This window comes from Nelumbo lutea, chromosome 5, assembly GCF_056320005.1.
Source record: "Nelumbo lutea isolate HS-2025 chromosome 5, American lotus-T2T, whole genome shotgun sequence".
NCBI lineage: Eukaryota > Viridiplantae > Streptophyta > Magnoliopsida > Proteales > Nelumbonaceae > Nelumbo > Nelumbo lutea.
The window spans coordinates 25,407,821-25,551,999 of NC_142688.1; the positions used below are offsets into that span (position 1 = coordinate 25,407,821).

The window sequence follows — 144,179 nt, forward strand, 5'->3', positions numbered from 1 at the left end:
GTGGCTATGTGGTTTTTGTGGAAGCAGGCTAGTTGCTAAGACCAATCACTTGGAGGGTGAAAAGATGCGGAAGGAGGCTGAAGTCCAGAAACTGATGGAAGAGAACGTTAGGTTGAGTGCTCTTCTTGACAAGAAAGAAGCCCAACTGTTGGCTATGAATGAACAGTGCAAGGTGATGGCCCTGAACGCTTCATCTAGCTCGTAGCCTAATTCCTGTTTTTACTGTTGGCTCGGAGGGTGTTTCACACGACACTCCCAAGTATTTAGTAAGCAACTGCTGTTTGAAATCCATGGTTAAGACTGTCAATTCGTCATTAAGAGGGGGAGGGGATGACAAAATGATCTTTACGTTGTCACTGTTGTACACTTATATACTCTAATCCGCTGAAAATATTCCGGGCACGGGGGCGTGCTCTGTGAATTCAGCAAACTAACAGTCATGTCCCATTTTTTGTTGTTATATTTGAAAATGATTTTTGTATCCCATGACTAGTGTGGTCTTCTGGTTTGGCGTGTTGGTTCTTGTATTATACTGTCATGTACTGCAGTAGGGCTATAATTGAGTATTTGAGTGGGCCATATACAATCAATACCTCAGCACCGTGTTTTGCATTGCTGAACCTTTAGCAGCAGGACCATGCTTGTGACCCAATGAGCTTCACATTGTGTATCATTATCTCCCATCCCATGTTTGTATCACTGATTGGTTTGAAAATAAAATATAAACTTCACACCTTTTGTGCTGTAACCTGTACGACTTTCGGGCATTGAGAGTGAATGGTAAACACGTTAGAGCGCTGATTACTTGCTGCCTTGCCAGCAGGCATCTGGGCGTTCTTTTTCTGAAACAAAAAACAAAATCATCACTCCGCTGTGAACCTGTGATGATCCTCCCAGGTTTGGCGCTTTTGATCTTTTACCCCATATTTTGGATTTTAATTTTATTTTCTTCTTTTTGTCTTTTTGATGATTAAGATTTTAATTTTATTCTAGTCTAAAAATTTCTCACGAATATTGGACAAATACCTCCCTTGTTAATGTTATGTCTAACATAGTAATTAAAAAGTCTCTTTCATCCTTAATAATTTTTCAAATTTTAAAAATATTGGAATCTCTCTCTTGCCAGAACATGGCAATGGCATCAACTGATATGATATGCATTCTCAAACACAAAGGCTCAGTTTGGAAGGAGTACAAATGCAAATATGTAGAGTGCACAGCCTTACATTTTGTATTATTTTGTATGTATTTGCACGGTGCATATTTGCATTTATACTCCTTCCAAGCTGAGCCTAAGAAACAAAAAGATAAACATTCATACTAAACCAAGAGAAATTTTGTAAACTAAAAAAGGAAATGTACCATTTTCAGGCCTCCATAGAGAAGGAATGCCTCTTTATTTCCAAATTGACTGATATGCAACCAGAGAAAAATTGGAGTTTGCATTAATTTTACAGATTATCCCAGACCATATGCCTTTCTACAACACCATAATGGTCAAGGAATCCTTCCTTTCAATTTCAGAAGCTTTTGCTTGTCTACTTGAGTTGAGACTTGAGGGAGCTTAATGTTTCCTCTTGTTTCATTACTTCCTTATTCAGCCCATTTTTCTTTTTATTTTTGAAGATTTTTTATATCTATTTTTACAGAAAAATATAGTCTAAAATGATTATTTAAATTCCTTTTGATAATGATCACAACTAGTGTTTAGTTTTGAAATTAATGAAAATGTAGTTGGGTTCTTGGTTCATAACAAACTGCAGTTGCCCTGGAGATGAAAATTCAATCAAGTTGATAGATTTGAAGGGTCATATTCTCTAATAAAAAAGGAAGTGAACAGTTAAATTAGCTTTATATGTCACGACTAGACCTGATTGATGCCCATTAACAAATGCAAGTCAAAAGTTACAATGCAGTTCTAATACAAAATCTGTACTTGTTCTGTGAAATTCTCTTTCTTTCTCCTCCCTCCAACTCTAATACAGACTTTCCAGGATTTCCAGTGGTTTTTTTAGTCAAGGCCAAAGGATTATATGAGGCCAAAATTGGGGTTTATAAGCGATATCACGTACAAATGGTTATTAGTGACTATAAATGGAAGGGAGGTCATTGCCCGATAATATATTATACTATTAAGGGGGCGTTCTTTTTTAATTTTGAGAGGGGGAAAGTTGGTCAATGGGATTTTGGTTCCTATTGACCAAGAACTCCATGTTCTTTTTCAGATTTATGTGGGGATTAGGGAAAGTTTATTTTCCTGCCCTGGGTATCATTTATCCGGGTAAGTGATACCCTTCTCCATAAATAACTTTCCCACTTAAGGGGGAAGTTGCCAACACTTGAATGGGACAAAAATACCCCTTTTAATAATGGATTTTTATGGCTAAAATGGTTATTGTCTTATTTACCTAAGAAATAAAATAATATGGGTAAATGCACTTATCCGGGTCAGTGTTTCCCAGGAAAAACTTAGTTACCTGGGTAAGTAACTTACCAAAAAGTGAACTGGGCCTAATATGTAAGCAAATCGGGCTTAAACCAATTCAGGCTTACCCATAATAAAATAAGGTCACCTTCATTCCAAATCAGCCCATGCTGGCCAGTTCATGAACAGGCTGAGCTAGCATGTCTTGTTTATAGCAGCAGTTAAGGCAATCCATCATCAGGTTGTTTTTATTCTATTTTCAGTATTTATAGTGACGTGGACCACCTTGCTTTATATACTATAGATATAGATAGATAGATATATAGATTTTCAGTATTTATGGGCTATCCTTTTAATGCAGTAGCCCATGGCCCATGCCCATGATGGGAGATCCTTAACATCCCCGATGTAAGATTATAATTAAGTTTAATCCATATTGTTATGAGATAATATATGTGCGCATAGATAGCAACCTACTTTTCAGATGATTAGTAAAAACCTCGACACAAAAGTAAATCATAATTTACAGTCCCATGCTTTTGTAGTAGGTTGTTAATTACAAATCAACCTAGTTTCCTGAATTAAATAAATAAAAAAAAGGTCTTGACTAGCATCTACTTATTTGGGAATGGTTCGAGTACATATGATGAGCATTCCAGGTCCAGGATCCTCCTTACTTTAATGCAAGGTTTAAAATTTCGATACGATACGCCCGATGCGTATCGTATCTTTCAAAACCAGATACGGGATACGTATGGAAATCGAATGTCTCATCTTTTTTTTATGCATATCGGATCTGTATTGGACCATATCGGGGAATATCGATGGTGCAATAGGGGTGTATCGAGACGTATCGGTAGTGTATCGACGAAAAAGATACAACCAAAAACTAAAAAAAATAAATAAAGGGGAAAAACAAGCTTCGTTTCCATGAAATAAGCCTTCTTTCACCCCCAAATGACTCTAAAACTCCAAACATCATTCCTAGAGTGCTAGATTTCTAAAAATTTGCAATAAACAAGTGTGAATCGTTAATTTTTTTGAAAATTTTTCAAATTTAGAAAATATGACAAAAATAATAAGTTTTTTTTCAATTTTTTATAATATCTTTTGATTTCTTTTTTTTTTCTTGAATGTTTAAATTTATGTTGATCTACATTTCTTACACTCAAAATCATAATTTTTTTATGTTATTAATAAATTTATAAAAATTTCATGAAGACATTTGGGGAAATATAAATTAATAAAAATTTTGAAAATGTAATTTTTCTCTACCTATAAAGAATAAATATGTTTTAGATCTATGGATTTATCTATCATATCCATAGAGTAATTGAAATTTCTTCGCTAGTATTTTTTTATATATTTAGTATTAAAAAATAAATAATAATTAATTATATTTTATCATTTGATCACAAGTTCACAACAATTGAATATATTATAATTCTATGGATGATCTATCATATCCACAGAGCAACTGAAATTTCTTATTTAATAATTTTTTATTTTTTTATTTTTTAATTAAAAAATAAATAATTATTTAATTATATTCTATCATTCGATCACAATGATTGAATATATTATAATTCTATGGATGATCTATCATATCCACAAAGCAATTGAAATTTCTTCTTTAATAACTATTTTTTGAAATTATTATATAATATTTATTTATTTTTTATAATTTTTAGAAATAAATAATAAATAATTATTGATTATATTTTCACTTAGAAGTTGTGCCAATGCATGTTTTATGTTTGGATAGGAGAGTTGGGTTTTTTCCATCCCATAAAACATTAATACTTAAGAATTATAATTTATAAATTATAGTGAAGCATAGGATTTTTAATGAAATTGTAATTAACTACAATATATTTCTTCATAAACCATTAAAATATATTAATTTAATGTATATACGCCTCATTGAGGTCTTATATTTAGTGTTATTGATGTACTTTTATGATTTATTAAAGTATTTATAGTGTTTCCAATTATATCTATGCATATCTTAGTTTTTCTCTGATACGTCTTTTAAAATTACCTTTCTGGTACTTTTAACCTTAATTTATTGTGTGGAAATAATTCAAAAGATCAGGATTCAGGACCCTCCATTGTATCAGTTTTATGTAAAAGAGAATTAACACTGAAAATCAGCATGATCAAATGTCTTTAGAACATCATCTGCTTCATGCATCATTACCAAGCTCTCAAACAGCTAAACAGAGCATCTGTTACCGTCCAAATTAATACTTTCTTCAAAAGCACAAATTTGGGATTAATTAAGAATTTGAACTGATTTGGCCTGATTAATCTTCAAAATGGCAACAAGATGAATCCTGACCCATCTTAATCAAGGACGGATGACAAGTTATAAAGCCCCTAGAAAAGTTACGGGTCCTCTGCACCCGTACCCAAGCTTTTATATAATAACCACATTAATTAGTATATTAGAGATGGAGATAAGCAACATTACTTCGTCACTTCACCACTCCTCGCGCAACACCTGCAGACATGGAATAGAACCATGCATTTCTTTGCTTTTGACATTGACATTCTGAAATCTTAAGTGACTCCATTTATGGATGAAACAAAAAAAGTAGTTAAATATATATATATAAGTGAGATTGTATATGGTGTCTAAAAGCAGGAACTGGAGAGAAGAAAAATTAGCAAATATATAAGTGAGATTGTAGAGGGCTCACCCAGCAACCACCTGAATGCATTCCCACTGAAATTAACCAAAGTCGACTTTGCTATAAACCCAGCCCACCTGAGTTGGCAGTGCTTTTACTTCATGGGGCTACACAACGGAGATATCCCATCCCCCTCCCTACATTTGATCCCAGGTCTCGACTCCAACGAGCCAGAAATCCTAGAAACTGAACCACCACCAGTTGGGTAGTATTGGCAGTTTTGGAAAAGCTGCTCAACTATTCAAGAGATAAAAGTTAAAGACTGTATGCGATATCTGAGGCTGACTAGTGAGTAATGACTACAAAAGGCTTCTCTTCCAAGTTCGAAGTCCAAACCCGGCCAAGCCTTTACTGCTTTACCAACTGGATTACTGAGTGAATGAAGTGGATAAAGCACAGATGGGCTTTGCGACGAATTATACTGCCATTAGGATTTAGGGGTCAAAGCCATTAGTTCCGGAAAGGCTGTACACATCTTTGGTGACTTCTCATGCTTGTATAGTGTCATGTCATCTTCCTTTGAATGCACAGAGAGAGAGAGAGAGAGCATATTATTGTTAGAGCTAAAAAAAGCCCAAAGAGCTGGTAGTTGAGATGGTCACTCCACATTCCACAAGATGTCTCTTTTAAAGCCCGAAAGCCAGCTCATTTCCCTCACCTAGTCCCTACCTCCGTGGCTCCATCCCGTACTGCAGATTGTACCCACCTCTCCCAATAATAGACTCCCCCAGCCTTGTACTTGTTTTTCAAGGCCTGTTGGAACGTACGGTTTTATGAGAAGATAAAGTCGGTGAGCCACAATATTTCCACACAATTCCAGTTCAGACTTGAGAGAGAGAAAGAGAGAGAGGACGTAACCAGAGTTTCTATCAATCTCTTCCATTCTTATTACTCCATCTACACTACCGATTGGTTTGGCCCTACCCTCCTCTCAGAATTGAAAGTTACTTCTGCCCCACTGTCGGGTGGCCTCACTGTTGCATCCATATGTACTCTGGTCCATCTACCTCTATTATTTCTGTTACTGAGTTCTAGCGACTGAATGCACATGCAACTCCCTTCAATTATTCTTGTGAGAGGAAGAAGTAGCTTGGCCTTGGCCTCTTGCTTTAGAGGAGATCGACATGGGTCCAAACCATTCCCCTATATATTAATATTAACCCTTCTAGCTATTGCTATCATTTATATATCCAAACGTAACAATTAAAAGAAAGATACAAATCTTCAAAAAGAGTATCAAAATCTGATGGCCCAAAAGAAAACCATGCATCTTTCTTTCAAGTCTCTTTTAACAAGTTAAAAAGAAATTTAATATAGAACTTTAAAAGCTGATCATGTTGTTCAATGAAGAATCCACTAAATATAGGAAGGTACAAAATCTGACCTAGATTTGGCATGAAATGCTAGCCAATCCAAACGGAGGGCCTCTGATAGTCTAGATCTGCCACATCATCTATTCACATGGCTGAGATAATGAATATGAGGGATGCTAATCACTCTAACCAATAGGATTAGAGATTTCTCTTATCAGTGCCTTTACATGTATCCATGTCAAGAGATTTTGTGTCTTTTCACCACCTTCACCTTCATGTATACAATGACATGTAAAAGTAATGATGAGAGAGAGAGAGAGAGAGAGAGTTTTATCAATCTATGATTCTTCTCATAAAGAGTAAGATTATCATTCTTCTAGTGAAGATTAATAATTGTTTTATAAAAGGGACCTCTCTAATCTCTAGTGCCTACAAGGAATTTGTATGATGATGTATGTATTACCAATAGATGCAAGCCCTGCACAAGCTTACAGAAATGGGCCGGACTTAAGGGTTTGTTTTGGACCCAAAACACATCACAATCTGGCTGACAGGCCCAAATACAACAATTAAGAAGCCTACTGCAGCCTAACCGGGAGGCATTCCATTGGTAGCCAGACGGGTGTCACTGCAGAATGCACGAAGAGAGTACTAGATTTTGACTATGTGATGATGTAACTTATAATGGCGTCTTGTTCAATCTCAGCAAAATAAAATAAAAGAAATGAATGGACTAGTTATAATAATTCCAAATGGGTTGGGCCTAGGAGCTCAAAAATAACACTTTACCTACTAGAATACAATATCTGATCATGCTCGATCGATATGATGTGCTTATTAGTCGGCAAAATTAAAGTTGATAATACATAATCTCTAAGATCTGAAAGTTCCATTTGTTGACAAGAAATAATAATAATTTACAATTCAACTAGGTCTTAAAAATTAATATAAGAAGGAATGAGCAAGTTAGAATTGAAAGATGTTAAAAGACTCAAATGGAGATGCAGTCCTACTTGTGTCGGAGATAAAGCTTCAATTCGTAGTGGCAGACCACCTCAGCTTCAGATACAGCATGTGAAAAGTAAAATACTTGGGCTACGCTTGAGGACCACCCTAGTTAAGGGTTCAATGGACCGGTTTTTGGTTTGATCTGTTCAAATCAAAATCAATTTGGACAGATTGGACGGACTGATAAGACATTTTAAAATGGACCAGTCCAGACTTAATGGTCCAAAGTATTTATTAGATTAGATTGGACCTGGTCCATCCATTATGGATTTATATTGAGTTGTGTTGGATTGAATCAATATATACCGGTTCATTGATAAAAGATAAGAATGCAGATGTCAATGGACTTGGTTTGAGTTGGAGCCAATCGAAATTAAAACCAATTTGAACAGATTGGGCAGTGTTGGACATTGAACCAGAGGGGTCCAAAAAATTGGTCCCAATTAAAGCATTCATGGGATTGGACTGGAATTCAGGAGTTGGTCCATCTGTAATGCACTCATATTGAATCGGATCGGATTGTGCCAAATCAAGTCCAATTGACACCCCTAGGCCGTAGACCGTAGTAGGCTAATTAAACATGATTAGGTCAAACTGCCACTAGCTAGCTCTCAAGTCTCAACATTAGTAAAGGTATTGACCCAAAATGCGGACATGCATGAATGCTTCCTTGTCCAAGTACGGTTCATGATCAGCATCAGCAACATGCTTTGCTGTGGAAGCTTCAGTATTAGATCAGTGTTCACTAATTCCCTGATCCCCAATTGGCCAGCTCATTAAATATAATTAATTATATTAAGAAAAAGGTGTTTGCACTGCTCAAAGGTGGTGTGATGTGGCTTGTCTATCAGTATATGGGAGGGGAATTATTGTAGTGACAAATACATTTCCTGTCCATCCACGCTGGAAATCCCTGGGCACCCCCAATCATGGTGTGGAGCCCTGGACATCAACAACCCAACCACCACGTACCCACATCTTCCATGATTTGTACTCGCTTAACAGGGATTTTTCCTCTTTTATCTAAACTCGATGGTCAGCAGGTCAATTCAGTTAGTTTGAGCCTGACTAATTGGCACCTTTATGGATTTCCTTGTTAGCTTTGTTTATGACTTGTCCTTGTGGATCGGAGGATACGATGAACTAGGGCTGTCTACTACTAGAACAAATCCAGATTCTTATATTCTGATCTGCTTCATATTCAGATGCAAATTCAATGGAATTCAGCCGATTCAGAACAAATCCAGTACCATGCATTAATAAAAAATCGACTAATTAAAGTGCATCCCATCAGACTATATAATATATTCTTAAGAAAATAAAAAAGTACAACATTTCATTCAAATAAAACTCCGGGCCAGGTTCCATTTTTATCCTTTTTTCTGTGGTTTATCTCTTTTCATTATTTATTTTTTTTCTTTGGAAAAATCCTCACCCATGTGAAAATATATGTGACCCCCATTGCACCCTCTACAGATGCATTGTAAACTACACATTTGGAATATTGTGAGTGGAAACCACTGAAGAACTGGTAGAGATGTAGGACCATCTGAACTGTAATTAAGTGTACTAGATGTGTGGTGTACGACAGCTTACAAGGGGCGTAATGCATTACTTTGTGTACTCTTCCGGTTTTAATTTTATATACCCATGATAAGTACAAGTTCTCAGTTCAGCTAGTTATACTTAAACCAGCTACACTAGTACTTAAATTCGTATCATAATATTTGCCAAAAGAAGAGGTTTATATACATGGTAACATTGATAAATTGAGGATCCATGATCTAAAGAGTTTGTCAAAAGCTTTAGTATTGTCTACCAACCTACCTGGTGCAACCTCTTTTATTTGGACCTGGGACTGGCGGTGTAAGACAAAGCTTACACTGGTGGAGTTGATGATACATGTAGCCGACCCCATAAAGGCTTAGATGAACAGATCTTAACTGCACTGAATAGGGGTTATCCATATGAGACAGATCCATGCACGTCCAGTTGCTTAGTTTTAGTTGAATTGAATTTGAACCCAAGTAAAATTCAGATCATCATGAGTCATGACCGGCCTGGTCCATTGTCTGCCTTTGATTGAAATCCAGAAGAAACAAAGTTTTCACGTTTTCTGAACAGGCTTCAAGATCAAGTACTTGTGAAAAAACCATGCATGTCAATATTGGCTAACTGCAGCCAGATTCAGAATCCTGAATCCCTGAGAAATTCATTATTAGTAATTGTAAACAGTAAAGCCAAAGAATACACCCTTATAGCTTAGTGGTGTGAATTGTGAAATGTGAATGAATGCTAGGTGGCTAGCTATCTTTTACCATTACCAGGGTCACAGGGTGAAGGTGAATGGATGAAAAGTAGGTAAGGATGAAAATATTGGACATGAGTCACATGACATTATTCCTTTGTTTTTGGGTTTACCTAAAAATGGAAGGTTGTGAGTAAAAATCACTCCCCACCTAAATAATGCAGACACAAAAAGAGGATTCAATAATACCCTAATAGGCAGTGGTATGGTAGTCTGTCTTCCCTACTACCTGCTTTTTTGGCTCACCCTCACTTCATTTCACATACTCTAGTCCAGCTTCTCTTCTACATGCCCACGTGGGCACTAGCAACAGTGCGTCTCAGCCGTCTCTTATTAAGCTCTTATCCACAACGACCACAGCTTCAGACGTGGAGGAGGAGGGAGGACCACATACTTAATAACTGACTCACCCCTCAACGAACAACACTCACTTCATCTTCTGGCTTCTGCGCGCTTTCGTATACGCGGCTTCCTCTCCCAGAAGCTGACGCCGTACGGTGTCAGGACAACTCTCCTTACTTAAATAATGCACACTTTAATGATCGGGATCCCACCTTTTATGTTTCATTCCATCTCTCCTCACCAGTCCTCCCTCAAAAAGTCTTTCAGCCATATTCCATATTCATATTGCTCCATTTTCAAACTCACTGATTACATAGGGGCACGCCCCTGCTTTCATCACTCCTTTAGGCTTTAGCTAATGGATATATATGGCCAACATTAGAACACTCCACGTGGCAATATCATGTGATAACATTATCCCTTCTCGTGTCGGCCCTAGCTCTAGCCTCTAGGCAAGGTTCTAAATATCTAGGCCACGTTTAAATTTTGGGTAAGATACAAAAATATCTTCTCAAGTTTTTGATAATCATTAAAACCTCCTTTCTAGTTTTATTATAACAAATATTTCATTTGAATTTTTAAAAAACTTGACAAAAGCCTCCCTTCCATCTCTGACCTAAACGAATAATATTGGCTGAAGTATCAATTTTTATTTCTAAACACTGATTTTACCCTTCCATCACTGACCAATATGGAAAATGTCACTGAGCACCCATGCGGCAACAGCATTGGCGCCATCCCTTCTATCCAGATCAAGGCAGGTCTTTGCATTATTCATTCTCATTGGCCAAATCGGACACATAACCAGATATGTTTCTTCCTCGCGGGACCAGCCAGAAAACCCAATAACCACTTCCTTGTCCAAGCCCAAAAAGAAGAAGCTCACTAGCCGTCTCTCCCACATTATAGATGCCGTCACTGACTATAAGATTCCTCTTGAACTCGATGGCCAAGTGAATAAAATCTAAATCCCCATTTCCTATTTCACGTCCATATTATCCTAGTTCTCTGATGTCTCACGGAACGACTAACTAGTTGAATCCATAATCATCCACACTAAGGAAGGAGAGAAATATGTGGAGCACGAACTCTGCAAGTTCCTCCATACGCGTCCACTTGAGGTCATGCTTGCCATAAATAGTCTATAGACTCTAAATAGATTAAGGCAGTAAAGTGCAAGCACGATTTGAGAGTTCATATCAATTAATTTGTGTTTTTATTAACTTAAAAGTAATGGTCATATATTATTAGGGCTATTCATGGGTCGGGTTGGGTCGGTTTATTGAGATTTTTTCAATCGATTCAACCTGGTCGGGTTACCTGAAATTGAAACCAAAATCGACCATGTGTTAAGCAAAACCGACTTGATCAGTTTGAATCGGGTTGGATCAATTTGAGTCGTTTTCGGTTCTAAGTTCAACCATGGTAATAAATTGGTAGATTGGAAAAAAAAAGACTGAAATTTGATGTAAAAAAGAACACCTAATTCTATTAGAGAAAGAAGACTGAAATTAGTAGGAGGGCGGACCAAGTTAGAATAGAAATTATCAAAAAAATTGATCAGTGCTGAAGAAAAACCCAACCAACTCGGGTTGGGTCGGTCCAGGTTGGTCGGTTTAGTCAGATTGGGTATTCTGATGAACAGCCCCAATTATTATTATTTTTCCAACTCTGAAAGATAATGGAGTAACTTAGTCCATATTTTAATTTTTAAACATATGCCATGATCCTTGTTCATCTCTCTCTCTCTCTCTCCGCAAATAACTCTTGCCTATTAGATGTGCAATATCCGCATTTAGAACTCTTTTTGATGTGATAGCTGAGAAAGAAGGAAATAAGAGGTTGCACCAGCGTCACTTAGCAAAACCGACATGGTGATGATCCAAGAATCCATGCAGCTCTTAATTCGCTGTTTGAAATCCAAAATCGACCAAATGAACTGAAGATTCTGAAATTCTTACTGTGCAGATCCATGACATCAATGATAAGGTATTCTAATGTTATTTTGGATGGCAGATGTTTTGGCTTTTATGGGTGTGAACGAATTCAACTGAGGATCCCCTGGTTGTAGCTATTAAGCTAGTGCTGCTTCGTTAGTGGAAATGAGGGAAATTGGAAGATGTTGCTATGATTGAGGGCAAATGTGATATTTTATGATTTTATTAAATGACGTCTTAAAGATAATTTCATAAATATATATCCTTTTCGTCTAACTTAATGACAAAATGGAGGTTCTTGTCGAATTTATCAGAAGTTCAGACAAGGTATTTGTTACATTAAAATTATTGAGGAGGTTTTTATAATTGTCATAAACTTTAAACTTTAAGAAAAGTTTTTGTATTTTATTCTTAAATTTTTTTTTCCCCAAATTGATAAGAGGGTTGGTATAAGGCATATCTACCTCCTGAAACATGTTGAACCCCAAAATGGTAGCTATAGGGGTGTATTGAAGGGTCGCCGATCGGCTGATAAGTTTGTTGTAAAATTTTAATGCTTGACTTTAGGTCTGTCAATGGGTCGGGTAGACCCACAGAACCGAACTGAATACATCTTAATTGTTACCATTATATTGGGTCAGGGTGTAGATCAAATAATCACGATTAATAATTAGGCTGATTCGGGTATGGTTGGGACTGGCTTTACACATTATTGGTTCAGGACCAGGTCTACCATCGAGGATTGACATCCGTTTTCAATTTCAACTCGGTTAAGCTGGACATGACTGTAGAGCGCAGAGGTTATCGAGATAGGCAGATAGCTTTTTGGTGAAGAAGCAAGTAGAGAGTCTGGCTTTAGGTGGCCATGTACTACTTGAGAAACAACTTTTCTATTAAAATTACATAGGGGAGTAGGCTGGGTCTGCGGACAATGAAGCCCTAGTTGTAGGTTAACTGCCACCTATTACATGTCAGAAAATCATTAATCCCATTCCTCAGCTCAGGACTCGGTGTGCCTATTCTATAGTCTATACCAAAAGCCAACATAATCAAATAACTGTTATCCATCATTTTAGCTTTACAATTTTCAGTGTCCAAGAACTATCATTGGACTTTTATCCACACACTACACAGCTACGGGTTCATTTGGTTAGAAAGAATAGGGATTTAGAATAGAATAGAATTAGAATGCTACATTCTAATTTCAATCATGTGGTTGGACGGAATCTGTATCTGATTTTCCATTTTTTCGTGAAATGGTATTATCTAATTTGTGGAATTGGACATTCCCTCTCCCTCGTTTGGGAATGAGAATTTAATTCCAATTAATTCTATTTCTAATTCCCATTTAAACCAAATAAGCCGAATAAATCATTGCAATTCTAATTCTAAGAGATTTTGATTTCAATTCCAATTCAACTGTGGATCAAACAAATTAATCCTAAGTTTTGGGACTGAGGACTATAACACCAGATCCAACATCTATCTAAACTTCTTCTTCAAACATATCAAGTATGGGAATAGATTTGCCGGCAAATAGAGTTAACAACCTTCCACATTGTGGAATTTTCGGCAATTCACAAAATTAAAGCAATGTAAATATACAAATTATAAAAGTCACCGACAAAAGAAAAGAAAATTACTAATACTCATCAAATTGACGAGCTCTGTTTTTTTTTTTTTTTTCCAAGTCAGATCTACACAGGGAGAAATCAAAATAATAAACAAAGAAGGAAATATATTAATATACACCATGAGATGCCAATCCACAGTGAACTAAAAGGTCCTGTGGCACACTGTATAAAAGGACATCACATCTATACGGTTTTCTGTAGACAATAGAAGTACGATCTGTATATGGTCGTTAATCCAAGGGCAATAAGTTTATGTACGGTCCAGTCAACGGGCGATGTCTGACTTGGTTGGGTATCCTAACTGTTGCTCCATCTCCCAGCTTAGCTTGGATGCGACTCCACAGTGTTTTGGTACATAGTCCTGCCATCCAAAATTACAAGATCACCCTTGTGAGAAAGCATGAGGTGGTGGACCCCAGTGCGGTTGTTGAGGGGGATTGATCATGTCCCTAAAAGGAACGATATAAAAAGAAAGGAGAGGAGAAAGCGACCCCAGAGGCCTGGACGCTTAGATGGATTTCAACCACGTGTCAGAAGCCAAATGGAGGGAGGGAATCAAGGCTCATCATTTGATAGGACCCAATCCCATCCAAGGAGACTCATCATGTGAATTGTGGAAATCTCCCTCCGGCTTCCGCCTCTTGGATAGATGGTCCACGCGGAACAGTAACTGAATGAGAGACACGTGTATTGATATAGTGGGACCCAGGTTATTATTGTACCTCAAGTTTGCACATAAGTTCATGGGCAGTCTGCGCGGAGACAATAATGTGACGTGCGGCGGGTGTAATGAAACCCTCGTCCACAGCCTTGTCTATGAAAGATAAGAGTGAATTGTAGTAGCCGTCAACGTTCAACAAGCCCACCTGCTCCAACCCCAACATTTTTCACTGGAATTATTTTCCCGGACAAAATTCGAATAGTAGCGATATTTTTGACTTCACTTATTCAGTAAAAACAATGATGCAGTAAAAAGGAAAAGGAAGATACCGGCTTATCATGGATTCCCAACTGAGCCCAGGTTATCACTTCAAGGAGCTCTTCTAAGGTTCCGTAGCCCCCTGAATTCACAAAAACCCAATTAACTGTATCTTAACTAATTTTTCTTTAATCATGATTCATCAAAACTAATAAATTGGTTAAAATAGTATCGATATTTGGCCGTTATTGACGGTTACCGTCTTTGATGCCACCAGAAGTATTCTTCAAAAATAAAAAACGAAAATCATTTGGTCCTTATTAATTATAAAATGGGAAAAATCTGTGCATACATACCTACATAGAGAGAGAGAGAGAGAGAGAGAGAGAGAGAGAGAGTTGTGGTGGGGTACCTGGTAAGGCAATGAAAGCATCGGCTTGGCGAGCCATTTCAGCTTTTCTTTGATGCATTCCAGAGACAGCTCTCACTTCTCCAACTGTTACCCCAGTTATCTAACAATACATTTTTGTCTTTTTAGAATTTTATAAGATATATAGGATCGGATTTATGAAGCCAAATTTTTCAGGAGCAGATTTAACTACCTCTCTGAGAGTCTTGGGGATTACTCTGCAAAACAAAATTACGAGAAGAAGCATATTAATCAAAAGGAAGGAGGAGAGAGAGAGAGAGAGAGAGAGAGAGAGATACCCGATTACATGGCGGCCACCGTCATACACAGCTTGGGAGATGAGACCCATCAGACCAACGCTACCTCCCCCATAAACCAAGTCGATGTTCTTTTCAACCTACGATTCAATAATTCAAAAGAAATAAAGAGAAAAAGGAACCCATCAATTTCAACATATTAAATAAGGCAACAGAGCAATAATTCTATATTAAATCAAAAGAAAATTAATTCTGTAGGAAACAGATAATAAATAATACCAGTTTTTCTTTAATATCTACATTTCTTTAATTTTTGATGTAATTTGTGCATTTCTTAATATTCATTCTTTCAAGAGAGAGAGAGAAACAGAGAGACAGAGAGGAATGTCTTCAGTGAAGTATTCATGTTGAATCTGGCTAAACTTCAGTACCATCGATTTTATTCACAAGAGAGTACAGCAAGCAACTTTTAGTTCCACATTAAAGACAAAAGAAGATGGAAATAAGCAACAAACTGGGGGAACTTTTTTTCCATAATTAGTAAAATCCTCAACAGAATTGCGTTTCAGTAGTAGCACAAATAAATCAAACTAAGAAAAGCTTTAACTCATCAAAAATTAAAACCACTATCTTTGTCTTCCGAAAAGAAGCACACAGTAGAGAACTTGTTGAGTGAATAAGAAAGGCATATCCCCCCCCCCCCTCTCTCTCTCTTTCTCTCTCTCTCTCTCTCTCTCTCTCGATCTCAGAGAGTATGGAGTAGTACAGTACCAGTTCATTCCCAAGCTGAATTGCTGCAAGCTGGTAGCTGGGTTTCTTGCCGGGGCTGCTCCCGCAGAAGACGCAGATACGTTTGAACCTGGATTTCATCGAAGGTTGGCGTTGCTGTTGGTTTTCCATAATAAGAAAGCCTTGGCCACCAAATACTCTTCCCCAAATGGGCTCTCGAGTTTGTGTGTTTGGCGTTGGCGTATGTGTTCGCTATGTACACAGTAGTCCACCACTCCACTCCTCCAAAGCTAGCTAGGATCAAACGAGCAGGTTATGTCATGGGTGTCTTTTATAAATCAAATCAAGGTCCCACTCTCCCTCCTCCACTTCTTCTCTCGCGAGAACTTGAAACTTAAGTTTTTCCAAGTAAGAAGAACAGCCAGCCAGGTTATACCTTTCACAAATACAGTAAAGTAATCGTTATGTCAGTAATTAATTCGCATTTGGTGCCATCAACTATGATATTCCTCTCTGTGACTCCACAGTTCCAAAAGGTAAGAAAATAAAAAAGGGACACTGTGTTGAATTAATCTCTTTTTTTTTTAATTTCTAGAAAAAAATTATATATTATAAAATAAAAAGTGATCAAGTGGGTGGGGATAGGTTTGCTATATATGCTAGCTAGACTGAGCCGTATAGGAAAGGGATTTGCATGACTGTTAGCTTAATTAGGCGGAGGTCATCTCAATTCCCAAAGGACTAGGCGTTTGCAACACGCTCTCCTTCAAGCCTTCAAGGGTCAAAGTCAGCCCCATATAGCCTTCTGCCACATGACAAAGAAAGGCCCTTTCTCAGGCCTTTCTAAAGGAAATTTGAGTTACTTTCAGAGGGAGACCGCTTCCATGGTCGGAGACCTTTCTGATTAGTTTTTGTTAAAAAAAAACAGGGTTTTGACGACGTTTCCTGAACGTCGTCGAAAGCTATCCAAACGTCGTAGTACGTTTTCGACGACATATATGAAAACGTCGTGATCTTTAGTGTTGCGAAAACTTTCCACAACGTTTATAAAATAATCAACGACGTTTGACAAATGTCACGAATCAAATGTTTTCACGACGCAACCTAGGAATCATTGCTTAACACTTCCATTTCAAAATTTTAGTCAAAAAGCATTGGACATGCCAAGCCTCCCACCTTAAACAACTTAGGAATCTTTTATAGAGCTTAATGAAATTGATCACCAATTAATTACGTTCTGTTCATTTCAGTTTGTAATGTATGGATGAAAATGAAGATTTTTTTAACTACGTAGAAAAGTGGAAATCAGAGGAAAAAAAAATATCAATGTATTTAAAATTACAAAGGAAGAGAATTATAATATATTTAGTTAAAGGGTAAATTATAAATAACCCCCCTTGTACTATCGAGTCAGTGACAAAGCCCCCCTGTACGTTTTTTGAAATAAAGACCCCTCTGAACTTTAGCCGTTAGACAAAGACCCACTTTTATTAACATTCTGTCAATTAACTTCTAAAAAAATTTCACCAGACTGTTTAAAGTTTTGTAAATGTCCAAACTACCCTTTTTATATTGTTCATTGTCTTCTCCATTGAAGTTAGGTGAAATGACTATAATAAAAACAACGGTTTTGAAACATTCAATAGAGAATATTAACAGAATAAAGGGATTTGTGTCGATAAGACGTGATAGGAGCTAATTAATAAGCTCCGAGGTGCACCAGCAAGGGCATCGGAACTCACCCTTGTAAATCTTCTTGTAAATGGCCATGATGTTTTGATCATGGAAGGGAAGATAACCAGCAATTAAAACAAACAAATTCACTTTGCAAGACTAGATATCCATTTCCTATGTTAAATAGGTTTAAAGAGAAAAAAGGCAAGAAAAAGAAAATAGAAAAAAGTTTAGTATGTATTTTGGTAATTTAATGCTTTCCGTCATTTGACTTAACAGCCAAGGGGGTCTTTGTAAACAAATTAATGACAATATTTTCAAACTTGGTTTATAACAAAATTTTTCAAATATGAACCAAATTTAGGCCTTATTTGTTTGTACTTCGTGCTTTGTACTTTTAACAATACTAAAGTACAAAGTATGTGGTATATTTTTTGTTTCGTTCTTTTACTTTTAAAATTAATTTAGATAACATTTTTCAAAAAACATATTTTTCAGAGTAAAATCAAATTATGACATTTAGGCATAACAAAATATTCTATATGTGTGTATGCCACGTGATATTTGAATGTAAATCAATAATATGCTGCCATTTGATTACATATCATGTGATAACATAAATGAATGTCACATTATATACAATTATCATTATGTTCAAATGCCATGAGACATTCATATATACCACATAGTACTTGGATATTGAACCAATGTCACCGAATACATTAATATGCATATACTTTCACGTGACATTTATATATACTATCACATGATGAGATGTATAAACACACTTCAAAGATTAAAAAAAAAAATGAAGTATCAAAAGTTGATTTACTGCTTTTCATATTTTTTGTACTTTTAATTCATGATTTTTAAAAATAAAAAGTACATCAAACAAATCTATTCATGTACTTCTTGTACTTTCATATATGTTTTCAAACATATAATAAATACTTTGAAAAGTACTAACAGGACCTTAATATATACTATATAAATGTTATGTATCTATGCATATAAAGAAACACTATAAATTAAATAGTTTAAGCAATTAAACTAACATAGTAAAACAAAACCGACGAGGCGTTTAAAGATAAAGATTTTCTTTCAAAGGTGACTCGAATTCTTGTAAAGAACACCATTGTTACTGTTTAAAATAAAATGCTTTTTTACAATAACTTTACGTGAAGTACTTTTGTCAACTAAGGTCACTTTGTTTTTCCTTTTCTTATCTAGTTATGTTTTAAATATCTGAGTTGAGTGGGTTGACGTAGGACTTCCCTACATACATACGGACCACGCCATTAATCTGCGCTATGCGGAATGTCGTACGTGTATGGGTATTGAGTAATGACTCGATTCAAAAAAATAAACAAGAGTAATGACTCAATTGTTTCGGACCAAGCATTACATGCATATTATAAATATAACTCCAAACTCTAGCTAATAATATGATTAATTTATTCGCTAATCGATAAGAAGAATTTTCCACGGCCAAATGAGGTATGGTTTATACGCTAGACTAGACCGATTTTCTTTCCATTCTGTAGGCTGTTGATGGACTCTTAACCCTGTGTTCGGTTTGAAAGATTACTTTTTCCTACCTTGTCTTTCAAACCAAACACAGCTTAAATCTCCGAAACTCAACCCAACATCTGATTCGATTATTTCTGAATTGACATAACTCATATCTTAGAACCTGCATACAAGATTTCTGAACAAAATCAAATTCAAATTTTAATTAAGTTTTAGGTGGTGTTTGGTAATGTTTAACATCTGAAAAACTTGTTTTTAAGATGGCATTTGTGGCTAGATCCGAACACACTCCGGTAAGGTAAAATAGGTCTAAAATGGTGAAACATGGCTCAGTCACTTAACGTGGTGATCACTGATCAGGGGTGTTTTAAAGCCTAGCCAAAGTCCTAAATGCCACTAAAACTTTTCAAAATAACCTGTATTGCCCTTTCTCTTAAACCCAATCCAAGCCTAATTTGAGTTATTTCCCCTCTTAAAAAAGCAGCAGAACACTATTGATCCACCATCATCATCTGTGTTGCATGTCCACCATTATCATCTGTGTTGCATGTTCTTGAATAAGCACTGTAGGCACTAACGGTGATTGATGAGGGCGGATATGGCCCTCCAAATGACATTGTAACATATGGCATTTCGAAACAACTAGGTGACACTCGGAACCACTTATATAATAATTTGTCTTAGTCAAGCTGATGTTGTTCCAACTGTCGACCTGGCAATTTGGCACAGGTGCTGAACTGGCGGCCTGGCATAGGTGCCGAACTGGCGGCCTAGCATAGGCGCCGACCTGGCGACCTGCGAGATGTGCTCACCGACAAATTCGGCAAGCATATCCTAACACTCCCACGATCCTTGGAGTTGGCCCACATACTAAACGTTCCGGAGGGTGGTCAACGTGCATGGCGGTTGTCTCCGAGAATCTCGGACCACTTAGGCGACCTCTCGGAAATCTTGGATGCGGTGCATGAAGCCCACGCCAAACAATGCCTATATAAAGGCACCAACCTCAATGGTATAGGGGGGCAAGTATGCATATTCTAGCTCTCATACTTCATATTTTTAGCTCGCAATCTACTATGAGAGTACTGACTTAAGCATCGGAGCGACTTCGCTGGGTTGGCCACCCCGGGTCCTCTAACATTGATTCATTGCAGGTCTCTAAAGAACTATTAAGCTCAACAATCAATCCAGCTCTCCACCAATCAACTTGGCCCTCTGGTCAGCTCGTCACCTAATAGGCAGCTCGGCCCTCTAGATAGTTCGGCACTCTGGTCAGCTCGACACCTAATATGTAGCTCGGCACTCTGGTCAGCTCGTCACCTAATAGGCAGCTCGGCACTCTGGTCAGCTTGGCACCTAATAGGCAGTTTGACACTCTGGTTAGCTCGACACCTAATAGGCGGGTCGACCCTCTGGTTAACTCGTCACCTAATATGCAGCTCGGCCCAGTCAATTCGGCACCTAACCTGCCCAGCTCGACCTAGTCAGTTCGGCACCTAACCTGCCCAGCTCGATCCAGTCAGTTCGGCACCTAACCTGCTCAGCTTGGCTCAGTCAGCTCGGCACCTAATCTGTCCCCAGCTTGGCCTGGTCAGGTCAACATCCAGGTCCTCATCCAGTAAAAGTTCTCCACTTCAGCCTCTGAGTCATCGGCCACTTGAAAGCAGACCAAATAACGAGATACTTAACCAAAAAATTAATTCATCAGTGATGATGTTTTGTGGCATTTTGGAGTTGAAGAGGAATAGTGGCTCCACTATATTTTGTTAACTAAGAAAGAGGCCGAGGAGAAAAGTGATAGGAAGGGAGAAAGAAGAATAGGGAGAAGGAAAATTGGGGGGAGGGGGATCAATAGTTTGGGAGGAGAGAGAAAGAGAGAGAGAGGTTGTCAATGGTTTAGGTTTTTCCATTTGCCACCAGATCTAGGACGAAGCTATTTAGTAGCATGGGCGATTAAAGTCTAAGTTCAATGGAGAAGAAATTGAGGATAAAGGAAGAAGAGCACCCCAACAGCCTATTATTTAGGTCATAATAATAAAATAGTCAGTCAGCAGATATTGGAATGGCACCCCAATACAAATGGAATTATATTTCCGAAGGTTTTAAAAAGTAGAAAAGCATATTTATCACTTTTTAGACTTTAGACCTGAAAAATAGCTATTTGACTTATCAGACATCAAACTTTCTCCCATATAAGTAATAGAAGCTTTCTAATATTTACAAAAAAAACTTTATCCAATATATAGTTTCCTCCATCATGTGTCTCACTTATTCTAACCCAATTCTCCTACGGTGCTCCACTTGCCTCTTCTTATATCATCAGTACTTAATGGTATAACAGAATGGGTACCACCTTCTTGTGTAATTAATCGATCTTAATTTCATTTGTTATTTGAAACAAGATCATAAGAAGGTCCAAAATCATCATGGGGCATAGGGCTGGAATTAACTGCAGAACTAGAGACATGGCTAGTACATAACGGATGGTCCTCTTCCTCTCTAATTTCTTCTCATTATAAAATTAGAGCTGAAAAACAAGCCAAAACCTTAAAGATTGAGAGGAAGAAAACAAAGTGATCGAGAAAATTTTATAAATCTATTTCTTTCTTCTTTCTACCTCTTCCTCTTCTTTATTTATTTGACCAATTCCGGTAAACAACTTTTTATTTTATTAGCAAATAAAAGTGGGTTTTATGAAAGGACCTATCCAACTTTGTCTTGTAGTGTGTCTTTTCAAAGATTCCACCATGTATGTAGGATAAATTAGGATGGAAAAGTTGCTTAAGCTCCTTGTTTACTACTAGGGGTCTTCTTTTTTGTTTTGCATTTAATACATCATACAATTAATTCAGCACATAAGAAAATGTGATTTTGGTCCAGAATATTCTTTTGACCAAATTTTAGAGAGAATAAAGCGGAACTGATGCTTACTGCACCATAAATCATCCATAGAACACCAGAAACATCACACCATTATTTTCTTTTCTTACTTTTCAAAATTGAATGGGGATTAGATTTTTATTAATTAGCAGGATCTTAAGAGTCCGTTTGGTTTGCAGTTGCATTTGGAATTGAAATGGTTCGTTCTCATAATCTGTTTGGTTCATACAGGAATGAGAATGTGAATTGAAATTAGAAGGATCAATGAGATTTCATTTTCAAGGAAGGGGCAGTGAATGATCATTCCTTCAAATAAGAAAAATGCCATTCTAGCAAGAATGAGAATGGGATTCTGATTCCGTCCAACCAAACGGTTGGAATCGGAATAGCCCATTCTTAGGGGGCGGAGCTAGAATTTTTTATTAAGGGGGACCAAAACCTAGAAAACATCGACAGGGGGGGGGGGCAAAAGCTAAGAAATATAGATAAGGGGGTCAAAATATAAGTAGAATTTAAATGGGTTTTGTAGGAATTTTGAAGTCATAGGGGGGCCATGGCTCCCCTCTGCCACCCCCTGGCTCCGCCCCTGCCCATTCTGATTCCGATTCCAAACCACTATTCTCACAAACTAAACAGGCCTTAATGTAGGATCCTTGCATGCATCTTCTATGATGGATATCTTTCATTATGCACGTATGCATGCAAGCACCCGCGTGCATGCTAGGACTATTGTTATTGTCTGATCTGCAAATAATGAAATAGACCAATTTGTATTCTGTTTCGAGGGTATGGTCTCATGCTCCCCACCCCCACCTCCCTCGATCATTAATAAATTCATTCTTTCTGTTTTTCAAAATGTAAATTAATTTGTTCTTAATTTTCTGAATTTCAAATATGAAATGGAGAAACTGAAGAAAGAGAAACTAACGAAGGGGGCATTTGACAAGTTAGGTTTTTCAAAACTTGAAAGATCAAAATTTGGTCTTTCTCCATTTGGTGATGAAAAACAGTAAGTCAGAAAGAGTTATGCCCTAAAATACTCACAAAAGCCCAAAATGGCAAAAAAAATCTGAAAGCTTTCTGTAAATTATTGCAGATTAGGATACTTATCATATCAAGCTATCTGCATCTTTAAAGACACAGTACCTCAAAAGTTCATTACATCTTTGGCAATCTAAACTGTCAGTAGATCTTCATAAAAAGACTTGTCAAATAATACCCAAATTATCCACAATTTTCTTCATATAGATATTCAATGCCTCAAAAGCTCATTATATCTTTTGACAACCTAAACTGTAAAAGATCTTCATAAAAAAAAACTTACCAAACGGCACTTAAATATTCAATACGAGAGTAGACAAATATACCGAATTTGTGTGGAAATTTATTGATAAGATTTTTAGATCCTGTGGAAAAGGACAATTAATGGATTGATCTTTTCAGAACTTTTTTGTCCTACTCATGGGGAGTCCTAATCGCGTGAATTTGCCACTTGTACATATATTAAAGTCATACCCTTGAAGCCACTTACTGTGCATTTGAATCCTTCAACGTACTACATCTACAAGCAGCAGGGACTTCCACAGTAGCTGACATGGCGTTCACACACACTAATTAAACTGGATACTTTTGAAGAATGATGTTGATTGGATAATTGTCTTTAATGTACTCCAAAGATAAGATGGCTTTGAGCGGTGTGTGAAGTCTCTATTGGATGGTTTAGTTTGGATAGATGATGATGTTTCAGAGACGAACAATAGGTATAATAATCAATGATCCACATATATAGCTTCACCTAGCTGATGATTTGTTTTCAGTTTACAGTACTCCTTCCAAGACCCGACTATCATCGGGTAAGGCAGCAAACGGATCCAATTTTGATTTTCGATTTTCTAATACTTGGATATATACAAATCAAATTTTACTTACCAGATTTTAGCTTGAATCGAATAAAAGAACCTGTGACTTGGGTATTATATGTCATGATTCATGAATTTGTTGAAGTATTATAAGTATATAATACAAAAAATTATCAAAGTATTATATTAATAACAAAATGAATCGAAAATGACTGATATTTTGAATAAAATGAATTGAAAAATAAAAACTGCTATGAGACTTGAACCTCCTCTCCCACCCAAAGAGGAAAAAAATTAAAAAACACAAACTGTGACTCTTTACTAAACATACAATAGTCAGGCCAACATTTCTAATAGATGCATGAGACTTAGATTTTATGCGTATGTGTATGGATCCAATATTGAACAGATCAAGTTCAAATTAAATAACCTTTAATCACATTGGATTCAAATTCCACTTTGTAAAGTGAAACATGCCATTGGCAGTCCTGTTGTAAAGTGAAATATTTCATTTTGGCCACTGGTTTCTAGGTTGACGGTTCGATCATCTGGTCTAAATAGATAATCCTTTATAATTTGAAAAAAAATAAAAATTAATTAAAATAAAAAATAGTCAAAATTGTTGTCTAGATCAAACGGACTGATAATTCAACTGCATGGGCCAGAGGATCACTGACCAAATCAACGGGTTTTAACAAAATTCAGGTTCAGGAATGAAATGGAACCGATTACTTGAACAATTTTACAGCCAAATGGTCCAAACCGTCCAAATCAGTAATGATTCAAAAACCATGAATACAGAAATGGTGAAATTAAATAAGATTCGTGTAACCACCGCCCTATAATTGTAACAAGGCTTTAGTTGAGTGGAGTACAACTGTACAAGTTTGCAGATTTTTCCCTATATAATGCCAATAATCTCCTTGGACTCACGTTATTACCACAACTATATCAAAATTTTATCCCATTTGTTTTCATCTCTCTCTTTCATGCATGTGTGCATGACACATTGACACTCACCTATTCATATTATAATCTATATAGCATAATAATAACTAATTAACCTTCCTAGCAATTTTGGCATGCAGAGCTTTGCTTTGCCTTCTTTTTTAAGTAAAAATAGAATGTAATGTTCTGATGTTTAGTCCTTTTACATCTCTGTTAGACTTACCAAATCTTAATTGGTAGTGTTCCCCTTGTCTTCTATCTTCAAAATCAGATTCTTCAGTGTTGCTTATTGGGGACCAGATAAATAAAAAAAAAATTGTTTTCAGAACTTTTGAAAAAAATAGACCCATCTAGTTCATTATAAACAATGTAAAAATGAAATCAATAAAAATTATCTTTTAATTAGAACTGAGGTTTCGCTTGGATTTTGTGTAAATTGATGATGTTTTACACTGAACCAAAGAATAAGTGACTGTTACATTTTGAAAATTATAATAAAAAAGTGTAAAATTTTATTTGATGTAAAACTTTATGCTTGATGAAGTTTTACATCGATTCACAATGTAAAACTCTATTTCATGCAAACGCCAATAAATCTAAACTGGAGTAAAGCTTAATATCGATCTTCTTTCACATTCCTTCCAAATGCCAACAAAATCAAACCAGTATAAACTTTTGCATCATTCTTGATTTACACCGATTTCAAATACAGCCTTAGGCTCAATTTGGAATAAATACTAATACAAATATGTAGAGCACAAAACCTTATATTTTGTATTATTTTGTATATATTTACACTATACATATTTGTATTTGTATTCCTTTTAAGCTAAGCTTTTTACTCCAGTTTCCACCCACATTTTAATAACTGTTTTTAACTAGTAAGTCATAAAAACAGAAAAAAAAAATGACAAAAAATAATGCTCCTAGTTGATATATAAAGGTTGTTAATGCAGAAAACTAATCCGACGAGGAATCCTACTAAATTCATTATCTTTATCTCTTTTCATAAATAATTCAAACACGCACCTCGAACCGTGGAACATGTCTTCTTGTTTGAACCCATTAATAATCAATACTATTAATTCCTCAAATTCACGCATTAACCCTTTGTTGTTTATGGACCATATGGTCCAAATCTATCCAACGTTTATTCAACTTGATCACTTTTTCTGCTGATTCTTGTCCCCGTGCTTGGTTCAGGTCCAAAATAGAGTCGTGTCGACATGTGTGCTTCTGAATCTGTGCTTAAATATTTTTGTCCTACATTTTGCTTCACAAATGGGTCTTGTGTGGCATAAAGTCATGAACACATTCAAGGTCGTTATCAATTTTCATATTGTATGGGTGAGTTGGTTGGGTTTCTTTTCAAAGAAATGTTTCCACAAAAGTGGTTCTCAGTCTTTTGGCTTATATTTTACTCTTAATTACATTATACTATAACAACTATAATAAGAATATTCAAATAAATATATGCAGGGGAGTGCCTATCCAGGTAACAATTCCTCAGGCTTCTAATTCTTATTGTGATTGAAGACTTTAATGTGTGACTTCATCTTTTTATTTCAACCTTGTCTATTTAACAAAATTATCTGACTGTAGCCTAAGTTTGGAATACTTCGGATCAAACAACATCAAACTAATTGTTGGATTCCTACAAGATGATATAAAATTGGGTTGGCACTCCAATGCTCAAGTTAATGAATAGTAAAGAGATTGATCAAGACGAACCAAGGTATATAGGTTTGTCGAGACCGAGGTAAATGCAAGAAGAGTATTTAATTGAGTTTTGAGTCCCAAAATTCCCTTACCTTGAGCGTGGCGTACCTATTTATAATTGGATAGGACTTTTTGTAAGGGAATTTTGGGACTCAAACAACCACCCGAACACCCATCAGCTGGTTCATAGCTCTTAATTAAGTTTTTTCTATAGTGGGACTGATCAGACACCCTCTAAAACCAAGATTAGTATATATACAAGAAGAATATCAACTTCAGTAATACAGTTCAGAAACGTAATACAAGAAGAATATTCAAGCCTCTGATATGATATCGCTCGCTTTAATTTGGTATATATGTATGTTCTACACAGCAGCTATTAAGCCGTAGATTTCGCCCCCCGTGATCCACCCTGCAAGAAAAAAAAAAAAAATCGATTAAACATTAATGGCAAGTATGAACTGTTTAATGTCGTCTCTAGCTAATTACTGACGTGTATGAATTAATAACCCCTATTAAGGAGTTGATAAGACATCCATACAAGATTTGATGTTTTATTTTTTAAGCGAGACACTGCTAATAAAACAGATGTAGACCAACAGGTGGACAAATATATGTATTGTCAATGCTAAGCATGTAAGGATATATTATTGGCCACTTGGCAAATTTCTACCGACATGCAAATATAATTTGACTATAAATTTCCCCCTACCCTAATTAATTCCTTCTGCTGCTTCAGAGGATAAAACTTTCAATTGACGAAGATTGACAGAGAACCGAAAAGGAGTAGGTTGTGGAGGATGGATACAAAAAGACTCAATAGACCAAATTAACAAGCGATAAGTAGAACCAAATTTAACTTAATTGAATATAACATAATGCTATCCATTAGAAATTTAAATGAATTATGTTGTAGAGTGCGTCAGCAATTACTTCATAAACCATCCCTATCAAGAGACTAGTTAAGGTTAACGCCCTAATTCCTCTCTTAACTATTCTAGGATCCACACACCATAATTAATCAAAATGCCTTAACCATAGTTGAGAGGTTGATTAAGAATATTTATTAATGGTGCATATATATGATAAATGACCACTTATACATGTCATTAATTTGTTTTGTTTTATAATCCCCAATACCTGACTTAAACATTTTAACTAAAATCGTGATAAGAGTCTACTGGCTGATGCTCTTCCCTCGGCATCGATAGTGTCACTTCGTGCGCGTGCCGTACTATGAGTGGGACCGGCTCCGATGCACGCTCAAGGGGGATTTAGAATTAGAAGTAGTCAAGTAGACTTGTCGTTGATACATGTTAAGGTAGATTAATTAACGGTCTCCAAATCAACTAGTAATAAAAATGATGATGATGTTGTGCTAAGCATGCATGGAATTAAGGTCAATTATCCCATCAAATATTAATTCTCTTTATTTTTTGGGATTAATTAGTAATCCAAAGGAATTATAATTGATAACGAACTTATGATAAGCATCTCAGTTTGACTTGTGAAAATAGAGAGTATGACGGAAAGTTAGTGACAGTTGTCGGAAGCTTCTACAAACCCTCCTCCCTTGCCACGTGTGAGCTTCTGATCAACTCCAGTCACTCTACAATGTGAACATGATTCAACTGCTTGAGAGGATCGAAAAGGGTAAACACAACTCCCCAGATTAAAGTAGAATATAGAAGTGGTGGTAAATTAAAGAAATCACATTTAACTTTTGATCAAACAGAGACTTGATCGTCTGAATTCCGAAAGTAAAGAAATTTGAAAGAACCGACTTGATCGTCTGAATTCTGAAAGTAAAGAAATTTGAAAGAACCGCGATCGACTAATACGTCGAGTCGTACCGACACGTACAATTATATAGATAATATATCGCTCTCATCTGGTGCAATTGGACAAACCCAGAAAAGAAAAGGGTAAAAGAAGCAAAAAGAATCCAGCCTAGCTACAGGCTATGGGATGCCCAGTAAAGTCCAGCTATGGTGAAGGCAAATTGGATTATTCTTACCAGTCACTCACAAAAATCAGCATCAACTAGCAGGCAGATGAGTTGTACTTGAATGGATGGATCTTATTCTACACATGAATCCCTAGTAATCCCCTCCCTTTCCGTATGTGCAACCACGTGTTTCCCATGTCATCCCTGTCTTCAGGGTGGGTGTTAATAAATTTCTGACACCAAGGTCTCAAACATAAATTAAATAAATACCCCCTACTCATTCATCTTTAGTAAGAACTCCGACTAGGCCTCTTAATCCACCTTTTGTCCATTAATGGAGTCACTGAGTTTAACTACTCAAAAGTGTTGAACTGTTGATTCTTTGTTTTGTATTGTCAATTTCTTGGTTGGACTCCGCAATCATATATGGTGGATATGAGAGACGTAAAGGGAGAGAAGACATCTCGAGCTCCAAGGGAGGTGGCGGTCGTGGCGGTGGTGGTGGTGACTTTCACACACTCGTGAAAAATGGGAGAATATACATACATATATATATATGGTCACACAACAAATTTCGTCGTTGCATAAATTCCAACACGCCTGCCATCCATAGGTGGCCTTTTCTAATTGCAAATTAATCACCTTCACCACAGTGTTGTTAATTTGTCTGCCACCGCTAGACTAGTAAAGGAAAATTGGAAGTGGGAGTCACCCTGGCCTTCACCAAACAAAGCTAAGTGTATGATATGGAGTTATGGACCACAAGGAAATGATCTTGATCTTACATTCTTACTCTCTCTTACTCTTGGCAATGGCAGCAGCCATCAGCAGTAGGAGCATGGTCCATGACATTAGTAAGATGTGACCATTTCAACTTTCTCTCTGCAGACTGCAGCAACTAACTTACCACCCTGAAACCATTTCAATTGTGAGACCCATGTAAAGCCTATCTGCTATGAACTTCCATTAATTCCTTGTGGAGAAGAAGAAACATGGGGCCACAGCCGCTCTGTTTCAATTTGTCGTCAATAGACTCCATGGGATGGGAGAAGGAAATGTCTATTCAATTCGTGGCTTGAGACATTAGATAGCTGTCAATTTTGTTGTCATCCATCCATCGACAGTCTGTAGTAGCCACATCATCTTCCCACCATTCCATGTGGCTCAACTGAAACCAACACCTCCTTTCTTCCTCAAAACTTTCCCATCTTGTCAAATTACGCTCAACTGATGATGGATTTCTCATTTTCATCGCTTTTTAAAGAATCTTCGGAATATTATTCTTTGTCAGCAGGAGCATACGTGCGACTCGCCTGATCAACGAGCCTTCGTGTCCTTTCTCTTGGATTTATTGGACAAGCGCTTCTTAATAATGCAGCTAACGGCCTTTTTAATTATACCCTTTTATTAATTAATAATTAGAATTTATGTATTAGATTAATCAAATTATGTGGTCATGCTGTGAAGACGTCACCATGTCATACTTTTTTTCCAATTAAAATATGAAACTCAAGAAAAATAAATAAATCCCACTTAATATGTCGTACGTTCTGTTTAGATCGTGATATCTTACTATACAAAGAGAAACAGATGGAGGGAGCATGAAGTTTCCACGCGTTCAGCTCCGTCTGCTCTCTCTCTCTCTCTCTCTCTCTTTAACTTATTCCATATCGGAGCCCAGCCAGTTGCCCAGAGAGTCGGTGATCCCAAAAAAGGCGAGTTGGGTGGGCGAGTTCTTCACTTCTTCTGGATGGGACCGGGTCGTCATTATCATTATTAAATTAAACTACATAATAGTTCCGTACCTTGCAGGCTTGTATCTTCGTGATCATGCAGGGTCTGTCTGTGGTTACAGATAAATCTAGAAGTATTCGTAATTTCGTATTGGTGTGTTGGGCCAAACCAAGCTCAGCCGCTCCAGCCCAAGCCCAGTAATGAAGAACTTAACTTTCGCCTCAGCCTAAATAAATTAGAATCATGTTAAGCTTTGAAGTCAAGTTACCAATCTTGTTATTGTACACGGGGATTGCAAATCCTATATGTCCTATCCCACCATTATGGGTTATGTTTTTCCTGAAGGGATTTTCTTTTTGGTAAATAGAATATATATATTAGCTGAGGGATTAATTGGGTTCCAAATTAGGATTCTGTAGTTAGAATTAATGTTGAATCCCAATCTAAAAATCAGTCAGGATTCAGGAATAATAACCGGTTTGGTCCCTTTCCCAAGTTAATGACCCTCTCCCACTTGCATGAGGTAGTCTGATAGTTTGCTGGGTTTGTATGATTTGTTCAATCAAATGTTGGATGAATTCCAAACGAAGTATTATACCATGGTTGTTATAAGGGAATTAAGTTGGTCTGAACTCTGTAGTGCCAGTTTGCTACCTTTTGGGTGTCTTGAAATTGAGCCCCATTGACCTACCTTTCCCTATTTACTCTCTCTTATGAGTTGTCACACACCCACCCCAAAGAAACCTCTCACGGAACAAATAAATAAATAGTCACAGGTAATTTTGGGGTTGTTAATTTGGCAAGTCTTTTCAAGTGGATCAAGGTTTTTTTGGAGTTTGTTTTTCACGATTAAAACCATTTGGTAAGTATTAAATGAAAGATTTTAGGTACAGAAAAACAAGAAACTTCATGTGAAGCTTTCCTTATCGGTTGTTTTTGGCTTCTGCAAGCTTTCCAGCTTCTCGTCTTTCATTGTTAAAGAGAGAAAAAAAGGACTAAATTTTGATCTTCTGAGCCTTAAAAAGGCCTAAAATACCATCTAGAAAGACCTGCCAAACACTACCTTATTTTATATGTCTATCCATATGCACCCATTAATTTTCAATCAGGTTCACAAATCCTGAAATATAAAAATAATTAATTAAATTAATTATAGATTGATGAAACAATACCGAAATGCCAAGCAAACTATACCCAACTCCTTTTACTCGACCGCTTTTGCTGCAAAACACGGGCTACGCTACCCTCCAAGATTTTTTTTTTTTCATCTTTTCAAGAGCACATCCATTGCCACGGTGCCACCACCTATGATGACCCAATCACAATAGAATAACTCACTTCCCTTAAACCTGCTCAGTAGCAGTTATATATTGGTCCTCTTAGAGTTCATGCATACATTTTTAATTTTAACAGTAGGTTTGGTTAGAACAATCCAAGTTTCGACACAGTCACGAAGAACTATAATACAACACAATGGTTTTTTATGGGATCATAGAAACACAAGTGTCATAAATGATTCAAAGCAAAACTTATTCGACTAATGGGAAACCGATCACAAAAAAAAAAAAAAAAAAACGCCCAAGTTGGTAAGGTCTTACATTTGATCAACCTTGAGAGTTTTCCAAATACCTGCATCGATCTAATTAATTCTCCGCTATATATGCCTGAAAGGCCCATTCCAACCAATTTTTTGGTGATTTCTGTTGACAAAGGGAGGAGTACTAGTTGGTCTTGAGACCACATACACATTGGATCCTGATCATGTTATGATGTTTTATAGAAAGATAGCAAACGAAAATACTTTGGTGGTTGTGGTTTAATAGGCGACAAAAATATCGTATGGAGCAATTGTCTCCCCCACTTCTTCAATCGAGCTCTTCCGGTCCTGACCCTACCCTATGCACTCGACATTTTCACATGAATGGATTTCTTATTTCTGGTCGGATATTGAACTGGGACGACCAGGGCCACAACTAAAAATACCTTCTTGTGTAGGTCAACATAAGTGTATATTAGACGGTATGATGAGTCCTGAAGTGAACGTACGTGTACACTTCTTCATAAGGTTCTCCAATTCTTAAGGCCTGTTTATAAACAGCTTATGTGTCCATCAACCAATTCTAAAATATATATTATTACCAAAAGCATTGTGTAGAGCTATGGACACTATAAAACGGTACAAGGCTTTGTAATTTACCATATGGATCAAGACCCATTATATATGATCTTTGGGCTGCAAATGGGTCTGATTTAATCTGGTTTGTTAGTCAGATTCAGATATCCAAGTTTTCTTTTTTTTTTTTTTTTTTACATAATTGAGTTAATGGAATCTTTAACTGAATTGAACACATATTGCCTGATCCGGTCCAATATGGAAGGCCATTTTTTAGTATTAGAATTAATTCTACTGAATTAAGTGGGATTTGGGGTTGAGATAAACCTTTTTTATATTTACTGTATAATACGTATATACAAGTGAAACAAGCCTTGACCCCCCCCCCGGGATCAACAACTCACAAATTGTTCCTACATTCATATCCACGTAATATCGTTGCCATGTATTAGAAACATCTTTCTGTGAATGATAAGAGAGAAATTCCTAATGCACAACTGTAATTATTTGTAGGAATAACTTGTAGGTAGCAGATCCGAACCCCCCACCCCCCAAGCCCCAATATAAAAAAATAAACAAACAGAAAAATAAACAGAGATGTACACCCCTATATGTGCCCATTAGGGCTGTGAACGGAATCAGATAACATATACAAATTTGATTCTTTTGTATTCATGTTAAAATTGGGTTACTGAATAAGAGTAATAAATTCAACTAAAAATGATAAAAATATTATATATTATTAATAAAATAAATTAAAATGACTTTAATATATATGAACAATATATATTGAAAATATATTCTATAAAAAACCAATAACTCTACTAAAAAACAGCATTCAAACCAACTTCACTAATACATGGATTATAAATTTCAAGTATATATAAGCATAACGTTTAAGTTGAATTGAATTGGATTATATTAAAACAGATGTCGTGGATCCATATTCAATCCAATATAAATGCATCAAATTCATATCACCCTTAACCGGGTCATATTCGAATTTGGATAAACACATACTATTTATTTTCAGCCATAGTGTTTATTGCATTTTCCCAGATGTTAATGAATCTATTTGGTGGGTATACTTTGGTCAACATGGATTAAATGCAGACAAAATTCATCAGTGAATAAATAAGGTTTTGTCCAAACCAATGTGAAATTTGGATTTAGTAGAACAACCCTTAATTTTTATTTTGGAAAATTATCTAGAATCTCCCCCATCGGGGGAACTATGACGAGTCATGAAAATCGGAATTCATGCATGTACTTAGGACTGACACATAAATTGGACATTATTTTCAACATAAAAGCTTAAGTTATTAAGTTATTAATCAATCCTTTGTATGTAAGTGGCAAATGGGTGGATTGGATGTGACCGGGTTGAATGCCAAGTCACCTATTATGACCCATCAACTCATTAATACCCCATGTTCATTACTTGCTAGTGGGTCACAACCCACCTATATTGATCCATTTATCCATCCTTATCCTTAAATTTCTTAAAATTATACAAAATACCCTTAACCGTTCTCATTTAAATTTGAATAAGTTTTCAATTAAAACTAATGGGGGAAGTCATCTTCTTCCCCAAATGGACGACAGAAGCAGAACAGTGGTAGCAGGTGCGTTGTTCTCTCTATCTCTATCTCCCCCTCCTCCTTCCGTTATCTAACAACATAACCATCAAACCAGTCTCTCTCTCTCTCTCTCACGCCTCTTCCTTTTCCTTTCTCTCCTCAAATCCTCCCTGAATCGTCTATTTCTCTCCTTAGATCCTCCCTCTATTGTCTTCTACCATTCAATAAATTATGGGTCTCACTACCTCTCTCTCTCTCTCTCCCCCATTGAGCTTCACCGTCGTAGCCCCAATCCTCCAATTTAGCAAAGTGGCCCAACTGCCAATTCGCCCTATCCAATGGTGTCCACTACAACTCTACTCTTTTCAATTTATGACATCTCCGCCTTTAGTTTGAGAATATAGTGGAGAGGAAGGAGGAGAACGAATGAAGAATGGTTGGTGGTGCTTTTCCATTTGACCCTATGGGCACGTTTGGCCCAACCCACCTGACCCTTTTTTCTTACTCTAAGGGATTGTTTGACCCATATTTACTCACATGAGAGATGGGTGGGTATAGGTAGATTTCACAATTGGTGGGTCAAATGGGTTTGGGCCAATGTTGTCAACCCTACTTGTACGTATATAAATCCATTACATCTCTCATCTTTTTCAGATGTAAAACACATGCGCATCCCAACATCCTCAACCTTTACTTACAACGAACCAATATAACCCCTTTTTTTAACAATTTATCATATTCTAAACCTAAAAAAAAAAAAAAAAAAAGATTTACTAATACAAGCATGACATGCCAATTATATGATGTATTTTACATATTGATAAAGTCTCTAGTTGGTTGTAGTGGAGATCTGGGATTGAATCTTGTCTTCACCCAAAGGAGGAATTCGGATTTGCTCCTCACACCAACCTCACAAACATTGCAGCTGTGATTTGGGATACCTCCCATACTTGTATGTTGTACGTCATTCATGGGAGATGTTCTCAATGCATGATTGGAATGTGCCATGGGGTTGGTGTGAGGAATGTTTTGTGAAAAACAAATCTAGATTGGGTTGAGGGGTTACCAAGGGTTTGGGGAGGACTACCCCTGTTGTGTAGCCTATTACCAAAACAAATAAAGGATAAAAGACTTAAAACATACCCTGAGCTTTGTTAAATTGACTTTAAGCATACCCTGAGCTCTTTAAATTGACTTAAATATATCTTGTGGACTGATGTTATTAGACTTAAACATACCATCATTCCCATTTTACGAACCTTTTTTAATACTTCAAAATTCCTATTTTACCCTTTAAAAAATTAGACATACTATTCATCTTCTTCATCCCAAACTAATAACCAACTGCTCTGGTTCAAGAATATGAAAATACATGTATAGGACGGATGAAATAATGTCCTACTGAGAGTAGCTCAGCAGGAGGAAAATGAAAGTCTCCATTCTAGACCATCCAACTTACTGATGGAGGATAGCGACATTAACTCACAACCCACTGGAATCACACAGTCAGCTTATTTGGCACCATTTATATATGTTTAGTTTAGACATCCGATGCAATAACTTAATTTGAAGGCACATAAATAGGTGTATACATTGTCCCATGTTCTTTCTAGTGTTGCAGGTCGTTTGATCAACGATGGTAAACCGATCACCTTGTTCTTATTTTTCTTTCATTTTATATTTAGTCTTTCAATTTTGCTTTTTTTAAATGATTTTAATCCGCTTTATGAGATGTTGTTTGAAGTTTGATGAGAGTAACCGTGCTTTCTATTTTCATACACGTAGCATATTGTTAAATATAGGCCATTGAGATCCGTCTTGAAAAATATAAGCTAAAACCATGCATCATTGGGCTTATTTTTCTCTTTCGAGTTTGAAACTCTTATTTGGTTAATAGATTGATGTGACCCCATCTTATTTTAGTCTTCTAATTCTTGAATTCGATTATGCCTTTATTATGTTCATCATCATGAATCAGAGAGAGAGAGTAGAATGTATTCATTGGGGTGGGGGTATCTAAGGGTGTCAACGGACCGGTTTTGGATTGGACCCTGTCCAATTCAAAATCAATTTGGACAAACCAACAAGACATGTTGGATTGGATCAATCTGGTCCAAAATATTTATTGGATTAGATTGAACCTGGTCTGTTCATAACAAATTTATAATCAATTGGGTTAGGTTAAAGCCAATATCTGGTCCATTGATATAAGATAAGAATATATGTGTTAATGGACCGGGTTTGGGTTGAAACCAATCTAAACCAAAATGAATTTAAACAGATTGGACGGTCCAAACATTGAATTGGACCAGTCCAAATTGGTCCAAAACATTCATTGGATTGGATTGGACCTGGTCCATTTATAATGAACTCACAATGGACTGGATTGGATTGGACTAGATAGATCCAATCCAATTGACACCCTTAAGGGTATCTTTGGCTCATTTTGAAAATATGAAAATTAATGAAGGGTAAAACAATCTTTTAAAGTCATAAGGTATATTTAAGTCTATTTGAAAACTAAGAGATTATTTAAGTCAATTTAATTATAAACTCAACAAATGTTTAAGCCTTTTACAACATTTTTTATTCAATAGGTGTTTATTTACAAAATGTTGCCGCATCAGTGCCACAAAGGCATTGGCATTTATTCTGCTTCAAACTATTGTTTGCTTTCACCGTTCATCAAATAAATAGAAATGCTTGGATTTCTGTGCATGGAGCATTTGGGGAAATATCAAATTCTCATTTCCCCTACGCTTGGGCATTTTTTGAAATGAAATGCTTATATAGTGCACTTTAAGCTAAGGTGGAAAGTAAGTTTATAGGGTGTTACTTGAAACACCTATAAAATACCCATCCAACAAAAACAATAAACGTTTAAAGCAACATTTTTCAAATAAATATTTATTTGGTAAACACCCCCTCAATAAACACCCATGACAGAAAAACACATACTTAATCTCTTATCCTTTTTTATTATTTTTTAGCATTGCATGATTAAAGGTAGAAAAGTACATGTACACAATCATACAACTAATACTAATATTATAGATCAAAGAATGAATTACAAACAAAATAGCCAATTTCATTGTTTGGTTCAATTGTTCAAAAAATGCATTATCGTTTTATTAAAGAATGATATATTTTTTTGAACCAAACCAAATTTTAGAACCAAGAATAGGGAACCACCTAAATGTCATGGTGTATGTAGTTGCAAAGCTAGATATTGACCATGGTTGCCTATTTAATGCACCAAATCCTGATATGCTTAATTCAATTTATATTTTGTATATAATTTTTTTGGATATTCAATTTCTAAATTTCTAAAAGTTACCATGACTTTTTAGCATTCCTCTTAAACTCACCATAACTTTTCAAAACGTCTAGGGAACCCCATGTCAGTAACTTCACATTAAATAGATTAATGGTATTAGTAGATTACCATTTTACCCTTTGTTATATTCCACCGGTTTTGCTTCCATTTCCTCTCTCTCTCTCTCTCTCTCTCTCTCTCTCTCTCTCTCTCTCTCTCTCTCTCTCTCTCTCTCTCTCTATATATATATATATATATATATATATATATATATATATACTTGAAAATGAGATCTAAAGGGAAATGGTAATCCACTTTTTACGATTTGTTAATTAGATATTTGAAGGTTAAAGGCAAATCTGGATTTTTTATTCATTTCCGTCTATTTTTCTATCAATGGTGAGCAGAAGTTGAGGCGGATGGTATTGAACGATAAATGAGGAAGAGGTCTAGCATGAGAAAACAGAAGCATTGACTAGGAGGACGCTAGGATCGATAAGAACGGTTTGCAATTAGTGGAACTAGCACATTTTTTGTGGAGACACTTGATCTACTATAGTCATATGGTCCCTATTGTACTATATTCTTTGTCTTTTTTATATTTCAGCCCTCCAAGGACCCTTTTCTGTAATTATTCTTTTCTCCTTTATCCCTTTAAGGGCTCCTTTGGAAATACACATAATTAATATATATTTAGACTCCTCGGGGGTGGGGTTCAACTCATTCTATTTGACACCCCTAAAACCTTTGGTGCTCTAACAAATTGGAAAATTGATAGGGTATCAGAGCGACAAGTGGGTCATATCCACCAATTGTTGATTCGATCAACTTCTTGGGTGGTTAGAGGATTGTTTAAGAAGTTTTTTTTTTTTTTTTGTAACCCCAAAATTTACTCCCAGTGGAAGGGCAGCCACCAAAATGTTATTAATAGAGAAGAAAAAAGCCTGGTGGGGGGGATGTAAATACCTTACCCCTCTGAAAAGCTATACAAGATAGGCCCAGCTCATAAATCTATACAAATTAGACGGTTTAGGACAAGAAGCATTTTGATTACTATCAAACTCTAATTGAAGGCTTCTTGAGAGTTGATTTAATTAGTCGAAGCTGATAGTCAGTTTTTCCTTGTTTTCTCTAAACCAACTGATTGAATCAGCCTAGAGGCTAGAACTTTGTAGTTGGTGTCGCCCAAGCCTCCTTTAACTGGTTACTAATCTACTTTGGAGATTGGTCTAGAATTGATAGGGTTTTGATCCCATTTTCTAGTCAACAATCCTAAAACTTTCCATTTTGGGGCCAAGATCGATACAACCCTATTATTTTGAGATTTTAGTAGCAAAATCTAAGTTATTTGATGAAGTATTACTTTTAAACTATTATTGATTAAAGTTGGGTGGTTAATCTTTGGTTTTTCTTCCCTCTTGAATTTTGTTAACATATTTTCAATTGTAGTTGTATTTTAGAATGTTTGAAAAGGTTGATGTCATTCCCATAATGGGAAGGTTACTAAGCCAAAGGTATATTTGAATGGGAAGGTTACTAAGCCAAATGAACTTGATACCAAAGGTTATGCACAATGGAAGTTGGATAATGAGAAATTAGTCTCTTGGATACTCACCTCAATTGTTTCTCATATTGCAATACCCACGAAAAGGATGTATACACCTTATGGGATGTATGCATACTTGAAGAAATTGTACCACCAATCTAACATGTCTAGACAGTATCAAATCGAATCTGAAATTTTTGTCTACTACAAGGGAGATAAGAAGATTCAAGAATATTATATCGGTTTCATTGACTTGTGAGAAGAATATGAGATTGTCCATGCAAACCCTTGAAATCCTGTAGTATTTTCAACAACACTTCGAGAAGAGAAAGGTGAACAATTCCTCACGAGACTTAGGCCTGAACATGAGGTAATTAGGTTTAATAGATGAGACTAGACTCTTAATTGCTGTAAATTTTGATGAAAATTTAATTGATTAGGGCTGATACAGCTTTTGTTGTTTAAGGAAATAAGAAATCCAATGCTAAGGACTTCTCCAAAATACAATGTTACAAATGCAAGGGGTTTGGTCACATTGCTTCTCATTGTAAGAAGAATGTCTACACTTAGTGTAACCAGCATGGTCACATCATCCCAGACTCTCCAATTAAACCATCTAAAAGTGCCCAGAAGAAGAACCAACCACGTACATGTCAAGTGATTGAGGGCCAATCCACTGATAACTCCTCTTCCAAGGGTAATTCTTCTACTAAGGGTGAGGCTTCTACACCTTTTTCATCTATGTATGAGGACAGAATTTGACAACTAGTATCCTCTGCATTTTCTACTATTAGCCTGTATAGTGAGTTTTCTTGTTACTGTTCTTCTTGACTTCACATTTGGATCATTGTTTCTACTATTACCCTGAACCTCCAAATAACATTTCTAAAACCCATCATAGATATGCCATTACTGCCAATGGTGAAAATTTAAATATCATTGGTAGTAATGACCTATCCCTTAAGTTGTCATCTACTGCCTTTTTTTCCTCTTACCAAAACCTTTTGTGTTCCTAATCTCACTACTAGTATGATTTTTCTCAGTCAACTTATTGATGAATGATATACACTTACATTTTCTCATGATGGTTGTTTAATTCGGGACCGATACACTAGGAAGGTGAAAGAAAAGGGGCTAGGCCATTTATTTTCACTAGAGTTCAAAAATTCTAAAGGACCAACATCATCAACATATTTTAGTTCAACTACTTCTAAATCTTTTGTTGGGCAAAGAAATATTGTTTGGGATTTATGGCATAAACGTTTGGGACATCATCATTTTGAAAAGTTGAAAATTTTGTTTAACTCTACTTCTATTAAAAATAAAATTCCATCTTTAAATACTTTTGATGCCTTATGTGTTTCTTGTTGTTTGAGTAAAAGCTGCACTTTACCCTTTCCTCACACATTTGAGCATGCCGCCACACCATTTGAAATTATACATAGTGATATTTTGACTTCATCTGTTGTTTCTCGACTTAGATACAAGTACTTTATCTTGTTTATTGATAATTGTATTAGATATACGTGGATTTACTTTCTAAGATATAAATTAGAAATATATCCTACATTTCAGCTTTTCCATGCTAATGCTATGATACGAATCCGGTTTAATTTAGGAGGAGAATACACTGATGGAAACTTCTTATCCTACCTGAGAAGTCATGGGATACAAGTACGAAACTGTCCAAATACACCTCAGTAGAATGTAGTGGTTGAGCGTAAGAATGGTCATGATGCTTAGTGTTATGAGAACCTTATCGCAAGAATCTCATTCTCCTTCATTTTGGGTAGAGGCCACTAGTACTGTTGTTTTCTTGATTAATTGCATTCCCTTATCCATTCTTGCTAATATGTTCCCTTTCCAAAAATTGTTCAGTCGTTTATCAGACTTATTTAGTCTCCTTGTGTTTAGGTATCTTTGCCTTATTCATTTCCCATCTCGTGAACGTTCTAAGTTATCCGCTTAGTTTGTTATATGTCTTTGTAGGATATAATCTAGATTACAAAGGATTTTTGTTATGATCCCTTCACTCGTCGTATTCGTGTTTCTCAAAATGTTGTTTTCCTTGAGCATATTTCCTTATTTGTTGTTGCTGCAAAGTTATCTACTCCATCTATTTCTGTTTTGCAGAATTTTGACTCACAAGATGCTTCTCTTCCTGTTGGTGTAAAGGACTTCCTCATCTTATCTCACAAAAGATTACGTGCCTTAAATCCTACGCCTACAACCCACTTCATTCCAGTCCAGATCATCCCCCCATTGATGCTCCTGTAAATGACATTCCTTCAAATTTGGTTACTATTCCTACCACATCTCTTCATCGTTTCTCTCATATTTCTAGACCTCCTAGTTTCTATGGTTTGCCTTTAAACCATAGTTCATTGTCTATTGTGTTATCTGTCATAGATATTCCCTGCTCATCAGTAAGCCATTACCACTCCTCATTGGTGAGATGCTATGGATGCAAAAATCCATGCCTTTAAAGGAAATGACACTTAGGATTTGGTAATTCCTCCCTTAGATGCTTTAGTCATTGGAACCAATTGGGTTTATACAATCAAGTTAAAATCAGATGGTTCATTGGACTGGTACAAAACTCAGCTTATTGCTTAGGGCTACACCCAAGACTATGGCATTGATTATGAAGAGACATTTGCTCCCATTGCCAAGATTATCCTCCTGGCTTTATTTGTTGTGCATTCATGGGCCATTTATCAATTAAATGTGAAGAATATTTTTCTTCACAGTAATCTGAAGGGGACAGTATACATAAAGCCTCATCTTTGATACAATGGTGATCCCTCCCTTATTTGTCAATAGAAATCCTTATATGGTCTCAAATAAGCTCATTGAGCCTAGTTTGAGAAATTCTAATATGTAATTGTTGATACTATCTATCATTTGAGTGCCTTTGATCATTGTCTCTTCATCCGTCAAAGATCTCAAGGCATTATTATCTTGTTGTAGTATGTAGATGATATGTTTTTGATAGGGGATGATAAGGATGGAATTCAAGAACTCAAGTCTCTTCTACACAGATCCTTTCATATGAAAGACTTGGGTTTTCTTACTTATTTATTGGGCTTGGAAGTACACTGTAGTAACCGATGTTACTTTGTTTGTTATTACAAGTATGCATCTGGTTTTGTTAAGCTTGCTGATACACCTTTGGAACTCAATGCCAAGTTGTCTAAATTTGATGGGACCTTGTTTATTGATGCTACTCTATATCGACAACTGGTTGGGTCTCTCATCTATCTCGCCATGACTCGTCCAGACATTTTTCATGCAATTTAGGTAGCTAGTCAATTTGTTTTAGCCCCATGTCAATCCCACATGAATGTTGTCCACCGGATTATTTGTTATGTCCGTTGCACTTTATCTTAGGGGTTATTCTTTTATTCTTCCTTTCCTATTAAATTGAGGGCTTATGTTGATGCAGATTAGGCAAGCTACCCTGACACCAAACGGTCCACTACAGGGTGATTTGTCATTTTGAGTGACTCCCTTATCTCCTAAAAATGCAAGAAACAACTAATAGTTTCTAAGTCCTCTACAAAAATTGAATACAGGGCTATGTCATCAGTGTGCAGTTAGATTGTTTAGCTTCAATATCTCCTTATCGATCTTGGTGTTCACCTCCCTACACCTATTCCTCTTTATGTTGATAACACAAGTGTTATAAAGATTGCATTTAATCCACTGTTCCATAAAAGAACCAAGCACATTGAGGTGGACTATCACTTTATTAGGGATCTACTTCTTGTTGGTTCTATCTCTCTTCCACATAGAGCTTCTGACTTGTAGGTTGCTAATATACTTACAAAGCCTATAACGAGATCTAGACATCTATATCTTGTGGGAAAATTGATACTTATATCTCAACATTAATTTGAGGGGGAGTGTGGAGACACTTGATGTACTATAGCCCTATGGTCCTTCTTGTATTATAGCCTTTGTCTTCTTTTTTATCTTTCAACCCTCCAAGGGCCCTTTTTTTGTAATTATTCTTTTTCTCCTTTAGCCCTTCAAGGGATCTTTTGTAAATACATACAATTAATATATATATTTAGACTCTTTGGGGTTGGGGTCGATTCATTCTATTTGACACCCCTGGTGTTATCATGAACTAGAAGATTGACAACAAGAATGTAATTCTAAATTTTTCCTCAATAATTTGGCTTTTCTTTGATAGAAGGTCCATGATCTTAAGGGAGTGGTGAGGTCCATGTGTATTCATGGAGGTAATGGTGTTGTTGCCGCCACCAGAAGACAACTGGTAGTTGTAGAAATTAGTTCAATAATAGCTTAGATGATCTTTGTAGTTGAAAGATTGCTTCATACGAATCACCAGCTAGAGGGCCAAAATGCCTGGCTAGGGGTTAATCCCATAATAGCCCATCTATGTAATTTACTATTGGATGTCATGGGTTCAGGGGCTTAAGATCTACGACAAATTGAAGGCAAAAGTTCTACAGATGAAACCAACATTGATGTAGGGGCATTGTGATAGGATGGTGGAAGAAGAGAAACTATATAATTATGCTGAAGAGGTTGAGTCTGGCTCCTCGACTGATGTAGATGGGGAAGGAGAAAGGAGAAAGGAGAAAGTTCAAACCCCGGGTATAAAGTTCTAGATCATCATGAGGAAATAATGGCCTTGAATACTCAATGATTTGGTTGGTGCTTTAGTATTCAATAATTTTTTGGCTATTAACTTGCATTAAAAGAGCACCAATCAAATTTCTGGCTCTCCCCCAAATATCATGTATTCACGTAAAAAATGCCCTGAAGCTCCCCAAACATCTCCCATCAATTAGATGGGAGGGCATCAGCTAGGGGTGGCATTATTCAGTTAAAACTAAATTATCGAGTTGAAAATTTCGGTTTTGATTTTTTTGGTTCGTTTTTTTTTTCAGTTTTTGGATAATTCAGTTCAGTTAATTTGGTTTTTAGATTTAGAAATTCAGTTAACCGAAAAACCGAATTAACTAAATTTTATTATATAATATATAATATAATATAATATACAACATATAATATTTAATATATAATATGTTATATATTTATATATTAATATATTATATATAATGTATTATAATGAAATTAAATTCCATAATATACATTATAGGTTATAATATATAGTATTATGTATATATTAATTACATTCGGTTTTAACCAAAATCGGTTATTTTGGTTTTTAGTTTGATTTTCATTTTTTTAATTTCGGTGTTAAAAATTTTGGTTTATTTGGTTCGGTTTTTAATCGAATAAATTGAATGCTCACCCATAGCATCAACTAACAACCTACAATCTAAAAAAAACAACAACTTGACATACCATTGCCATAGAGAAGAAGAAGAACAACAAAGAGGAGGCAAAAGAGGAAGAGAGAGAGAGAGAGAGAGAAGGGGCACCTCTGGTTCGGTGGAAGGTAGAAGACAATGAACAATGCTTCTTCTAACATCATGAGCTTGAAAGGGGGTATTTGGAGGGGTTGTATGGGGAGTTTAATAAGGCTGATTCACCATTCAAGGGCAATTTAGTCATGAAATTTGCATCTATGCTGATGTGGAAACTTCTGTTAATGAACACCAATGGTAGAAAACAAAAACTCACGGACATGGGGTTTCATGAACATTTTGAAAAGTTATGGTGAATTTTGGAGAAATACTGAAAAGTCATAGTGAGTTTTAGACAATTTCCCCCATGGTTGTGTTTGTTTTCAGTGTAAATAAGAACTGGGGTAAGCTTTACACCCCGGTTCAAATTTCTCTACATTTGTTTTAGGTGTTGTTTTGCACTGTAAAGTTAGCATAAAACTCCATTAGGGTGAGTTTTACATCAAGAATCGATGAAAAGTTCCCACTGATAAAATCGATGAAAATCTCCATCGTCTTTGGTGTAAAACACTACAACGGTCAAATAGCCTTTGCTCCATCATTATCTTTTCCGGGCAACCATTTCACCGGAGAATGGTATAAAACTCTCCATCATCTTTTTTCGATCACAAGGGGTGACAACCTCATCTCCACTTCCCCCATCTTCACTTGCGATTACTGCTGCTATGTCATTGGTGTGGTTCCATGAACCAACAACGGATCCTTGATTTGATGTTCAGGATCTTTGGATCTCGACTTCAATCTCTAGTTCTAGAATGCAGTGTACAACTAGCAGGATGAGAGGCATGATGGCAAAAGTGATAGAAAGAAGACAGAGGACAGTGGGACCTCTTGGAGTCAGAGCTGGAGGACATGGGGACCTCACGGAGCCGAAGGACAGTGGGACCTCACTGAGAAAGAGGATGCTGGTGAAGTAGACTAAGGCAAAGAATATCAAGAGAGAAAGAGAGAAAGAGAGTCGTTCCCAAGTTCGTATTTTCCTAAGAGTAAATTATCTGGCATCTTGGCAATGACACGCTAATGCATGGCGTTGTCGGGATAGGGAGAGTTCCATAGTAGATAGGGTTGTTCATAAGAAGGCCCAACCCAGACCGACCCAACCTGAGTCGGCCAGGTTTTCATCAGCATCGGTCGGTTTCGGGTTGTACAAATTCATAAACCGATGGTTCGGATCGGTTGAAAACCGAAACCGACCTGAACCGAACTGACTTAGTTTCTACTTAACTAAAAATCGAAATATCTTAAAATATATATTCTAATATCTATATCTAAAAAATATATATTATGAAATATGTCAGATATATATTTCTAAAAAATATATATTCCAATATATTTGTATGTATATTTTTGTTTATATATATATATATATATATATATATATATATATATATATTTCTAAAATACATATTTCAGTTTTAAATATATTTCTAGAAAACTAGGTGGCCATAGGGGGCATGGATGAACTTAGAGCCGAAACCGACCCAAACTGACCCAACCCAACTCAAACTGACTAGGTCGGTTTTGCTTAACACTGGGTCGGTTTCAGTTTCCATCTCAGGTAACCCGACCAGGTCAGGTCGGTTGGAAAAACTTCAATAAACCAACCCAACCCGACCCGTAAATAGCCCTAATAGCAGAAACAGAGTAGAAGCCTTTCACTTTACACTGTGATGGCCAAGCATCATTAGCGTACAAATTTAAATCCGGTTCTATTTTCCATCGAATCACTGAACCGGCGCCAACTTTTTTATCGGTGTAAAACTGAATTTACACCTGAAACAAACGCAGCCTAAAACAAAAAGATATGCCACGTTAGCAACGCATGGATTAGAAACCATGTATCTCCCTCTTCCCTCCACACACACAGTTTCACTGTTTCAGTCACCTTTCCACGTTTCTTTCTCTTCCCTCTCCCGCTCCCTTTCTCTGCGTCTGGCTTCCATGGATGTGAATTTATCTGCAAAAGCCCAGAATCTAACCTTGGTCTCCTGTTTTACTATCTCTTCGTCCTACTCTTCTTCTTCTTCTTCGACTTCGTCACCTCGATTTTGTTCTCTTCGAAGAGAATTTCTTGGCTCTTATGACCGCTTGAGGTTTCCTGGTGCTCGTTTTCGAAGGAAATGCAAGAAATTAGGGTTTCTGATTCAATCCCCCCGACTTCTCCCCAGAGCGTCTTTGTATTCAAAACCGTTTCTTGTCATTGTCGCTATCGCCACTGTCTCGGCCCTTACTGTAGTTTATTTAGTTCATACCAGAAGAAAGAAGGATGCGCAAGAGGTGAGTTGAGATTTTGGAGTTCTTTTCCTATCTTTTCTTTTCTGTAATCTGAGCTTGCTTGAATTCATCTTGTTGTTTGATGTTGTATGTGAAAGTTGCTTGAATTTGTCATTTGCTGTTATTTCTCTGGATTTTTTTATCTCGTTTTGTGATGCAAATAGTTTCTTCCCAACCTTTGTGAGCTGAGAGTATAAGTCCAGTATTCGTAGTTTGTCAGAACTCACAGGCAATTAGAAACATTTGTGCTCGAACATCTTTGCAAGTCCCGATGTAGTCGCTATGGACGCATCAAATCTGGTTTGCCCCTGATAAGCCTTTTTCTTTCTTTCTTTCTTTCATACTAAAAGAACCTATCGAGGGCGAAGTGCAAAACATTTCATGCGTCCATAGCGGTCACATTAAACACTCAATTGACCCAGAATATGACTCTAATTTCTTATGTTTCTGCTCCACCGACAAAATCAAGTCATTAATCCTCCCTTCACTGGGCATGGACTAAATGCGATGTGCAGAATCTAAAGTCCTATAAGATCTCTCTTGGAGCATTTAACTCTGGCTGGGTTAACATTTTGTTATTTCATGTTTTTTTTTTGCTAATCTTCACTAAAGCATCAACGATAAGCATTCTTTGCTATACTGGGCGTTTGGCATGCTAAATTCATCATCTATAATAGATTTAGGCATTTTTGTTTGCCTTCTAGGAGTGACAATGTAATTTACCTTCATTTATGAAAGAACAGTGTTGTAAAGCCAACATTCTAATACTTATGCAATTTCATTTCTATAGTCTTCAGGTACCCAAGATCCTGACGAATTTCAGAATCTTGCATTATCCAAACAAAGCAGAGATTTCACTAATCAGAGTGTTGATAATCAGATTCTGGATCTTGAAAAAATTAGTGATGGAACCCCCGCAGAAGAATTAAAAGCTATATTTGAAGAAACCAGTGAGAAGGGGCATAATAATTTAGAGAAAGAGGTGCAGTTGTCCCAGTTTAAGAAAACTGCTTTGATGTTTGAAGAAAGCCCCTTCACTGAAGCATCAGAGTTATCATATTCTGTTTGCAGTACCAAAAGTTCTATTTTGACAAAGGAAACAGAAAGCATGGATCCAACTCTTTCATCTCCTGTACTTGGTGAATCAGCTTCTGGAGAAAAAGTACGTTTTGCAAAGGATATGCCAGAGTTGGTGTTAAAAGGATATCAAGAGGAAGCTGTTCCATGGTCTGAATTGTCTGGGCTACTGGTTGACCCTAAATCTGCTTCTGTCATTCATTTAAAGCATGTGCCTGCAGAAGTAAGTCAAGAACACCAATTCAAGAACGAATTGGATGATGAAGGTGAAGTTCAAGTTTCCACATATAATGGCTTCTTCAGGCCATCTTTCAGAGAAGAAATTCACACATTTTATGAAGAAAATCAGTCAGGAGTGAGGTCTATATCAAACTTCAGTAGTCTAAAAACAGTGCCTCCTCATATTTCCTTGAACAGTAACAGTAACTTTTCTTCATTGTTAAGGACTAACATGCTGAGCGGAGCAGAAGTGTCAGAAGGCTTGCATAATACTACAGGTTATTCCTTAATATCATTGCTTAACCTTTTTCTTTCTCTTATGTTAGTAGTGATGGTATTTTTGGGTTTCTTACTTTATGGACTTCATTTAAAACCTGTAAACTGACAAAAAATAAGGGTGCCTGTAAAATTTCAGATTATCATGAAAGAAAAATGCCTCTTTCATGTTATAAAGAAGGTTCTTGTCATAGAAGAAAAGACTTTCGAATAGGCAAGGGATTTCCAAGAGATACAGGGAAAAAACTTACACCTCAGAATGGTGACAGAAATTTACACCATCCTCAACCAAATGGCTTGCATGCCAATGATAGAAATGATATATCAGGGTCTATTGATGCTTACAATCGCTTGCTAAGTGATGGAAGGTAAAACTTATCTTTAGCTTTTACATTTTGAATCATATTGATTTTCACATTCATGAGAAAATTTTTAAGCTTATGATTACAACTTATAAATTCAGGTCAAGCTGAATAAATTCAGAGGCAGTTTTTTGTTACCAAATCAGATTTTGATGATTTATTTGACCTGGTGGTAGCAGTTCATGGTTTATCTGTCATATTATATGCTTTCTGAACTTATCTTTTAAATTGTATTGATTTTCCAGGGTAACTGACTGTGTAGAATTGCTAGAAGACCTAGAAAGAAAGGGTTTGTTGGATATGAATAAGGTATGTCTGTTTCTCCTTCAGATAAAGTCAGTTCAACTGAGCATTATCCCAACTAGTAAGGAACTTGGATTGACTCCATTTCTACTATGGCTATTATTTGAGTTTTGTTTCACCTTTTTTTTCTTTCTTTCCAGGTATATCATGCAAAATTCTTTAACACTTGCAAAAATCAAAAGGCTGTCAATGAAGCTTTTCGTTTTATAAAGCTGATTTCTAATCCAACCATGAGTACATTCAATATGCTTTTGTCTGTGTGTGCGAGTTGTCAAGATTCAGATGGTAATTGAATTTCACTGTCAACTTGTTGTTTAATTGGGTTTGCCCCGTCAGTCAGTAAGTCTAGATATAATTATACATTCATATGGTCTCTGATCTATTGATCTTCATTTAGGAGCTTTCCAAGTTCTGCAATTTGTCAAGGAGGCTGGACTTAAGGCTGACTGCAAACTTTACACTACTCTAATATCAACTTGTGCTAAAAGTGGGAAAGTTGATGCTATGTTTGAAGTAAGGCATTCTTACTGAATTTCTCCTACTACAGGCAATTATTAGTATTTGAATTTTTATCTTCTCGCATTTTCACTTCATGATGTCTTTCATACATCTCCTGGTCTCTGCAAGAACAAAACTTTAGGGTGCATTATTTCACATTGCTTTCTCATTGATGTCTGGCAAGTGTAATCAATGTGACCCAGCACAGCTATATATGTACGTATGTAAATAGTTAGAAATGCTTTGATGCAAGGTTGTCCAGATTGATGTTTTGTATCATGGCTAGCATGTAATCTATCCTTTTTCTGCCTTTTGAGTTTTCCTCAATTGAATGGATCAGAAGTTGTCTCCATAGGTCTTTCATGAAATGGTTAATGCTGGAGTAGAACCAAATGCTCATACATATGGAGCATTGATCGATGGCTGTGCTAGGGCTGGTCAGGTGGCTAAGGCTTTTGGTGCCTATGGAATAATGAGATCCAAGGTATGTAGTGTATTATAGGCTTGTATTTTATCTTACATCGAGGGCCTTGGACCACTGTTATGTAGAAGATACTTTTTTCTATTATTATGCTCTGGAAGTTGTTTATGTTCTAGATCCAAAGCATCTGTACCCTACTTAGCTTTCCATTGTAATGACAATTTGAAAGCTATAATTGACCTGAGCATGTTCTCCAAAAAGATGTGGTTCCTGAGTCACTCATTCTTGTATGCTTCTATATTTGAGTTCCGAAATAAATCTTCACACTGAGCAAGGTTTTATATGCAGTAGAAAGTGAAGCCTGATCGAGTTGTATTCAATGCACTTATCACTGCATGTGGTCAATCAGGAGCAGTGGATCGTGCTTTTGATGTCTTAGCAGAAATGAGAACTGAGAACCAGCCCATAGACCCAGATCATGTCACTGTTGGTGCTTTAATAAAGACGTGCACACAAGCTGGTCAGGTGAGCTTGTTACCTTTTTTTTTTCTTTGTTGAAATTTGAAAATCGTCAGGTGATTTTCACTTGGATAACTACACATCTCTTTTTTATTCTACCCTATTGTTGGTATTGTTGCTTTAATTAATATAAGTGTAGTTTATCAATGTTTGAAATGTTGGTTCAAATCTAAATGTCAACCAATTTAAAAATAAGAAAATGTCAGAAATATTGGAAATAATGTATAAATTTATTATAAATTTTTATAACACTGTAAATATTAATATATGAAAATATCTGTTAATATTTTTTGAAGATATAAAATGACATACCCTTTTAAATAACTATATCATTATAGAATGATAAAAATGATGCTCTTAAAATTTTCGTACCATTTCAAGATGACCTCCTACTTTGCTTGGAATAAATTAAGGGTTTAAAAATTATTTTATAATACCCAGTAAATAGCTATAAACTTTATTGTGCTTTGCTTTGTTTAATATAAAAGTTATGATATGAATATAAAAAGACAAATCAGGATCCATGACCATGAGAGTTTGGCAAAAGCTTTTGCACCAACTGCCAATCTGACACAACCCTCCTCCTTTATTTGGGCTTAGGACTGGCAATGTAAGACAAGCTCATACTGGCTGCTGGCAGAATTTTTCCTAACTCTTACAAGAGTTTGAAATATTAAAGTATTGACTTTATTTCATTAAAATATGTATAATTAAAAATAATCTATAAAGGAAAATAATAAAGAAATAGTATCTATAATGATAAACTCAAAAAAATAATGGGCTCGAAGAGTATAGTGTCGCATAGAAACATATTATGTGGATGATATCTATGAGAGGACCATTACTTGGTGCAATGGTAAAATCTCAGGCTGGCAAGCGTGAGAACATGGGCTTGTATCTCGCTGTCTGAGAGTGGCCACTTTGTACCAAAGGTTAGGACTGTATCCAGTCTACACCTCCTAAGACCCCAGATAGCTGGGACCAACATTGGGTAATCAGTAATGGCCTTTCTTTTATATGCCATATCTATGTACATGTAAATTGGAATAACTAATAAAAATCTTACATTAATATAATTAACAAAGTAGAACTTTTTGATAACAATATAGAGGATTTTTAACAGACTAGAGAATATTTCAAGACATATCACTAATATTTTGTGTTTGTACATATGGAAATGGAAATATGTCATATTAGGAAATTTGTATACATTTTAAACCATGGATAAATTCTTTCCCTTTAATATAGGAAATTGTCTCCTTGTTTAAAATAATACTATAGGCAAATGACTTATTTCAGGTTGATCGGGCACGAGAAGTATACATGATGATCCATGAATATAACATCAAGGGCACCCCTGATGTTTACACTATTGCTGTTAATAGTTGCAGCCAGACGGGTGATTTGGATTTTGCACTGAATATCTACAGTGACATGAGAAGAAATGGTGTCGTTCCTGATGAGGTATTCTTTTTTCAACATTGGAATGTTTATATGGAAGTGGAACATGAAAAAAGAGCTAATGCCATTTCTTCCACTTTTGGTATGTAAGCTGGATTATGTCAATCAATGGAGCCTGTTTTTCTTTTTGACAAATTACAATTTTCCATGTAAAACAGAGTTATATACAAGAAAACACCAAAGAGGAATCAAAAGGTTCCATCCAAGGAAAAAAATCGAGAGAGGGGAAAACTTAAAACAATTCATCATACCATGTAAAACTATTAAAAGATCTCTAATGCATTCTGATGCACCTAAGAAGCAGGAAAAAACTGGCAAGCAACCAGATTGAAGATAGATTCATAAAACATAAGAATAGTACCCAATGATTGAAAATACCCTCTCCCCCAAACACAAATACACAGAAATGAAAAGGATAAAACAATAAACAGGAACCTGATGTGAGAACACATAAAGAAGTCTTTCCTCCACAACGTCACAACAGAATGACAGATTACTCATTATCAAAGCCAGTGCCACCTTCATTGCATGCCAAAACCTAAGCGAGGGGTTTCTAGGGAAACTCTTTTTTGGGCATGCTTGTAAGGCTACTGTAAATGGGGGGATCACCTTCCTTGGAAGGTGATAGTTGTACTAATTTTCTTTAAAAGTTCATGAAAGTTACGATTTCCTATAAAAAAATCCCAAACTGTAAGACTTTGTACACTATCAGGAGAAAATTTGGTTTACAATAAATTACAAGTTATACATTAAAATGTATAAAATTATAAATTAGTGAAAATCATAAACTTATACCTTTATATCTTGTTCCTACCAATCTTCAGAGCTTTCTTTTTACCTTTTGATATGTGAAGATTATATTTAAGGAAAGCATAGGGAAAGCTCCTCAAACAAGAATGAATACAAAGAAGAATCAACAAGGAGTTTGGGTATTGGAGTTATAGAAAGACAAAGAAGGGCAACCTCAGATCAAGGATAAGAAATGGAAAAAAAGCTTTACATCAGCAAACTTAGAGGAATACCAATGCATTAACAGCCATCTCGGTTTCACAATAACCCCTTCCAATGATACGTTGCTTACTCCCCAAGAACTTGCAGGCAATCCTTCTAAATATGCCAACATATTTGCAGCTCAAAGAAGTTGGATGTGCCCAAAGAACTTCAAACTTTATTAGGAGCCAGACCTGAACTTGCCATGGTGGATCTAAAACTTGGAAGCAAGTGAATAACGTTCTCTTTGGCCATTTTACACAGTAAGCACAACTTTGTCATGGTTCAATTCCTTCTCACCAAGTGACTATTAGTAAGGATATTATCAAGAGAAGTGAACCTTATACAAAGGCAATTTTTATGGAATGGAACACCCTCAAATCTCCTTTGATGGAAATGAAATATCTCTAGGTGGGCTCATACAGAAGCAGACAAGATAAAGAAGCCATCACCAGATATGCTGCTTGTGTCTAGTATTATGCCCCTCTGGTATTTATCAAAAAAAAAAAAAAAAAGAAAATTATGCCCCTATATACTCTTATTCATACAACACTGTACATTATCCTGGTAGAAAGGACAAAAACAATGATGTTTCCTCCCCCCCCCCCCCCCCTCTTTTTCTTTTCAAGGGCATCCTGCTTACAGCCCATCCTCCGACTGAACATTTAATTTCCATGAAACAAGGAGAAAGACAAGACTCCTTGGTGCTTTTGTTTTCCTTCTCAAAGTGAAAGTCTTTTTGGTAAGTGGACTAGCAAAAGCAGGGTTTGGTTCATAATAACATTGATCATTCGTATTTCGTAAATCTCAGTAATATACTTTTACTTTTTTAATTATTGTTGTTGCTGTTTTTGTTTGGCAGAATTATATTGTATCTTATAAGTAAAATCCTTCACAAGATGTATAAAAAATGGCCTTGGAAAATTTTGGCATGGAGAATAGCTTTACGTTGATTCCATTTGTTGGCCAACGGAAGAAAGAGAGAGAATTTTATATCCCAATTGGAGTGGGATGGACAAATTTTAACTAGGGAAGATGACATAGCAGAAGCCTTGGTGAACCACTTCAAATCTTCTTTGCTGTCAGTGGAGGTGTTAGAGAGAGTTTGGGTGACTTTGAGTGGAGGGCCGGCCCCGAGAAGCCAGAAGCGTCCCACCCGAAAGACTATTGACCTATAAGCCTGGTGGGATTGATCTCTCCAAACCAAGGTGCCTTCATTTTCGGAAGACAAATAATAGATCAAGTCCTCATTGCAAATGAATGTGTGGAGTATAAGGGCCGAAAAAAGGAGAAAGGCATGGTTTATAAGCTTGATCTTGAGAAAGCCTATGATTTGGTGGACTGGGAGTTTCTTCTATAAGTTTTGAGGCGTAGAGGCTTTGGAGTGAGGTGATGTAAATGGATAAAGGGATGTATCTCCTCTTGTCATTATTCCATCTTGGTTAATGGGGTAGCTAGGAACTTTTTCCCAGTTAAGAGGGGTCTTAGACAAGGGGATCCCCTTTCCCCCTTCCTTTTCACCCTAGTAGCCGATGTCTTAAGTGTTCTAATTGCTAGGGCTGATTCTAATAATTTGATCAGAGGTTGGAGAATTGGGAGGGACGCAGTGGTGGTTACTCATCTTCAATTTGCAGATGATATTATTGTTTTTTGTGGAGTGGAGCAAGAGGAGTTAATCAATTTGAAGAGGTTGGTAAATCAGTTTGAAAAGGCCTCTAATCTCAAAATTAATTGGGGAAAGAACTGTGTGGTAGGGGTTAATAAATCAGAAGAAGAGGTAGGAATCCTTGCTAGAGTGTTGGGATGTGAAGCTGGTGATTGGCCGTTAGAGTATCTAGGATTACCTTTAGGAGGGAATCCAAAGTTGGAAAGCTTTTGGTACCCAGTTTTGGAAAGATTCTCAAAGAGACTAGTAGGATGGAAGAGAAATTACATCTCTTTGGGAGGAAGAATTACCCTAATAAAATCAACTTTGGCAAACCTACCAATTTACTTCCTTTATACCTTCAAGATCCCCACTAGTGTGGCTTTTAAACTGGAGAAATTAATGGGAGATTTCTTATGGAAACCAGGGGATACAAAGATCACTTGGTGAAGTGGGAGGTGGTCTCTAGAAGTAGAGATAGTGGAGGGTTGGGTATAGGAAACATAAAGCTAAGGAATACAGCCTTTTTGGGAAAGTGGTTGTGGAGACTAACTCTGGAACAGGACAACTTGTGGCACAGGTGGCAGAAAACAGGTGGGATACTGGTCTTGACCCTAGGGCATCCCGGTCATCTCTTTGGAAAGCTATCCATGGTGTTTTACCCTCATTTCTTCCATTTATCAGACTTGATGCTTGTGCAGGGAATAAAGTCCGATTCTGGGAAGATGTCTGGTTTGGGGATGTCTCCCTCAAGGATAGATTCCCGTCCATCTACTCTCTTTCGTTGAATAAAGAAAAAACCATTTCCTCTGTCTATCTGAATGGTAACTCTTGGGATTTGGGTCTGAGGAGGGGGTTGAGGGAGTCCGAAATGGGTATGGTTGATGATCTAATTGCCCTTCTTAATACTCTGTTCCTTGATCAGTCTTGCTTGGATAGTAGAATTTGGTCAGCCTCTCCTTCTGGGTTTTTCACTAGTGCTTCTTTTTACAATGCTCTTCTCGATTCATCTAACTTGGCAGGAACCTTCCCAACAAAGGAGGTTTGGTGTAACCTTGTACCCCCCAAAATAAGGGCCTTTTGCTGGGAGGTAGTACTCCAGAAAATCAACAACTTAGATATGCTGCAAAAAAGAAGGACAAACTATTGCCTTTCACCCCACGTGTGTAGCCTCTGCTTGGCCTGTGGCAAGACCATTACACACTTATTTATATCCTGTCCTTTTGTAGCCTTTGTTTGGAATTGGTTTTCCTCTCTTTGGATGCAGGTGGACCCCTCCTTCGGATGTAGTAAGACTCTTTGATCCGAACTTCTTTAGACCTCCAAAGAAGGGGAGAGCATTGTGGAGAGCAACAAGAGCAGCTCTTTTGTGGTGAATTTGGGAAGAAAGAATCAATAGGATCTTCCAGGGTTCTGAAAGATCTAAGGAGCAAATCATTGACTACATATCTACCAAGGTCATTCATTGGGTTAAAGCATCCCCTTTATTTAAAGATTATTCAGCTGATGATTTGTTTAGAGGATGGTACACTGTGGCAAACTCTTCCTCATTGAGGTCTGTGTTAAAGGAGCAATGGATCCCTCCTGCACATCAATGGGTGAAGCTGAACTTCGATGGGAGTTCCTTAGGAAACCCTGGTCCCTCTGGGGTGGGAGGAGCTTTCAGAGACAGGGAGGGCAGACTGGTTGCACTGTATTCAGGTCTGATAGGTGATAGACACTCTTTGAGAGCAGAAATTATGGCCTTTCTATAAGGTCTAAGACTGGCTAAACAATGGGGCTTACACCAGATTGAGGTAGAGGGGGACTCTAAACTATTAATTGGGTGGTTGCAGTCACATAACTTGGGGGCCTGGGTACATTGACAATTCATGAGGGAAATAAACTGCTTAGCAAGGGAGGTTGGGGCACTGTTCAAGTGGACAAGGAGGTCAGCGAAGGGACTAGCTGACACCCTTGCAAAGCAAGGAACTTTCAGGGAAAACTTGTTTTGGGCTCTTCTGTAATCATAAAGTACTTTTCTTGGGGTAAACACCCTTGACTGGGTGGTGACAATGTATTCTCTTAATATGTCTAATGAAAGTTGCCGTTTCTGATTAAAAAAAAAAAAGATATTGAGATCAGGCAGCATGGATGACACTTGAACACAAGATTCTTTTGGATTCAGAGATCAACAAATGGATTGGCACACTATTTTGGTAGACAAGGGGTAAACAGGGAGCAAATGTCTTGGGGAATATTGTAAAGGGTTTTATTTGTTTCATCTATCGCTAGTAGCTGACGCAATCATCAGTTGTACATGGCATTTCTTCTTGAGCTTAATAAAAGTTTCTTGTTACCTACTTTTTTTTTTTTTGAGATAGTTAAGGTATAAATGTATAATACTTGATGTACAATCAAATTTTGTTTCAGTTCTATGCAGTAACTGTACAAAACCACTCTCTAGTCTCTCTACATTGGCATTTTAAGCAAAAAAGTGTTTCCTTATAGAATATTTCCTGATCTCACATTCTTTAATTCTTTCCACTGAACCATGAGAAGTCCTTGGCCACTGCACTCCTAATAACTTCTGTGACATCCTATTCCTGGTTGTAAAAAATTCTTCTGTTTCTATCTCCCCATTCCAGAAGCCTACTTTGTAATCCCATTTCAGCATTTTCTTTTCTTTGATTTTCCATGTCATATTTCACTGTAACTTTTTGCCCTAGAATTCTTTTGCAGCATGAACTTAAGAAATTTCTTGGTCTTTTAAACTTACAGATGTTCCTCAGCGCTTTAATAGATGTTGCTGGGCATGCTGGCAAGTTAGATGTTGCCTTTCAAATCATAGAGGATGCCAAAAAACAAGGAATGCAACTTGGAAATGTATCATATAGCTCATTGATGGGAGCCTGCAGCAATGTATGTACCATCTGGTGGTTCCAATGTTGAATTTGCCTTTTTTTTTATAATGTGTATTTTTTATTAGTAAGATAATTCTGTAATTAATGCAAAAGTAAAAGGAGAAGATACCCCTATACAAAAAGTTTATTATTTTATCAGTAACAGAGCTTCAGATTTTATTGTTATAGTGTGAAAAGAACTCATCCCAGAAAACAGAGTTGAAGAAAGTACGAAAAACAGCCTATGGCTAATCTATATCGTGATGTGGACGTTTTTATTGGGAAGACATATCACAGCCGGCAGCAGCAGTAAAGGGAGCAAGATTTGCTGATTCTCATCTAATCTAATTCTAGCTAGATACAGTTCTTATCTTATCAGTTCAGTAGGATAGATTAAGGGAGTCTTATCTTATCTTATCAGTTCAGTAGGATAGATTAGTAGGGAGTCTTCCTAAAAGTAGGATTCTTATCTCTTGTAATCTCCTATTTAAGGAGCTGATTTTATTCAATAAAGGCATCGAAAGTTTCAGTCAAGAAAGAGAGCAAGGAGAGTTAGGTGATCTCTTGGACAAATCACCGTTAGGGCGCCAAGATAGGTTCATCAAGAGCAGGGAGGAACAAGGGAAAACAGGAGGTTTTCCCCGTGGACCGACCCGTGACGAGATCCTACTCTCGGGCCCATAACATATTGTATATACAAAATTTCAACTTTGTTACAATTATATCCCTGAACCTGGCTCAAAAAGGTACTATTATAAGCTTTTTTTTTTTTTTTTTTTTTGAAATAGGTAAAGTATACTATTATAAGCATTCAGCTTCATGCACAACATATACATCAATTCACTCCTTCTAGTGCTCACGAAAAGAACAGAAGGTTAGTTCTTTAAAATCAGCAAGGATGGTATCCCAAGAGAAAAAAAATGGGTATTCCATGGCCCACACTATGTTACCCAGACATGGCAAAGACATGGCTGGACAAGGTGTACAATACAGAATTTACACTAAAAATTGAAGTGTCCGACATGGTACAGCACTCTTGTACAAGCATCATAGGTTCAAAGATTTCTTGTCTCTCCAAATGCTCCTGTAAATTGCAAAAGAGTCAAGCTCCAAAGAATACCACCTTGCTTGCTGAAACCCCTATAAGTCAAGAATTATTTTGAGAAACTCACCTAGGATTTCCAATTGTCTTCCAAAGAGTTTTACACAGTCCTTTCTTTAATCAAAATATTGCAATGAGTTAATAGGTTTAGCAGGTATCTGGATGGCACATATTGTACATGCATCAATCGTTTTTTCCCCTTTGATGAGCAACAGTAAAAGATGCTTTATTACTGAAAAAGTTGCAGCATATCCAAAACTTTCAATATCCATATATAAATGAATGTGCTAATATTCCCCATATAAAATTTTCCCTTGTAGCTCCCAATTTAGCTAGGGAATCAGCTAGCCTATTGACTGATCTAGGTGTCCACGCAAATGAGGCATTTAGTTTGGCAGCTAGGGCTCTAACTTCCCTAACTAGAATTCTAAGTGGCCAAGCTACTGCTTCCCCTTGTTTGATCAATTTTTTACAACTTGACAACCCCCTTCAACAAGTAATTCCATGCATATTGGATAAACAAAGTCTTAAACCCTTGATTAGTGCTAACAGTTTTAAACTAAGAGTCTATGTCTCTAGGATAAGCTTAAAAGGATGTACCCCCTGTCATCTCTATAGCTCACCAGATAGTCCTGGGGTTGCCTAGACTGCACCTGTTAAAGTTCAATTTATTCCTGCCCATCTCCACTGCTTGCTATCCTATATTATTCCTAATTTGTCTCCTAATGGATCAACCTGCTACATTCTGCCACCATGCATACATCTATCATGGCACCTCTTGAAATAAGATTATCAAGTGTGTCATCATATGCTTGTCCCTATGGATAGTTTGTAAATTGTAATTAATGGAGATAAGTATGTGGAACTGTGTCAGCTGACACCAGACAATTTTGGTCAAATAAATTTAGTGTTTATGTGGAGGTACTTATATCCCAGATTTCTGTTGGTACCTCCTCCATGCTTGTATTTTGAAATCTCTGCACTGCCTGTTGTATTTCATGCCTGATCCTAGCACATTTTTCCAGGATTTACCACTTACTTTTGTCCCTTTTGTAATGCGTCTTTTCACTACTTTGTCAATAAATCTGTGTAGCTGTGAGAATTTGCACTGATGAATGTTAATAATAGGTGTTCAATTCTTATTTCAGGCAAAAAACTGGCAGAAGGCACTGGAACTATATGAGAATATTATGGCCATTAAATTGTATCCAACAGTCTCAATGATGAATGCATTGATCACTAGCTTATGTATGTTCCTTCTGGATTACCTCTTTAAACCATGTCTTTTTAAACAAGAATGATTAGGATTCTATTCTACCTTATTCATTTTTATTGTGGGAAAATACTGGACTAAGATGGATGAGCCTAGCCTAACTGTAAGAACCATACCAGTCTGGAAGATCTAAGATCAAGCCAGACGCAGTAGAGTGATCCAGCCTTGAGACAACAAGACATGGTGTCTTGAGTGGTGAAGACTGGATTCAATCCCAGTCATGGTGAAGCACCAACAACATGCTCTTCACTATCTGGCACCTTCAGCTTCCGTTCTACCTTTTGAAGTTCTATGTTTCCCTGTTTCAATCTAGAGTCATGTTAATGTAGCAATGATTCTATGAACTTCTATGTAGTTAACAAATACATTTTCTTTTTTATGTGCACAGTACCCTTTTTATGAACCATTCCTTGTAAACCCTTTATGACACGTTCTTGTAGTTTCACCTAAGAACCAACATGGCCTCACATGTATTGATCAAAATAAAAGTAGACTATCACATCTAAAAAATCATGAAGCTGACATTTAATAAAAAAAGCATGCTTGGAATGCTTATCATTCTATATTACTTGGAAAATTGTAATCGTATCGTAAATTGTAGAGAAAATTGAATTGAATGGAATTGTGAATCACATTGTAAATTGTAAGATTATTTCTATTTTTACAAAACTTGTAAAGAACTAAATATAGATATATTTAAAGGCAAAATATATTATAGAAAAGTGATTCTACCCTATTTTTAATCCATATCTACATGTATGTACCTAAATCAATTATATAATCAAATTTGACTTGAAAGTCAAATAATCTACATACAAGGACTCTGTTTCCTATATATGATGGAAAATGAACTCAATATATGGTTTAAATAACATAACTAAGTCAATTTTTAGTAAGGTCTTTATAATAAGTCACCTTTGACAAAACTAACTATTAACAAAATAAAATGACAAAGTAGAGAACTAATTCTTAATTGAATTGATTTGAATTGCAAGAATCGTATAAATTGTAAGATATCTGATTCAAATCATAGGATTCAAACAATATAATAAGATTTATGCATATTCAGATTCAGAAATAAGACTCAAAAATCATATCGTAAATCGTAAGATATTAACAACAATGGTTGTGCTAGAAAACTGGTGGATCTTCCTTTGTTATAATCTGTAACAATTTAGTGGATAATTTGTATATAATTTATCGTTCTTCTTGTTGGAGTAAGGAAAGCAAAGGGAGTGGTTTGTCCTTTTGTATTTTTCATAGGGAGTAAAAAATCCATTATTTACTTGTTAAATGACAGGGATCAGTTTTCTACTTAAATTTGTATTGCATTAAAACTATCTACATTCATGACCGATATAGTTAATTCAATTGAACTATGAAGATTTGCAATTAGAGGAAAAGTGGGTATGTCCAATAGATTATCTTGAAGTGGCCTGAATACTTTGATTTTGTATCAATAGGTATGACCAAAGACCAGTATTTCCTATTACTTTGGGATCTTATTGTTGCTAAGTTAATAGCTCTGTTTATATGATTTTAAAAGATGGATTATTTATCTGCTTTGCTTGTCTTCATAGACCTCTATATTAGAAATGGTAATTTACAAGCATTTATAAGAATTATATTCTAATCATCTTACTTATTATTTAATATGGTTGATAGTTAGTATATTATAGTTAATTATTATGAATATTGCATAGTTATACACTTTTTTTAATCATTAACACTGATTAAAGAGAATTTATTGATATCCCTGCTGTAAAGAGAATCCTACATCAGGTTACAGTACAAGTCATGTAAAATAGAAAGTTCTGATAGAAACAAGTGTAAAAAAAGTGTAGAAGGCAAATACACTTATCAGCCTTGACAGTAGGCCCCTGAACTTCATGCTCCCTAGGATAAGTCCTGTCTAGGAACTCCTTCCCTTGCAAGACTATCATCTGAAACTTGGCAAGTCTAGGTATATAGCTGATTGAGCTGTTCAAGAATTATCTAGTGGTTTCACCTTTATAATTAGGAATATAAAATCTCAAGGTCCTCAAATTGCTACAGACAGACATTCAATAACAACTTGGCAGTCACCTTCAACTAAAAGACTTTACTTATGGTGAATCTATTTGTTCTATTAAGAAATAATACTTCCACTCACCAATAATGACATGCTCCAATTATGATCTCTGTCATCTTTTGTTGCTTTGGTGGAATTGGAGAACTGCAAATAAGGTTGAGGAATCATGTAGTCAGGCATTCTTACAGGTGAGGGGAACCAACTGCAGAAGGCTGTTAAGGTTCTAGATGAAATGAAGGAAATAGGCATATGCCCTGAAAATATTACATACTCCATTCTTTTGGTAGCTTGTGAAAAGTAATTTCTCTACACTTTACACTTTAGGTTTAACAATAATAAAGTTCTCAAGGCCTTTTTCAAACTATTCAGATTTAATTCTCCTCTCCTGTATTTGTAGGAAGGATGAGCTAGAATTAGGCTTCACACTCCTTTCTGAAGCCAAGAAGGAAGGCATTGTCCCTAACCTCATTATGTGCAGATGTCTGACTGGTAAGCTCATTGCACATTTCCGATTGATCAGCTTCTTTTTGTTATTTATACTCATGATTATTTTGTTGATCAGGAACTATTTCTTACTGTTTCTTTAAGCTTTAAAAATTATAGGTTTGGGTGCCTTTTGGCTTTGGTTTAAATGTACAAATGCCAAATGTTTAATGCAAATTTCTATAATTTCATTCATTTATTGTTTTTATGGAGCATAATGACCAATTAAATGTGATGCCTTGGAAGGGCTGTGCTTACGGAGGTTTGAGAAGTCTTCTTCAATGGGTGAGCCTGTTCTATCCTTCAGTTCAGGAAAACCACAAGTCAACAATAAATGGTATCTCATCTAAAGAGCTTCTGAGCTTGTTCCGTGTTTAATGAATGTAGATATTCACCATGATCATGCTTTTAACTTTTGATAAAATTGAGCTTTTTGTGTGGTCAGAATGTTTGCATAGGTAACTGATAACTTGTAACTTGTATTAATTAGCACTTTAAAATGTTAAGTAGCAGTACATAGCTCCGTCCAGAGCCACCCTTTTTTCTTATGAGTACAAACTAGCCCAAAATAAATGTCCCCTTGATACTCCTTGCTTTGGTAAAGTCTCCCCTTCGATATTGCTACTCCTTTAATCAATTTATAGGCATGTCAGCACATTTACCATCACCTTAATCATCCGTTGGGTTGAGATATCAGTTTAGACATATATTATTGTGTTGTGACTTATTGATGGTCTTGATTCTGCAGTCCCTCTCAAGGGATAGGCATTAGGCAATTGCTGAGCCTGACTAAAATGGAGAAATGATTAGAGGCTCCAAGGAGGTTGTATAAAAATATAGACTAATTGACTCCACATTCAGATGCCACATGGCTTCCATATATGCTGTCACATGGCATTTGCATGCCATTGACTTACATTCAAATGCCATTTGGCATGTACATGCATAAAACATTCTGTTGTATCCAAGTGCCATTATTACTTTTACTTTAAAAAACATGTTTTTGAAAAATTTTCATCCAAATGGTTTTCAAAGTAAAAATACGAAAGTAAAAGTATTCCACGTGCTTTGTACTCTGGTATTATTAAGAGTATAAAGTACAAAGTACCACCAAACAATGCCTTAGATTCTTTATGTTTTTATTTTTATTTTTTATTTTTTTTGTTATTCACACCTATGAATGATCAGGCTTCTTTCCACTTCACTCTTCTAAACTGAGTTGTTTGCCATCTAGTTAAACGTCTCTATGCTTTGCGATTTTATTGCATTAACCATCCCATTTGTTTATTTTTTATAATTTATTTTCTCAGAGATTAAAGTTAGATGAAAGCTTTCATTCATGTCAAAACTATTAAATTTTGAACTGTTGAAAATTTGACTTAACACAAGTAACAATAAGAACTTTTCTCACAGTAATATTAATACCTTCATTTACTGACAGGACATCATTGGCCTTAATGGTTTACCGTGAAACAATTGTAGCTGGTGTCGTACCAACCATGGAAGTATTTTCTCAAGTTTTGGGATGCTTGCAGCTTCCTCGTGATACTTCTTTGAGAGAAAGACTTGTTGAGAATCTTGGTGTCAACACCAGTTCTTCAAAACACTCAAGCATATATTCATTGATAGATGGATTTGGGGAATATGATTCACGTTCTTTTTCTTTACTTGAGGTCAGTGAAAATTTAAAACCATTCTGACTACATTCTGAAATTTTGAATTTTTATAATTCTAGACATTAATTTAGCATTTTATAAATTTTAGGAAGCTGCTTCACTTGGTGTTGTTCCATGCGTATCCTTCAAAGAAAGTCCAATTGTTGTTGATGCAAGGAAGCTGGACGTTCACACTGCAGAGGTGAGCCTGTTCATAACAAAAAGTGTGGAAGTACTAATGATTTCCTTGTAGAAGTATTCGTTTTATTTTTATTGAAAGCCTTAAGCTTGGGAACCTGGGAGCTCCACGTAGTGTTAGTTGGTCTTGAAATTTAAGCTAGCAATACCTTTTTAGTGCTTTAATTAATTGCACATTTCTGAAAAGTTTTAGGCAGCAACGTTATTTCTTACACTTTTTTGATGGAACCTATAGCAACTTATCTTTGTAAGACATTTTCTTAAGCTCAATACTTACCCTTGTGTTTGAAAGTATGAAATCTCGTTCAGTTTATACAATTACATTGACATTATAGATGGTTATTGAAGTTAAAGTAATTCTCTTTGTTTCCATTAATGTTAGATCATGACAATTTTCTAGGTTTAGAAAACCAAATTTCAGTGCATCAGGACCATCATTTATTTGATGCTTCATGACACCATCTTACTGTTTCCTCTCTGTAAACTGTTCAGGTTTATTTCTTAACAATTTTGAGAGGTCTCAAGCATCGTCTTGCTGCTGGTAATACTATCTCCAGATATTTGATTTCCTGAAGTCAATTTTATACATTTGCTAGGATCTTTGCAACTTTCCACATTTTCAAACTAAATTGGAGCTGCCCATCATAGGGGTGAACTTGTTGGACTCAACACAAAAATTATATTCCCTAATTGTTTTAGAAACCAAATAAGAAGAAACCATAGGCTGAATATTTAGATGCTCAATCTCATGCTTATTATGGGTTTGTTTCAATTTTCACCAAATTAAATAGGCTTGGAACAGCTGCAAGTCGCCCCCATTTAGACAAAATTGCCATTTAGGAAATAAATATACCCTGCATAGACTTCTGAACTTAAAATTCTTTGCTGCTCTTGCTTCTTTGGACTTTGTGCAGGTGCAAAGTTGCCCAATGTAACAATATTACTGCCTCTTGAGAAAACAAAATTTATGTCCAACGAGGGAAATAGAACGATTAATTTGGCAGGAAGGTGAGAAATGCTTCTATTGAACTACAACATAGTCAGTTTTGGTCTCCCTTATCTCTTTTGAGCAAAATGTAGATTTCCATAATCAATTTGTTTAGGATGCTCATTGCATTTAGTTTGACAGGATTGGTCAGGCCATTGCATCCTTGCTGAGGAGGCTACGACTAACCTATCAGGGAAACGAGTCATATGGGAAAATAAGAATCAATGGACTTGCCTTAAAACGATGGTTTCAACCCAAGCTTGATTCACCCTTCAGTGGAAAACCGGCAGAGTTGAGCTCATCGCCAACAAGACTAGGTAAAGGAATCAGTGACCAGCAGCGCAGCATCCGAAGTAGTAAATTATCATTGGAATAAGATTCTCTCTGCTGATGCCAACCATAAAGTAATTAAGAGAAACGGTCAAATCTTGTACTCTTCCAAAGAAATCGATGCATCAAAAGGATCACCCTTGAAGCCAAGGCATACACTTTACTGCATCAAGGGCAAAAGAGCAATTATTCCTTTCTATTATCATTGGATAAAGTGGTGGGGAACACGTATTAAAAGGAGAATGAAGGGCTTTTGCGCTTTACTAGTAATGTAGTAAAAGTTCCGTTGGCCCATTCACCATTGCACACGTCCAGTTTTGTAGCCAGATCCTGGACCTCGAGATTAAACCTATTTTTTTTTGTCCTATAAAATCTCCATGGACCTGCTTTGTAGTTGAAGCTTATCTAAATGTAGCACGTTTAACTAGTTACAACTGCTGCAAACGGTTATCCTTCTGCTTGTACTTTTCCTTTATTTACCATACATGAATAAACGATTGACATCGCTACGCCTGCAGGGAATATAGATGACTAGATCTTTACGTGATAACTGGTTCGATAATTAGGGACCCTAATTGCACCCATTATTGCATTCCTGTCCTTTGGGCCCCATGTATACGGTTTACCAAACACTACTTGATACCAAAATAACCAATTAGATGGTGATTGAAGGGAATCAATTCCTTCAAATTGCTTACTCAGGAACCATCGATTTGGCAAATTTGGGAACTTAAATCTAATGCAATAAATTCCTCGAAAAATCCAACTCACCATGCACATCAGTAATGATTGAATGAACATGTCGCCACCAGTCGTGCCAGAAATCACTTACAGTAACCAAGTGATTTTCTAGTGTGATTTGGGCAACTGGCACTGGTAGGCGAGATGTTTGGCGAATTTTCTTTCCAAAATCACCTGTTCCTCCCAACCACGGGAAGCTCCAAAAGATCATATTTCACTTTACAAAAAGCATGTATTGGCATAAAAGCAGTAACCAATCAACTGAAAAGCCAATTATATTCGACTTATGAACTGTCAGATAAAAAACTTAGGGTCCGCTTGGCTTGTAGGAATAGGAGTCTGGAATCTGAATGGTGCATCCCAAACCCTATTACTCTTTTAACTTGTTTATTCAAGGGCAAAATGCAATCTTGGTTGATTCTATTTTTGGCTTCCAAATTACACAATTCAAGCAGTTCTTTGTAACCCGTCAAAATGGTAGAAACCAATTAAGTGGTTTTCTTGAAAAATTCACCCATGGGGAGTGTTGATTGGTCAAAGCTCTGCAGGCATCATGGATTTACCTATGAAATAAATTAGGAAAAATACAATATACCTGCAAAAAAATCCTTGAGAAAACATAAAACATAAAACATAGAGCGCTGCGATTTTACAACAATCCCGCAATCAACTGCAAAATTTCAAACACTGTTAAAGACGGTTGTAGTCAGTGGGAGAGGGTCTGCTTTTCTCTCTCTAATCTAATGCTGAATATCGATTGCCGAACTTCCGAGGTTGTCCTCGTCCTCCAGCACTCCTTTGATTTGGTGCAGGGCCCTGACCACCTCTCCATTGATGAAGAGTTGCAGTCGAAGATGTTTGGTAACCCAAGTATCCAGCCCCGGGATGAACATTAGGTCCACCAGTGGGCACCACTACCGCGGTTCTAGGAGGATGCTGTGACCTCCCACCACGTAGTTGACCAGGTGAGTAGTCATCGTCTGGACTCCAACCACCTCCGAACTGTGGATTAGCCGATCTTTCACATGGGTGTTGTGAAGCGGAAGCATAATGCAGTCTGTTTCCATTATCTGTTGGATTTTGAGCAGCAGTGGGATAAGAAAACCCATCAGAACGGTCTTGCCCCATGTGCCATTTTATGACGTTCCTGATAATGATGTCTGCCATTTTGTTTAGTATTCCCTGTAGCACAAGATTGCGGTGGGTTGGAAATATGATCAACCCCATTATGTTCCATCCTCATCTGTAAGCTGTTAACAATAAGTCGATGTGCGACCTCCCCAAGCTGTCGACCAGAAATGGCTCCACGAGGATTTTGCCTGAAACAAGTGAGCAAGTAATTAATTGTTTTACTTTGTCCTTTTAGAACGAAGGCAGAAAATCAGCGGTATATATTGGCAGAGTACCTTCCATTTTCCGACGGCTTCTTTCCATTATCTTCATGCCATAACACAGGAGCTGGCTTGAGATCCCCTACTGTAACAGTCTGCAAGAGGAGAAGATGCACGTTCAGATGGCACAGTATTTCAAGCAACCAAAGTCGGACCACAGGGCAAATTCCTAGGGAGTGTTAAGTCCTCCCGTGGGGTCTTTCAAAGCTCACCACCAATTGAAAGCACAAAAAAGGTCATGCATATAAAAAGAAAATGATAATCTAACAAACTCATTATTGGATCAAGAATCCAATTCTGGATCCAGTAAAAATATAAAGCCCGATCTTTTAGAATCAACTCTCAACAACTAATTACATTTGATATTCATGCTTTTATCAGTATATCATCCAGAATTAACCACAAAGGTTTACACACACAGACATGTGAAACTTGGGCGTGCTTAAGTTGAGCTTTTGTCAAAATTTTAATAGGCCTGAGCCCAAAATAGTGTAAAATGCTTACTCGGGCCAACCCAAGTTGCACCTATACATATAGGATTGTGCTTAGCATTTATTAGAAGACATTATGTTTAGCTTATGGACAAATACCTTAGAAACAAGAGCAGGACAAACAAAATATATGGTATGTAAATTTAATAATAGATAATAATAGGAGTGCAAATTAGGGTATAGTTAGGATTGGAGACCAAGTGATAACTCAAAGTGACCATTTCCCATACCTTCGTTCAATAATCCATAACAAGGGAGATTGGAAATGTCACCTATCTATATAAATAACAACAAGAGTGTTGTAGGCCAAGGATCTCTCACCACAGGCTTCATAGAGTCTCTTCTCCCCTTTCATACATGTGAAATATTAAAAATAAAGAATATACTAAAACTTTTAAATTAGGATTCTTTATTTCCCATCATAAAGCATCATAAAATTTTTACTTACAAACATGGCTCCCCATATGTTTTTCTTCAAACCATGAAACTTTAGGCTAAATTACAAAGTAGCAATTAAGGAAGGGTTCCTTAATTAGCTCCCATCTTTACATCCAATCCCCCAATTAATATCTCTAAATTTACATTAGGAAATAAAATGTCAGAAATTAAATTCTATTCTCCTTTATTCGCCTTTTTTATCAATCTCCTTTGTTCGTCTTTATTACACGCAAATCACCAATTGAATTTGAATCTCTCCACCCAAACATTTCTTACACTTTTTTATTATTAAAATTTTCTAATATTTTTTATCAGTAACTGTAAAACTAGAATTTCCTAATATCTCTCAACCATAACCCCTCCTCCACCCAAGTGTTAATAACAGAAATTTTAAAATATCTTCCGTGGACATAATTAACCGAAATAGCAATTCTTCTTCAAAACATTTGTGTTTTTTTTAAAGGCATCAAAAGCATCTAGTTCTATTATAGAACCACTTGCATCAAATGGTTTATTTATCTTATTTTTTCCCCATGGCCTAACCAACATGGGGTGAATCGATCTTCTTCTACAAAATTCCAGGGACCCTTGCATGGGTTATCAGTTTTTTCTCCTTTTTTATTAATTTAACATAGATTAGGTTCATGGGTTGTTCTGATTTAATTGTTTTAATTGCTCCTTCCATGGTTTATCATGTTTTCGCTTTATGTAATAAAATGTCAGGGAAAGCACTGAACGTGAACCTTTAGTTATCTCTTTTTTTTAACTTGCTAATCAATTCATGCCAAGCACTTGTGCACTTCTCAATTCTCATAATATATATAAATTCAGGATTTTCCTAGATTTTGAACATGAAACACTAATGAAACAAAAAGCAAGCAGCAGAAATAGACATTCTTTAAAAGGTAAGTGGTTCACAGGTTCTGACTTCTGTTATACCTTCTTTGGGAATATAACCCCAGCTGGCGGCTTAGTAATATGTTTATGTGCATTTGGAAGTCTATATATAGCACATCTGAATTGCAAAAAAGGAAGAGAGAGAGAGAGAGAGAGAGAATCAGTAAAATGTACTTAAAGTTTCAATTCATATATCTTCCATTCCAAGTTCAGAAAACACTTACATGACTTGATTATTCATAATATCTTCCATTCCAGTAACAGGACACCGGAAAACAGGAGGACAAGGATCCCCATTACAAAGCGATATGTACCCATTCATCCCACCACTGCATGTAGTCCTAAAATAAAATCAGAGGATTGCACAAAACAGATTTCTTCAAACGAGAACAGAGGGCACAATGGCACAGAGAACAAAAACTTAAGTAAGAACTAGAGCTAAAGTCACATTAAAAGGATGTCTATCATCTGGATGGTCAGAAGTGGATATTGCTTCATAACCAAAAAAACATAAAAAGTGGATATCGCCATATTAGGCATATTGATCAATTGTTTTAAGGCAAAGAGCAACTGGTAGAATTAGATGACCCAGGATTTGGCCTAAATGGTTCTTATTGGTCATAGACTATATCGTGACAAAACACTTTAATTTTTAGCATAAATTCTTTCTCTAACACCTTGTTCATCCATGCCCTTGCTGTGTCTGGTAACATAGATTGTAAGATCCAGATAGGCAGTAAAACAGTCAAAACTGGTTAATCTGGGTGAAATAAACAGATGAATTCTTGAACTAGAAAGGTTAATGACACTACCAATGGGGTTAAATACAACCAGATTGGCCAACCCATACCAATTCATCCTCCTTCCAGGTCTTATGTCTGACCAAGTTATCTTTATATTGTATAAATTTATTGAACAGGAGACCATTCCTGGTGAATGATAAAATCTCAGGCTGGCAAACCTGAGAGTCAGAGAGCAGTCATCTTGTGCAAATATTGCCTAAAGTTAGGTCCATATCCAGTCCACCCTCCCAAGACCCCAAATAGCCAGGACCAACATTGAGCAATGGCACATTTTTTATAAATCAATTAAACAAAGGGCTTTTTAGATTTTTGTGCAAATAGATACAGGGTGCTCTTTTTTGATAAATAATAGATACAGGGTGTTATTGAGCAATGCTGTTTAGAAGTAATATGACTTACCTATTACATTTCATCTTAATCTCCCTTTTACCCCTCCACAATGGCACTTACTCATCCTCATCTCTTCCACTTCTTGAGTTTTCAAAGGGAAGCGAAAGGGGGTTGGTCATTGCTTCCTCCACCTCAAAGATGAATGGTGGACCATCTGGCTTTCCTTGATCCGGAGAAGACCAATACCATGCCACTGAATCCCCATGAACAACACCAGAAGAGGAAGAGGAAGTGGTCCAGAAGCCCAAAAGGAAAATTTCGCTCATGAACCCAAATCAAAAAGACTGAAAAACAACTCAGTCCAGCATTCCAATGCCTCCAACTTCCTTGACAAGATGCATGCTAGGTTGTTGGGAGGCCATTTCATGATGACAAAAGTGAATCTGCACACTTGCAGTGGAAATAAGGCTATTAAATTATTTCAAAGAACCTCTGCCTGACAAGAAATGGACAAGAAAAATAGATTAGAGAAATGCATCGTGATCTGTAAGACCTGCACCTTTCCGCATTGGTTTTATTTTTTACGTGATTTATAGCAGTGCTTGGTTCCTAAACAGTTCTAACAACTTATCAATTTAGAGATCACTATGTTCTTTCCCATACTCTTCCCCACATTGATTCTGCCTAGCTAGTTTCCTTGTCTAGCATTTTCCCATCACTTGTTCCCACACATACTTGTGATTGCTCAAATATGTTTTTTGATCTCTTTTGGTGGATCTGAGTCTGCTATCGTATAGTATAACCATCCTCAGATTCACCAACTGCTTTTGTTTATTTCCACCTAATGGGGTAGACTGGGTTAGGTTGCTCTACATTTCAAGTTGTTAGGAATGTTAGATAAAAGGCCATTTACAGATCACCAACTATTTCTCTGATATATTTTCTTATCCATTTCTTTCTGCAATATATCAGATCTCCGCACACTGCAATAAGAATGTAAGTTGTGGTTCAGATCAAAGCTCAAGACTTTGCAATCCTCTAACAGCAGCAAGAGTTCAAGGAATACAACCAAAAGAATAATGATTTGAATGAAATGCTCAAGCAAAGAGTTTTGGAGGAAGAAAATGCTCAGAAAGGCAAGGGCTTCCCGTAAATTTATTGTCACTTCCAGGGCAGCATTGGAATCCATTCTGAAAGAAACATAAGTTTGTCCTCTGTTGCAGAAAGTGCAAAGAATCATTTATAAATTATAAGACATCAATATTTTTGTTTCGGGACTATTCAAACCAGAGAGAAAAATGAAGACCTTTAGAGTTCAGATTTTTTATTGACAGTTGGTGTTTGGATTGAAGAAAGAGAGAAAAGGGAGGGAGCAAGAGAAGCGTGATGATTTGATTATTCTTTGGCTTTGAAGTGCTGTGTAGGTTTTTTGAAAGAGTCCTCTTTGTTTCTGGAATAACAGTCAAGTGTATGTTTTGAAAATTTAAACAACAGTAAAGGGCATTTTTGTCCTTTGATTTTTCCTTTAAGAAGGTATATTTAAGTAGCGTAGTGAAATCAAAGGGTACATTTAAGTAATTAACCCTAAAAAAAATTGCTACTCACATAAAAGAACCTGAAAAGAATGTAATAGATGCATTGTTTGATATGTCCAAGGCACTATCAGTACATGGTTTGATATAAAACTTGCAGTGTGCATCCTATATGATTAGAATGCAAAATTAGCTTTATATGTGTAAGAAGAGAACAAGGGTCATGGTGGCCTGCTACTTAGATGGATAGAAAACGGCCCTTGAGCTAAAACCACTGATGGAACTTATCATTGGGATTGTTGTAAGTAGACCTGTTCATGGGCCGGGTGGCCCGACGGGCCGGCCACTCGGCCCGGCCCGGCCCCTGGACGGGCTTGAACATGTTTATAGGTCCGCGGGCTTAAACTCGGGCCAAAAAGCCCGGCCCACAATAAATTCAATCTGGGCTTGGGTTTTGTCAAAATAGCCCGGCCTGACCTAAAATTAGACTTAAAATGGGTTATGTGATATTATGTCCATTTGAATAAATTTTTTGATTTAAGAATGTAAAACTGTGTTTTAAAACATAAAAGGAAAAAAAACCATCTTGTAGGCCCATTGTTCATTTAAATAGGAAAAAAAAATCTGAATTTTTAATTCTAATTTGAATAGGGAAAATTGTAATTTTTTTTATTAGCTCGGGCTTCGGGCTCGGGCTCGGGCTCGAGCTTTTTATCAAGGCCGAGCTCGGGCCCAAGTTATAGGCCTGTTGGTCGGATCGGCTCGGGCTCGGGCCTAGCGTATTTCCATTAATGATGAGTAAAAGCCTGGCCCGGCCCATGAACGGGTCTAGTTGTAAGTGAAGTTGCATTACCAGGATCATTTTTTGACAAGTCACACTACCAGGATCATAGCCCTTGTATAAGTGCAAACAGATATTCTAATATATTGATGATTAAAAATGGTCCTAGAGTCCTCAATGTGAAACTCATTTGTACTATATCAATCCCAAGGTTCAAAATATCGCAATGTATCAGGCCGTATCGGCCAATACGTATCATTCCGACAAGAACCTGATACACGAAATGTGTAGAAATTATTTGTGCCATTTCTTTTCATATGTATCGCACAGATGCGGGCCCATCACGGGCTGTTTCGGGTCTGTAGTGGCAGATATGGGCTCGAAACAGTCCAATACAGCCCAATATACTTGATAGTTTCGGGCCCCCTTCTCAATCTATATTTAATACTGAATTCATCCCCATTAATTTCGAAAATTACTCCTAAATTTAAGTCTAATTTCTCTATCATTAATTAGTTAATTACTTCTAAAACAAATTTAAATTTTAAATTTGAATTTTAGCGCCTAAGTCAATTTCTCTCATTAATTCCGTTCATTAATGATCCTCTCTCTCATTAATTTAGTTTTTTTTTGTAACTTCATTAATTTCGTTTTATTACTATAAAAACTACAAACTTTAGGTGAGACGGCAAGACTTGAACCTTGGTCACTAGACTTTAACAACCATAAGTTCACCACCAAGCCGCACCCACTTGTTTGTTATGACTTATGAGTATGTGCATTTTTATTTTTAAGTACTTATTCTCTTTTCTTAGTGGGTGTTTATTAATAAATGCTAGAATTAATTATTAAATTTTATATACTAATAAATATTAAAATAAATTATATTGGTTATTTGAAAATTGATGTATATGCATTCATATTTTAGTTTTTTTTTTTCACATTTTAGTTATTCCATCATTCTTCAATGGTTACTAATTGTGTCCCAGTATCTCACCCTTCATATAAATAATTAAATTATGGTTTTTTACATTTAAATTACCTTTTTAGAATCATATTAAACTTGTAATTATTGTTAGTAATATATTTTTTTAGGATTTATTTGAATTTCCTAACATATTTATGCATATCTTGATTTTTCATCCGTATCCATGCATATCCAAAGCATATCCCGATACGTCTCTTAAAATTCTTTTTCATACACCTTGCATTTCCGATACTTTGAACTAGGGGTGCTTAGGGGTGGATTTGAGCCGAGCCGAGTCGAATAGTACGAGGCTTAAGCTCGGCTTGCCACTGTTGTACAAGGCTCAAGCTTGGTTCGAACTAGAACATTGAGCTCGAGCTCAACTCAAGTCAAAAACTCATAATCTCAAGCTCGATTTCAGAAAAAATGTTTTATAAAAATAAAAAATTAAATAAAAAATATTTTTTATTTGATATTTAAAAAATTAAGAATTATATATATATATATATATATATATATATATATATATATTCGAGCTCGGCTCGTTTACTAATCGAGCCTATAAATTGAGCTCAAGCTTGGTTGAGACCAAGTCAAGCCAAGCATTTCACGAGCCAAGCTCGAGCAACTCGTGAATAGCTCGGCTCGTGGCCACCCCTAGGGGTGCTCACAGTTCAGCTAACCAAACCGTGGGCATATTTTTTAAACCGAACCAAGGTTACCGATTATTGGAAAACCGGTAACCGGAACCGAACCGAAGCTTATCAGTTAATCAATTGACCGGTTTGGTTAAACATCGGTTCGATTTGTCCGTTCGTCAGTTTTTTTATTATTTATATATATTATAAAAATATAATAAAACACTAGAAATATATATAAAATATTATATTTTAAATAATAAATAATATATTATATATTATAAATATATATTTATATATAATGCATATTTATTAATTTATAATGTATAGAAAATATAAAATATATATAATATACATAAAAATACATAAAATATATATAAATAAATGTATATCGGTCAGTTCGGTTAATCGCCGATTTTCTATTTTGGTTAACCGAAACCGAACCAGTACCTTTGTTTGTTTTTTAAATACCAAACCAACCAGTTTGGTTAACTGAATTTTTGGTTCGGTTTCGGTCGGTTTGGTTTTCTTGCTCACCCCTACTTTGGACCTTGATTAAACCCCTTGTTCAAATGTTCCAATCACACCCTTTCATCCTCCATAGTACAGCATTCACTGTCCACCTAAGGAGATTTTTTTTTTTTATAGATAAAAATTCAATTGATTTCATTAGAAGCAAATGATAAATAGTCTATTACAAGCATCCCAATATGAAGCGCGAGGTGCAGCCTCACTCATTAATACAGCCTCACCTAAGGAGAATATCACCATGGCCCATAAACAAAAGTAAGCCTTACCTTCCCTACAAACCTATAATTATTAGGTGCTTCAAGCTTCATAAGATAAAATATATTTTGGAAAAAATGAAACTAGTGGAGCTATAATAGTTTTTGATTGTTCCAAAAAAAAATAATAGTTTTTTATTGAAGTTGATTTAGAAAGTGAAGAAGATGAGCAAGAAGTACTATTGGATGAAACTCATATGGTAAAAAGTTCAGTGTATCTGGAAATAGAGAGGTGAAGGTAAGCAAAACCTTAGGATTATTTTTCTTTTCTTTTCTTTTTTGTTTTTTTTTTTATTGGTGGGGGGGGGGGGGGAGAATAATTTGTGAGGAGGAGATAGTATAAGACGCGGAAAAAGAAAGACGAGTTTGTTCTTGGAATGTGAAGGGGTTGAGAGAACATAGGAGAGTGGTAAGATGGTCAGAATGTAACAAAGTAGAGGTGCTATTGCTTCAAGAAACTTGAAGATTTGAATGGTGTGTTGTGTGGAAACTTGTGGGGTGGAAATAATTTTTAGTGGCATGACTGAATCAAAAGGTCTGGCTGGGGGTATATTAACAATTTGGGATGCCTTAGGTTGGACATTTAAGGAGAATGTTCTGTCATTGGCATTGATGTGTCTTAAACCAGATCCAAAAGTGGTAACTAGAAGTGTCTATGGGCCGATAGGGAAGGAAACAGGGAAGAATTGTGGAACTGGAAGAGGGGTGGTGCGGTGGGGGAGGAGCCTTGGTTGGTGGGGGAGATGTGTGTAGAAGGTTGAGTGAATTAAAGGGTGGTAGGAATAGAAGGGTGCCAGGGGCTCCATTGTTGGCCCTCTTTGTGCAGCTTTTGGGCAGCACTCTCTCCTGCCTATTATATATTAATACAATTCTGTTTTAACCTTTCAAAAAAATAGCAATAATAATAAGCTGGCGGCAAATAACAAACTCATCCTTGCCAGAATCCTTAAAAAAGCTAGCATATGGCCTCTCCACCACCAAATTAAATTTTGAAGGATGCAGTCTGGACAATCCTGGTTTAATGGAGAATAAGAGGTGTATTTAGAAATTACGAAGGTGCAATCTTGACAACCTATTATTAAGGTAACTCAATCAAGACAGAAATGATGGCACTAGTGCAGGGGTTGAAGCTTGGGAAAACATTAAATTATAATAACTTGCTAATGTAAGGTGATTCTCACACAATCATTAGGTGGATGAAGAACAACAATTAAGTGCCCATGGTGCCATAGAGATGCCATATGAGAAGTAACTGGGTCAGCAAAGGAAATGAGAGCCACATTCAACTGGATAAGTAGAATAATCAATGGAAATAGCAGAAGCATTGGCAAGACTAGAGGCCAACAGGAATGTTTATTTTGGGGGACCACAAAAAGTGAACAGGAAAATGCAGTATCTTAACTAAAAGGAGTGGTATTATAGGGAGGGGAGTTTAGCTCCTCTTTTTAGCTGAGGGGTGCTTGGGAACAACCTTATTTCTACATATCTTACATTTTTTCCACAAATTAATAAAATTCGCAAGTTATCTATCAAAAGAAATAGTTTTAGTAAGAACCTAAAAATTTTGAGGAAAGCTCTAAAATAAAAAGGGGTTCCCCTCTCTAAAACTGAATATTAAAGAAAATGAGTCAACTAAAGAGTCCTCAGATACCCCAAGCTAGCATTAAGAAATATGCTTTAAAGTTGCCAATATGTTACCAATAGCCGAAACTTGCTCACCTGGATTTGGGATAAACTTTTTCTTTAACTTCTATTTGTTCTTTGTCTGGCAATTGTCTACAGCGATCACTAAGGGAAAATATATATGGAGAGAGAGGATGCGATGAAGTCACAAAAAGCATGTCACACATCACACTGTTTCTCCGCACTTCTTCTTCCTACAGCAGAAATGTGTACAAATACTGAGCTCTTTAAAACCAAATATGACTTCTATATAATAATCTATAATCTTAGTTTATTTAAAATAGTTGCTTGCCTAAACTACCATACCATCAAAGTATGTTCATATTTTTCAATCTCAGCAAGAAGGTGGTCTTCATCAATAAAAGGTAATTTGGCAATACCCTTCAAAATAAAAAGAATATTCATTAACAAGAAATTTTGGAAGAATTCAACTAGGAAAAATTTGTTACTCTAGACCTCCATATCTGTATAACAAATTAACAAATGTTACTATACATAGAAAAAGAAAATCCAACCTTCCAAGAATATCGCTTTCCATTCATGTCCACTTCAAAATCTGACCAACATAATCAAGGGGGGAAATCATAATATGCATGCAATACTCTAATTTAAATAGATGATGACACAAGAACAAAGCATACCAGTTGGATAAAAGTCAATAATAGGTGAGTTTAGGTCAGTCATCAATTTTCTATAATGCTCAGGAAGTGCATGGGAACTACAAATAGATCAACCAATCAGAAAGTTCTCACAAGAAAAAAGATCATTTGAAGTTAAATATAAACTAGAAAAAGAAAAAAGGAATGGCAATCATTCAACCTTGCAGCTGGAAAAACCCCCATCAGTTGATTGAATGGCTTAAAAGGGGCACCTAGTGTAAAGCTTATCTGCAATTGATCGAGATCCCTGAGATCAGAAGCAAAAGGTGCATAATGATACGGATAAAACCTGGAAAAAACCAAAGAATTTCCAAAAATAAATAGTTGGCAACTGATCAAGATCCTTCAGATCAGAAATAAAAGGTGCATAATGATAAGAACAAAACTTGGAAAAAAATCAAAGAATTTCCAACAAATGCAAAAGATGGAATATTCAGAAGAATCCAAGTATTCAAAAAGATAACACCGCTATATCCAAGCAGGCCTTATTTACCCATATTATTTTCCTTGGTGATTGGATGCAATTTTTTGTGATGGACAAGCTTCATATTGTATGAAAGAAAAACAAGTTCCATATGCATTTGAACATATGTAGGATATGTATCCAAATTTGTACTCTAACCCATCCATTTGGTTGTATCTAGCAATCAGGCACAATACATTCTAGTTCACAAATGACTTAACATAAAAAAACAAGAGAACCTTACCACTGCCAAGAATTAACACCTTCATAATAATAGTGCATAACCCAGCATAGGCCCTCCGTATATCTTAGAACCTAACAACAAATAAAAAAATGAAATCTCTACTAATTAATGTTAATCTAAAGAAGCAAGCATATAATACATAATTGGAAAAAATCATAAAAAATAGGGTGAGGATTTCTTAAAATGGCATTCACAACAGAATATCTGAAAAAATAGAAAATCCATAAATATGCTTACATGAGAATGAATATGGGTGTATATGCTCTGCATAATGTACACTTGGTGAACTATGTGCTTGTAGATTTGGCTGTAGGCACATTTGTGAAGGACTACACTCCTTGCTATTGTGGATATGCCCATGACTCGATTCTGGGCTTCATGCATGAGAAACACCAGGCTGACCAGTTTAAGGAGCTAACTTCAGGCCTCAGAGGCGATAGACTTAGTCCAGAGGACAAGATCCACTGTGAAACACTATGCCATGGATTATGTTGGCACTCAACATGGGCCTATAGAGACTGAGGTGATCTGTAAAAAGGGGAAAAACCTATAAATGACCACCATTGAAGAGAGAGCTGTCAACCCATTTTTAAGATAACCTGAGAACCAAACAACATCTACCTCTCTCAGTCCAACTATTCCAGCGGCATCCCATCATCCTCTGAACCATTCCCACTTTGTGTCATCCTTGATCCCTATCTTCATTATTCCAGAAACCAGACTGGTAATGTCAGGTAACTGTTTTAGGCCAGCCTGGTATGCTCTCTTTATCCCAGAAGTCTTACCATCATGCATTACAGTAATTAACAAATATAAAAAAAAAAAGGATAAATGCAGTATACTCCTACCACAGCATTTTTTTCCCGATTGGAAACTTTAAAATCTTGTTGCTTGTCAGAACAGAGTAAAAAAGAAAATATATAAAGTGACATTATACATTATTTTAAAGTCAGAATTATGAAGCTGAACAATTGCTGCTTCCCCCCCTCCCCCCCCCCCCCCCAAAAAAAAAGAAAAAGAAAATCACATGAGGTAACCGAATGATCCTTTCTTTCCTCACACTAGCTCCTGTCTACTAACACCTTCACGAGTAAGGTAGCTTGCATGAGAATTAGCTGACTGGGGAATCCATGTTGCTTCCGCTTGTAATGTCTAAGCCCGAATGTGGCCTGTCCTATTTGATGCCTAAGATTTCAGTCTCTCCATTTAACTCCCACCACAGCATGATAAGATTTTATTAATGATAAAATGAAAGAACAAAACCAATACAAAACAGCACAAGGCTGAGTACAACAGGAGAGAAAAAAGAGGCTTTACATTGATCTGATAGATCAGCCCCTAGCTCTGGAGCCCATGATCCCCCAACCCCTTCTCTGGCCAGAGAAAATCAGCTAATGCATTAGCAAATATAGGAACCCACATGAACAAGCAGTCCAAGTGGGATGCTAATACCTAAACTTTTCTAAGAGAGAACCTAAGGGGCCAGCACCTACTTTTGTCTGGTGGCAACTGACAACCAAACTAAGGGGCAGAGGACTTAGATGAACAATCAGTGTAAATTTTGTATCCTACACCTTCTCCAGCCATGTCCTTGCCACAACTGAGTAACATGGATCCACCAAATCTCCTTTGAATTCTCTTTTGTTAAGACCCATTGAGTAATCCCAATTGCAATGAAATCAATACTGGAACTAACCTTTTGTCCTTTTACTTCTAAGATTCAATTATTTCTTTCATTTCAAACACTCCAAAAAGAAGCTGCTCTTGTTCCAAAAGATCTTCCCTCTTTTAGTACTCGGAGAGAGGAAAGCAAACATGAAAAGGCACCAATAAGGCTCCAGAAAGAGGGAAGAAATGGTTACAATAGCTGATATGTAGGAGTAAGACAGAAGTAGGTGGTTAATATTCTATCCAGAGGGTAGAATTATATCTTTGTATTCAGGTCCTGTAGGGTCTGGGAGACTCTACAAGGCCTGAATTGCTTGCTGCTGTACAAGGAATCCAGCTTGCAATTCAGCTAGGAATAGAACATTAGCTTATTGAAGGGGACTCCCAGGTGGTTGTGGGATCAGGGATGGTTGCTGAATCCGAACTCTGATCTGGGGCCATAGAGATCTTCTTAAAAAGGTTAAGTGGCGAACAAGGAATATGACAATTAGAGTCCAGTGGATAGGCAGATCAGCTAACTCGATGGCTGACTCACTTGCTAAACAGGGGGTTTCTCGGGCTTCTTTATTGTGTTACCCTGTAATTTTTATTTAAACTTATAATTCTTTGACCAATCTTAAAGGAAAGGTCACATCTCATGCCTTTCCCTGGGTTGCCTGTAACTCTTATCTGCTGGATTAATAAAAGCAAAAATATTATATCCACAAGTACAGGTTGTACAATGACTTGATCTTGGGTAGAGAGGAGCCATCATTGGGGGAGAAAAGGAAGAGGTGACCTGGGAGGCATATAAAAGAATTAAAAAAAAAAAGGAATCAAGAAAACAACAAGAAAAATAACCCAAAGGCTGATGATATCCAAGGCTCACCTTAACCATTATTAGAAATTGTATCATTTAGCAGTAATGAATACTTTTATTAATGATCAAGTAAAATTTTTTGATGGCTATAGTCATGGACATCCGGGGAGATAAGTTGCGGGAGATCATAGATAACATTGGAGAGATCTTAAATTGTACGCAGGCCTCATTGACACCAGAAATTCTGAATGAATTGCTCTCGTTTAGAGGGATTGCATTTAGCCAAACCTATGCGATACTATCTTAAGGTGATTTTCGGATCCTATTTCTTCTTGAGAGATTCAAAGATCATTTATGGATGGATGGGGGAACATGAATGAATGCAATAAGAGAGGCTAGATTTTGGCAGGCAACTGTGAAATTAACTAGATCATTTACACCAAACCCTGTGTACAAAGAGAACCCGAACAAGAAAACAAAGTACAGAAGCAAAAAATCTTATAATATGTACTGAAAAGGTATTCATAAAAAAAATATGTAATCAAAATGTATTCAGAATAAAGGTATTTTATTGTTAAAAATTTTTATACATTCTATAATCATACCATACACATTAGCAAGGCCATTTTCAAAAAGAATGTAAAATATTAGACTAGACTACGATAACCTAATGTAAAGTGATATTAGCATTCCATTTCAGTTCATTTAACTTACAACATCTTTTTGTGTTCTTTCAAGTTCATCGGAAGATTTTGCAGAAAACTTTTCTTCATAATACCGTTCTTTCCACCCTGGCTCGCCCAATTTTACCTGATAAGAGGGGATGCCAGACCACAACTTAGAATTAAACAATCAAAACAAATCAGAGATAAATCCAAACAAAACCAGATTTTTAGAAAACAAGGCCGGTAGTGTAAACTTTAAAAATGAACCACCTTGATATAGAACTATAGATATAAATTGCATATTAAAGAAATACAAACAATAAAAGAAACTGCATCTGCAAATTCAAACCTTGTCCTCTGGATTTTCTTTGTTAAAGAGGTCTGACTTCTCACGGAGTAACTCTTTTAGCTTCATCTTCAATGCCTCTTTGTTTTCATGTATCTAAATTTGATAATAACCAAATAAATGTCATTGAGAAAAAAATAATACTTCAGTTGTCAATTACTAAATTATAAAGCACTAAAAGAATTATTGCTCCCTTCCAGTAGTTGTATCAAACTAGTGATTGGCTTATAGAAAAATATTGCTTTGGAATGAGAATTACATTAAATTCTTCCTAATACATACTTCTATCTCAAGACTGTTTTCAGCTTCAACAATGGCAGCACCAATGGTGGATCCTGAAGACAATCGTGGAACTTTTGGACTTCTTCTAATGTCAAGGACTGACAGACCCACGGTAGCTTGACCAAGCTGATTTTGTTTTCTAATAGATACTGAACTTTCTGAATTGTAACTAGATCCTGATTGTTGAAATGGTGATGGTGATGGAGCAGAAGCAAGACGAGAACCATGAAAGTGAGCAACTGGAACCAAAGAATCAGGTTTGACTTGAGGTTCTGCATCATCTCCTTTTTTCATTTGCATTTTTTCACACTTTATTCGTTCTGCCTGGCGCTGAAAAAAAATATGCAGCAAAACTTGACTATTAGGGTTTCCGCCACTTCAAATCAAGAAGTAGGACTTGGTAATTAGTGAAATATAGCACCTATCAAATTCAGAACCAGACATCTAAAGACCAATATCTCTCTAGAGACAAACAAATTGTTTCAAAAAATTACCATATAATAGATTATACAGTAGGATCAAGCACCAAGGATAGCAAGTACAAGATTCGAGTAAAGCTATACCCAGCTTAGACCTTGGATAATCACATGATGCCAACTCGGGAATCAGATAGATCAACCTAGCTGTATGAATTTTTGAATACATCAAATTAAAAAATAAATAAATAAATAAAAATTTGGAAGTTACCTAACCACCTGTAAAAGGCAGTTAAGTTCCAAGATTTTAGTTGAAAAAGATTGTGAACACTCTAAGCAAACTAAACAAGTCCATACAAGACATTTTGATTTTAAGAATCAGGAATTTTGAGTTCCTCATGACATGTCTCCAGGTTTTGACCTCAGCAAGTACCAAAATTGACCAACCTAGTTTTTGAACAAGCCAAACTACTTTGAGTTGGGAAATGTAAACAAATCCTTAAAATACTATGCTATAAGAATATCATACAACATTTCTTCACAAAACAATGTATCACTCACTCACATTTAACATGCATATCAGAATACTCGGCAATACAGCACATAATGACATAACATGATTTTTTTATAGAAAGTCACAAATACAACAGTGAATTAGATTTTAATTGCAGAAATAGAAATCTCCTTAGTCCTTACCATACAAATAGGCAGATAGCAAGTTGCAAATAGAAACAGCCAAAAGCTAACCATATTGACTATTATATTATAGAAATAATTCTTTACTAATCACCCCTGGTCCAGGTGTTAACCAGAAAAGGTTCTCTCTTGTAACCCCTGTTTTAGCCAGAGAATATGTTCAACAGCTGGCAGTTCTTGGAACCTACCTGAATGAGCAGTTCAGGCTATTGGCTAATGTTGTTGTTCTCTAAGTATAACCTACCTATTCCTTTGACCTTAACCAGAGAATATAGTTATCAAGATGTGCCTAAGCATCACCTAGGCAGCGAGGGACCCTTGGAAGGGTACCTCACCTAAACACCATGCCTTTGTAAAAAAGGAGTCTGCCTAGGTGACTAGGTGCTTTTCTAGGTGGTGATGTTCCTTCTATGTAACAAAAATCACAAGGCAGGCATTTTATTGAAATGCTACGGGTATATTATTATCATTATTATTATTATTATTCATTATTTTGACAATGAATAATAAATTCTATCATAAATTATTTTGACTATGGCTATATTATTATTTTGATAATCATACATTATTATTTATGTACTTTTAAGGGTTTTACCTTTAAAACATAAAAGATCCAGAGGTTAGAAGATAAAAAGAAAGAAGGGGCTAAGTACGTAAAAAAAATCGGCTGTAAAATTCAGGAGTCAAATGCTTGAAAGTGTATCTAAGAAAAAAATGAGGATGGCAAGGCTAGGAAAGGAAATTGAGTGAAGTGGAAAGACTAAAAAGAGATGTAGAAGGGGATAAGGAACCTAGTGGAAGAAAGGGGGAGTAAGAGGGAATAAGTAGGAAAATCCGGAAAGGGGTCAAATTTGTGTCAGCAGGAATGAAAATTGTAAGCTGGAATGTAAGAGGCTTAGGGAGGGCAAGGAAAAGGTCCATAATCAAGGAGGTACTTAAGAAGGAGAAGCCAGATGTGGTTTTAATTCAAGAATTGGGAGGTATTGTGATAATGTGATTTTATTTTATTTTTTGAAACAAAGATAACTTTACAGAAGTACATGAGAGGATGTACTGAAGCCAAGAGAGGCTTGGCACTATGGCAGCATTACAAAGGCAAACACCTGTCACCAAATAAGAAATCTCTAGAGACCCCTGATTTTGCTAGGAAATCAGCAACAGAATTTTGCTCCCTAGGAATCCAGACCAACTTCACAAACTTCACATTCATAGAGTCTAGGATGTCCCTGGCTTCAGCTAAAAAGTGGGCTAATCTCCAGGGCCCTCCCTTGTCCTGTAACCAAACCTCAGCCTTTGTGGCATCAGCCCTCCCAATCAGACCACTGTAAGCCCAGCAAATATTCCCCCTTTCCCCTCGGATTACACCCCCAATTCCTGCTTGACCTGTGGATCCTTGGGCGCTACCGTGAGTCATTTCTCCTTCTTCTCTAGGAGCCTGTCTGATAGTCCACTCAGATCATGGAGAGGAGTGTAGGATTTCTGGTAGGTTTCTCTGGAGATCATTTAGGGAGAGCCCCTTGAACACTTCAGAGTTAATTATCCAAAGGTTGCAGAGATGTGTGATGTAGGAAGTTAGATCTTCAACATTTCTAGCTTTATTTTCAAAGGTTCTAATGTTCCTTTCTTCCCAAATACCCCACCAGACTGCATGGGTCACTGTATTCCAGTAAAATCTTCCTCTTTTCCCAAGCCCTCTGCCTTGCCATTGCCACAAGATGTCCACCACCCTCTCCAGGAACACCCAGCTGTAACCAACTAGGTTTAGGAAGAAGTACCAAACCTTTCTAGTGACCGAGCAGTGGAGAAGGATGTGATCAGTTGTCTCCCTGTCACCAAGACAAAGAGGACAAACATGAGGAGAGATGCATAATCTGCCTTTAAACTTTTTCTGCAACAACTCACATGTGTTTATTCTTTTTAAACAAGCTTCCCACATAAAGAAAGAGACTCAACGAGGGATGTGTGATCTCCATACTTTCTTAGCTGGAAAAGGAGGCCTTTGATCTTCTGACACTAGAGCCTTGAAGGAGTTAGACGAGAACTTACCAGCAGGATCAGATTTCCAGATTCTTTGGTCAGGGGTAGTCGGAGAGATGTAGACCTCATTAAGAGAGTTTAGCAAACTAGCTATATCAGCAATTTCTATTTCCCTTAGAGGCCTTCTAAGGTCTAGGTTCCAGGTTGTTCCGGAGGGTGAGGGGTTGAGGCTAGAGGCTACCATGGCTTCTTTGGATTGGGACAGGTTAGAGATTCTAGGATAGGAGTTAGCGAGGGTGTCCTCTCCCCACCACAAATCAGACCAGAATTTGATTCTATTTCTATTCCCCACCTGGTATCTAACAAAATCAAGAAAAATGTCAGAGATAGAAGTAATACCTTTCCAAGGGTTTGAGGCTTTGACCCGGTTCAAGTGGACCTTTTATCCCAACCGTTGGCATGTCTCCCGTACTTGCTCTTGATGATTTTTGTCCACAACGCTTCCATCTCCAAGGGATATCTCCAAAGCCATTTTCCAAGAAGGGCCAAGTTCCTTTCTTTAATATATCCTAGTCCCAAACCGCCAACTTCCTTTGGCTTACAAACCTACTTCCAGCCTACTAGATGGCACTTGTTTTCACCACCCCCTTCCCAAAGGAAATCCCATTGTAGTTTTTCAATCTTGCTTTTTACTTTGCCTGGATTCGGAAAACCGACAGAAAGTAGGTTGGCAGGTTGGCAAGGGAAGCCTTAATTAGTGCAATTCTTCCACCTTTTTAAAGAAAGCTTTTCTTCCATGTGGTCAATCTTTTCTCACATTTTTCCACTTCCGGGTCTCAAAAACATAGACTTCTCGAGTTCCCACCAAGAGGCATTCCCAAATAGGCAATAGGTAGCCTCTCCAACTTACACCCCAATAGCTCCCTAAACCTCTCCAATAGAGGGTCACCAACATTCAGCCCTACAATGCTGCTTTTAGAGTAATTAATTCTGACTCCAGTCACCATCTCAAAACTATTAACACTCTCTTTAAGATGGAAATGTTCTCCCAATCTGCCTCCAGAAACAGTACAATGTCATCTACAAACATCAAGTGAGAAACCAAAACTGCCTCCCTACCTATCTCAAAACCTTTCAGCAAATTTAACTCCTTCACTTCTTGTATCAAGTAACTAAGTATATCCGCTACCAAAGTGAAGAGTAGTGGGGATAGAGGGCACCCTTGTCTCAAGCCCCTATTTGCATTAAAGTAACCAATAGGTTCCCCATTAGTTAGGACTGAAAACCAAGCAGAGCTAATGCACCCTTTTATCCATGTCATCCACCTTCTACCGAAACCTCTCAGGCTTAAAATCTCTAAGAAGCAATCCCAATCCACTTTGTCATAGGCCTTTTCAAGGTCCAACTTGATTACTACCCCTGGCTTGCCACTTTGTCCTCTTTCTTCTACACATTCAATGACCACTAGAATGCAGTCAGTAATCTGTCTTCCTTGCACAAAAGCAAATTGGTTGTTTGAAATTAGATCACTCAGCACCTCCTTTAGTCTGGTCGCCAACACTTCCGCTATTATTTTGTATAAGCTTCCCACCAAACTGATAGGTCTGAAATCCGTAACTTCTAAGGATCCCTTTCTTTGGCACTAGGGTGATGAATGTTGAGTTGTTTCCCTTGTTCACAATGGCTGATAGGTAGAAGTCTGCAAATACCTCCACTAGATCAGATTTTATTGTGTCCCAGCAAAGTTGGTAGAAAAGAATAGGGAACCCATCTGGTCCAGGAGCTCTATCACCGTCCATCTTAAAGACTACTCTTTAATCTCTTGTTCTTCAAAAGGTCTTTCTAGCCACACCCTTTTGTCTTCAGACAATCTTGGGCCTTCCCATCTGTTTAGAGGAATTCTGCTAGTACCATCCTTTGAGTAGAGCCCTTTGAAAAACTGCACGATGACTTCTGAAATTTCTCCCTTGTCTTCTACCTCTCTCTGCCCCACCCTCAGTTTTGAGATGTAGTTCTTTTTTCTTCTCCCTGAAGCATAGCTATGAAAGAACTTTGAGTTATTATCTCCCTCCTTCAGCCATCTCACTCGAGACCTTTGTCTCCAATAGATTTCCTCCCTTAATATAATTTTCTCCCACTCCCTTCTAATAACTTCTCTTCGACTTCTACCCTCTACATTTAAATTCCCTGTTTGCTCTCTCTGGTCCATATCATCAATCTCTTGAGTTAGCTTATTCTTCTCTTCCACAAAACTATTAAACTCCTCTTTACCCCAAGCTTTTATTTCCTCTTCAGGTGTTTTAGCCTCTGCTCAAATCGGAACCCTGCCCAGCCCTCCACTCTGCACTCCTCCCACCAGGAAGTTACTCTTTGCTGAAAGTCCTTATGCACAGTCCAAACCTTCTCCAACCTAAAAGGAGCCCTTCCCTTCCTAAAGATTTCATTCTGGAGCACCACTGGCCAATGATTAGAGATCCAGCGAGGCTTAATTAATTGCACACAATTGGGAAAGTGTCCCTCCCAATCATTGGTCATGAGGAATCTATCCAATCTACTACTTATCACACATTCCCTCATGTTTGACCAAGTAAAGGAGCCATTGTTGGGGGGGGGGGGGATCTCTAAAGTTGTGTCTAGCAATGAACTCAGAGAAGTCCTTCATACTTCTCGTTACTCTCCTACTATTTGAGCACTCACTGCAGAGTCTTGTGACATTGAAATCACCACCAACACACCAGGCAAAGTCATCAAACTCATGCAGGGAATCCAATTCCTCCCATAGCCTCCCTCTCTGAGAAGGAGAATTTGGCCCATACACTCCAGTCATAATCCAATTGAATCCATTAGAAGCATTTGTGAAAAGGACTGAAACAGTAAACTCTCCTTTGTCCACTTCTATTCCAGTAACCACTACTTCTTTCCACATAATTAGGATTCCTCCCGCAGTTCCCCTTGCAGGGAGGTCTACCCATTTCCTTCCTCTGATTCTCCAAATTGCTTTAATCAAATTCCTGTTCATTACTTCTTTCTTTGTTTCTTGTAAGATCACTATGTCTGGGTCTTCTTTCCTTAGAGTGTCTTTCACCAAACTTCTCTTCAAATTCCCTCCAAGCCCCCTTACATTCCAACTTAAGATCTTCATGATTTGCCTACACCCTTCTTTTACTTAACTAACCTTCTACTGGTGCTGTTTACAGGCCCAGTTCCTTGGTTGATAAAGCTCCAATGAAGTCTCTTAAGCTCTCTAATTGTCCCTTTCTTTACCCCAAGTACCAACTTCTTCCCCTTACTGCTTCCTTTTGTTCCTATCTGCTGCTTAGTGTCTTCCCCATTGTTCTCTTGATTGACAATATTCAAGCAACTCTTCAAAGTTGAAGCTTGTTCAGAGGAACTTGCCGAGGGTTGGGATAGAAGTCCACCATCACCTGAATCAAGAGACACAAAAGAAACACAGTAAGGCTCAGGTACAGAGAAGGAGGGAGAATAATTAATACAGGGAGAGCAAGTAAAGAGGTTAAACGAAAGGTCTGGTTTGGAATTTGCTGCAAATTCAGTCTTTCCTCCTTTCTCAAGGTGTCTAGGACCAGAGCAGCCATAATCTGGGTTCACAAGCTGCATCGGCTCCAGAATTTCCACGCTGCCCCAATGAAATTGTGAACCCATAACTGGAATTGAAGAGTTGGTGAGTAAATTCACTATGTCAATCAAGTTTAGGCAAGTGTCAGATGGATTTGAATGGATCTTGACAGATGTTTATGGGCCTAATGGGAGAAGGAGAAAGAACTTTGTGTCAAACTTTGAGCCTTTCCCAGTGAAAGAAGTGTGGGCAAAGTCTGTGCCCCCCAAAATTGTTGTTTTTTGTTGGGAAATGTACCTTGGTACAGTGTTTTAAAAGCGCAAAGCGCAGGGGTCAATTTGCACCCGAGGCGCAAGGCGTAAGGCGAGGCGCGCACCTTTTTAAGCAAGGCGCAAAAAATTCAAAAAAAATGCAAAAAAATATAAAACATAATATTAATAAAAATATAAAATTACATTTTAAAATAAATGTTTTAAAAAACCTATTATCTAAAATTAAAATGCACAAACATAATATGTAAAGCATATTCAAATGAGAAGTTAAAAATGAAATCAAATATATAAAACATTTTCAAGCATATAAAACCCACAATCTCTTTTTTTCTCAATTACATTACTTCAAGTAGCTAATGTGACTTATTACATTCCTAACTCTACGAACCGCCTAAGCTCGAGAACCCCCTATTTGGTAATGTTGTCCATTCATTCATCCTAATAAAATATCTTCTTAAAAAGCATTTAAAGCTATAAAATCATTATTTTTTTGTGTGAAAACTAAGAATTTAAGACCCTAACATGGACTTGTTTGGACTTGCCTCGAGGGGTGTGGCACGAGGGTCTAGGGGCGAAGCCCCCAACCAAGCTACTAGACTCAAAAAATGCATCAAATTTTCAAAAGGCGCACGCCTGAGCTGAGGCGCAAGGCGCACCAGGCATGCGCCTAGGGCCTGGGTGAAGCGCCTACCCAAGAATGTGCCTCGCCTGTGCGCCTAAGCGCGCCTTTTAAATCACTACCTTGGTAAGATTAATACTTTGGAGAACTTACAAAAGAAAAATCCTTTCATTTGTTTATCCCCAAATTGGTGTGTACTATGCAATTCTCATAGTGAGGACCATTACCACTTACTAGTTTCTTGTTCCTTTGCTGCAAAGTCTTTGAAACTGGACGTTTGTTTTGTTTGGATGTAGGTGGAATCAACCGAAAAAGGTAAAATCATTATTCTCACCAACTACCTTTGCTTGCCCAACAAAAAAAGGGAGAAGTATCTGGAGATGTTTCAGAGTGGCCACTCTATGGACAATTTGGGAAGAAAGAAACGCTAGAATTTTCCAATACAAAGAGAGGTCCTTTATAGAAGTGAAGGAATGTATCTTAACCAGGGTTATCCATTGGCCGAAATCCTTGGCTTCTTTCAGTTCTTTTTCATTTGATGACATCTGGAGGAATTGGGCCACACTTGCACACACTTTGGCTAGAAAAACCAGAGCCACTACGGTTTGGGTAACTCCTCCAGAAGGACTTTTTAAACTGAATTTTGACAAAAGCAGCCAAGGTAACCCAGACTCAGTTGTTTGGAGTTATAGGGATCTCATCAAAAAAGTTAAATGTCTAACAAGGCACATAACATGTAGATACCAATGGATAGGTAGGGAGGGAAATGCCTTGGTTGATTATCTTGCTAAACAAGGGTCTACTAGGGACCATTTATTTTGGGAAGCATTGTAATTTTATTTCTGATCTCTTGTAATGTTTAGGGGAGGCTACATCTCATGCCTCCAAGGGATTCTTGTAAAATCATATGTCTCATGTGTATTGAAATCATTTTCAATTATCAAAAAATAAATAAAAAAGTTAGATGTGGATGGGGTTAGTATTTCCAAACAAAGTGAGATTGCTCGAGCCTTTGTTGAACATTTTAAATCTATTTTTAGAAGGCCTTTGAACGATAGAATTCGAATTGAGGGAGTGGAATGAACCAAGTTATAAATGGAGTCTAAGACATGGCTAGAAAGAAGGTTTGATATAGAAGAAATAAAGGAGGCAATCTTTTCAATGAACAGATCTAAGGCCCCTGCTCCTAAAGGTTTTACTATGGCTTTTTACCAAGGTTGTTGGGAGATTTTACAAAATGATATCCAAAAGGTCTTTGATGAGTTTTTTGAGAGGGAGGTGATCAATACGGGGCTAAACTCAACCTTCACTGCCTTGATTCTAAAAAAGATGAGGATTGCATCCTAAAGATTTTAGACCAATCAGCTTGGTTAATAACTTTTATAAAATCACTGCTAAGGTGCTTTCACAAAGGATCAAAGCAGTTCTCCCCTCCATAATTTATCAACCTCAAGGGGCTTTTGTTAAGGATAGGCAAATTATCAATCAAATTTTCATTGCTAATGGAACTGTGGAGGATTTGTGAAAAGTAGAGAAGAAAGGTTTTGTTTGTAAGTTCGGTATGGAATAGGCATATGATTTAGTTGATTGGGGTTTTCTGAAAGATGTGATGGAAAACTTTGGGTTTGGAGGAAGATGGTGTAAATGGATTATGGGATGTGTTAAGACTTGTCACTACTCAATAGTGGTAAACGGGATAGTGGTAGACCATTTTCCAACAATTAAGGGAATTAGACAAGGGAACCATTTCCCCCTTTCTATTCACTTTAATTGCAGATGTGTTTGGGAGACTCAGAAAGGGTTGATTAAATAAGGAGATGGAGAGTGGGGAGAGAAGAGGTACCGATCACTCATTTAGAGTTTGTTGATGATACAATACTGTTTTGTGAAGGGGGTGAGATTAGTTGGTTTAAAGTTGGTTGTGCAAGGCTTTGAAAGAATGTCCAATTTGAAAATTAATTTTGACAAAAGTTTCATGGTGGGGTTGAATATAGGTCCATTGGGAGAATTGACACTACCAAGGCAGAGATCTTAGCTGCTCTCACAGGTCTCTGTTATGTTAAAATGTTAGGCCTTTCCTCTCTATCCATCAAAGGTGATTCCTCTAATACGATAAAATGGCTAAGACAGAAAAGCAAAGAACCTTAGAGGAATGCTCATCTGCTGACTAAAGCTAGAGATATTTTGGACTCTTTGAATGTGAAGTTGGTTTGGATTCCTAAGGAACTAAACTCTATAGCTAACAGCTTAGCCAAATCTGGAGTCCATAGAGTTTCTATGGTTTCCGATACTTCTTTGCCTGTGTAATTCTGTTTCTGCCTCCTAAGGCTCCTGTCTTTGTTAACTTTTCTCAATTAACCTTTCTTGAAAAAAACAAAAAACAAATCTTACCTAGGATTACTTTGGGGATAGACCAAGGAATAGCAATTTTTGGAACGAGTGATTAAAAGATTTATCGAGAGATTGGCTTCACGGAAGAAGAGTTATTTGTCCCTAGGAGGAAGGATCACCCTAAGGAACTAAACTCTATAGCTAACAGCTTAGCCAAATCTGGAGTCCATAGAGTTTCTATGGTTTCCGATACTTCTTTGCCTGTGTAATTCTGTTTCTGCCTCCTAAGGCTCCTGTCTTTGTTAACTTTTCTCAATTAACCTTTCTTGAAAAAAACAAAAAACAAATCTTACCTAGGATTACTTTGGGGATAATCCAAGGAATAGCAATTTTTGGAACGAGTGATTAAAAGATTTATCGAGAGATTGGCTTCACAGAAGAAGAGTTATTTGTCCCTAGGAGGAAGGATCACCCTAATCAAAATATTAAATCTACAAGTAGTGGGCTAGAGAGGCTAATGAGGAACTTCTTATGGGAACCAGGGAGGAGAGAAAAGATCATAGAGTTAAATGGGAAGTGGTGTGTAGAAGCAAGAAGTTTGGAGGATTAGGTCTTGGAAACATCCAAAAAAGGAATATGGCATTCTTAGGGAAGTTCTGGAAGTTGCCAAATGACAGAGGCAAATTGTGGGCAAAGGTGATTATTAACATTCATGGGCTTACGGTTAATGGCTGGGATACTAAAGTTTTGGCTACTGCTACAAGAGCATCTCCTTGTAAGTCCATTTGTGATATCCTACCCTTATTCTTACCATTCATCAAATATAACCCAGGCTTTGGTACTCTTGTCAAATTTTGGGAACATGTTTGGATAGGCAATTTACCATTAAAGGACCGATTCTCGTCTCTTTTGGCCATCTCAAATAGTAGGGAGGAGCCTATTTCTTGTTTCATGGTCCCATCTAATTCAGAAACTAGCATTGATTGGGATTTAGGGTTCAAAAGAGGGCTACGTGAGAATGAAATTCCCCATGTCTTGAACATGCATCAAGGTCTTAAAGGGGGGTGTTTGAATACTACAAAAAGGGATAGGAGGGTTTGGAGTCCCTCTTCATCTAGTACCTTTCCCTATGTTTCTTTTTCTTTCTTTTTTTAGATTAATCAGCAATAACTTTCCCCTTTTCCCTTTACCCCTTTTTTTATCAAAGAGTTGATTGTGGTATTTGATTCCGCGTTAATGTTGGGACAACCCAGCTAACACACCAACGAGCCAGCCCTCGACTGGTCTACCTGTGTTTCTTTTTCCCTAATTCAACCAAGTGATAGTCTTTGGTTGTCTTTCCGGTAAAAGACATTTGGAGCAAACCTATTCCACCTAGAGCGGTAGTTTCTATTGGGAAGTGTATATAGAAAGTGTTGTGGAAAAACCCAAGAAAATAGATTCGAATGGCACTCAAAATGAAAGTAAAACAGAGATAAAGAGAAACAAGCGCAGAGAACACACACAGATTTACGTGGTTCGGCTTATAGCCTACGTCCAAGGGTGAAGGAGGAACAGGAATCCACTATGAAGTTGGTAATGGAGAAGAAATACAGAGTTGTGCTCTCACAAAAAACCCTAAGCCCCAAATACACCCAATGTCTCACTCGTCTCTCACAAGACTCAGACTCTGTGTACAAAAGAGAAAACCCCCGAAATACATTACTCTTTCTATTCGGTTCAGACCTATAAGATGAATATGGGTCGGGTCCAGCCCAAAACCTATGCTTCCACCACAAACCACTATGAAAATTTGCCTTCGGGTTTTTCTCAAATTAATTCTGAGAGGATTCATGAAGCAGGTCGCCACAAAGAATTCAAGGCACAAACATAACAAAAATAATTAATACTTATGACTTACTATAGAGAAAAAGACCTAGATGGTGCCTTTTCCCACACTAGTGTTTTCTTTCCCAAGTTAATGGTGAGAATTTCTATCACTTATTAATCTCCTGCCCTTGTCTTCTTCAATTTGAAAATTGGTTTCTGTCTTTGTTTGGGTGCAGGTGGAACCTTCCACTTAAAGTACAAAGTCCGTTTGCTCCTACTTTTGTATGTTGGCCAAAGAAGAGAGGAAGAATATTGTCGAGGTTTACAAGGGCTGCAGTTTGTTGGGATGATTTGGGAGTAGAGGAACAAGAGAATCCTTTTGGATAAAGAGAGAAGTAGGGATGTGATTATTGAAGCCAACACCATTAAAGTGATCCATTCGGTGAAGACATTAGACCTCTTTAAAGACATTCTAGGAGGTGAACTAATGAGGAAATGGAGGGAGGTAGCAGATTCCTCTCCCACTAAGGAGGCTATTAGGCCTTGTTGTCTCCGCCATATGAAGGAGTTATTAAGCTTAACTTTGATGGAAGTAGTGAAGGTAATCTGGACCCATCTGGCATTGGAGGAGTCTTTAGAAATGAGCGATGAAAAGTCATTATGGTCTATTCAGACCCAACTAGAGTAGGTGACCCATTGAGGACTGAAATTCTGGCTATGGTGGAAGGGATTCAAAAGGCAAAAGCAATGGTTTAAAAGGCGCATTTTAGGGTAGGTGCCTCGCCCAGGCCCTAGGTGCAGCCCTTTCAAAAGGCACACACCTGGTGTGCGCCTGATGCGCCTTGCGCCTCAGCCCAAGCATGTGACTTTTTGAAAATTTGATGTTTTTTGCTTTTTTTCTGAACCTATCGACTAGGTTGGGGGCTTCGCCCCGGGACCCCCTATGCCATGCCCCTCAAGGCAAGCCCAAACAAGTCCATCATAGGGTCTTAAATTCTTAGTTCTCACACAATGGCAGCTCATAGAATCAGGAATGTAATATGTTTTACATCACATTAGCTACTTGAAGTGAAGATGATCAAGACTGCTATCAGTCTTGGAATTTCAGGTTCGAACAGAAGAGAAAGTGAAGAAGAAAGAGGAGAAAGATTAGTGAGAGAGCAGTAGAACACAGGTTTGAAAGGAAGGAAAGATTCTGAATAATCTGCCGCCGCCACTTCAACTTAATATTTATATGTTATGCTAGTTACAGGAAAGGACACATCTGCCCTTGGTGTTTACATCATAAAACTTAACAATATAAAACTGAAAAGTAAATAACAACTAGAATAACAGAACTAGAATAAAAGAAAAACATAACAAATAGACTAGGTACATTCTACCCTACGGACAGAGTGGCCCCACAGCAGTTTCTCTACACTCCCCCTCAAGTTGGGAGTAAATGTTTATCATTCCCAACTTGGATAGATCCGCTTCTAGCTTCTTTCTTGATATGGCTTTAGTGAGGATATCTGCTAGTTGCATACTGGAAGTGATGTAAGGGAGGCATACTTCTTGAGATGAGACCCTCTCTCGTACAAAATGCCGGTCAACTTCAATATGTTTGGTTCTGTCATGCTGCACTGGATTATGTGCTATATTAATGGCTGCTTGATTATCACAATACAACATCAGAGGCTTCTCATACTCAATGCCCAACTCCTCAGGTAGAGATCTTAGCCATAGGATTTCAGCCACTCAGTTGGCCATGGACCTGTATTCTGCTTCAGCACTAGACAGGGAGACAACACTCTTTTTCTTACTTCTCCAGGAGACAAGGTTTCCTTCCACAAGGGCACAATATCCTGAGGTAGACCGTCTGTCATCAACACTCCCAGCCCAATCGGCATCCGTATAGACCTCCACCTTCATGTGGTTATTGTTCTTGAACAGTATACCTCTACCCGGGCATCTCTTCAAGTATGCTAGTATTCTTTCTGCTGCTAGAAGGTGTGTGGTTCTAGGAGAATGCATGTATTGACTGACAACACTAACTGCATAACTGATATATGGCCGAGTGAGGCACAGATATAGGAGCTTTCCCACTAACCGCTGGAACATAACTTTGTCTTCAAGCAGCTCTCCACTCTCTGCACTAATCATGTGGTTCTGTTCAATGGGTGTATCTGTAGGTTTGATACCCAGTTTTCCAGTTTCAGCCAACAGATCTAAAATGTATTTCCTCTGTGAGACAAAGATCCCCTGTTTAGATCTAGCAACCTCAATACCCAAAAAATACCGTAGTGGACCCAGATCTTTCACCTCAAACTCTTGATGAAGGAGCTGTTTGAGGGACTCAATCTCATGACTGTCATTTCCTGTCACTACAATATCATCAACATATACTGCAAGTAGTGTTAGTGAAGACTCCACCCTCTTGATGAACTGTGTATGATCTGACTGGGCATGTACATAACCGAACTTCCCAAGAGCTAGTTTGAATCTATCGAACCAAGCTCTAGGTGACTGCTTCAAACCATACAATGCCTTATTGAGCCGATAGACCTTCTTACCTGTCTCTGTATCATAGTATTCAGGAGGCAACTGCATGTAAACCTCTTCCTGCAAGTCCCCATTCAGGAAGGCATTTTTAACATCCATTTGGTACAAAGGCCAAGTGTGGCTTGCTGCAAGAGATAATAGAACCCAAATGGTGGTCATCTTGGTTACTGGGGCAAACGTCTCCAAGTAATCTATGCCATAAGTCTGAGTGAACCCTTTTGCAACTAGCCGAGCTTTGTACCTCTCAATGGAGCCATCCGCATTGTGCTTTACAGTAAATACCCATCTGCATCCTACTGGTTTCTTTCCTTTGGGCAAGTCAACTAGCTCCCAAGTATTATTTTTCAACAGGGCATCCATTTCAACTTGCATTGCACCTCTCCACTCCAGGACTGATAGGGCCTCTTGCACTGTTCTTGGAATAGAGACATTGGAAATGGAACTAAGGTAGGACCTGTAGGTAGGAGATAGGCGATTATAGGATAAAAAATGGGAAATACAGTGGGTTGTAGATGTGGTACAATGTCGTTTCCCTTTCCGGACTGCAATCGGAAGATCAAGGTCATCTGCAGGAGGTGAAATGGCAACAATAGAAGAAGTCTCTGTGGGTCCTGGGACTGTAATGCCTGGACCTGGAACCGCAGATGAGATTGGAGCTGGCCTGGACTGCTGATAATCGGGATCAACCTGCCTGCACCGCCTGTGATAGATCCTCAACTCCTGATCCCTCTGACAACCCTCACCATTGCAGCTCCCCCTCAACTCCTAATCCCTCTGGCCACCCTCACCATTGCAGCTCCCATCACCCAATGGAATAGGTAAAGGAACTACCCCACTCTCACTGCTCTCCCCCTGAAGATAAGGACTTAAATCCCTACTCTCACTACTCTCCCCCTGAGGAGAAACCCGAGGATAATAGGGTGTCTCCTCAAAGAAAGTGACATCCACGGAGACGAACTTCCTCCCTGAGAGAGGATAATAGCAGCAATACCCCTTTTAAGTTTGTGCATAACCAAGGAAAATGCATTTGGAGGCCTTGGGTTCAAACTTGGAGTGATGGGGTCCGAGAAGCTGAACAAAGCAGGTATAACCAAATGTCTTAAGGGGAATAGAAAACAACTCCTCATGTGGATATAGAAGGGAAAAAGGAGATCGCAAATCAAGAACCCGGGAAGGAATCCGATTAATAAGATATACCGCCGTGAGAATAGCATCACCCCAAAAGTGAATAGGGACATTGGAGGTAAACATAAGACTTCTAGCCACCTCCAAGATGTGCCTATTCTTCCTTTCTGCAACCCCATTCTGCTGAGGTGTATGAGGGCAAGAGCTCTGATGGATAACCCCATGAGTAAGAAGGTAAGAGGACAATGACTTAGCAAGGTACTCCTTTGCATTATCAGATCTAAGAACTTAATCTTGGCATCAAACTAGGTTAGGATCATTTGATGAAAGTTTTGGGTCAGGGCGGGAACTTCATCTCGTGAACGCATAAGATAAACCCAAGAAAACCGGGTATGGTCATCAACAAATAACAAAAAATATATGTACCCACCCATAGAAGGAATGTGATATGGCCCCAAACATCCGTATGCACAAGATCAAAAGGACGATTACTCTTTTTATTACTCAATGAATAAGAGTTTCTACAATGTTTAGCAAACTCACAGCTTTCACATTGCAACTGGGACAACTCAACAGACTCAAACAAAGTAGGAAGGAGTTCATGCCAAAGCATAACCGACGAGAACTCTCCCCGAGCAGATAGATCCCATTCGTCTCACGGCCAGTCTCAATCACCTTTTTCGTCTCCAAGTCCTGAAAAACACACCGGTCAGGGAAGAAAGTTACTGAGCAGTTCATGTGTTTGATAATACTACTGACTGAAAGGAGGTTAGTATCAAGCTTAGGAACATGTAAGACAGAAGACAAGGAGATCGTATCTGATAACTTAATGTCCCCCTTCCCAAAAATAGGAACCAGGGAGCCATCAGCAATAGATACTCTATCCCTACAAGATGACAAATGGTAAGAGGTAAACAGTGAAGGCAAGCTAGTCATGTGGTCGGATGCACCTGAATCTATTACCCAACAAGGTTCAGTAGTACCTAGAGCTAAGGCATGGTAGGCTGAAGCTAGAGTACCTGAATTTACGGTTGTAATCTGACCACCCATCTCAGAAACACTACCATAACTGATGCTCCCAAAGCTGCCTTCTACCTGATTTTTAAACTCCATCTCGGTCAAGTCTTAAAACAGCACTTGGACTACCAATCACAACCAAAAACAGTATAGGCTTGATCTGTATTCACAGTGTATGTGCACAACTGGGATAACTCTGATCTGAAATCAACTAACAAACACAACAGTGGCTGTCCGTAGAGCTCTAACCCCTTTAAGAGAGTTCGAAAACCCCAAAATACTCTGAAAAACAGCTTAGAAGGAGGTCTAATTTGCCTTTGCAGAATTAGGGTTTTAATCAGTCCTTAAAGTGATCAATTAAGTTGCACAATCTAATCAGTACTGTATAGATAGACTTGCAGTAGGGTTAATATGAAACCCTAGAATCTGATCAATGCCAACAATAAACTTGAGGACAACTCTAGGTAGATCACAAGGTTCAGTCCAGCACTAGGGCTTGCCGCAAGATCACTTTCAAACTCTAGTGCAGAAAGAAACAAGGCTGAGACAGTTCGGTGTAAACCAGTAGGGTTTTAATCACAACAGAACAGTAGGGTTTGCTGTAAAACCCTAGTGAGATGAAGTGTAAAACAGTAGGGTTTTAATTACAGCAGAACAGTAGGGTTTGCTGTAAAACCCTAGTGGATCGAAGAGATGAAAACCTAGAATGGTTCAGCCTTCCTCTCCAGATAGGTCCAACCTATCTTTTCTTAGAAAAGTAAATGACTTACAAGAAAAGAATTGTTCGTTGCCTTCTAGGGTTACCCGAACCCTAGTCTTCTCTGATCCTTCCTGACCACCAATACTCTGCAACCATAACAAAACTTCCAATAGCTGCTAGCACCTCTGGCGATCTCCAAGAATCAGTCTGCGAATTCCACCTTTTCAGCTTCTAGTCCTAGAAGATTCTCATGTGGTCGGCTGGTATTAGACTCACATAAGAAACCCTAACTTGGCTCTGATACCGTGAAGATGATCAAGACTGCTATCAGTCTTGGAATTTCAGGTTCGAACAGAAGAGAAAGTGAAGAAGAAAGAGGAGAAAAATTAGTGAGAGAGAAGTAGAACACAAGTTTGAAAGGAAGGACAAGTTCTGAATAATCTGCTGCCGCCACTTCAACTTAATATTTATATGTTATGCTAGTTACAGGAAAGGACACATCTACCCTTGGTGTTTACATCATAACACTTAACAATATAAAACTGAAAAGTAAATAACAACTAGAATAACAGAACTAGAATAACAGAAAAACATAACAAATAGACTAGGTACATTCTACCCTACGGACAGAGTGGCCCCACAGATCATCTGTTTCTCTACATGAAGTAATGCAATTGAGAAAAAAAAAAAAGAGATTGTGGGTTTTACAATCTTGAAAATGTTTTATATGTTTGATTTTATTTTTAAATTCTCATTTAAATATGCTTTACATGTTATGTTTATGTATTTTAATTTTAGATAATAGGCTTTTTAAAACATTTATTTTAAAATTTAAGTTTATATTTTTTATTAATATATGTTTAATTTTTTTTATTTTTGTGCCTTGCTTCAAAAAGGCATGTGCCTCACCTTGAGCCTTGTGCCTTGGGCGTAAATTGACCCCTATGCCTTTTTAGCACCTTGTGCTTTTAAAACAATGGGCAAAAGAAGTGAATATCCAAAAATTGTCAATTGAAGAAGATCCAAAAGTGGTGGAAAGTGGCTTCAAAAGGGTGAGTAGGATAGATGGTGGTGATACATCTATGAGAAAAGTGAAGTGATGAGGTAATTATAGGGGGTGGAGGTGGCACTCAAATGGGTGAGAAGAGAAGCCAATGCATTTGTTGACACACTAGCTAAACAAGGGGTCAGAAGGAACAATTTTTTTGGGGCTATGTTGTAACTTGATTCCTCCTTGGGGAGAGTTAAAAGAGTTTATCTCTCCATTGTCTTTGTTCTTAATTGTTCTTTATCAACGAAATTGCTTTTGTTATTGATCAGAAAGAAAAGAAAGAAAGATAAAGAACTTTCTCCTTTTTTCTACAGTTTATATCTCTCTCAAAAATCTTTTATTATTATATAAACTTTACTTGTTAATAATATTTTGAGATGCAACCAGTGTGGGAAGTGTACCATGGTAAGATCAATACTATGGAAAATTTGCAAAAGAAGAAACCTTACTTTTATGTCTTTCCCCTAACTAGTGTTTTCTTTGTAAAGCTTAAAATGAGGATTGTTACCACTTACTAATATCTTGTCCTTTTGTTGTAGCTTTATGGAATTAGATTTTTGGTTTGTTTGGATGTAGGTGGAACCTGCCATCCGATGTAAGTTTGGTGTTTAATCCTCATTATTATTTCAGGTGGTGCACATGAATAGGGAGGATTATGATGAAATGTATCAAAGCAACTCTTGTGTGGACTATTTGGGAAGAAAGGAATGCCAGAATATTCCTAGAAAAGGAAAGGAATCTCCTTGAAGTGCAGGACTGCATATTGACAAGGGCAATCAATTGGCTGAAAATTTTAGACTTCTTTGTTGATTTTTCCTTTGACAATATTCGGTGGAATTGGCTAGAAGTGGCTAATACTTCTTCTAGGAGGTTTAGAAGAGTGGTAGAATGGACACCTCCTTCAGAGGGTGTCATTAAGCTAAAACTTTGATGGGAGTAGTCAGGGTAATCCAGGACCTTCGGGTATAGGAGCGGTCCTAAGAAATAAGGATAGCAACATTATTTCCTTATATTCAGGACCAGTGGGAGTGAGTGACTCCACAAGAGCAGAGATACTAGCTGCTGTACAAGGGATTCAGATTGCAAACCAGATTGGGGTGGAGTTCACAGGTGGTGGTGGTGGGATGGCTCCTAAACCCACATTCTGCCATTTGGAGTTATAGAGACCTCCTTAAAAATGTGAATTGACTTACTAGCAGCATGACGGTTAGTGTCCAATGGGTGAGCAGATCAGCAGATGCTATAGCTGATTCATTAGCCAAACAAGGGGTTTCTCAAGACAGTCTTTTTTGGACTACCTTGTAACTTATTCAAAATATTTTTAAAATTCTTCTTTGGCTCTTCTGAAGAGGTCGCGCCCCGTGCCTTTTCTTGGGTCACCTATGTTTTGTGATTAATAAATTTCTTCATTTATCAAAAAAAAACTGCTCTATTAAATATTTATTGTCATAGTGTTGTGTTTGAAATATTAAAATTAGTTGATTTAAAATGCTATTGTCTTTTAGATATGATGGTTTGTTATGTTTTGAAAGTAAAATTAATATTATTAGTAATCATAATTGTCACTTTTTGACCAATATGTATAATTATGAAACTAACCTAGAACTAGTTTTTTTCTTTGTAAAATTCTATTGCCTAGTCAACTAGACACTCCACTTTCACCTAATCACCTAGACACCTTGACAATCATGCCAAATAATAACCACTTGGCAATTACCTTCAATAAACAGACATTTCTAACAATTCCTATGTCTGATGCACCCAGGTAACCCAGGTTGCAACTGTCAAAGCTTAATTTCCTTTGGGGTGAGACTTTCCCAACAAAAGAGGTTTGGAGCAAGCTCATTCCACCAAAAATTCAAGCTCTGTGTTGGGAGGTGTTTCTTGGGAAGGTGAACACTTGTGACATGCTTCAAAAAAGGAGGCCAAATAAATGCCTCTCCCCTCACATGTGCATCCTTTGCTCTGTAGATGGTGAAACCCTACCCCTTTTATTGATCCATTGCCCATCAAAACAAGATCTAGTGGAGGTCGTAAAGATAAGAGTTGCATACCGAGTAAAATCACTCCAGCTCTTTCAAAATTTCTCAATTTCTGATATAGTAAGAGCATGGAATGAAGTGGCACACACTGCTGAGAAGAAAGAAAGAAAGGTGATGGATTGGAAGCCCCCAGGTACTAACAAGTTCAAGCTGAACTTTGATGGGAGCTCAACAGGAAACCCAGGGATGGCAGAAATTGGGGTGTGATTAAGGTTCAAAATATCGATACGCCCAATACACCGGTAGAGGCATTTCGGGCAGTATCAGTTGTTTTTTTTAGTTTTTTTTCCAATCCGGTTCAGAGGAGCAGATTTAAGGTCCGTCCACCCCATGAACCTATCAAAACCCAATACACCCTCAGTAGGGGTGTATCAGGAAGCTCCCGATACGATACGTATTGGCCGATGCGTGTCGATTTTTTGAATCTTGGGTGTGATCAAAGATTCATCAAGCAAAGTATTGGCTATGTACTCAGAACCTTTAGGGAAGGTGATTCTTTAAAAGCTGAACTATTATCTCTGTTACAAGGGTTAAAAATTGCCAAGCAAGCCAACCTTAAGAACTTGGAGATAGAAGGGGACTCAAAAACAGTGATATCTTGGACCAATTCAAACAGTAATGTTCCTTGGATGTATAGACATCGGTTAAGGGAGATAGTAAGCATAGCAAGGGAACCTAATGCCTCATTCACATGGAACAGGAGAACTGCAAATGGAATGGTTGATTCTCTAGCTAAACAGAGAGTTCAAAAGCAATAGATTTTTTGGGCTTTATTGTAGCCAATGTTTTAAAAGCGCAAGGTGCAAAAAAGGCGCAGGGATCAATTTGCACTTAAGGCGCAAGGCAAGCGCACACCCTTTTGAAGCAAAGCACAAAAATAAAAAAATAAAAAATAAAATCAGAAAATTTTAAAAATAAATAAATATTAAGCATAATATTAATTAATAATATAAACCTTAAATTTTAAAATAAATGTTTTAAAAAACCTATTATCTAAAATTAAAATACATAAACATAACATGTAAAGCATATTCAAATGTGTCGTCTTTGTCTTGGGACTTTGGTTTCCGTAGAGGGTTAAGGGAGGATGAAATTGATTGTTTGTTTGCTTTTCTTGGTCTCCTCAATAAGGTTTGATTGGATCCTTTGAAGCCTGATAAGAGGATTTGGGCCATTCACCCTAATGGGTCTTTTTCTTGTGGTTCCTTTTTTGAATTTCCTATGCCAAACCTCCTCTCAACAAGGTTTCCCTTCCAAAGAAGTCTGGTGTAGACCGGTTCCCCCCAAGGTTATGGCTTTGTGTTGGGAAGTGTGGCATGGTAAACTAAGCACGATGGATAACCTACAAAAGAGAAGACCCTTCCTATGTATTTCTCTCCAAACTGGTGCACTCTTTTCAGATCTCATGGTGAGGACTGTTATCACTTTTTTTTATCTTGTAGTGTCACTGCAAAGCTCTAGGTTTGGCTTCTATCATTGTTTGGGTAGAGATGGGATATGCCAACAGAAGTAAGTACAATCTTTAACCCTTCTATGTTCTATGGGCCCCATAAAAGAGGAAGGAAAATGTGGAGGTGTGCACGAGCAGCCTTGTTATGGACAGTTTGGGAAGAAAGGAATGCCAGGATCTTCCAGGAAAAGGGGAGAAGCAGTTAGGCCTTGAAGGGCTGCATTTTGTTTAGGGCAATACATTGGTTAAAGACTCTGGATTTGTTTGATCATTTCTCCTTTACTGACTATTGGAGGGATTGGTTATCAGTAGCAAGTTGATCCTCCTCAAAGATAAAGGTAATGACAAGCTGGGTCCCCCCTCCTCACAGTTCTTTGAAGCTGAATTTTGATGGAAGTAGCTAGGGACCCCAAGACAGGCTGGAGAGGCTGTCTTACTATACTCCAGCCCTTTAGGTGTTGGTAACTCTATTCAGGCAGAGCTGTTAGCTGCAATACAAAGAACAATTATTGCAAAAGAAATGGGTGTGAAGCAGCTTCTGGTTGAAGGGGACCCCAAGACAGTGGTGAACTGGTTAAATAATCTGGAGAATGTCACATGGGGCTACAAGAATGAGATAAAGAAATTCAAATGGCTGACAAGGAATATGTCTGTAACAGTACAGTGGGTTGGGAGATCAGCTAATGCATTTGCTGATGTCTTGGCAAAACAAGGGACAAACAGGGAAACATTGTTCTGGGCGCAACTGTAATTTGTGTCTTTTGTAACAATCATGCACTTTTTGATGTAGCTTTTGTGTTTTCTGTATGGAGAGGCAGCACCACGCGCCTCTCTAAGGTGATTTTCATGTAACCAATCTTTGAATTAATGGAATATGATTCTTTACTTATAAAAAGAAAAACTGTCAAAAAAAAGCATATTCAAATATGAATTTAAAAATAAAATCAAACATATAAAACATTTTCAAGTCCATGTTAGGGTCTTAAATTCTTAGTTCTCACACAAAAAATAATGATTTTATAATTTTAATTGCTTTTTAAGAAGATATTTTAGTAGGATGAATGAATGAACAACATTACCAAATATCAGATAGGGGGTTCTACTCCGCTCCGGTTCGCTCAATTCACTCATTCACCGAAATAAGGGGGTTTCACCCCAGCCTAGCCGTTAGGGTCAAAAAAAAAACAAAAAACAAAAAGCGCGGAATTTTAAAAAGGCGCACGCCTGGGCTGAGGCACAAGGCACATCAGGCACACGCCTAGGCGCACCAAGTGTGCGCCTTTTGAAAGGGCTGCGCCTAGGACTTGGGCAAGGCTCCTACCCAAAAATGTGCCTCACCTGTGTGCCTAGGCGTGCCTTTTAAATCACTTATTGTAAATATTTCTGTGCAATGTTTTGCTTCTAGCTGTTGTAATCCTGTATTTATTTCTCTTAATTGAATAAAATTCTTTTTTTTTCTGATAAAAAAAATATCCCTCTACCTATTTGTTATAATCCTCCATTCCACAATTCTTTGTTGTTTCCTAATGGAATAGCCCGCAATAGCCTGCCCGCCAACCCTTAATAGGTGATCTATTTTAACTCTCTTGAATACTTCACGTCAAAGCCCAATGTGCAATTTTCACCATAATGAGATTTATTAAGGAGTATATATTTTGTTTTTTGTTCTCATAAATTTTTGCATTCCTCTCTCTCCATAGGGTCATAGACTCCAAAAAAAGGCTTTCCCCATACTATGCTACAAAATTTTCAACCTTCTTGTGTGACAAGAGACCAATTTTGCCAAAAAAAAAAAAGGCTCAAGAATGAGGATTGAAGGTGTCCATGATACCCAAAAGGAAAAGAAAGTGGTTCCACAACTGAGTTGCAAACCGATAGGTAAACAAACATTGTTCTGTCTGATAATGGGAATATACATGTTTGTTTATACCTTAAAAATATATCCATTTAGAACACAGCTTGGTAAATTGTCTAATAGTAATCAGTTCATGTTGAGGAATTTTTTAGGTAGATCAAGTTAATGAAGATAAAACCAGGTGCCCAGCTAATAGCTAGGCTTAAAAATAACCTGGCAAGTTATAGCTCTTCCAACTAGTTTTGTGATAACAGGGGCACATCCTCAAGACTTCAAGTCAACAATGAACCAGCCATGCCGAGCATATTTCATTTTTTTAGCAAAACATGCTTACCTGAAAACATGATTTTATAGGTTTTTGAATTTATAAAGATTCCTTTTATATGCATATATATTACCACTGAAGTATTGTCAGTTCATGTTGTATTGAAGTCAGAGTTCAGAAACATATTCAAAGTTATACTACCAAGCAAGTTAAAGTATATTCTATTCAGTAGGAACAAAACAAACATTCATAAATTTTGCCAAAATATATTACATCTGTTACACATGACATACTGTTAGCCCAAAATATTCATCAAAAATTCAACTGAAATCCAATGAAACTCAAAAAAACATCAAAAGATTTCGAAATGGAAATGTAGTCATTTCAGTTTCATTGATTCAACAAGGTTATGCTAGAATTTTGAGAAATAAAAAACATTAAGAAAATGGGAACTGCATTTGCTGAGACTATCTATCTCAGACACTGATTTTTCTCACTATCACGATGAAGAGTTTCATTATCTTTAAAAAAAAAAAGAGAATAAGCATCATACATAAATCAGTACAGGAGAGGATGTATAACTAGGGGCATATGGTATTGTATTGATTGTAGCCTTGTAGCTAAAAACAGTACATGAGGATGAACAATAAGTGCTATTACCCAATACACCTACTCCCTCATTGTACATCATCTCATGTACAACTCCAAAAAAAAAAAAGAACAAATCAGCCTTTCACTAATGAGGAAAAAAAAGAAAAGATGAGCAAAAACTATAGAGGTAAGGAGCTGTCGCTATACAAGAATGACCTTTGAACCCCAGATCAGGCTAATCCATCAGCTGAAGTGTAAGAATTCTTACGGATCAACTTAACACATGCTGAAGAGAGTGATGGGTGTTCTCTGTTTAATTCAAAAAGTGTGCTAGTCTCCAAGGATATGGCCCCATCTTCTGACTCCATTTAATAGTACTAGCCATCCTTAGGTGCATAGTGGGAAGGAGTGATGCAGCTAAGCAAGCTATATGTAGCCCTGTAAGGACAGCCATAACTTCAGCCTCTGAGGAGTCAGCATCCCCCAATTGTTCCACTGTAAGCCCATATGTTGTTACCTCCAGATCAAAAAAGAAAACCCTTCAATGGCAGCAACACCTGGGGATTTAAGAACAACACCCCGAGAGATACTATCAAATTGCAATGTAACCTCACACATAAAAAAGGGAGGACAAATTTCTACGTATCCACCTGGAGAGGGTATAAGGATATCTGGTAAGTACTTTCTTAGGGTTTCCTGTCTCACTTCTTGAAATTCCTTGGAAGCTGAAACCCACAAGGATAAAAGGGTTTCAGCTTAAAACAAAATAACTTGAATTCTTCACTGTGTAATAGCAACAGTCAACAGGACACATTTATCAAAAAAAAAAAAACAGCCAACAGGACAGGACATGTGCTGGCATACAGCATAGAATGGCACATTGGGTGGCTGATCCAATAAAGCCTCAAGGAACCTGCACACCAGCAATCATTCATGCAACCTAGAAAGAAAAGATAGTCCCAAACATCACAAGGATGAACAAACAAAAATCATTGTCAAATAAAACCACATTCCACTGTATAAACCTCAAATAAGAAACAATAGTTCAAACTCTTCAATAGATTTTCTAACATAGTCCAACTTTTATAGGAAATGCAACATACCAGATTGCAGTATTGCACATTTACTGGAAAACATCCAAAAAAAGCGCCACATATATTACCTAAAGAATTTAGTTCTGGTGACAATTTTTCATCTACAACCTTGTCAACAAAGTCAATACCTTCAATGTAGGGAGATATTTCAGAGATCAGATACAGAACCAACCTGATGTAGTCGAGCTCTTTTCTGGAATATTTTATCCTCAAAGGATCCAACTGCCTGAATGAAATGCTCAACCCTGCTCAGGTTTGGCTGCAAAGAAAGAAGGAAACATGTTCAAAAAGTAAGAACCAAGCATGCTAACGAAATGAACAGCAAACCAAATTATATAGTTATAATTATGACCTATTTATAATAGATAAGATGGCAAACGAAATACCTTGCTTGAATCAGTCAAATACCCACCCATTGCCCTGAACTCCTTTTTGTATACAGCAATCAGCAAGTTGATAGCACCCTAAAAACCAAGAAGATAGAAGAAGAGAAAAGATAGCATTAGAAAAACTTAGTGGGTGTTTACCAATATGTGCATGATGTTGTTTTTTTTTAAAACAAAAACTGCCACATCAGAAAAGGCCAAGAAGTGTACCCCTAGAAAATCTTCATCTGAATTAGCTATAAGGGTCTCTCACTCTCAGGCTGGATTTCAGATAGTAATCAAGAAAGTAAAAGTCTAAAAAATTGACAAGTTAACCTTGACCACATGTTTTTCCCAAGGGTAACATACTGGAGTTAAATTCTTTTCAAACTTGTGGTCAACTAACCAGTTTTCGTTATTGGCGTATCAGTGTAGAAAGTGCTGGCAGAGTTCTTAAAAGACTTATAAAGTGTATTAACAGGCTGCACATGGAAAAACATTTTTCTTAAAAAGTTTTTTTTTGATAAATAACAGAAACTTTTATTAATAGATATTAAGAGAAAAAGATACAAGAGGAGGGGTAAAAACTCGACCCTCCCAATAAGTACATTTCAGTTTACAATATTGCCTAGAAAAAGTTGACTCTTCCCACCCCTTGTTTGGCCAATGAATCTGTCAAGGAATTGGCACTCCTCTTAGTCCATTGAAACTTGACTTCCATGTTTTGAGTGAACTGTCTAACTTTCTTTTTCTCATTCAGAAACTTCCACAAACTAAAATCATCCTTCTGCAGCCCATTGATAGCCAGCTTAGAATCACCTTCCACCATCAGTTTTCTGATAATCAACTCTTGGGCTCTTTTTACCCCTTCCAAAACAGCCAATATTTCAGCTCTAAGAGAATCCCCCCATCCAATAGAACCAGAATACATGGCAATAATTCGACCTTCTTCATCCCTGAAAACTCCCCCTATACCTAACGGGCCTGGATTTCCCTCGCTGCAGGGGGTCCCCTTGCCTAATACCCCTAGTAGCCGGGAAGTGATCTACCACCTTACCATTCACCAAAATAGAATAGTGGCATGTCCTAATACATCCTTTCACCCAACTGCACCACTTCTACCCAAATCCAAAAGAGTTTAGGAGTTCCAATAAGACCGACCAATCCACCAAATCGTATGCCTTTTCGAGATCCAATTTATGCATGGCCATACCATACCTCTAGTTTTTTTTCAAATATCGATAGGCAACAAAAAGAGAGAAGTTCATTGGCATATAGGTCATTCAACCCAAAATGAGATAGTCCATAGAAATACAAAGCATACAAGAGAGTGTCCCCTTTATTAGGGAGCCAACTCTTAGGGTTGTGTCTGAGTTGTCCCAAGAAACAGCTTAGCCCAACCCACCCACCTTGCACTCTTATCTATTTGTTTGGAAGGTAAAATATATTCTATTAAAAGAGGGAGAGTTTGTCTCAAACAAAATAATTAAAAGATGATTACATTTGTATAGTTAGTTATATGAACTATACAAAAAGTGTTATACTACAAAATCATTATTCCAAAGTATGCTGTTCCAGTGACAACTTGCATTTTTACCTATTTTCTGCTTAACAAAACGATTTTAGAATAAAAATAACTTAACTTGAGGCTATACACGGCCCTAGATAGAGCACAATGGAGGACAAGCTTTGTGTGACCATCCACAAGTAGTTGGGGTTAAAGTTGATTTGAGTTGAGTACAATGAGACAGATCTGGGAATTGAAGTTCATGAAATAACAACCTCAGGAGAAAAAAAAAAAAAACACAAAATTAGTTGCATGACAAACCTCTCGAATCTCCAATGTGGGCATATGTGGCAGGAAATCATTCCCAACAAAGAAACACATGAATATAAAGTCATCCACAATGCGTTCAAAATCAATCTCAAATGGAGCGTCAGGAATCCTCATTTCATATTCCAAATACTCTCTGAAAATCCAGATATTGAGAAACTGCAACGATAGTAGAAATTGAAGAAATGAGTGCCAAATAAAACTAACAAACTGCACATACCTGCTAAGAAAACTTTGTAGGCACTTCAGCACAAGTTCAAATCATGGCTAACCTGATAAGGTTTTTTTGAGACAGGAACACCTTCACCTTTCTCATCAAATTCCCGACTTTCTTTTTGCTTTTCCTTCACAATCTGCAGCCAAATGCCCTATTTGACCGCATAGGAAGCATTTGTCTTGTTGACCAGGAGTAAAAACAATCTGAAATGTATCAGTAGTAGTGTATGTAATGTAAAAAAAAAAAAAAAAAAAAAAAAAAAAAAAAAAAAAAAAAGAAGTTTGACCAGGTATCAAAAGTATGTATGTATGTATGTAGGTATCAAAAATAAAAAAAAAATTAAAAAATAAAAAAACAGCGGCCACTTTGTGTGAAAAGGACCATACCCAGTCTACCCCTCCCAAGACCCCAGATATCTGGGACCAATGTTGGGCCATGGCCTTCATGGCCCTTAATCACCAAAAGAATTCACCTCTTTTCTCTTCCTCAATTAAAATTTTAAACTTATTTAGAAGAAAATAATTTGAACGTTGAGTAACTTGTCCAAGCGATGATAGCAATGAATTTATAACTTCAATACTCAGCATCAGAGAGTCAGCCCACATTCAGGGTGAAGAGGCAGGCATACTGACCTCTCTCAGGATTGAGAAATGCACTTCATGAGTAGCCAATGCCAACATGATCAAATCTGCATCCTGAAGTACAGTCAAGCATACAATGGTAAACAACAATTATATTCTAGAAAATGCATCACAAACATAAACATGTCTTTCTGTTCAGACAGGATGAAAGATTCACATATGTTGAAGGAAAAGACATACCAAACCATACAAACAATGGCATGTATTTGGATCATATCCAGGAAGATTTCTTTGAAGACGAATGAAAGACATAATTTTGTGTTCCCCTTCACCAGGAACATTTGCATCAGAAAGAATAACCTTCAAAAAAATTAAACAAAAAAAAGAGGACGATTTCAGTTAAGCCTTGTGAAATGAGCATCCAATGACAAGCTTTAAAAAAAAGTTGCCAGGAATTGCATGTATGGATTATGGAAACATGAGTTGCAGGAAACCTTAATTGATCTCCATCCAGGATCATTGTTAAGTCTAAGATGAATATAGTACTGCAGTGCAATTGATAAAACATCCATGAACTCAGTTCCAGGAGTGATAACGTTTGAATCAAAGATTTGTGACTCCTGTTTTGGAGGAAGCGTCCTGCCTTCCTTCTCAAACTCCTGCCGCAGCCGCTCTTCTTCAGCTGCCTGCTCTCACAGATACACAAAAGAAATTAAGTAACAAAACATTAAAAGAAACTAGAACTGAAGAAGAGAAATGAAAAGTAGAATCATGAACACCTTCAACAAGATCAAAGAACTTCATTAAAAAAAGCTGAAATAAATACAAGCTTCTGACTCCTTAACATAAGAAACCAGATTCAACCTTTTGTCGAAAGGTTAGCTAAAACCATAAAGCCATTCTAGCTAGGCTATCTGCTAGAGAGTTCACTGATCTCCACACCCATCAGAACAAGATTTTCACTCCAGACTTAAGCACTGGTGTCTCTAACATAGTGTCTGAAATGCCCAGAACCCTTGTGTCCTCTGAACCAACCAATTCCCACTAAATCTCTATATGCTGAAAGCATATTGTTATCATCTCCAACCTTTTAGTAATATTCTTCTTCAAAAAAAATCTAATGTCTGCCTTAGTGGATTGGAATTTCCTGCTGGAGATGTTGAGAAGACGTGGTTTTGGGGATAAATGGTGTAAGTGGATAAGAGGATGCTTACACTCTTGTCGTTATTCAGTGTTGGTGAATGGGATGGTTAAGGACTTTTTTCCAGCCAATAGAGGCTTAAGACAAGGGGATCCACTCTCCCCTTTCCTCTTTACACTTGTTGCTGATGTTTTTAGTAGGATGATTTCCAAAGTAGATGAGGAGGGCCAAATAAAAGGATGGAGAATAGGGAGCAGAGGCATTCCAGTAACTCACCTTCAGTTTGCTAATGATATTGTTATTTTCTGTTAAGGGTATGAGTTAAGCTGTTGAGGGCCCGGGAATAGGATCTCGTCACGGGTCGGTCCACGGGGAAAACCTCCTGTTTTCCCTTGTTCCTTCCTGCTCGTGATGAACCTATCTTGGCGCCTTTGGTGATTTGTCCAAGAGATCACCAACTCTCCTAACTCACTCTTGACTGAATAATTTGATTTCTCATTCAATAATGGGGTCTCCTTAAATAGGAGATTACAAGAGTCCTAATCAAGGGGAGTCTCCTTGCTAAATAGGGAGACTTCCAGTTCTATCTTGCTAAGGATAAGATAAGCTAATCCTAATCTGATAAGCTACTAACAAAATAAGATAAGCTAAGCTAATCCTAATCCGATAAGCTATTAACAAGATAAGATAAGAGATAAGAACAATAAGATAAGAACAAGCAAAATGAGCTAATCTAATCTAGATAAGGCTGCTGTTGCCGAACTGGGGAGGATGAGCATCACTGAATCCTTGCAGCTGCTGGCGGTGGGCCCAGGGCCTGTGGTTGCCGGCGGCGATGGTACGTCTTCCCGAGGAAGGCGTCCATAACTTTACTCCCCTCCTGGACTACGAGCTTGTCCTCAAGCTCGAAAGCTGGATATGTGGCTTGGAACTCTGCCAATGGGATCCATGTGGCTTCTGTTGGTGGTAGATCACACCATTCCACCAAGACTTCAAGGAGTCCATGATTGAAATGAGAGCGGGTGACAGTTTTAGGCTGGGGGACCCATTTGCCATCTTTCAAGGGTGGCAAGGAGGGAACTTGATCCAGGGAACACCCATAAATGGTTTCAGCAAGGAGATGTGGAAGACATCATGAATTCGACTAGTCTCTGGCAATTCCAACTAGTAGGCCACACTACCAATCCGTCGCAGAACCTTGTAGGGCCCATAGAACTTAGGGGCCAGCTTCGGGGCAGCCTTGTGGCGCAAGGAGCGCTGCCGGTAGGGCTGGAGCTTCAACCAAACAAATTGTCATGGATCGAACGACAGTTCCCAATGGTGCTTATCATAGTGGAGCTTCATGCGGAGCTGGGCCTGCTGTAAGCAAATGTGGACGTCGGCGAGGAGGGTGTCACAGTCCTGTAAGGAGTGATCAACTGCGTCCAAGCGAGTAGATCCGGGCTCGTAGGACATCAAGCGGGGAGGATCCCTGCCGTAAACGATGCGAAAGAGAGTCATGCCGAGGGAGGAATGGTAGGCTGTGTTGTAACAGTACTCAACCCAAGGAAGCCATTCCAACCACCGTCCAGATTGATCACCTATGAAACAGCGGAGATACATCTCGATAGTGCGGTTAACCACTTCCGTCTGACCGTCGGTTTGTGGCCGGTAAGCTGATGAGTAGGCCAGGGTGGTGCTATGTAGTCGAAATAACTCTTTCAAGAAGACACTAGTGAAGACTGGGTCTCTATCGCTGACGATGGATTCCAGCAACCCATGTAAGCGAAAGATATGTGTAAAGAAGGCGAGGGCAACCGAAGTGGCACTGTACGGGTGCGTATTTAGAGAAGTGGTCGACTACCACAAAGAGAACTGATTTGCCCCCTACCTTGGAAAGTCCCTCAATGAAGTCCATGGAAATGTCGGCCCAGATCTGCGATGGGATGGAAAGGGGCTGAAGGAGGCCTGCTGGGTGTAGGTTTTCCCATTTGTGTTGTTGGCATGTGGAGCAATTCTGGACAAAATCTCGAATAGAAGTCTTCATACCTCGCCAATGGAAATCAGTCTGGACGCGGTGTAGTGTTTTTTGAATGCCCTCATGGGTGGAGTTATGGATGCTGGTGATGATGGTGGGAATCAACGAGCAGTCTGCTGGAAGATGGACTCGTCCCTTATACAGTACCAACCCGTCGTGAAGTGACCAATCGGGGTCGGCCGTGCCGGTCTGGATCTTCTACAGTAAGAGCGACCATTCCGGGGACTGTGGTGACACACTGCGCGATTAGAGAATCCCGCCTTATATTCCACCCGGAAGTCAAACCCGAGCAGTTTGCTAACCCAATGCTGCTAAGGGGAAGTGGTGAGACACTGCTCTAACAGGTATTTGAGGCTGTAATGATCAGTTTTGACGATGAATGATCATCCCCACAAATACAACCTCTAGTGTTGGATGGCTCGGGCAAGGCCGATTAGTTCACGCTCATAGGCTGGAAGCTTCAGATGCCGGTCGGCCAACCTGCGGCTGAAGAAAGCAATCAAGTGCACTTGCTGCTGTAGTACGGCCCCGATACCCACTCCGGAAGCATCGCACTCAACTGTAAATTCGAGGGCAAAATTAGGTAATTGCAGGACAAGGGTTGAAGACAGTGCATTTCGCAGTGACAGAAAAGCTTCATCAGCTGCGTCATCCCACCGGAAGGAGTTTCTCTTCAACAAGTTGGTTAATGGGGCTGCCAACACTCCATAGTTCTGTACAAATTTGCGGTAGTAACCCGTTAAACCGAGGAACCCGCATAAGGCCTTGGCGGATTGAGGTTTGGGCCAATTCTGTTATAGCCTGAATCTTGGAACTATCAACAGTGACACCCTGCCCATGGATGATGTGGCCGAGGTAAAGAACTTGTCGTTCCCCGAAGGAGCACTTGGACAGTTTCAGGAATAAGTTGTGTTGGCGTAGGAGTACAAAAACGGTCCTCAGATGGTGGACATGCTCTACCCATGATTTGTTGTAAACGAGGATATCATCAAAGAAAACTAAAACAAATTTGCGCAGATGGGGCTGGAATACCTCGTTCATTAGTGCATGAAATGTAGATGGTGCATTGGAGAGTCCGAATGGCATGACTAAAAATTCAAAGTGGCCATGGTGGGTGCGAAAAGCAGTCTTCTTCACGTCACCGAAAGCCATGCAAACTTGGAAATATCCGGACCTAGGGTCCAACTTAGAGAAATATTGGGCACCATGCAACTCGTCCAACAGTTCATCCACAACGGGAATAGGGAACTTATCTTTGATCGTCCGGCCATTGAGTTCTCTATAGTCAACACAGAACCTCCATGTTCCATCTTGCTTCGCCACCAACAGAACCGGCAAAGAGAAGGGGGAGTGACTTTTGCATATGATCCCTTGGTTCAGCATCGCTGTACATTGTTTTTCTATCTCATCCTTCTGCAAGTGAGGGTAGCGATAAGGCCTGACAATGGTTGGTGCTGAACCCGCCACCAAAGGAATACGATGGTCGCAGGCTCGGGAAGGGGGAAGGCCCTTCGGTTCCTGGAACAAATCTGAAAACTCGGCGAGAAGTTTTTCCATGGCTACCGGTTCTGTCTGGAGTGCATGAACCTGCGGTGTCTTTTTTTTAACCCTGCAACCATGCCATGAAACTTGCTTGCCATTCAGGTGGAAGGTCATGGTGAGTGCGCTGAAGTCCCACAATATCGGGCCTAGGGTAATTAACCATTTGACCCTGAGAACAATATCGAACCCATCCAATGAGAGTACAAATAAATCAACAAGAATTAGTTCAGAATTGACATGTACTGGGACGTCCTTACAAATCCCTGGACTGTTAACTTTTTCACCATTTGCGACGGCTACCTGTAGTTGCGGTCGGAGTTCCATTGGTAGTTTTAACTGCAGGGCTGCATGTTCACTTATGAAGTTGTGTGTGCTTCCTAAATCGACGAAAATGCGCACCGGCTGACCTGCGATCTGTGCCTGTAACTGCATGGTCTGAGAGGTTTTAATACCGGTGGTCGCATTGAGAGAGATCTTTGGTTCGAATGTGACGGGTTCCCCTTCCTCCTCTTGCTCATCTATGAGAAGGCAAAAAAGCCTCTTGCATCTATGTCCTGCCGAGTAGAGGTCATCACAGTTGAAACATTGACCTCTCGCTCGGCGCTCTGCCATTTCTGCCCTAGTCAAGCGCTTGATGGGAGGAGTGACCATGTTACTGCTTGTACTTGTCACTGCTCTAGAGATGGTGGTCGTGGGAGGCTTCATTTCCCGGCTGGTAGCAGAAGAGGGGGTCATTGCTGCTGGTCTTGGAGGCACCCACGAGTTCGGTGGACGACCCACATTTAAAAATTCCGCGGATGAGCTGCAGTTTGCGCTCAAACGTGCGGGATTAAAAATTCCGCGGCTGAGCTGCAGCTTGCGCTCAAACGTGCGGGCTAAGTTCATGGCTGTGACCAAATTTGGGGGATTCTGCATCTCGACATCCACTCGCAAGGGTTCTGCTAACCCTGCTGTGAACATATCTACTTGCTGGTCTGGTCACACGGAGGATGCCCTCGCGAAGAGGGTTTGGAACTGTCGTTGGTATTCAGCAACTGTTCCGGTCTGTTTAAGGTTAATTAGCTCGCCCAGTGGGTTGCTGGTCAATGGGGGTCCGAACCGAAGAAGGCAATAGGATTTAAACTGGGGCCAACTGAGCCCGGGTTCTTCTTGCTCTAACCGATAAAACCAAAGTTGTGCTTCTTTTGTTAAATGAAAGCGGCTAGGCTTACCTTGTCCTGGTCATTTGTCCGTTGATTCCGGAAGAACTACTCGTAGCGATACAGCCAGCCTAGGGGGTCTCCATTGCCGTTGTACGATGGGAACTCCAGCCTGCTGTACTTGGGGATAATGGCTGCTCCATGGCCGACGGACTGCTATTTGTCGGAAGACTCCGGCAGATCTAGTTGGCAGTCGTTAGCTGTTGTCCCTCCGTCAGAGTTCCTTTTCCTGTTGGAAAGAAGCATCTCCATTAGTCGCCGCAGTTCTCGCACTTCACCTTTGATCTCACGAACTTCGGTGTTGGTCTCCACGAGTTGGTGCTCGAGGTCGTGGACCCTAGAAGGTAGCTGCTCCAGATCTCCCATGACGCCTTGCTCTGATACCAAGTTGTTGAGGGCCCGGGAATAGGATCTCGTCACGGGTCGGTCCACGGGGAAAACCTCCTGTTTTCCCTTGTTCCTTCCTGCTCGTGATGAACCTATCTTGGCGCCTTTGGTGATTTGTCCAAGAGATCACCAACTCTCCTAACTCACTCTTGATTGAATAATTGGATATCTCATTCAATAATGGGGTCTCCTTAAATAGGAGATTACAAGAGTCCTAATCAAGGGGAGTCTCATTGCTGAATAGGGAGACTTCCAGTTCTATCTTGCTAAGGATAAGATAAGCTAATCCTAATCTGATAAGCTACTAACAAGATAAGATAAGATAAGCTAATCCTAATCCGATAAGCTATTAACAAGATAAGATAAGAGATAAGAACAATAAGATAAGAACAAACAAAATGAGCTAATCTAATCTAGATAAGGTTGTTGTTGCCGAATTGGCTAGGATGAGCATCACTGAATCCTTGTTGCTGCTAGCGGTGGGCCCGGGGCCTGTTGCTGCCGGCAGCGATGGTACGTCTTCCCAAGGAAGGCGTCCATAACATAAGCAAAGTGGAGAACCTTAAGATCTTAATAAGTACCTTTGAGAGGGCCTCCAACTTGAAGGTAAATCTTGATAAATTGAGATGTAAGAAAGGTGGTGTTTGGTTAATATAGGCATTTTAACCTCACCTATTGGTTGGTTAGATTTAACCAAAACTGTTATATCTCTTGTGTCTTGAATTTTGTTAAAGTGAATTCAAATATAATATATTTCTGGCGATGAAACATTTTCATTTTTATACTAGCGGGGACACATGCGATGCACGAGATTTGTTAATGAAAGCTAAACAATAGAAACACATAAGAGTATACGATTGTTTTATATTTTTAACATTTTAAATAATTAATAATGATGATGCACGATCCGGTCGGTCCTAACTGTCGGTAACCTTGCCTCTGATGGAGTAGGAGATGCCTGAAACAGGGAGGAAACAAGAGATCCCCGGGAAGGAACCCAGTAGGAATGCTCCGATGCTCAAGTTAGCACTCTTGGGAAAGCAAGGAAGATGAGAGATTCTGAGACCAAAAGGCATAAAAGTATCACTTACCTTTACTCTGGGGGAAGAGGGCCTTTTATAACCACCCTAGTGCACTCACTCCCAAGCCTCTGCCAGATCAGGTGTAACCGTCTTTGTGGGGGGCAGGCGTAACCGCCGCTGTCTTCTTTGTCAGGGCCGTCTCTACAACAACTAAGATGGCGGTAGCAGGTGGCCATTGGAGTGCGGTTGTCATTTGTCAAATCCCTTATTAGTTAGGCACGCCGCCTCAGAGTACAAACTTCTTTGTCAGGTACGGTTATTCAGTCATGTGACTTGGAGCCAAAGTGTCGGCTCGAGATTTCTAGGGAAAGCTCGGGTTCTACCTCCTAGGAAGCATGGGTTCCTTTTTGGGGAGCTCGGGCCTCTTCTTGGGATATGGCTATGTCGTTGTGCTGAGCTGACGCTCTTGCCAAGTCATACCTGGTTGCTCCACATGTCGCACAACCAAGGGGTCGGGCCAAATCTACCTCCATCAATTGCCCCCCACTCCCCATGCCCAGGGTCTTGACCCGACGTGGGGAGTTCATGGATTGACGGGTGGATTTGCCCTGTGGTGTGCTTCGTCCAGTTCGGAGATCCTCCAGTCTGACCCGCCTATGCTCTTGGCTCGACCAGGGTCGGCTCAGCTCGACCAAAGGTCAACCCCGGTCACATACAGATCACGCGCGGACGTCAAACGATTATCAAACTTCGGATGTCAAAAATTCGCGCTAAACTGATTTCACCTCGGGGGTCGTCCAGCCGGTTTTCCTAAGAGCCGTTGGATGGCTTTGATCTTGACCGTTGATGCACATGTATAGCGGCTATAAATAGTGGGGGCCCTGGTCACTTTTCCTTCGCCAGTATTCAACACTTGTTTCTTGAGCTCGCGTCTAAGGTCTTCAGATCACGTCATCTTTCCTAGATCGGTAGCTTTTCCTTGGTGAGTCCCCTTAACTTCTTTCAATTTCCTTTCCTTTCAATGTCTAGTTCGGGTAGCTCGGGTAGCTTAGATAGTCTTTTAGGAGGGCCTGAGGCGGAGACCTCGGGTCGGGCTGCTTCTTTCGACAGCCTTCTAGATGAGCCAGAGGTAGGGCCTTCAGTTCGGGTCACCTCTGGCAGCCTGGCATCCACTTATCGTTGAGTTTGGATGCCAGATAAGTTCGAACCCTCCACCATGACGTCTGAGAGACTTTCGTCTGCCCGAGGAGTACACTTATAGCTTACCTTCGGGCGACTTCGCTTGGAAGCACGGTCCGGACGAGATCGTGATTTTTTGGGAGCAACTCATCGCCAGGCTACGCTTCCTTTTCATCCCCTAATCATCGAAGTCTTGAATCACTTCGGTGTCACAGTTGGTCAGCTCCACCGAACTTCATCTACAATGTTGTTGGGACCATCTCCCTGTGCTGTGAATACGTCCTTCCTTTAGACTTAGAAATTTTCTCTGCCCTTCTCATGCTTAAGAAGCAAGCGAGCTTCCTCCCCGAGCGCAGGCGGGCCTATTACCTGTCTCCCCACCCAGGATTTAAACTTCTACACAAGCTTCCAAGTAAGGTCCCGGCATGGAAGCGAGACTACTTTGTGGTCCGAAGTGCTACGGAGTGGCCGTTTCTCACTCATTAGAGGGCGGTTGTTCCCGACCCCGGTGTCATGTTGGATAACGACACGGCGGAGACCTTCTAGTCTTGGGCCTAGCTCGGGTTCGAGTGCCAAGATTACCTTATGGAGGCTAAGATTATCCAGGCCGGTCTGAGTCCGGATAGGTTTTTTACTCAGATTGTTTTTTTTTTACTGATGTCGAGCTCTTTTCGCAGGTGTCATGGAGGCGGAGAAGACCCCTAGTGTCAACTTGCTCGATGGGATGAAGAGAAGAAAGCGGGTTACTAAGCGGGGCCGGTCTGAGTCCGGATAGGTTTTTTACTCAGATTGTTTTTTTTTACTGATGTCGAGCTCTTTTCGCAGGTGTCATGGAGGCGGAGAAGACCCCTAGTGTCAACTTGCTCGATGGGATGAAGAGAAGAAAGCGGGTTACTAAGCGGGCTCGCGTTGAGTCTCCTCAGGTTGTGGAGCCCGAAGTCCCAAGCCATGCTCCAGTCATCAACTTGGAGTCTCCTAGGGAGCCTGAGGTGGCCGGGCCTATCCCGGAGGTTGCAGCGGAGCCTGAGGTTGCTAAGGCTCAGGATGTCGATACTACGGAAGCTTCTCGTACCCAGACAATACTCTCCAGTTCTGGGAGCCAAGAGGGGGCCGGTAGCGTGTTGTCACCGAGCTGCGCTCTCCGCAAGAGCAAGAAGGTTTTCTACCCTTGAGAGGTTGTAGAATGAGCTGACCTCCCTTAAGGTCACATCGGCACACACGCTGCGTCTCATGCCATGGTGGTAAGTCGAAGTGGTTTCCCTTTGTGTTTTTCCTATGCCATTATCCTCTTCTTGCCGGACTGACTTGTTCTTGCTTGGCAGGTAAACTCCTCCATCCACGCCCTGACTATTCAATCGGAGAGGAACCTGAAGCGGGCACAGGCTGCCGAAGAGGCTTCCCATGCAGCGCAAGCCGAGCTAAGGGCAACTAGGGAGCAGATCCATCGTCTTGAGGGCAACACTTCGGTTCAAAAGAATGAGTTGTAGTGGCTCCGGAGAGAGAAAGATGCCTTGAGGCTCGTTGTAAAGCACCTCGCGACCTCAAAAGGGGGCTTGGAGCACAAGGTGGAATATCTTAAGGCTGATATCAAGGAGAAGTTTGAGATCTTCTTCTAGGCCCTCGAGGACACTAAAGTGAAGGCCGTTGACTATTATATCGCGTCGGAGCGCTTTGACGACCTAATGGTGGCCTCATACCAGAGGGGTTTCTAATTGAGCCAGTGGATGATAAGGTATGCGTACCCCGGACTCAACACCCGTGCCATAACCACCTTGCGCATTACTCCGGAGATGGCTCCCGCAGCTGATGAAGACCTGGACTCTGAAGATGAAGCAGACCCTCCGAGTGTTGCCGAGGTTTCTTTTGAGGGCAAGGGAGGTGTGCCTCCGAAGTGATATGCACCGAGATTGCGAGCTCATTTTTTCTTTTTTGTCTTTGCATTGAATCGATTGTAAATGAAACATCGGTAATGAAATACCTTTTTCGTTTAAGTGGTGCATAGTCATTCTTTCCTTTTGCCGAAGTGACTATATTGCTGAACTGTTAGAATTAGGTCCCCAAAGTGAGGGGGTTTCTCGAGGCGGGTTAACATAGTAAGGCTATACGCTCGATCTGTTCTCTGCCTGGGTCAGTTTATCGGTTTGTCTTCAATAGGCTTGACTCGGAGCAGGCTATGCACCTCGATTTTAATCCCCTTGCTGCCTGTTCTTTCGGTACTAACACTTGGTCTGCGTTGATGAGGTGCCAAGGTCATCAATAGCTCGGTGCTTTAGCCCTTTGGCTAAGATACTTTCTTAGGATTTGCCCATGCCGAAGAGGCGACTGGGTTTTATGGTGTCGAGGTCCTTGTTAGCTCGGCATTCTGGCTCTTAGGCTTTGGGAGCGGATCATAGTCCACTTAGTTTGGTAATTTATAGGTAATATCGCCTTAAGTTGACGATGTTCCATGCCAGGGGTATTTGTCTACCCTCCAGGGTTTCGAGCTCGTACGCTCCTCCGAGTACTCTCTTTACTCGGTAGGGTCCTTCCCAGTTTGGTCTGAGTTTGCCAACGCCGAGCTTGGGTACCATGACCTTGTGGAGAACCAGGTCGTCGACGCGGAAGTCTCTCTTCTTGACTCTGGCATTTTAGTACTGATCTACCCTTTGCTAGTACACTGCGATCCTGATGTAGGCGAGGTCCCTCACCTTGTTGAGTAGGTCGAGATTGGTACGTAGCTCGTCGTCATTGGTCTTGTCGCCGTATGCTTCCAGTCGTAATGAAGGGATTTCGATTTCGGCTGGGATGACTGCCTTTGTGCCATAGGTGAGGTTGATGGGAGTTTCTCCGGTGGCAGTCTTCTCTGTAGTTCGGTAGGCCCATAGGACATTAGGTAGCTTGTCCGTCCATAGTCCTTTAGCTCGGTCTAGCCTGGCCTTCAGTCCACGGAGGATAGCTCTGTTCGTGACTTCTGCCTGACCATTTGCTTGCGGGTGTGCGACCGGCGTGAAGTTCTGTCGAATCCCCATGTCTTGGCACCATTCCTAGAATTTGATATCCTCAAACTGCTTGCCATTGTCGGAAATCAGTACCCGAGGTAACCCGAAGCGGCACACTATGCTCTTCCAAAAGAAGTTCTGGACATTTCGAGCTGTGATTGTCACGAGAGGTTCAACTTCTACCCACTTTGTGAAGTAATCTACCGCTACTACTAAGAACTTCCTCCCACCTGTTGCTGGTAGGAATGGCCCAAGTAGGTCGATGCCCCATTACGCAAAGGGCCATGGACTGGTGAGATACTTGAGTAGAACTTCTGGCACTTGTCGCTTTTTCTGACTAAGTCAATGACGTCTGCTTTCATTATTGGCCAATAGTACCCTTATCGTAGTGCTTTTTGAGTGAGGGCCCTACCCCTCAGGTGTCTGCCGCACAGGCCCTCATGAATGTCGCGGAGTACAAGCTCGACTTCGGGAGGCTGCGAGCAGCGTAGGTAGGGGAGCGTGTAGGATCTTTGATACAACCGTCCGTCTATTATGACGTATTTGGCTGCCTGGCGCTCTACCCTCCTAGCGGCATTGCGGTCTACGGGGAGGGTCCCATGTAGCAGGAAGCTCGCGAGTGGATCGATCCAACTCGGCTCTGCTTGGACGACAGGAGCTACCTCCTCTACCCCCCCATCCCCCCCCCCCCCCCCCCGAGGTTGGAGAATGCTAGGTCGAAGTAAATCTTCTATGTACACGGTCCTCATGGTGTTATCACTAGTGCTGGCTAACCGGGACAGGGCATTGGCCCTAGCATTCTCCAACCTCGGGATTTGCCTGATGAAGTGTGATTGGAAGTCAAATAGAGTATCCTTTACTTTGGCTAAGTAGGCGACCATATTCGGTTCGCGGGCTTTGTATTCGCCTGTTACCTGATTGACCATGAGCTGGGAATCGCTGCAGATGATGATGTGTTTTGCTCTTATCTCTTGGGCTAGGGCTAGCCCAGCTATCAACACTTCATACTCTGCCTCATTGTTGGATGCCGCGAACTCAAAGCGTAGAGCGTATTCCAGTTTTGTGTCATTCGGACCGTGAAGAACTACTCCGACTCCATTGCCCTGTTGATTTGAGGAGCCATCTATGTGAAGGATCCAGGGCTCTTCATCCCAGTTCACGCTTGGCCTAACCAGGAGAGATACCGATTTGGGTGCAACCTCACGTTGCTCAGACTAAACCGGCCTGGGAGCACCGAGCTCACCTAGACTGGGGGCTTTGTGCTCAATCGGGCTAGGAACTTCGAGGCTGAATGTGCATTCCGCAACAAAATTCGCCAAGGCTTGGGTCTTGATAGCAGTTCGCGACTTGTACTGGAGGTCGTACTCACTGAGCTCGATGGCCCACTTCGTCAATCGACCAAAGACCTCGAGCCTGAGTAACACTTGCCTCAGGGGTTTGTCGGTGAGGACGATAATGGTATGAGCTTGAAAGTATGGGCGGAGCTTGTGGGCTGTAATGACCAATGTGTAGGCTAGTTTTTCTATCTCCGGATATCTCGTCTCCGCTCCCTGCAACACTTTACTAACATAGTATATGGGTCATTGGACCCGATCTACTACCTTTATTAATACCGAGCTGACGACCTCGTCACTTGTTGAGAGATACATCTCTAGGACGTCGCCTTCTTCGGGTTGGGTCAAAACTGGGATACTAGCGAGGTATCTTTTGAGCTCGTCAAACGCGACCTGGCAACCTGGGTTCCATTCGAACCCTTTGCTTTTCATTGCCTTAAAGAAAGGCAGGCAGCGGTCTGCCGATTTCGACATAAAACGACTCAGAGCAGCTATTCTGCCGTTCAACCTTTGAATCTCTTTTACTTTTTGGGGTGGTTTCATATCTAGGATGGATTTTATTCTGTCCGGGTTGGCCTCAATACCGCGCCAGTTGACAATGTACCCTAGGAATTTACCTGAGGTGGCACCGAAGACACACTTGTTTGGGTTTAGTTTCATGGTAAATTGACGCAAAATTTGAAAGACAAAATGCAAATCTTGTATCAACTCATATGAAAATTGGGTTTTGACGACCATGTCGTCCACATAACATTCTATTTTGGTGCCAATTAAGGGTTTAAACAACTTATTCACAAGCCTTTGGAAGGTTGCCCCAGCATTTTTCAGTCCGAAGGGCATAACCTTGTAGCAGTACAAGCCGAACTCGGTTATGAAGGCGGTCTTTTCCTCGTCGGCCGGGTCCATCCTGATTTGATTGTAGCCCAAGTAGGCATCCAGGAAGCTTAGCAACTCGTGCCCTGAGGTCGCGTCCACTAGGCGGTCAATCCTAGGGAGGGGGAAGCAATCTTTCGGGCAAGCTTGGTTCAGGTCAGTGTAGTTGACGCACATGCGCCACTTGCCGTTGGCCTTTTTCACTAGAACGGGGTTGGCCACCTATCTCGGGTAATGAACTTCCCTTTTGAAGTCGGCTGCGAGGAGTTTCCTGACCTCCTCATCGATCGCCCTCCATCCTTCTAGGGTTAGGTTGCGTTTCTTCTGTCTAATGGGCCTAACTACAGGGTCAGTATTGAGTTTTGTGAGTTATGAGGTTAGGGTCTATGTCGAGCATTTCTGCCGCAGACCAAGCAAAAACATTTAAGTGAATGAGTAAGAATCATACCAGTTCGGATCGCAAGGGCTCCTCCAGTGAAGCGCCGACCTGAAGTGTTCAGGCTAGGTCCTTTGCTGAGACAGGGATGGGAATAGTTTCCTCCGTGGGCGCGGCTCGCTCCTCGTCCCGTTTCGCGGGTCACTCCGGCTCGAGTTCGTTGCCCACCTTGGCTTTTCCCTTGAGGGCGGCGACGTAGCATTTGCGGGACTCAAGCTGGTCACCCCACACTACCCCAATGTCGAAGTCCGTGGGGAACTTCATGGCTAAATAGTAGGTGGACACCACAACCCTTAAAGCGTGGGTGATCAGCCGACCTACTATGGCATTGTATGGGGAGGGGGTCGCAACCACCAAGAAGTCGTGTTTGAGCCTCACAGTGCTAGGCCATGTGTCGACTTCCACAGGTACTATAACCTTTCCCAGGGGCCTTACTTCTTCTCCGCTGAAGCCGATTAGTGGGGTGTCCGCGGGCTTCAAGTCACTCTCTTGGAACTGGAGTATGTCGAAAGCCACTTTGAAGAGGATGTTTGCCAAACTGCCTTAATCGACGAGGATGCGCCAGGCTTCGAAATCATTAATCTTTACCATTATGACGAGCGCGTCGTCGTGGGGGTAGTGAACTCTGCGCGCGTCATCTTCGGTGAAGATTATGAGGTCTTCTGTCCTCGGCCGCTTTGGGGGATTCTATTCTTCTCTGGCGGCCACACGGGTTGATGCCCGAGCTGCTGTTGAGGTGCAACTCGCTACAAACGATCCTCCAACGATCACATGGATCATTCCTCGAACTGGCCTTTCCTTTGGGGGTTGCCTCTGTGACTGCTCTACTGGTCGGTTGCTGGACTCGAGAGCATCCCTACTGTGCTCCCGCTGCCGACCTACCTTATTGTTATTATTATTACCATTATTCTGTACAAAATTCCTTAGGTATCTGCGACTAATGAGTTCCTCTATTTCGTCATGAAGATTCTTACGGTGCTCGGTACTATGATAGTGGTCTCTGTGAAAGCTACAATATAAATTTTTGTTCATTTCATTCAGGTTCCCTTTCAGACGAGGTGGCCACTTTACGTACGGGGCATCCTTGATTGTCATCAGGATCTCAGCCTGCTTCGTGTTCAAGGGTGTGTAGTCTGCCCGATCTTCCGTGGGAGCTCGGAACATTCACTTTCCCTCTTCCTTTTCTTAAACCCGCCCTCAATTCTTTGATTGATCTCCTCCTCCGTTCTTATGAACCTGTTCGCGAACTTGAGAAATTCAGCTATGATCGCGGGCTGGTTGACCACCATGTGCCATTTGAATTCCTTTGTGTGTCACACCCCTCTTGGCCGCTGCGAGCTATACCGTGGGGTCTAGGCGTGGTATCTGTAAGCACGCGTCATTCAATCGCTTGATATAGCCCCGGATGGACTCCCCTTCCTTCTGGACTATACCGAGGAGGCTCTCCTCAGTTCGAGGGCACCGCTTGCTGGTGACAAAGTGCACGGTGAAGACTTGCACGAACTAGGCCCTGCTCCTTATCAACCCGGGGGCCAGGTTCCTATACCAGGTGTGGGCCACTCCCATGAAGGTGGTAGTAAAGGCCACACACATGCAGGACTCGCTGGCCCTCGCCAGGTGCATCTGGGACTGAAAAGCATCTACATGATCACTCGGGTCAAAGGAACCATCATATTTGTCTAGCGGGGGAAGTTTGAAATCCTTGGGCATGGGGACCGTGAGGAGTTTTGACGACAGGGGGAAAGGACTGAAAGAATAGGAGTAGCCTTTACCTCGTCCGAGCTCGCTTCCTCTTTACCTTTGAACTCGGGTAGGACACAGGTGGTAGTTCGGCGAGCTCGTTGGCGCCTTCGTTGCTGCTTGGAAGGTCCGGTGTTGGCGTTGCTTGCCTCAGTGTTGCCGAGCTCAATGGGCCCGGATTGTTGGTGGTAGTCCGCGGCTAAGGCGCCGAATTGGTTTTCCGCGAGCGGGAGCCCGAACTGAGAGTGCCTGCGGAGCGGGGATAGTTAGTCTCTCCCTCCTGCCAGGGGATGAGGCTTGACTTCTAGAGGGGTTCTAAGCCTAGGAGGCTTCTCCCCGGTGAAGGTGCCCGCCTTGAGGAGAGGGCTTGACTTGCTTGATAGCAGGGTGCCGAGGTGAAAGTTGTGGCTGGCTTTGAGGCAGCTGGGGGAACTGCTGTTGGTAGTGGTACTGAGAGACGTGATGTAGTACCTGCTGTTGGTAGAGTTGGTGTTGCTGAAGCTGCTGCATTTGGGCTTGCATGGCCCGCATGCATTGCATCAAATCATCAAGTTGGTTCTAGATAGTCGCCAGGGGGACAATGGTTGGTTCAATGAAGGTTGTATCAACATAGGGGGGAAGGGGAACATTCATAGGCGCCACTGTTCGTGGCACATTCAGGCTAGGGATTCCGTCCACCGAGAGAGGGATGGTGAACTGCCCGATGCAAACAGTGGGGGGCTAAGGGTGTTCCCAGACGGCATTCGGGTCAGCATTACGTCTATCGCTGCTGGAGGAAGCCATGAATGCTATGTTTTCTTTCTTTAGAAAATAGCTAGAGGTTGGGGGAGGCTTTTTGAAGTGTTCCCACAGACGACGCCAAATGATGATGCACGATCTGGTCGGTCCTAGGTGCTGGTAACCTTGCCTCTGACGGAGTAGGAGATGCCTGAAACAGGGAGAAAACAAGAGATCCCCGGGAAAGGAACTCGATGGGAATGCTCCAATGCTCAAGTTAGCACTCTTGGGAAAGCAAGGAAGATGAGAGATTCTGAGACTATAAGGCGCAAAAGTATCACTTATCTTTATTCTGGGGGAAGAGGGCCTTTTATAACCACCCTGGTGCACTCACTCCCAAGCCTCTGCCAGATCAGGTGTAACCGTCTCTGTGGGGGGCAGGCGTAACCGCCACTGTCTTCTCTGTCAGGGCCATCTCTGCAACAATTGAGATGGCAGTAGCAGGTGGCCGTTGGAGTGCAGTTGTCATTTGTGAAATCCTTGATCAGTCAGGTGTGCCGCCTCAGAGTACGGACTTCTTTGTCAAGTATGGTTATTCAGTCATGCGACCTGGAGCCGAAGTGCCATGGTGGTGCACGAGGTGGTCTTGAGTTCAGATAGGAGTGTGGCCCGGACTGACCTGAGGTGGGTTAGTCTAGGCTTCACCCTTCGCGGGGTTCCTTGTAAGGCTCGGGATTTCTCGGGAAAGCTCGGGTTCTACCTCCTGGGAAGCGTGGGTTCCTTTTTGGAGAGCTCAGGGCCTCTCCTTGGGGAGCTCTAGCCTCTTCTTGGGATATGGCTATGTCGTTGTGCCGAGCTGACGCTCCTGTCAGGTCATACTCGGTTGCTCCACGTGTCGCACACCCAAGGGATCGGGCCAAATCTACCTCCATCAAATAATTATCTATATTTTTTGTTCGACTATGATATGGAAAAGATATGATATTTGAAAAATTTTGACCAATCAATCGGTATCATAAACGTGGTTGCCACTTAGATGTTATTTATCAAAATTCTTGGGTGGATTTTGATTGGTCAAAACTCTTATGGTACCATGTCTTTTATGCAACATAGATTTCCCCTGGGTTCTACTAAGATATGAGAAAGATATGATATCTAGAAGATTTTATATAATACTTTTAATAAATTTTTACATAAAAAAATAACAATAATTAATTTCAGCTAGTGTTGTTCATCAAATTGAATAAACCGACTAACTTGTCAAATTGGTCAGTTTTATAATATTTTCGGTTGACTTTGGTTCAACAATTTCCCAACCTCGTCAAGTTATTAATATTTAATATTTTTAATATAATTTTTTAATACAGGAAAGTGGGAAATTCTCATATTTCTTAATCTAAAATATTTTATATCATAAACTTATTTTTTAATAATGCCATTGTATTTTTTTCAATTTTAATTTAAATTTTTAAGTTTAAATCTTTCGAACTGACTAACCATACTGAAAATTCACCCAAATTGATATAACTTGGGTTGGCTGGTTTTCACTAATGGTTAGTCAGCTTTGGGTGACCAACTCCCCAACTAGACTAGATCGATTTGATTGGGCAAATAGCCTAAAACTGAACCAAATGAACCCGTGAACACTCTTAATTTCAACTAAATTAATAGTCTAATCTCTAATAAATAAAATAGTTTAATCTCCAATAGTTATTAAAACTTTATGGCAAAAATACACAATTATTGAAATTATACTGATAATGAAAATACAATAAATAACAATACAAATATAATAAATACTAAAAAATATATTCAATTAGTCAATAAATAGTATAATCTCTAATAAATATTAATCAATAAATTATAACAAAAATACAATGAGTGCAATAAATTAAACTTAAATAGCTAAATAATAGTAGTTTAGTCTCCAATAGTTATTGAAATTTTTTTGTTAAATAAACTACAAAAAAATTTTTATACATAATTACTAAAAATATATTTATCACAAAAAATAATAAATAATACAATAAATATTAATTTTAGTATATATATAAATATATAATAAATATATATTAAGATTTTAAAAATATTATTAATAAATATTATTTTTTTGAAATTTATTTTCTAGAATCATTTATTTATATAAGTGAGATTATTTATTTTGAATATTAATTATTTATTAAATAATATCACTATTTTAATTTTAAAATATCAATTATTTATTGAATTTAATAATCCATAAAATTATAATTTATACTATTATTACATAGCTTTGTTATTAATTTTTGTAAAATATTAAATTATTATTAGTTTGAATATTATGTTATAATTATTTTTCTTGGTTTAAGATTTTTTTAAATTTATTACATAATTTCATTACTTTAAAATTTTAAATAATATTTTATTTTTTAATGTTAAAATTTATTATTTGAATAACATTTAAATTGAATAATCTAGAAAACCATAATTTATATTGTTAATACATGATTCCGTGATGAAATTAGTAAAAATATAAAATTAATAATTATATGAATATTATTAATTCTATTATAATTATTTTTTGTGTTTTTAATAAATAGTATAAAGTTATAATATAATTTTATTAGAATATTTAAATAAAATTTTAATTTTTTATTCAAACCTTCTTTATGTAAATATAGATAAAAGGTGGAGGAGAGGATAAATAAGATTTAGAGATAATTTAGGAGAAAATGAGGAGGATAGTTTATAATAAATTTTAGGCAATGCTATTATTTAGGTTATTGGAAACGTGGGATTTTGATAATATTTTTATGGGAAATAAGAGCATCTCATTGATTGTTTAAAAATGATATAAAATAAAACATAAAAAAGCCAAAAGAATAAAAAAGAAAAAATTTCTAAACTGCTGTTTTAGAACCCTCGTTATCACGAAGGTTGGCAAATCAATCCATTGCTGCATTCCTGGACGTTGAGATTAAATATTCTATAAATCCGATGGCGGTGCTCAATGAGAAGGTTGATATCATTTCAAAGATGTTGAGTCCACCCTTTCAAAACAACCCTCCTAAAGCTTGAAATCTCCCTCAAGATGATATATTTGAAATGATATTGCCAAGAGATGCCCTGTAACTATAGTCTGAATTGTCAGCATCATCGCCCAACGTGGCTTAAACGGGATGGGAGCGATCAGTCCATACAATACAAGTCACCAGCTCATTGAAGTGAAACGTATGTCATGCGGCAATGTAATTTCACAGTTTCAGTTTGTAGCGATCAGTCCATACAAACACACGACCCAACTTTATCGGATCTCAACTCTATTCTGAGGAGTTTCACCCAAGAAAAGCTCCAGAGCTCCCTCCCTCCACTCGTCACAAATGGAGGGAACCATTAGGGGCTTTAGAGCCCACTTAACTACTGCCCACCTCAACTTTAACCTGCAAAGTAAACCAAAAACCATTGTCGACAGAAGAAACCAAAACGTCAGAATTCAAATTAAATCCATTTACCATTTCAATTCACTAAGACGTTTTGTTTCTTCTCCTTCAATGTCTGCCGCTTCTTCTTCCTCTGTAAACGGTTTGTCTGTGATCAAGAGCTCTCTGATCGATCCAGATGGAGGAACTCTCGTTGATCTTCTCGTGCCGGAGAGCGAAAGGGCTTCGAAGAAGGCCGAGTCTGAGTCGATGCCCAAGGTGAAGCTTACCAAGATAGATCTTGAATGGGTTCATGTTATTAGTGAGGGGTGGGCTAGTCCTTTAAGGGGCTTTATGAGGGAAGATGAGTACTTGCAGAGCTTGCATTTTAACTTTCTACGTTTGAAGGATGGAAGTATCATCAATATGTCTCTTCCTATCGTCTTGGCCATTCACGATAAAGATAAGGAGGAAATTGGGTCATCTCCTCATGTGGGTTTGGTTGGACCAAATGGAGATTTAATTGGTATCCTTCGAAGGTGAGTCTCTCTCTCTCTCTCTCCTAAGATAATTGTAAACGAATCTTCTAATTTCTCCATACCGACGTTTATGAAAATGATGAAAATTGAAATATGGCTTCTTCTATGAATTTACAAATGCGATCATACAAAAAACACGGAAAAGAAAGCTCGAGGATCATCGCGCGTTTCAAGCTCATTGAGTGGGATTGAAAATGGAGTCCCTCGTTACTACGAGATTCTCGCTGAGATTGAAGAATGCCAATGATCCTCGACTTCAACTGTTCTTTTTCTTCCGATTGTCTTATCTTTTTGTCTCAGAGATTTCTATTCAGCTGCTTGGATGATGTAGCTTATCTTTCACTGAGGAACTAAATTGAATTTATTGAGTGCCCCCCATTAACAGAGCTACAAGACTTTAGATTTTAGGTAACCAAGTAACTAGCCGTTTCCAGTTTTATAACTCTTACGTTGCAAGGACTTACTATTTGAAGGAACAAAATGGCCGATCAAAAATCGTGTAGAATCTCAAATAGTTGGGATTAAGGCTGACTTGAGTTGAGTTTATCTTGTTTGGATGGAGAAAATTCGTATTTCTCAACTCAACAGTGTATAAAGTTGTTTTATCTACGTCTAATATATTGTCGTCCATGAGTTTTCTTCTTGCCAGCACAAAAAAAAAGTAGTTTTCTTTTCCTTCCCTCCTTTTTCTGCCTTAGACTTACTTTCTTCTTGATGTACCACTTTAGTTTTGAATTGTAATCCCACAAGATAGGCTGTGACTGGAAATTTGTGAGTGGATGTACAAGTTTTACATGACCTTATACATTCCTAGAAATCTATACTCATGTAATTCCTAATAACAACCATGGAGTAGGATTCTTAAGGGTTTGTTCTTGGTGTAAAGACTATCAATGTAATGTACTTTGCAGTAATTTTTTTTTTGGTATACAGACGCACTTTGCAATCTGGAGATGGGTTAATGGTTATGCTGGAAAATCACAACGGTTATATATTATATGGTCTTAAGAGTAGTTCTACTTCAATTTTCTAAAGTAGGTTCATGATTCTCTCTCCTGTTCTTTTGACTGCCGTTACTCTGTTTTAACATTTTATCCATTTCTAGTACAGTATTCAAATATATAAACACAACAAAGAAGAACGAATTGCTAGAACATGGGGAACAACTGCTCCGGGATTACCTTATGTTGAGGAGGTAATTAGTCCAGCTGGAAATTGGCTCATCGGTGGGGATCTGGAAGTATTAGAACCTATCAGATATAATGATGGTCTTGATCACTACAGGCTCTCACCCCAAGAACTCCGGAAAGAATTTGATAGGCGTCAGGCTGATGCAGTGTTTGCTTTTCAGCTAAGAAACCCTGTGCATAATGGACATGCATTATTGATGAATGATACACGCCAGAGACTCTTGGAAATGGGTTATAAGAATCCAATTCTATTGCTTCACCCTTTAGGTGGTTTTACAAAGGTGGATGATGTCCCATTGGATGTTCGGATGGAACAACATGGCAAGGTGAGTCTTCATCCATTTTATAAGGAGCATATAGGTGGGAAAACATCTAACTATTCATGGATATTCACTTGCATTGTTATGACAGATCTGCAAGGAAATAAGTAGGAAATTTGCTTCTCTAGTCAATACAGGAAAGAAACCTCTTTGAATCAGTGTTCACATCATCCCTTTTAGAAAGCACACTTAATGCTTTTTCATGGGTGTTTCAGCCTCATTCCCCCAGTCAACAACAACACTTTGAGAATCTAATAGTTTGCTGCAAGGGAAATCAGTGGCTTGTTTAACTAGCCCAGAACTTTCATGGCTTTTTTCTATATTGTTAATAAATGTTTGACTTTCCTTTAAAAGCTCTTTTCCTTTTCAGGTTCTAGAAGATGGAGTTCTGGATCCTGAAACCACTATTGTTTCCATATTCCCATCACCCATGCATTATGCAGGTCCAACTGAAGTTCAGTGGCATGCCAAGGCACGGATAAATGCAGGGGCTAATTTCTATATTGTAGGTCGTGATCCTGCTGGTATGGGTCATCCTACAGAGAAGAGAGATTTATATGATCCTGATCATGGCAAAAAGGTCTTGAGCATGGCTCCTGGGTTGGAGAAACTAAATATTTTGCCATTCAGGGTATGCCTCTCATAGCACCATTGCTTTTACAAGTTGCAACTATTAAACTCTGCTGCTTCCTTATACCAATTTCTATTGGTTGGCAAATACAATTTCTGTGGATGGTCAGTATGGAGTAGTTGTAATGCCACCTTGATAGTGTTAAAATTTCGTGTAATATCCATAACATTTTCTTGGACAGTTTAACCAAGGTTGTTACATGCAAATAGCTGCTGGAATTTGCAAAATTACCTTTTGTAAGTTTATATGTCCCTAGATTTTCAGCTCTCTTCTTACTCATTTCTCAGCAATTCAAGAAAGATTGTCAGGAAAGAACAAATGTTTGGTAGTTGAGTTAAATCATCAACTCTTTGGGTATATTTATATTAGTTTTCAAATCTTCCATATCATTGGAAGTGGATGGCATGTTTTTGAATACTAGGAGATTTGATCTGGAAAATTGCTTTAGATTTACAATAATGCAATTTAAAGTTTCATTTCCTAACATATTTTCCAGGTGGCAGCATATGACATATCAGAAAAGAAAATGGCATTTTTTGATCCTTCACGTGCTAAAGATTTTCTCTTTATATCTGGCACCAAGGTAAGGACAAAGTTCTCTTCCTTCTGATTGAAAATAGGCTATTTCAAGAAAAATATAAATATCTAGTGAAAAATAAAATACAAAAGTCTGGTGGAAAACCTAAGGGGGTATTCACCAATGTATATGCTTTTTTTTTTTCTAAAATAAAAACAGCTGCTACATCAGCATAAATGTATTGTTTTGCTGACATGGCAGTTGTTTTTGTTTTAGAAAACAAAACCATTTACATCCCCTGCATAACTTCTTATTTATGGTTAAGGGTACCAATGGACCGGTTTTGGATTGGATGGACCAACAAGATATATTGGATTGGACCAATCCGGTCCAAAATATTTATTAGATTGGATTGGACTTGGCCCGTCCGTAACAAATTTATATTGGATCAGGTTGGATTAAGTCAATATCTGGTCCATTGATATAAGATAAGAATATATGTGCCAATGGACCGGGTTTGGGTTGAAACCAATATAAATCAAAATGAATTTGAACAGATTGAACGGTCCAGACATTCAATTGGACCGGTCCAAATTGGTCCAAAACATTCATTGGATTGGATTGGACCTGGTCCATTTATAATGGACTCACATTGGACTGGGTCGGATTGGACCAAATCCAGTCCAATTGACACCCCTATTTATGGTAATGTTGTTTTTTCCCTTTAGAATATGTTAATTGTAATACAGCATGCATTTAGGTTGGGCATATTTACTTCACAGTTTATTTTATTATTTTCTCCATTTTATTTTATCAAGAAGTGGTTTGGAGAGATATCATGTGCTCTTCCTTCTGATATTTGGAAACAACCACAATGACCTGTTACAAGTTCAGCATATTGTTTCTACTTTTTTTTTTTTGGGGGGGGGGGGTGGATAGCTTGAGTTTAAAATTAGTTGGATAAATCTCTTTTTGGCTTTGTAATGCTAAAATAGAGAATATTATCTTTTTTTTTTTCACAAGAAAATTGTTAATAATTTTTAAGAAGTTGTTTTTCTTTCTGTCAGGATTAGGATTATCATGTCATCTTTATTGCACAAGAATTTCTGAATCTTATTTGGTGGGTTTACTTGACTATTGCAGATGCGGACTTATGCAAGAAGTGGAGAGAACCCTCCTGATGGATTTATGTGCCCAGGAGGGTGGCAAGTCCTAGTAAACTATTATATGAGCTTACAAAGTGAAGAGGCTGGTGAACAGCCTGCTGTTTTATCTTCCTAGATATTTATATATATAAATAATTAGAGAGTGAAGGAGCAGACAGAATTGAGTTTGGAGCAAGTTAGCTTAGGTTCCAATGAAACATTAGAGTGAAGGAGCAGATGGAATGAGTTTGGAGCAAGTTATCCTATGTCCCAATGAAGCATTTGATAATTTGAATTTTGAATCACTAAACCCAAGAGAGGCCATTCATGTTGTTGTGTTGAAAAAAAAAAACCAACAGAAAGAGTGGTTTATTTAGCCTCTAATTCTTGCTTTTGAAAAAGCACTTTGCTATTTTGTTTTTAACTTCCATTCTAGAGGATGCAGGATTAATTTTGTACAAGAGCATGGTCCATTCTACCTGTTATTGTCTCCTGATCATGTGAATCTTATTTTAACTCTTTCTAATGTGAAATTCAGGAGTTGCACACCTTTTCCCTACTTTTTCCTTCAAACCAAACACAGCCTAAGATTCATTTTCAAAATATGAAAGCTTGCATCTAGTAATCCACTCTTTTTCTGATTTATAGGTGTGATGAAACTGCATGCTGACTGCCGAGGTGCAGTTTGTCTGGCAAATTGATAGGCTAACTAACCCCACATAAAGATTTGATAATGGGTACAACACTACAACCAACGGGTATTAGATGTGATACTACTTATTTCATTTGTCTATTTACTATATTCAGAGCTACAATCTCGTTAGGGAGAAATGACTCGTATCTTCACTTGAGATTGAGAAAGTTAATCCCATAGCTTTATTACCGTTCTTTCAAGGAATAAAGGTTCTAGCTTTTTTTTTTTTTTTGTGTGTGTATGGCTTTCTTTGGAATCTGATGTTCGCAGACGCCAATTTATTATAATGATACTGGTATAAAGCGTCGTTGTCTTTAAAGATAACGACACGAGAAACAGAAAAAGGAAGGAATCCTATCCACAAATGGAAATGCAGTTCTTATAAGGGCAATATGAACGGATATAAATATAGTGGAAGGTCAACATTTCAATAATTCTTGTCTCTTATCTCTTGGTGGGGACTTTTAACCCTCCAATTGCAAATTTGATGAAAGCTACTCTACTCTAAACATACTTTCATGGCTCATAGTGTGAATATGAATTTGGAATCTTTCCACCACTGTTGTGACACAGTCTAGGGGTTAATATGAAATTCAAAGGGCCACTCTACTGCATTTTTCATGAGACATCCCTCTCATGATCATTATTGTTTGGAAGCATTTCCACCATTTTCTTGATCCTGACATGATGTTTGTTTCATCTGAGCTGAGGTTCTAGACCTGTTCACCTCTTGGGGGGTGGGCTTTGAGCCTCACTTTACATTGTATCGGGTTTAGGCTTCAAATTTTGTCAAAGTCAAATCTGAGCGTGGTCATGAACAGGTCTTGACCCGAACCCGACTGTTTTTGCATAAATAAATGAACTAAAATCAGGAGGTAAAGGGAGGTATCATGACGAGCCCGAATCTCAATAGGGCAAAAACCCATTTGGGATCAGTTGTTCACACCGCTGTGTTTAATGGGCTATGTACGAATCATGAGTAAACATGTAAACATGCTAAACGTTCTGTAAACATGTGCAAAACAAAAAAAATATAGACTGTACATGTGTTGTGCAAAATAAAAAAATATAAATTATCAATGTTTATAAAAACGATTCGGAACTGAAACCGTTTTGGCTACTAGTTTTTGAGTTGATAATTTGACTGTCCGGTTTGAACGGATAGGCCCATTCTGATAAAAAATAAAAATCAGTTAAAAATTATTAAACAAGTCAATGGGTCGACTGTAGGGGTTAATAGATTGTTGACTAATTCAATAATTTTTAGTCAGAGACCGAATTTGAAATAAAACGGAACCAATTGCTGGAATGGTTTTCAGGCCGAATGATCTGACTGTCCGGATCAGTGGCGGTTTAAAAACATTGTTAGTTATACATGTGTTGTGCAAAGATTCAAGCAAAACAGAGAAATAAAAAGAGAAACAAGAGACGAGGAAATCTACTAATGAAGATGGCGGAGGAGGAATCTACTAATGAAGATGACAGTAACACAATGTGAGTGGCCTCTTTCACACCAAAAACCTTAAACCCCATTATACCCCCTAAAGCATTCTTCCTCACTGTCATGTTCGAGGGCTAATGCAAAAGATATGTATATTAGAGAAAACCCTAAGGCTTTTGAAAAGAGTACAAATACAATTTTGTAGAGTACAATAAAACCTTGTATTTTATATTATTTTGTATGTATTTGCACTGTGTGTATTTGCAGAGTTCGGATTTCCTGCCCACTAGAACTTTGCCCACATTTATTGCAGCCACACATGGAGGACATCTCATCATCTATATAGTATTATGCAGGGGAAGATGTTTCCAATTCACGGGGGGTAGTGTATTGTGGGTAGGCATGGGCAGAATTCTCATGGGCAGGAGACCCAGAGTCATATTTGCACTTGTATTCCTTTCAAATACAATTTAGGAGTATAAATACAAATATGTAGAGTGCAAAAACCTTGTATTTTGTATTTTTTGTATATATTTGGACTAGACATGTTGTATTTGTATTCTTTCCAAACTGAGCCTAAGCAACATAACATACTTGGGATGGACTAATAATAAACATAAAATGGGTCATCCGATCTCAATTAAAAATTCCCTTTGGCTCAATTTGGGAAAAAAATAAAAACAAATATATAAAGTATAAAACCTTGTTTTTTGTATTATTTTTTATTTCTTAACCTTGTATTTACACTGCAAGGTACCAACCGATTGGTTGATAAGGTCTTTGATTGGTGGTAGTAGAGACTTGGGATTGAATCCCGCCTCCACCTGGGTTGGGGGGATGGGTTACCCTCTGTTGTGTAGCCCCTTAATTACCAAACTGAGTTTCCGGGTTTTTCTTAAAAACAATAAATGGGTCATGAATAATGTTAAAACAAGAATTAAGTCGCAATTCAACAACTTGGGTGATGAGGGCAGATTTGGCCCTCCATTGACATCATGACACGTGGCATATCAGAATAGCTGGACTACATCCCAACATCGCCTAGTCGACAACTTGCCTTAGCCAAAATGGGGTCCCAGCTGGCGACCTGCCTCTATCGCCGACCTAGTGACCTACTTCTGCTGCCGATCTGGTGACCTGCCTATATTGCCGACCTGGCGGCCTACTTTTGCCACTGACCTAGAGACCTTCTTTTGCCATCGACCCGGCGATCTACTTCTATCACTGACTTGGCGACCTGGCGACCTGCCTCTATCGCCGACCTGGTGACCTGGCGATCTTCCTCTGTCGCCAACCTGGCGACCTACCTTTCTAGAAGCTTGCCAGTTGTCTCCGAACCTTATCCCCATCCCGCCCAAATCAGAGGGAAATGGTAAGCCTTATTAACTAGCACATTATCCTCATTCCAAAGCGGAATGAACCTCTACGTCGTGGGCCAAGGATTCCGAGAGCATTTCGCGAGACCCACGACAAACCAACTATAAAAGGGCATCAGCCCCTGAGACCCAGGTAGATGCACAATTTATAGTTCTCATAGTTCTCCAGCTCATCACCATTCAGCTAGGCATCAGAGCCACCTCTCCAAATCGTCACCATTCAGCTAGGCATTAGAGCCACCTCTCCAGCTCGTCACCATTCAGCTAGGCATCAGAGCCACCTCTCCATCTTGTCACCATTTAGCTAGGCATTAAAGCCACCTCTCCAGCTTGTCACCATTTAGCTAGGCATCAGAGCCACCTCTCCAACTCATCACCACTCAATTAGGCATCAAAGCCACCTCTCCACCTCGTCACCATTTAGCTAGGCATTAGAGCCACCTCTCCAACTCGTCACCATTCAGCTAGGCGTCCAAGCCACCTTCCAGGTAGGAACCATTCAACTAGGCGTCCAAGCCACCTTTCAGGTAGGAACCATTTAGCTAGGCGTCCAAGCCACCTTCAAGGTAGGGATTATTCAGCCAGGCATCTGAGTCACTAGCCAGCTGGGAGCTGCCAAAATGTGCATCATCAATTGGCACCGTTTGTAAGAAACGCTACAGAAGGCTATGTTCTCACCCGATTCTCTAAGCCTCAAGTAATAACATTTTCAAGCAACAACGACAATGCTTGATCGAAAGAACCCCTTAGGGGGGCAAAAACGAAATGATTAGCCCAAATGAGTTTTCGTAGTCTTGCCCGGATAGAATTTCCCTAATTGTGAGACCACCTCCATATGCCGAGCTCTACGTGCTCTCTGCGAGAGTTGGCGGTCAACAGAATGTGAGGCCATCCCACAGGTCGAGCCCTCCGTGGTTCTTGTGGGAGTTAATAGCCAACAAACTGTGAGGTCGCATCATAGATCGAGCTTTCCATGCTTTACGTGGGAGTTGATGGCCAGCTGGTTGTGGAGTCACCCTTGCAGGTCAGTCCTGCTGAGGTGACAAGGTGCCTGTAGGCCGAGGTACTGAGTGCAAAACTAGACTGTCAAAATTCCGACGACCTGGTGACCTAGAGACTTGCCTTCGAACGGGCAACCTGGCGACCTACTTCCACCGACCTAGCGATCTGCCTCTACCACTGAGATGGCGACCTACCTCTTCCGACCTGGCGACACACATAATCAGCCCTGTTCGCGAGGCCGCCCCTACAAGTCGAGCCCTCCGTAGCTCCTACGGGAGTCGACGGCCAACAAACTACAGTCACCCTTGCGGGTTGAGCCTTTCAAGGTTCCCATGCCAGTTAACAACCTATAGTTAGTAAAGCTGCCCTTGCAGGTTGAGCTCCTTGTGGCTTATTATAGGAATAGATGACCAGCACCTTAGAGGACAGACACAGTGCAGCCGTGACACCGACCTGCTATTTAAATTCCAACATTGACGCACAAATCGCAAGGGGAAGACAAACCGCTCTCAACATCAAGGACCCCTAAGCTGACCTCAAAATATTTTGGTAATAGGCCAAAGGACCTATGATGAAGCACGAATCTACTCCCTTCGCTGAGCTGATCTCAGCTCAGGAGTGGAGGGCAATTGATGAGGGCAGATTTGGCCCTCCACTGACATCATGACACATGGCATATCAGAACAGCTGGACTGCATCCCAGCATCACCTAGGCGACAACTTGCCTTAGCCAAAATGGTATCTTAGCTGGCAACCTGCCTTTGTCGTCGACTTGGTGACCTACTTCTGCTGTCGACCTAGTGACCTGCCTCTACTTCCGACTTGTGACCTACTTTTTGCTGCCGACCTAGAGACTTGCCTCTGCTGTCAACCTAGCGATCTACTTCTATCGCTGACCTAGTGACCTACCTCTACCGCCGACCTGGCTCTATTGCCGACCTAGCGACCTGCCTCTATCGGCGACCTGGCGATCTACCTCTATCGCCAACCTGGCAACCTACCTTTCTAGAAGCTTGCTAGTTGTCTTTGAACCTTTCGGGATCACATCGCGTAACCGTAGGCCTTATCCTCATCCCACCCGAATCGGAGGGAAACGGTAAGCCTTATTAATTGGCACATTATCCTTCTTCCAAAGCGGAACAGACCTCTATTACGTGGGCCGAGGATTTTGGGAGTGTTTCACGAGACCCACGACAACCCAACTATATAAGGGCATCAACCCCTGAGACCCAAGTAGATGCACAATTTTTAGTTCTCGCAGCTCTTCAGCTCGTCACCATTTAGTTAGGCATCAGAGCCACTTCTCCAGCTTGTCACCATTCAGCTAGGCATTAAAGCCACCTCTCCAGCTTGTCACCATTTACCTAGGCATCAGAGCCACCTCTCTAGCTCGTCACTTAGGCATCAAAGCCACATCTTCAGCTCGTCAACCACTCAGTTAGGCATCAAAGCCACCTCTCCAGCTTGTCACCATTTACCTAGGCATCAGAGCCACCTCTCTATCTCGTCACCTAGGCATCAAAGCCACATCTTCAGCTCGTCAACCACTCAGTTAGGCATCAAAGCCACCTCTCCAGCTCGTCACCATTCAACTAGGCATCAGAGCCACCTCTCTAGCTCGTCACCATTCAACTTGGCGCCCAAGCCACCTTCTAGGTAGGAACCATTCAGCTAGACGTCCAAGCCACCTTCTAGGTAGGGATTATTCAGCTAGGCATTTGAGTCACTAGCTAATCGAGAGCTGTCAAAATGTGCATTATTAATGGGATATACATATGTTTATGGAACACTGACGTGTTCCCTCATGTTTAATTATGGAGCCGATTATATATAATTAGTGATGTATGAGCAGCAGATTTGGGCTCCTCAAAAGTTACCCGTGAATTTTGTTGAATTCACATTGGATTAGTGTACAACCTAGCATGAAACCTTAGATTTAGAAGATCCGGACTTTTGATGAAAAAGATGCTGCTATGCAATTTAAACTCTCAACATTATGACATATAAGATCAGGGTATTTGATTGCAATTCTCTTATGTTTGGTTGCAATGCAAATAAATTTGCATTAATATGATTGCAATACAAATGAAGTAACTTAAGATGTGAAACAAAATAAAGTAAAACCCAAAATAAAATCAAATAAGAATTTGCTTTTTTTTTTTTCATTTGTATTTCTATGCATTTGTATAGGAATGACAATGAGGCAGGGCATCCCTTCTCTGTCCCCGCCTTGTCTAGATGCTTTGTCCCATCCTCGCCTTGTCTCTGTTATTGGGGCGGGACACCCACTTCCGATTGGGGATAGAGAATCCTCAAATTTTCCCTGCCTCGAGACAATAAGAAAAATCTAATTGATGGGTATTTTACAAATATGATTATAATAATTTGGGGGTATTTATGAATTAAATTATGAATATTTGGGGTACTTTAGAAATGGAATTATGGGATGATAGGATTTTAAAAATTTAGGAAAAACTTAGAGATATTTTAAAAACCAATATTAAATCTAGAGATACTTTATTAATTTAACATTGGATTTGGGAAATTATATGCAAACCCCATCCCCGCCCCTTCCCTGATTTGAGGCAAAAATATTTTTCCCATCCTCACCCGTCTCGTTTAAGATTGCGAAAAACCCGCCCTATTCAGGATTGAGAGGGACAAAGCCCCGGTTTTATAGGAAAAATTGCCATCCCTACTTTTGTACTAGTACAAATAAAATTGCGTATACTGCAACCAAACACGGCCTTAATAACAAATAATAAGATAAATTCATCGTTATATGTGGGCTCAGTTTAAAAAGAGTTCAAATACAAAATGACATTATACAACAGGTCTTCTCTTTCTAGAAAATGACATTTGACCTAGGTTCTAGATGGATTTATTTTTGGGGGTCAAAATCGACCTCCAATTAATTAACTAATTGTCTAGCCTATTTCTAAAACATTGAATCATTTTCTTCAGTTATAGCACTACAACACTTAAACCAGTATAGATTTTACGATCTAAAAGATGGAATTGGAAAGCAAGAGTCGTATTAATAAACTAATATATGCTTTCTCTTATTCTTTAATTTCAGTGTTCAGTGGCTTCAGTCACTTGTAGATCTCAACAACATTAACATGGGTTGATGACACAACCCTATTTAACAATAGAGGGATTAGGAATGATAGGTCAGCTACTATTGCTCTGAAACTTGAATTATATCATGCAATCAGAAGAGATCAAATCAAATGCAAAGGGTGTATAAGTTATATGTTTTCTTGGCCAGCCTTGGTTTGCCGCTTGCATTGTTTTTCGCCGTCTCTTCATTTCACGAGGCACTCAACGAGAAGTGAGATCGATGAATGCTGCTTCTTTGCATGGAATTGTGAGACCACCCATAATTAAACAGCAAAATGGCCTTTTGGAACACCTCCTATCGTTGTGGCAGGAGGTAACTCATGATTTCTGGTAAGAAGAGACCGAGACTGTAGGTTGAAAATCTGCAATTGAAGAAGACAAACGCATACGGCATACCCATGGCTATCCTTGAAAGGAATAGAACACCGGAAGGCCACAAAATGATTTCTAAATAGGTTTGATAGAAGAACTGAAATTTTAGCTCTTGGGAGAGTGTAGCTGAAGACCAGGATTGTATGTAGACTGATTTATTGCTTATGTATTAATGTATAGAGGGGGAGGATATAAGTTAATGGGTTTGATAGGACTTGAATTGAAAGTCTTTACACTTAAAGATGAAGAGTTGGAGATTGGTTTATGTTGTATGCATATATGGAAAGAGAGGATCTGAATGGATTAATTTGACAAAGAACTAGAGGTTGTGGACGAAGAATTTGAGTTGGATGTATATTGTATATATACAGAGAAAGGAACTGTTGTACTTTCAGTCCTTTGAAAAGGAGCGAGTGGGAAGGAGATAAACAATTGAATCTGTGGACCTATCTGTATCTGATCATCAAGGATGACGCGGTTCTTCTCGTGCAATTTCTTCCCTTTTCTAGTCCTCTTACCCATTCAGTGGGTGACCCCACAAATAATGTGTCTCCCCACCAACTCTTGGCGCAATCGCTGATCATTCCCACATATATGTCTCTTTGAATTCGTTGTCCAGATAAGCCCAAACACCAGAGGCTGCATTACAACCAGCTAGCGTTTCAAAACAGGCAGCGTCTAATACCATAGGCTGGAAAGAAACAACTGATTCATTGGAAAGATGATTTGACTCTTAATTGGGGCTCGAATTAAGCGGGGTGAAGAGAAGATTGAGATTTGAGAGTTGAGAGTTTTGAGACAATTACAATTGATTTACAAATGCATATAGATATAGCAATTGAAACGGACCAGGCTCTAGTGTGTATTCCAATTTCCAAATTAAAGCCTATCGAGACTCGAATCGTCATTGTCGTGTCACTATCTCAAATTCTCATTCAACCTCATCAAGCTATGTGTGCAGTCTTATGTTTCCTTGCTTACAATCATTTCAGGGAAAAAGGTTATGTGACGAAGTACTAGATCATTTGCTACAGACCTCAATCTCCAGTAGCCTATAGCTATCTGCTCTTGTTTTTCTATTACTATTATTAGCCTCTTTTCTTTTGGAATGTCATATTAATCCTTAGATTTGGACGTGTTCTTGAGAAGTTGCATTACATATAAAAAGCGGGTTGAGCTGAGATGAAGATCAGGGTTGCAATAGAACCGAATTAAGCCAAACTCCAGCATGTCTTGGCTTGGTGTGCACCTCTCTATTCAAGTTTGAGTTCTTGATGTGCACTTTATCTTCTTGTTTGGGCTCGGTTCAACTAAACATTCGAGAAGTTCGAATTTGGCTCACAAGCTTTTAAGTTGGATATTTTACAGGTCGAATTTAAGTTTGAAAAACTAATCAGATTCGAACTCAATTAACATCCAATTCAAATTGAACCTAATTGAATGTAATGAGGACGACCACAGATAGATGTAAAGGGTGCCTCTAAAAAGATATATGCGAAGTGTGTCTTGTAGATAAGAAATCAATTTTACACTTTAAAAATCCTGGTCCAATATTGTGTATGGTATCATGTAGAGAATGAAGTGG

General features: G+C 38.7%; 5 protein-coding genes across 8 annotated transcripts in view; 3 read left to right on the forward strand and 2 right to left on the reverse strand.

The window, feature by feature from the left end:
- Positions 1-590, forward strand: part of LOC148851123 (uncharacterized) — a 7,883-nt gene extending 7,293 nt beyond the window's left edge. For all 3 annotated transcript variants that reach the window (XM_088945184.1, XM_088945183.1, XM_088945185.1), the window contains one exon: positions 28-590. In XM_088945184.1, coding sequence (XP_088801310.1) covers positions 28-205 — 178 coding nt within the window. In that variant the 3' untranslated portion in view covers positions 206-590. The remainder of the gene's footprint in view (positions 1-27) is intronic.
- Positions 591-13,568: 12,978 nt separating this feature from the next.
- Positions 13,569-16,384, reverse strand: LOC148851124 (cytokinin riboside 5'-monophosphate phosphoribohydrolase LOG1-like). The gene is made up of 7 exons (XM_088947746.1): positions 16,017-16,384; positions 15,288-15,385; positions 15,182-15,206; positions 14,992-15,091; positions 14,651-14,721; positions 14,383-14,526; positions 13,569-14,021 (listed from the first exon to the last, which is right to left on the reverse strand). Exons 1-7 carry the CDS (start codon positions 16,143-16,145, stop codon positions 13,926-13,928), a joined length of 663 nt encoding a protein of 220 aa, XP_088803872.1. The 5' UTR covers positions 16,146-16,384; the 3' UTR covers positions 13,569-13,925.
- A 29,623-nt stretch (positions 16,385-46,007) lies between these two features.
- Positions 46,008-65,697, forward strand: MRL1 (Pentatricopeptide repeat (PPR) superfamily protein). 2 transcript variants are annotated; one of them, XM_088946076.1, is made up of 20 exons: positions 46,057-46,503; positions 47,291-47,937; positions 48,022-48,074; positions 48,212-48,440; positions 48,680-48,743; positions 48,878-49,022; positions 49,135-49,250; positions 49,591-49,719; positions 50,008-50,181; positions 51,475-51,639; positions 57,032-57,172; positions 59,404-59,503; positions 61,788-61,896; positions 61,997-62,088; positions 62,329-62,419; positions 63,524-63,755; positions 63,847-63,939; positions 64,428-64,476; positions 64,850-64,943; positions 65,065-65,697. In XM_088946076.1, the coding sequence occupies exons 1-20, from the start codon at positions 46,063-46,065 to the stop codon at positions 65,297-65,299; spliced, it is 3,399 nt and encodes a 1,132-aa protein (XP_088802202.1). In that variant the 5' UTR covers positions 46,057-46,062; the 3' UTR covers positions 65,300-65,697. The 2 variants fall into 2 exon arrangements, with proteins under 2 accessions (XP_088802203.1, XP_088802202.1); XM_088946077.1 differs by having other exon boundaries at positions 46,008-46,503; positions 47,291-48,074.
- A 772-nt stretch (positions 65,698-66,469) lies between these two features.
- Positions 66,470-115,305, reverse strand: LOC148851126 (5'-3' exoribonuclease 3-like). The gene is given in 22 exon segments (XM_088945665.1): positions 66,470-67,313; positions 67,401-67,480; positions 69,254-69,329; positions 69,436-69,552; positions 76,767-76,924; positions 77,037-77,111; positions 77,246-77,286; positions 77,372-77,448; positions 77,550-77,678; positions 78,097-78,167; positions 81,278-81,373; positions 81,578-81,670; positions 81,857-82,186; positions 107,457-107,543; positions 107,671-107,748; positions 109,478-109,642; positions 109,756-109,815; positions 109,817-109,903; positions 110,333-110,395; positions 110,522-110,641; positions 110,776-110,967; positions 114,472-115,305. Coding segments are annotated over 22 exon segments (3,240 nt in total). The 3' UTR covers positions 66,470-67,102.
- A 14,662-nt stretch (positions 115,306-129,967) lies between these two features.
- Positions 129,968-135,145, forward strand: LOC148851127 (ATP sulfurylase 2-like). Its single transcript, XM_088946625.1, has 5 exons — positions 129,968-130,783; positions 131,894-132,299; positions 132,664-132,924; positions 133,421-133,507; positions 134,585-135,145. Exons 1-5 carry the CDS (start codon positions 130,206-130,208, stop codon positions 134,720-134,722), a joined length of 1,470 nt encoding a protein of 489 aa, XP_088802751.1. The 5' UTR covers positions 129,968-130,205; the 3' UTR covers positions 134,723-135,145.
- The last annotated feature ends 9,034 nt before the right edge of the window (positions 135,146-144,179 follow it).

What these genes read in the sequence shown, in the direction of transcription:
- MRL1 (XM_088946077.1), top strand. Translation starts at nt 46,063, where the DNA reads ATGTATCTCCCTCTTCCCTCCACACACACAGTTTCACTGTTTCAGTCA. An exon ending in GTTTGTTGGATATGAATAAG is followed by an intron (nt 48,744 to 48,877) that starts GTATGTCTGTTT and finishes CTTTCTTTCCAG; the next exon opens with GTATATCATGCAAAATTCTT. An exon ending in CCACAAGTCAACAATAAATG is followed by an intron (nt 62,420 to 63,523) that starts GTATCTCATCTA and finishes ATTTACTGACAG; the next exon opens with GACATCATTGGCCTTAATGG.
- LOC148851127 (XM_088946625.1), top strand. Translation starts at nt 130,206, where the DNA reads ATGGAGGGAACCATTAGGGGCTTTAGAGCCCACTTAACTACTGCCCAC. An exon ending in TTAATTGGTATCCTTCGAAG is followed by an intron (nt 130,784 to 131,893) that starts GTGAGTCTCTCT and finishes TTTCTAGTACAG; the next exon opens with TATTCAAATATATAAACACA. An exon ending in TAAATATTTTGCCATTCAGG is followed by an intron (nt 132,925 to 133,420) that starts GTATGCCTCTCA and finishes CATATTTTCCAG; the next exon opens with GTGGCAGCATATGACATATC.
- LOC148851124 (XM_088947746.1), bottom strand. Translation starts at nt 16,145, where the DNA reads ATGGAAAACCAACAGCAACGCCAACCTTCGATGAAATCCAGGTTCAAA. An exon ending in TCCCCAAGACTCTCAGAGAG is followed by an intron (nt 15,092 to 15,181) that starts GTAGTTAAATCT and finishes ATGTATTGTTAG; the next exon opens with ATAACTGGGGTAACAGTTGG. An exon ending in TGCTTTCATTGCCTTACCAG is followed by an intron (nt 14,722 to 14,991) that starts GTACCCCACCAC and finishes TTGTGAATTCAG; the next exon opens with GGGGCTACGGAACCTTAGAA.